Below are 105,000 nucleotides of genomic sequence, written 5' to 3' on the forward strand. Positions count from 1 at the left end.
ACACTTGCCCCCTAAGGCTAGTGGTCCAACAACTCGTAAGTGATTTAGGGGGCAGGGCTATTCGCTCACATCTTTAAGCGGTTGGCTTATCACAACAAGACCTTTTTGAACATTAAAGCATGTAAACATATCCCAGTAGAGGCACAACATACAAATATGGACATTAAAATTAACATTTTATGTCATGACTTGTCTTGCAAATATTTCAAAATGAAAGCCTATGGAAGGCCAGCTTGCGTTTCTAAACACTGTTGCAGTGTGTGTTTGTGAACAAAATAAAACTTTGTATCCAATCTAAGTCTCTTTAAAAAAAGTGATATCAACCTGGTTGTCTCTGCAGTAATAGCCCCCTACCTCATAATAAAGAAGTGGGAAAAAAAACACCATGTTTGTGCCTCTTGAGTATGACTTTAACTGACTCTGATGTTTGAAAAATAACTCCCATTTATGCTTTGGAGGAGAGCAAAATTATAACCAGGGTTCAAGGGAAAGACGCTTTTGTTTTGCAATAAAAGCAAGTGCTTGATGTCTTTTTAAAAACCTGTTATAAATATTTACTTATATTTTATATCATAATTCACATCCCTTTATGGAGTTTACGTAACAAGTGGCCAACTTAAGATAACATTAACAGAAGTTGTTTATCTTGGAGCACTAAAGAGAATATTTGGAGTGTCCCGGCTGCAATGCATCCAAGTCAATTTCCACAGTTGGAGATCCATTTATTGATTCCAAACTTCTAGTGTTTACTGGTATTAAAGCCTGTTGGAGTGTAAACCTTTTCACAGTTTCTTTGCTGAGTCTGCCTCCCTGTCACTGTTGGTCAAGCTTTGTATCATATGGCATCAAACCGTCCTCAGAGATGTGTCGCTAAAGAAATACTGTAAACAGTACGCATGTTTCCTCAAGTTTGTGACGTTCTCTAATCACTTGGCAAGTGCTGTCAAGTTGGTGAACAAGTTTTTTTAATCATTTGCTGGGCCGCCCCTCTCTATACGCAGAACACGCGCAGTATAGGGCCATATTTTATGCGCAAATGCGGGCGTCTCTCTCGCTAACAGTTCATGAGTCCCGCCAGCTCTCGTGACTCGTGAGGCCCACACCCTCGACATGAAGTGGGGGTTTGTATGTGAAAATACGTCTGTCAACTGATACCGTCGCACTCATTGCTGAAATGATTGACATCAATATCTGATCAATCACTGCTCAGAAGCGGACACTAGTGGAGATGAAGAGATGACGTCAAAAAGACACTTTGAGTCCGACGCAAGCAAGAGGGAAAAAAAACAAAATAACAAGAAGCTCGAGCTTCATTCAAAGGTGGATAAGTTGTATCAGTAAAAATGTAAAGCTTTCGCCATATTATACCCTTCAGCTGCAATTCACAACATGGAAGAACTGTAGGCAGTCTCTTTATGGAGCTATAGCTTTGAGCCCCAAATTGGCCAGGGGCAGCCCTGCTCATTTGTGATTTTATCATTTCAGTTTTTGAAGCTGCAGATCGTTTACACCTGTTGGCCACCGTACATTGGATTGTAATCCTTTTAATAGTTTCTTTCCTAAGTCTGCCTCAGGAAAGATGGCGTGCTCATAATTTAAAACAATTGAGAAATACTGACAAAACATCAACAGACATTAGAAAAAGAAACCTAAAGCTCATCTTCTGCAAGGATTTTCTCTTTTAAAATAAAAATGTTCACCAACCCTTACACGTGCAGACTGGTAGATATAGTTAGGCCTACTCAGCGCTTAACCTCCCTCTGAGCTGATATCCATTTCACCTCCTTCGTGTTGTACTTGCTGTTGTTGTGATCCAGAAGTTTCCAGGCAGTAATAGAGGATACAGGCAGTGAAAGGCTTATTCCAGTTCCTGCTGTACTTCGTGGGGGCTTGTCAGACTCAGTTTACAGGCTCGCTGCTGAGGTCTAGCCTTAAGCTAATAAAGGCGCTACAAAACCTTCATGAATATGTAATTCACCTCCGTACTCTGAGTGCCTCAACCCATCTTCGCATCATGGTTAAATGAGAACTTTTGCCATTGTTCAAGTGTTTTATTTAATAGCCTTAGTGCGTCTGAACTTAAATGAAACATGGCAGTGCTAGGATGTTCGTTGTCAGGCGTATATGACTTCATTCTGACCCGAAGGTTCTTGCCATTATGTTGAAATATGATGTCCCTGACTGTTTATCTCCTGTTTAAATACACACAAAACAGTCTGTCCTCTCTATGCTCTCAGGCTGGCGTCATGCTCCAGCATAAATGCATCTAAAATAAATTAAACTGTAATTAAATGATTGGATGGCTCAGCTAGTAATCCCAGCCAAATGGTGACTTTGATATTGAACGTTATGTGATGGATACTCTCATCCTTATGCAATGTGCTCTTGGTGTCCTGTGAAAAGCTTGTATCTCCCAAATGTCAGCTTTTCCTAAACTAAGAAGACGGGCTTGTTTTATTCAGAATCAGAATATTTTATTCATCCCGGGGGAAATTTGTTTTTGTGGCAGTTGCTTTATTTTATAATACAAATTCATAAAATATATATATTTTTAATCATCTCTAGAATAATAACAAAAAAGCACCCTGTAAATCAACATGAAATTCAAAATGGCCGACTTCCTGTTGGGTTTCGAACTTGCTTCAAAATACTTTTTTTTCCCGTTTTTATGCGTTACATATACCCACCACTCATGTGGGATATTGGCATATATAGGTTCTGCGTGGAGATGGTGAGCCATTTTGCCAGGCCCATTCATGCAAACCCTACTTTAAAGTCTCCTATTATACAGGTTCAGGTTCAGGTTATTTTATTTATACACGTAGGTAGATTTGGTTTGCAAATAAAAACCCAAGGGATCCATCCTAACACTTTAAAAACAAACACAGACAACAGACACATATGTAATAAAAGGACTTATAAAAGTACATATAAAAGTACAAGTACACCCTGCTCCATCAAATCTCAAAACATTTAAAAACGTTTTAAAAAATGGACATGCATGGACATTCAAAATTCATAAATAAATAGATAAATAGCCATCTTTGTGATGCTCCTATGATCTTATGATTTATTAATGTGTGCAATAGCTGCTGGGAAGAAGCTGTTTTTATACCGCTTAGTTCTGCTCTTTGGGACAACTAACCTTCGGCCTGAAGGAAGAAGCTTCAGGTTCTCCAGGTTTAGCGGTGGTTAACCAATCAGACTGCAGGACCACTTTATAATTTGACTAAGAGATGCTCTGCTCTTCAAGGTCAGGTTACCAAACCATGACATTAATGAAAAAGACAGAATTGACTCGATAAAAGCACGATAAAACATGATCATCATGGTTTTGCCAATGTTAAAAGGTCTCCTATTATACTACTATATAGCAGTAGTATAATATATTTCTGAAACAGCATTGAGCTCAAACGTTTTTCTCTTGCGGGTTAACCACAAGGACATTTCCTTTTTATATGCGGCTTCTTTTCACATATTCTCTCCAGTGCAGCGTTGGCTCTGAATGTTGAGGGAGGGGATTCAGCTAGCCGACTGTATATGGGTGACGATAGGTTGGGACGTGGGCTGGACGTTGCCAGGAGTTCAATGTAAAGCCAGCCCACATAGACGATATTACGCCAACCCCGCAGCAAATCTGGATCCTCTTCGTTGTAGCCCCGTTTATAGAGACGTGGGTAAGGAGAAAGAAAGAGAGAGGGTTGTATTTTCTGACACTTTGTGAGTCTCCTTACACACCAGGGACACATATTTATGTATAAAAGACATCAAAAAGTGCATTGTGCATACCAGGTGACCTTTAAGTACGTTTTTACCAGGTTTCAACCCAATGTTGTCGGTGCTTGGACATTACAAATATTTAAATAAGCTAATCGTTTTGTGATAGATGATAATAAAATAAACAGAATACAACTTTGTATATAAATATAAGATGTAAAAGAAAGAATGTGCAATAAAAAGATTAAATACAAATACAATCTATACAAACATTAAGAAGTTAAAGTTAATTGTGCACATTGTATTACAATATATTTTCAAGGTTTCAAGGTTTCAAGGTTTTATTTGTCATATGCACAGCAGATACAGCGTATATGTTGGCAATGAAAATCTTATGTCGCGTGCTCCTCCAACAACTCAACATGCATGGTGCAAATAAGATAAATAAAATAGTGCAAAAAGAGAGAAGAATATTTACAATATTAACAATAAAGATTTGAGGATGTGAAATATATACATATTTGGAATACATTGAAAGTATTTAAATACTTTACACTGTTGAATGAGGAGGTATGGACAGATGCATATATTATGTATAGCAGATGTATATGGCAGATATGTATAATATATAGATATGTGTACTATAAACAGATATGTATGGCAGATGTGTATAATATATATATATATATATATATATATATATATGTATGTGTGTACTATAAACAGATGTGAGTAGACATTCACACAGCTCAGGAGTTCAGTAGTCTTATAGCCTGTGGTATAAAACTGTCTCTGAGTCTGGTGGTCTTGGTCCGGATGCTGCGGTACCGTCTGCCAGACGGCAGCAGACAGAACAGATTGTTGCTGGGGTGATGGGGGTCCTTTAATATCCTACCGGCCTTCTTCCTACACCGCTGGGTGTAGAGGTCCTCCATGGATGGCAGCTCCGTCCTGGTGATGTGCTGAGCAGTTTTCACCACCCTCTGTAGAGTCTTACGGTTGAGGGCGGTGCAACTGCCATACCAGGCGGTGATGCAGCCAGTCAGGATGCTCTCGATGGTGCACCTGTAGAAGTTGCAGAGTATCCTGGAGTCCATGTTGAACTTCCGCAGCCTGCGGAGGAAGAAGAGCCGCTGTCGAGCCATCTTGGATATGACCCTGGTGTGATGTGTCCATGTCAGGTCCTCACTGATGTTTACCCCGAGGAACCTGAAGCTGCTGACTCTCTCCACAGGAGTCCCGTCGATGGTGATGGGTGTGTGTGCCTCTCTCTGCCTCTTCCTGTAGTCCACAATCAGCTCCTTTGTTTTGCTGACGTTGAGATGGAGGTTGTTGTCCTGGCACCAAGATGTCAGGGCTCTGACCTCCTCTCTGTACGCCGTCTCGTCGCCGTCTGTGATCAGGCCGATGACGGTCGTGTCGTCAGCACACTTGATGATGGTGTTGGAGCTGTGTGTGGCCACGCAGTCGTGCGTGAACAGGGAGTAGAGGAGAGGGCTGAGCACACAACCCTGAGGGGCTCCGGTGTTGAGGGTCAAGGTGGAGGATGTGATGTTCCCCATCCGCACTGCCTGGGATCTGCCCGTCAGGAAGCTCATGATCCAGTCACAGAGGGCGCTGTTGAGCTCAAGGTCCCTGAGCTTAATGATGAGCTTGGAGGGCACAATGGTGTTGAATGCTGAACTGTAGTCAATGAACAGCATTCTCACATAAGTGTTCCTCTGGTCCAGGTGGGAGAGGGCAGTGTGGAGGGTGAGGGAGATGGCATCATCCGTGGACCTGTTTGCTCTGTAGGCAAACTGCAGGGGGTCCAGTGAGTCAGGGAGGGAGGAGGTGATAAAAGTTTTGACTAACCGCTCAAAGCACTTCATGATGATGGAGGTGAGTGCAACTGGGCGGTAGTCATTGAGGCAGATGGGTTTTGTCTTTTTGGGGACAGGGACAATGATGGACTCTTTAAAACATGTGGGGACTACAGACTGGAGCAGTGACCTATTGAAAATGTCTGTGAACACATCTGCCAGCTGAACTGCACACACCTTGAGAGCACGGCCAGGGATGCCATCAGGTCCTGGAGCCCTGTGTGCGTTGATCCTTTTCAGAGATCTACACACATCTGCACTGGTTAAAACCAGTGAGCAGGGATCCTGGGCCTTTTGTGCCTCCACAGCCGGGGGCTTCTCAAAGCGTGCATAAAATGTGTTCAGTTCATCTGGGAGAGATGCAGACACTTCCTCAGCACCACTCGTTGTCCTTTTGTAGTCTGTTATTGTTTTTAGTCCAGACCACATATTTCTGGCGTTGGAGCCCTTGTAGTTCGACTCCACCTTGTCCCTGTATTGTCTTTTCGCACTGCTAATAGCTCTCCGGAGTGCATACCTGGAATTCCTGTACTCATCCAAATCACCGCCGCTGTGCGCGATGGCCCGTGCTTTAAGTTTAGCTCGGACCTCGCCGTTTATCCAGGGCTTCTCATTTGGGAATGTCCGTACAGTAATCCGTAATATTCGGTTGTACATTAGTATTACTAAGATATCAATGCTGAATTACAGCATTACAGGCAATAGTTTAAAAGGGTTTGGCTACATTTTTGAAATGGTGCTTCCTTTATTTTAAACATGGAGAAACAGCCTGTGAAAAAATGTAAATAACCCATCATGGTGTTGTTAGGGTTTGTTTAAGGTTTGGATGGAGAATACAGCAGAAGTAACTAGTCTAGAAAATTTGGCGACAATGTTTTTGATGATCAATTAGCCATTTTGAGTCATTTCAATGGAAACTTTGTTGTACAGTACATTCATTTTTTTTCATAGGCAGACAGATTAACCAATCCTTTAAAAAAAAGGGCAAAAAATGATATTTGTTATGACCTCAGGGCTTTTAAAAGGTGTATGCATGCCTAAGGTACATATAATGTTTGACGGCAGAGTCGGGAGTACAGAGGAGGAAGACAGGTGTCAAACACAACACAATATATTGCCAAGAGCAAAGTCTCCAGCTGCAGTTTCTGAGAAGCTTTATATATGATTAGGTAAGTCATTTTTACAGACTAGTGGCAGCCATGACTATTGTTTGTAGCTGGAGGATTCAAGACTGTTACTAGATAATGGGGCACCAGCCAATAAATTAAAAAAGCAATAAATAAAACCTTAAACGGATAGGTAGCCAGTGGAGGAAGTAAGACATCAAAGAGAGAAACGTTCTTCATGCACATACAAACAATAACAGCAGTCCAACAGAGAGGTAATAAAGACATGATCAACTTTATCAAGATATTTGGGAGGGCTTTTGGCCTTTACCTTGGCTAAAAGTCTTCCTTGAAAAAAGTTGCACTGATTTGTTTTTCAAATGTTGGCAGAGCTATCAAAAACCCACCAAGATTATTCTCCAAAAAAAAGGTTGTGAGAAGCTTAAGGGCAAACAAAAGGGAGCTGCAGGTTTGCATCTTAAAAACATAGCTAGAATCAGAATATTCATCTTAAGCCAGACTTCTTTAACAACCTATTCTCAAGTCTCCACAAAAACCCTCAGGCAACTCCAGCTTATTCAAAACGCTGCTATTAAGTCCTAACAAAGAAAACAGAAAGTATCACACAGCTGTTTTATAGAAAAGAGTTTAAACCGCTGCCGTTGGTCCATAAATCTGTTCAATGCCTTGTAAGATACATCTATTCATTACATCTGTCTTTTAAGACATTAACCCCTGCACACTTTAATGAGCTTTGCCTCTGTCAATAACATGTATTCTAGTTTAATAAGCCTGTATCTGCTTTTGGGGTATTGTAGTTTCCAGTTATTTTGGAATTGAATGCATGAAATGAATCACAGCCAGAGCAATTTGCTGACTTCTCAATTTTTTGAAAAATGAAAACTATTTTGGGAAGTTTCTTTAAAAGAACATACAGTATACTCCATATTCCAGCTTTATATTTGTGAGGTGTGGCTGATTTTCATTGTCTTTTTTAAGAAATGGTGGTGGTATTCCGCATTACTTTCATGTAAGGTATGTTTAAGCCTGGGGCGGATCCTTCTGTGCATGTGTGCTGACATTTAATGTAATTTTCTTTGTGTGAATTAATAAATACACTGCCTGGACTCATCAGACCACATGACCTTCTTCCATTGCTCCAGACTCCAGTCTTTATGCTCCCTAGCAAATTGAAGCCGTTTTTTTTTCCGATTAGCCTCACTGACAAGTGGTTTTCCTACGGCTACACAGCTGTTTAGTCCCAATCCCTTGAGTTCCCTTCACATTGTGCGTATGGAAATGCTCTTACTTTCACTATTAAACATAGCCGTGAGTTCTACTGTTGTTTTTCTACCATTTGATTTCACTGATTTTCGCCGATCACGATCATTAAAGATTTTTTTCCGACCACATTCCTTCCTGGAAGATGATGTTTCCTCACTGTCCTTCCAGTTTTTAATAATGCGTTGGACAGATCTTAACTTGATTTTAGTAGTTTCAGCAATCTCCTTCGATGATTCTCTGCTTGATGCATGCCAATAATTTGACCCTTCTGAAACAGATTAACATCTTTTCCACGACCACAGGATATGTCTTTCAACATGACTTTTTAACAAATGAGAAGCTACTCACTGCATCAGTTAGGGTTCAATAACTTGCGAGCTGAAACATAATCACCCATGCAGTAATTATCCAATGGGAGGCTCTTACCTACAGTGGGGCAAAAAAGTATTTAGTCAGCCACCAATTGTGCAAGTTCTCCCATTTAAAAAGATGAGAGAGGCCTGTAATTTTTATCATAGGTACACTTCAACTATGAGAGACAAAATGAGAAAAAAAATCCAGAAAATCACATTGTAGGATTTTTAAAGAATTTATTTTCAAATTATTGTGGAAAATAAGTATTTGGTCAATAACAAAAGTTCATCTCAATACTTTGTTATATACCCTTTGTTGGCAATGACAGAGGTCAAACGTTTTCTGTAAGTCTTCACAAGGTTTTCACACACTGTTGCTGGTATTTTGGCCCATTCCTCCATGCAGATCTCCTCTAAAGCAGTGATGTTTTGGGGCTGTCGCTGGGCAACACGGACTTTCAACTCCCTCCAAAGATTTTCTATGGGGTTGAGATCTAGAGACTGGCTAGGCAACTCCAGGACCTTGAAATGCTTCTTACGAAGCCACTCCTTCGTTGCCCTGGCGGTGTGTTTGGGATCATTGTCATGCTGAAAGACCCAGGCACGCTTCATCTTCAATGCCCTTGCTGATGGAAGGAGGTTTTCACTCAAAATCTCACGATACATGGCCCCATTCATTCTTTCCTTTACACGGATCAGTCGTCCTGGTCCCTTTGCAGAAAAACAGCCCCAAAGCATGATGTTTCCACCCCCATGCTTCACAGTAGGTATGGTGTTCTTTGGAAGCAACTCTGCATTCTTTCTCCTCCAAACACGACAAGTTGAGTTTTTACCAAAAAGTTCTATTTTGGTTTCATCTGACTATATGACATTCTCCCAATCCTCTTCTGGATCATCCAAATGCCCTCTAGCAAACTTCAGACGGGCCTGGACATGTACTGGCTTAAGCAGGGGGACACGTCTGGAACTGCAGGATTAAGTCCCTGGCGGCGTAGTGTGTTACTGATGGTAGCCTCTGTTACTTTGGTCCCAGCTCTCTGCAGGTCATTCACTAGGTCCCCCCGTGTGGTTCTGGGATTTTTGCTCACCGTTCTTGTGATCATTTTGACCCCACGGGGTGAGATCTTGCGTTGAGCCCGAGATCGAGGGAGATTAGCAGTGGTCTTGTATGTCTTCCATTTTCTAATAATTGCTCCCACAGTTGATTTCTTCACACCAAGCTGCTTACCTATTGCAGATTCAGTTTTCCCAGCCTGGTGCAGGTCTACAATTTTGTCTCTGGTCTCCTTTGACAGCTCTTTGGTCTTGGCCATAGTGGAGTTTGGAGTATGACTGTTTGAGGTTGTGGACAGGTGTCTTTTATACTGATAACGAGTTCAAAAAGGTGCCATTAATACAGGTAACGAGTGGAGGACAGAGGAGCCTCTTAAAGAAGAAGTTACAGGTCTGTGAGAGCCAGAAATCTTGCTTGTTTGTAGGTGACCAAATACTTATTTTACCGAGGAATGTACCAATTAATTCATTAAAAATCCTACAATGTGATTTCCTGGATTTTTTTTCTCATTTTGTCTCTCATAGTTGAGGTATACCTATGATAAAAATTACAGGCCTCTCTCATCTTTTTAAATGGGAGAACTTGCACAATTGGTGGCTGACTAAATACTTTTTTGCCCCACTGTATATATACACACAGGACTAATCACAAAGATAAGGCACAGCTGGAGAGGGTAGACAGAAGCACAAGGGCAACAGGTGAACACCATCAGACACTCACACAGGCAGGAAAACTTAAAAAAACAAGCAAAGAAACACTGAGAAAATGCATTTGAAATAAAACAGGAAACAAATCTTAGAACACTTGACTCAGTTAGGATTAACAAGTGATAAACAACTGTTTTTGTAGCAAGGGGCATTTCTGGCAGTGGGCCAAAAACATCTCCCAAGCACTCTAAAGCTGACCACAAGTCGGTCTTTGTAGTGGTTTAAAAACTGAATTCAATACAAAAGTTTGGTCTCATTTTTTAACCAAAGCATCTGCAGAATAATTCCCTATCTGAATTGTCCTGTTAGACCAAAGTCTGGCAGTATACAACATTATAACAAAGCGACGGCCACCCATCCCAATACGCTGAGCACGCACAGTGTGTGATCCTAATATTGCGCTGGGGGCCCCAACCTCTGTGGGGGTTGGTAGTTTTGTGTACTCATGACAACATTCACTTAGGGCCCCAATATGGCCAGGGGCGGCACTGAACAAAGCTTAATGAATACTTGATTCTGATTGGTCAATTGTTGCAGATTAATGCAAGTCCCTCTGATTAAGGATCTTGTCAGGTAATATCTATCCGTAAAGAAGAAAGAATCAGAAAACACTACAGAATATTTTTTAATATACATTTTTATATTTGTGGAGAAACTTTGGATTGGCTCTGCTGAACTTTTCCCAGGAAAGAAAAGAAAGCAAAAAGGTGCGCGAGAATGAATGAGTTTAAAATGCAATCAATACAAACATATTTAATGAACAAAGTCATGTTTAATTCAATGTGTTTGTTCCACAGAGCACTTATTTAGTTCTTACTTCATCTTCTTCAATGTTTGACATGAAAAGTAGAAGTGATATCTGTACTTGTACAGACTGAATGTTGACTTTGTTTGTTTTGAGCCAATCATGAAAAAGATCATCAAACATATATCCATATATCTCCCACTCCCCTATGCAGAGCGTGATGGCTGCGAGCAGCTCTCCTCAGAAGTAATTTTGTCTGAACTAATGAGCGGAGAGAAGGGAGTCGGCCCGGCGTCTGCTTTTAAACGCCTTTGATGAATGACTCCTGTCCCACGGGCTCGTGCTGTCATTAGCTTGACACCAGATAGAAGTGAAGTCCTAAAAGAAAATGGAAAATTGATTTACCTCAATTTTTAACCGGAGCAAATAGTTCATCCCCGTAATCCCACGCGACAGTGCACAGAGCGATTAGAAAAAGTGCCAGCCGTGCTTCCCGCCGCGCTCATGTGGAAAGACACCGTTCTAATCAGCAGTTACGCCATCGCCGCACCGCGCTGCACCACTGTTAATGCGATGTGAAACAGTCACCAGAGTTGGAGTCTAATTTCGGCGACGTTTCAATGGGGCTTATTTGCAAAACCACTTCCATTCTAATCGTATTTGATTTGAGTATATGTTCTGGGCCTACGTGAAAGGCCAGGTATCGGGTGTTAAATATAAAAAGAAGCACGCTTGATTTCCTGAGCCTGGACAAAGTGCTAGGATAACATGGATATTTATCACGTGTGGAAAGTCGTGTAGCCTACAAACACACAACACTAGAGACTGCTACTCATTGCTTATTTTCTGAGCCTCATAAAGCTGCTCAGAGTTCAATGTTGGTCCTAAATGCGTCAAAATGGATAGCACGATGCGATGATGTATGAGTTTGCTGATAAAAGATGTAAAGGTCTTTCTGAAAGCCCCACAAAATGTAAAGGTTCATGACTTGATAGACTGCATGAATGCATATCAATATCTACTATAAAATATGATGTTATAAAAGGTTTTCTGGTTTTGAGAAAGAGTTGCTTTATTCATAAACTGTGTATAGCAGTGCTTCTCAATTGTATGATCAGCCACGTGCCACTCACAAGATTGAGAAAACCCCCAATGTTTAGAGGAATTTGGAACAGCCCATTTTTTTCACTTCTACAGCCTTAGTTATGTGGAACAACACAAGAGAAATGTATTACCTGAAGCATCTTGTGAAAAGAAAAACAATATAACTGAAGCTGAAACATTTTCATGGCCCCCCAGCAGAGTGCCATGGCCCTTGGGGCTCTCCCCACCTCACTTCAAGAATCAATGTTTTATAGTACCTCCTAAAATGCAGTAACCATATCTTAATTTAAAGGTTTTTCTCTCTAGTTTTTCCCAGTTGTATTGCTATTGAGCATTCGCATTGTTTACATGTGAGCCCCCCTCTGCAACCCATTCGTGCCACTTTGCCTAATTGGCATTTGGTGGCTTTAATGTGAAAACACTTTAACCCCGATATCCTAAATAGCAACTGCAGGTTAAAAAATATAAGCTTAATTAAGCTTTGATCAGCATGTGCTATTAAATTATTGTTATTGAGCTCCGATTGGTCCCCTCTGAAGGCTCCATTGGCTGAATCAGTGGTTAAGGTAGGGCATTGTGGTATTTTTACAAGACTTGTGAATTCCAGTTTAGAGAAATTCTCAAAGACCTACAATTACTACAAGACACTTAACTCTGGCCCTGATTTTTGTTTCTCATGCAAGGTCTCCAAGATATACGCAATCACAAGTGCAGTCTTACTGGCTCTGGATGAGGCGGCGTGGAACCACCTCAGTTATTATGGATAACTCTATTTGTTACTTTTGCCTTAAAAGATTTGACTTTAAATGCTAAGTTTGTATGCCTTAGGTATGTAGCCTACTTAGTTGGAAAGTTCTGGGCTGTAAACCATTAGACGTGGGCGTTTGTGGTGGGTACGTTTTATGAGGTCAGAGAAACAACATCAGAGGAAAAGAAATGCAAACAAAAGGAAGAGTGGTGCTAAATCAGAAGACGATGGAATTCTCCCAAAATACGACAAACACCATCATTGTTGTTTTTATTGCACATTAGCTGTATATGCACCATCTGTTACTTCTTCTCTGTTTTGACTTCATGGATTCTGGGTATCTCTGCCTGAGGCGGAGTTCCATTATAATTTTGCAGACTGCTCATCAAGACAAGGTGTTAATGTGGCCAACAGAGAGTGAGGAAGGCGGGACTAAAAATATTGTCCAGTGTCATGATGTGAAGGCTGCACCATCTACTAGAAAAAAAGTTGTAGCTATATAAGGGGCAAATTTCATTTTTTCTGACAGTTCCAAAAGATCTTTTGTCAGACTTCTTAGCTGAATCTCTCTCCTGTGCAGTTGTAAAAGAATGAGACACGTTGGAGAAAACTTCTCTAATGGAGCCTAGTTAAGATCAATTTACCTTCTCACACTCTTTTGCTTTTATGTTACCTTATTACTTTTGCCTCAAGCTGTTTTTCCCCTTCCTGTTTTCTTCTATCATCCAATTAGTCAAATCCATATTGGATTGAATCACCAAGCCAATAAGCCAACGCTCCTATGAAGGATCCAATAACCAAGCCTAGTGTGTTTTATTAAAATACACTTAATCAACTGTTCCCACATCCTGCTGCCTCCAGCTCATCTTGTTGTTGTGCTTGTCAATCAGGTATTGTTTTAGTCATGCCTGCGTCACGACTCTGTTGGACCTGTCACTCAATCTGTCAATTTGACCACTATCAAAGGTATTTAACAGACTGTAATATCATTACAGTTTGTGATGATTATCTTGCTATTATTATGACCAGTCAAGTACTAGAAAAAATTGTCAATTGGCAACGTATTCTCGTACAACTTGGTTGTTCTTGTAGCGCTCTCCGACAAATGCCCAGCAACACAAGTCTTTCAGAGTTCAGAGAAGTTCAGAATCTGTCGAGGCAACAAAATGATTTGGTAAGGGTTAGGACAAGAAGGAGGTTTGGGTTTAAATGTGTACGAATAAACTATTTGGGTTAGGGTTAGGGCAACAAAGGCAACAACAGTTGAACGATTGAACTGATTCCTTCAGTTCAGGCAACAAAACTCCTTACTTACGTTGTGTTACTATTGAACAAAAGTTAAAACAGGTCAACCTTGGATTTTGGTTTCACGTTGACCTAAAATAGTAGTTAACCAAGTCCTGTGTTTCTTTTACCTTATCCATCTAGCTTGACTTCCTCCCCGCATACTTTTTTCGCTCTTTATGCTACGAGAACTTAGATGAAGACAAGCACATACTAGTTTGCCATCACATGGGACATGTTATGGTATGTTAAAGTATGCCTACCTCTTAAATGTTGCTTTTTATCTTTGCTGTTAATGTCAAAAATGTCCCCACTGCGGCAACAAATAAAAGGGTTTCTGATTCTCATTCATTACTTTTCATAAGTACAAGTACAAACAGTGAATGACAACAGCCTGCAATCAGTTTACCTAAAAACAAAAGTACAGAAATTATAATTGGATAAAAAAAGGAAGTTCCTATTATAAGTGTTAGAATAGTGCTAATAAGCAAGCGCGCAGAGAAGTGGAAATATAATATTTTCCCCAAAAATCACAATTTAAATATGACTTAAAAAGCATTTGGTTTGGAAAAAAATGTGTTTGGAATTGGAATGGAATGGAATTGGTGAGAACACATTAAGAACATGAAACATGAAAGGCAGTGTCGATGAAGGGCGAACACGACTGGGAGCGTCTGACAGAACAAGTTGTGAACCACAGAGCTGTAGCCTGCTGATAAAGACACGTGGAAGGCTTTGGATGATATAAAAATACAACGCCATATGTATCATTTTCATTTTAGTGTTTCTTTGACATCCTAACTGGCTGACTTAAAGCAGGTCCTCTGCCTAGCAGCGTTTAACTGAACCAATTTCGGACACCCTACATACTGTATCTGCCTCGGGGATATGTTTGTATAGGTAAGCATCAAATGTTCTGTTTTCCTGGTTGACAACATCTGTCCCCCTGTGAGAGAATTGAGATGGCAGTTCTAAATGGTATTTGCATAACTCAAGTTCAGCAAACAAAACTCACTGGTACACCGCCTATCTAAATTATCTACATCTAAATGAGTCTGCATTTGATTTGTTCACACTCCACCTCTACGTCTGTCTTCTGTCTCGTCTCCTGTGGGAGAGAGAAGGGAAAATCAAGCATCAACACCCCTCCCCCCCCCCCACCTGCTTCCTCATTCTTTCATAAATTATACAACAAATTCCTTGTTATGGCTTATTTTGTACCCATACATTTGAAACAAACCCAGTTCATGCTACTGTCATTGTCAATTCCATTTTCATGGTCCATGTTGCATATGAAAAAGGTTTTCGAAGCCCTTTCCCATTATGCTGTTGTTGCTAAACCTATCCCATTGTCCCGCACATGTGTGCTTTTAAATAACAATGGTGACAGAATTGCCCCCCGTTACATATTTTAACAATGAGCATTTTATTTCAACATCAAAGGCAGACAAATGCAGGCTATTGTAACGACCAAAATACAAGAACTGTTGTATTTGAGTTAATGTAGCTATATAGCTAATTTAGCTAACATCAACTCGTCAATAGAAGAAATGGAAACCTAAAAGAAACAGCATTATTCTTCTATAAAAGTGAGGAGCGATAGGCCTTATATTTAAGTGTGGTGTGGAAAAATAAGGAGAAAAGTTTGGTCACGGTTTAGGTTGGAGTGTAAAATCAATGTTATTTTTGTGTCACAGAGATTGAACAATTTCAAATATTAAGGGCCATCACTGACTTGGACAGAACAGGTGTGTGTGTGTGTGTGTGTGTGTGTGTGTGTGTGTGTGTGTGTGTGTGTGTGTGTGTGTGTGTGTGTGTGTGTGTGTGTGTGTGTGTGTGTGTGTGTGTGTGTGTGTGTGTGTGTGTGTGTGTGTGTGTGTGCGTGCGTGCACTTTTGTAGGAGTGTTCATCACTTGTATAACTCACCCTTATTACAAATGCATTTAAACTTGACATTTACACTTATTTTCAGAGGAAATAAAATAATATTAAAGCTTTCTTCTATCAATTTCAACATCTTTTGTTAAGACTAGAGCTTTGAATAAGACACTTGAGCATAATTGTTTTTCATGAGTTTTTGTTCTGGGCAGGACAGCAGGCTTGTGGAAATTGATTTTCAAATTATTTTTGTGTGTAAATATATTGAAATCCCTAATTTTTCCACACCCCCTGCAACCCCCTCAAGTACCCCAAGGGGTCCCTGAACCCCTGTTGGGAACACATAAAGACGATGTCTTCTCTGACGCTCATGTTACGCTAACCTAATGGCTTGTATAGCATGCTACTCTGTGGATGTGCTAGTCTTGAATCTGTTTTTCTTTTTTATTTATCAAGTAACTTTACGAATAAATGTGTGATGATGTGCTCCTTGGACTTGAAAGTTATGCTAAGTCCAACTAGGGACGAATATTTAAAATAGTCACTTGGAGCGCCAAAATGCACTCTTGCACAACTGGACAGTTAGTAAAGCGCTGTATTAAAGTGTTTAGGTACCTCGCTCTCTGAGCTGCTTAATGAAATGAAATAATTCCCCACTCAGTAATCATTCATTATGCCCAATAGTTATCAATTGTTCTTTTTTTTTCTTTCATCCATATATAGAAAGGAACCGCTCTGTATTCCAAAAAAAAGTGTTCGCTTTTGTGAAGAGGGTTGGATTTAATTGACAAACGCCTCCTTGAATTATGTTAGCACATCCCACTAAACCCACGCTCAACATCCCCATGCACATGGTTTTGCCTTGATGTGCGTAGTTACTATTGAACTATGACCATCATCTGGCCAAATGAGTTGACATCCCCACACGTTATTCATATGTATTCACCACAGATTGCGTCAGTTTAAATGCAAAATCCTGTGCATGTTTATGGTGCCAACAAGAGGGGAAAACATGAGACTTTTCCTTTTAATGCAACCCCAAGGCCAAACCTCAGCTACCCCTGTATAAATATTATCCTCTGCCGAGGATAATGTCGTGTGTGATAGTAGCAGCTGAGGCGATGATTGGACCTTGGCGCTGGTCTGAATTCTATTGAGTGCTTTCTTGCTTAGCTTGTACATTTCTATCATGCTTCAGCAGTTTATGCAAAAAATGAAGGCAATTGAGGCTTGGTAAGAGTGGTTTCAATCAGCATTACTGCAAGGCACTGGCGCTCAGTATCAAATTCATGGAGAGATAACCATGGACCTTGTCTTTAGGCGATGAGCAGAACTAATAGAAAGTCCCAGCAAGAGCTAGGAAGGTTATTGAACCCTTCTCTCAACACTCACACTCCCCCACATGCACATCAAAAGAGTAACATGTTGCTGGAGCGGTCCTTGGAGCTGTTAGAATCTTTTCATTCTGGTCACTGTGTAACTTGACCTTCTGTATTGTGGCAGCTGGGAGAAATGGCCCTGGGTATTATGGTGCGACTGTCACAGAATGGTGCACGCAAATAATTGTTCAAATTATTTATTTAAACTCTGCATTGTTTAAACCCAAGACACGTTTTGCACATTTAAAGCTTGAGCAATATTGACATCTAGTGGTTTAAACCTAATTAATATACAGTTGAATACAGTTTAGAGGGTTTTCCTCAAATAATACGTCACAGTTCCCCGAATTTATCCATCTCATTACAAGTGAATTAGAAAACTGCTATTACAAAACATATGAAAACAAACAGCAACAAAAGAAACACATCAAGTCTTATGGCTGAACTGTTTGAGGTGTTTACTACATATCAATTAATGAACAGTATACAGCATTTTATTAAATAAAATTAATTGAAACTGATTGAAATAAAAGTTTTTTCCAGATACCAAGATAACATAATTGTTACGGTCACACGTTGTGACCTGCAACATAGATTTCAAAAGCCAAGCTGATAGAGTTGACAAAGATATGGTTTTATTTAACATTTTTATTTCAAACTAACTTAAATAATTCAAGTCTGGAGGTCTTGCCAAAAAGAACAAATAGATGGAGGAACAGCCACACCAGGGGCAGTAGGACCCAGAACTCCCCTCCCCCAAACTAAAAGGAAAATGCATTAACTAATAAATAAAGCTGCGAAAACTGGATTACCAGGTCCTCCATACTAAAGGAATTTACCCTAACTTACTGCTGCAGTGTCAGGCAGCAGAGTGTCAGCAAGAGCTCTTTCTCCTGCAGCCTTCCTTTTATACTCTTTGATTGTGGAGATCAGGAACACCTGTGTTCACCTGAGGCCTCATTAGGGCACCGACAAGTCTAAAATTCTATATTTGAGCAAGTATATCGTTTGCTGTGTTCACAATTTTAGTTTAGCATGACAGCATGCTATTTTTTACATGGCATGAAACACAATATACAGCTGAGAATGATGGGAGTAGGAATGTGCAGAGGACTTTACACCAGAAAAAAAAGGCAATTAAAAAAAAATCATATAAAAGAAAGCTCTGACCAAGACAGTGATTTTCCTTTATTTCTTACATTTCGTATCAGATTTTCTGCATTTATTTAAAGTGGAAATGTATTTTATCTATGAAACGGAACTCGGATATTCAGTGATAATTCTCATTAAAACACATATCCTGATACAAGGCAGTGATGTTAACTTCTCACACATTGATAGTTGGTATTACAGGTATTGGCCACATTCCTGATTCTCCAATTTCAGCTAACACTTATATTTTCATCTTTTTAAATTAAATTTTTCCCAAGGTTTCCAGGTAAACGTTGGCGGTGACAAACATTGAAAAGAAGAGTGTGGTGAGAGTGTGGGCTGAGGTGAAAAATTGATGTAATTTTTCTGTCACAAAGATGCTCCAATGAAGAATGTCAAGGGCCATCACTGAAGGTTTCACTTTAAACGGCTGAATGTGTGCCCACAAACACTTTTGAAAGTGCAGGAAATGACTTTTGGAAACATTTTAGCAGCTGTAGAAAAAAAACAGGAAATAAATTGGGCTGGGGGAGTTTTGAGTGAAAACCAAAACTGTGAGTTTATGTGTGGCTAAAATGTTGAATAATATAAGAAAGCTCTCTCTTCTGAGCCAATGTTCGGAAAGAAAGTAAATAATGTCAAACTGCTACTATTCATGACTTGATGTTGGTACTACTCTGCATTACCAGAGAAATGAGATGAAATATGTAAGCTGCCCTTGTCAGAAATGTCTTCAAGCACTAGATGAGATAAAATCCTTTCCCAGGAGGCTGATCTTTCTGATGACGTGCATTATTCTCCATGGATAGCCACTGAAGTTAGTGAGCTGCAGCCACCGAGGCTTGTCAAGAGGCTATTTGTTATTCCTCGTCTGTGAGAGGGACTGACATTTCCCATTGGCAGTTGAAGCACATCCAGCGGTGCCCTCTGCCCCCTTCATCTCCTGTGGTTTGCTCAGCTGAAATGGGACAAAGCTCGCGGGGCTTATATAAATTCATGGGGGGGAACTCTGGAGGAGCCACATCCAGGTTTTTTTTGACAGATGTGCCATGGTATACTGAAACTGAGCTCGCTGCTGGAGACTGGTGGAGCACCGTATAACATACATTTACACGTGAGGTGAAATCGTAAAGATAATAGTATTAGAAATCAGCTGGTTAAAACCTTTTCATGCTTCCATTTAGCATATACTTATAAACTGAAGGAGTGAAATATTATAGCTGTTAATGTATAGATTTATGCTTCAATAGGAATATATTTTTAAGAAGACTAGCACAGTAACTTTCTTTCTGTATTGTTTGCAGAATCTTCCTAAAACAACATCACGCCAAACATTAGTCCTTTAGCTTAGCGGTGGTGACCGTGGGGTAGTTTGTTTATAACTTAATGTTAGCTTTTCACTTCTGATGATTAAATAAACGCCTCCAAGAATATTAAAAATGGTGACCATTTGTGAAAATGTTATTGCTCAACAAAACACTTAAGTTTTATGTCTCTTTATTGCCACAAAACTATAATCCACAATGCTAGCTTTTGACCTACGACCTACGAAAAAAAAAAAGACTATCCTGCAGCATTGTATTGTAGTGTGCGACAGAAAGAGAGTTGTACCCAGCATGCATCACTGGTGTAACAGTAAATAGACCACTTTTCAATACACCACTTAAAGTGAACATAACACATTACAAATAAAAATATATCCCATAGATGTCAAGGGCTCGCACTCGACAGTGCTTTTCCTCAGCAATACAACTGGCAAGTGCAAAGTCGATATAGGATTAACGGTTGTTGAGGAAAGTTGAAGCACATACTGTAACACGGACAGAGACTCCTGGCGTTTTTGTTTAAGATAAGCAGTGAAACTCAAGCACAAATATATTCAGAAAAAGTTGGAGGTATTTACTGCAAGGCACAAAAGGGGTTTGTACACACTATGACCAGAAACACATTGCTCCTTTATGTAGTTCACAATATCTAAATGCAATTGCTGTTACAGCTATACCATCTCTGCTGTAAACACCACTCTTTATAAGTCTTGCACTTACACTGAATCCACTTCTAGAATTATGTCTTTGGTTGAGCACTTCGTTTTTTTTTCTTACCTCCATTTCAAAAATTGTATCAACTGCTGCCACCAAAAAAGATGAAAAGCAAATTCGAATTAACAGAGGCTATCATCTTGAGTGCATTGGCAGTAAGTTAAAAGGTACACTTCAGGTGTTTTGAAGAAGACCACTTAAAGCAGTAAGAGACACACTGAACCAGACAGCGGTCTTTCAGAAAATGACCCTACTTTTCACCTAATGTATTACCGCTGAAAGATTTTCCTGCCGAGTGTATGGTCTCAGTGGATTGTGGCAAGTGTTTTTCCTTACAGCTTTAGACTTTGGCTACATCACATACAGCTGCCTTTTTATTTGTAAGCGACAACCAAGGTCAAAGTTCAAAGTGCAGCATTTGGTGGAAAGTGACACTCCATGCAAAAGGTTGCACTTCGGCCTGGTTGGGTGCCATCGCTCTCCGGATTGAAGAACAACAATGACACAACACAATGAACAGGTGACCCTGAAGTGGTGTGGAATTCTGAGCCAATGTTCAATGCATCAAATACTCATTGTAACAAAAAAACAGCAAAGGCAGTTGAGTACGAGTAAAGACATGAAGGCAAAATAATGAAATGAAAGATTGTTCTGAGTCATAAATACAGTAGAACAATGGTACACATTGCACTGAGTGGATCAGAAACAGGGTTTGATAGGAGCGCATCAACTGATATTTATTTGGGGTCCCCTAGCAGTTAAATCCGTCCATGTAATCTGAATTTTGATTGACTTAACTTTTTACAGGAACAACAACCACCATCATCAAAGGGCAATTTATCATGGACATGAACATTACAAAATGTACAAATTAGAAATATCCTATTTGAAGGATAGAGTCAGTGCCACACATTTCCCCAGCAAAATAAAAGTCTATTATTTTTTATTCATCCATTCGGTTTCACTTAATATACTCAAACTTTCTATCCTTTCCTAAGTTTTTTTTGTATATATTAGCTCCACTCTTTATTGCCATACCTGCATGTATCAGCTCAAGTGTAAGAATAACCATCTGTTGCTTTGTTCAAAGTTTTGTGGATTTAACTCAACCAGATTGTTTGGAATGATACTGTTTTTACTTTCTATACATACCACCCTCAGTTTCAGATCGTGAGGTCTGGCTCAGCTCTGTAACAGTGAGAGAATGTGATGACAAATCATTGCCTGCTTTAAAATGTTGAAAAGTTTGAACTATTGTAGTTGCCCATTGAATTATGCAAACCGTTCATTATGAATTCACACTCATAAATGCATTATTCAATGTGCAAAAAGTCTGGTGTTGTTTAAAACAATTACAGCTTTAGAGGAACACTGACATTTTATACAAGGGTTCATGAATGGTTAAACACAGATCCTGGTGGATCCGGGTAAACAGTCATCCTCATCATTTGGAAAAAAGCGTCATTGTTTTCGCTTCCCTCTGCTGAACTTGTCTAACCTCAGTTTAACCCGGGAGCCCTGTTAATGAGCTGACATCTCTTCTCCGTACCATCTACACTCTTACAGACCAAGAGGTGGTCAATAGCATGACAGGGTAACGTCTCTCTTGGGCGCTTTAATCAATACATTGTAAAGCTCCTCTCATTTTAGAGACCCCAGGGGTGTGTCCAAGGGGCAAAGAAATGTGGCTACTACCCAGTAAATCTGTCAAGTCCCATGGTTATTTGCACCAAGATGTAATGCCATCTTATCCAGATTAGGCTTGACAAATGTCCGTGAGGGGTTCACGGATGCAGGAGGAATCTAGGTGAAATTGACCAGTGGGGTGTTTTCATAAAGGGAAATATATCGAGTCGCAGTGAAGATAATCTCTGCTCTCTGCAACAAGACATGATTTGAGTATTGGAAACTTCCTGTTTTGTAGCCCGAGAAGTATTGAGCAATCACGGTTGAGCAGTTTTTGGTTGTATGCAGCTAAACTGCCTGTTTTGGGAGCAGAAAAGTAAAAACGCAATGGACGGAAGGCAATTTAGGAACCCATCGTCTGTTGTTTGATGAAGATCTAGCTTTTTGATTTGAAGATTAGCTTGTAAATTGATGAGGGCAGAATCTGTAAGGCAACAAGACACAACTTTTATATCAAAGCATTCACGTTTAAGTAGTGCTACAAGTCATGTTTGAGTGGGCTGGTGGTAGGATGTATGCAGCTACACATCCAATATGGAGAAGAGGAAGTGTGCATTTGCTGGAATGCAATGTATTTTATTAGCGCCATATTAGCTAGCTATACGGACTATTTGGCTATCAAGCAATGATATGACATGTTAGTAATGTGAATTATCTTGGTATGTGCTAAAAGTTATTGTACAGGATTTAACATAGGGATGCATCATTTGGGGAATGTTCAACGCAAAGACAGCTGAAGGTAATTTATGGGGAATTATTCATTATTATCGTTGCTGACACTGTATGTAATTCTGTCAGTTGTACCTTTACTCATGAACAAGACCTACTTCATTGCCAACCTTTCTTTATTAAACTGAATTGAATGGAAATAACCCTGATTTCCCTGGTTTTCTGTCTCTGCTATTGTAAGAACTGAATAAAAGGTCTTAGTCTTTTCACAGTTGTAGACCTCCACTAGAGTGGCAACCTCCATTATGAATGATAGGCCTACTGTGGACTATAGAAAGCATAAATGTGAGCAGCAGAGAAAATGCTATTTTCTATTGAAATCAAAGCTTATTCACACATGCCCTTCCATCATGTCAAAGCTTTCTGAATAAATAAGTGTGCTTGGCTTCCCACGTGTCTTGTCAAACTAATCACAGTGGTGCTGCAGGACTGAAAAATGTCCTCTTCCCCTACCAGGCATAAATTCACTCCATTTTCCGAATTAAATTCTGATATTATACAGGCAGGTATGTTAACAAGAACTTATGAGAAAAACTCTAAGGCAGACGTGAACACAAACAAAGTCAACTACAAAGAAATGATGATTTGAAGTTACCCTTACATTACTTTCTTAGTGAGTGCACACGATGTATTGTTTAAAAATGAGACGGGGAGTTGTATTTATGTACATGTTCAACATTTTGTTTTTTTGATAGTTTAGAGTCAAAGGTTTTTCCAGAGGTAATTTTGTTTTTATCGCCCCTTAAATTTGAAAATAACGTCAGAAGCCATTTTAAAAAAACAAAACAATCCCAGCCATGTTTGCAGGACTAAATGTTAAATAACTCAGGCTATGAATGATATATGAACAAACCACACTGCGATAACCTTCAGAATATATATAAGAAACTGGAGAGTTTGGTCTACTGAGTGCTACTGAGAAAACAACAGCCTCTACAGGTATGTATTGTCCAATTCAAGACATTCTACAAGACAGACCAGAGCAATAGCACAAATCAAACTTATAGTACCCTATACAACTTCCCCAGTTGATGATTTACATCAAAGACAATAACTGTATTAAATATTTGAAACTATACTAACTTTTGGTCATTTTTGGAGAAATCTACAGCCACACATAGACAAAGTGTAGTAAATTAAACCTAAGTGTGTATTTTAGATGTTCTCTTTCCACTAGTCTGAAAGAAGACAGGTTATTTAAGCGAATAGCCCATCTCAAAATGTACATACAAAATCGTTTTGCCTGTAGAGTCTCATGTTAAACCTTCTAGAACTCCATACTAGTTATTTACTCCCACCAGTAATAGACCTTTTTCATAGCACACCTTTTGCCTCATCATAGCAGCAGGAGACTGTTTCCTAAATAAAGCTTGGCAAAGATTACTTCCCCTATTATCACTTCTTACATGAGGCTCCAATTTAGAGAGCAACGTTAAACGCAGCAGTGCTGGTTACACTGAGCTTTTACTGACGCTCATTTGAAATAATTTGAAGTCATTTACTTGGGCAATTGTACTTCCCACACTGTTCTTTTGGGGTTTGCAAAGAAAAGACTTCAATGGAAAACAACCGATTGGTCCAAACTGAGGAGAATCTCTGATGTTCTTGCTGCATTTTTACTGCTCAGGATAAAATTGTTACTGAAATCTTATGGGAGTCTGAGCATGCTAGGACAATATAGACAATTAATGTATCAGCTGTAAATCCCTGTAATTTACTGTGTACCATTAGGCGTGTGAGCATTATTTGATTTTAACATCAATGCCGTATTTGACTGGATAAGCCAAAAATTCTCCAGTAGTTTATAAATGGACTACTCTGAAAATATACTATCTCACAAAAGATATCAATACAATAGAATAAAACAAACCAAGCTAGAGAATTGAATCCATATCACCCACTGCATGTGAATAAAAGCATTCCCTTTCACTTGGTAACACCTATGCATTTAACAGGTAGATTCAATTACTTTTAAAAGGTGCCGTAGTCTGCTCATTTTTAGGCTCCCATTTGTATTTAGTGACACATCTGTATGCTTTAATGTTCAAAATCTTCTTTATTTTTCTAATAGTGCCTCTCTTTTCACACTGTCTGAAACCAGAGCCCAGTCTGCTGTGATTTGTTAGCTGGCCCGCTGTTGTGATTGGTCAACAGCATTTAGATTTCCCACCCCTTAGCCTATCGCGATAGCCAATAGAAGCCCGAGTGTGATGTCACTGTTACAGATATAAACAAAGGCATCCAATAGAGAAGTTTCCCTCTGGAGGGAGATTGTGTAATTGTATCCTTTGCAGACCATTTACATGCATACATATAACACAGAAGGGTAAAACTCAAAAAACCGTATGCGAGCCGCTTTTGGTAAATTATTTTACTTCTCACTGTTGCCACCCCACCCCACCCCACCCAACCCCACCCAACCTTCAGGCAGAGCAAGCCGTTTGAAAACCCATTTATTTTCACACGTTCACATTTTCTTTTACTTTGCTGTCACTGACTAAGGCTCCAAGGAATTAAACGAAGAAAAAGAACACATTTAAAACAAGAAGGGCTGCAACAAATCCAGAACTAAAAAAGTAAACAAGAGACTTTACAGGAGAGCATTTAATCCCAAGCATTTATGGGGAGGGGGAGTTAAGTGTAGAGGGAAGAGCTCATACAAACACTTCACTGTACATACAGATTTACATTGTGTGGGACATGATGTAGCAGTCTTCTGTACAACAACCAGCCTGGATCCCAGCTCCACCCTGCGCTGTGTTTGAGTCTGTAAGGCGGGTTCCAGAGTTCTGAGAATAAACCCATCAGTCTTTTGTACTGTAAAGCTGCTCATACAATATACTCTAATAACTATTTATTACATAACATAAAATTTGGAATGCAGTTTAGGCAAAATGGAACACCGGCCAATCATATTTTCAGTCTCTATGAATGAAGATGTGAGAGCTGGGATGCAGACTGAGGGAACTTGCATCAACTGTTATTCTGCAGAATGTTTCAGCTGCATCTGTTCCTCCGATGAAAAGACAGGGAGGTGGAAGGAGGGGGCGGGGGGTCTGGGCCTCCCACGTTTCAACACCATATGTCCCTTGATTTTTTTTTTTTTGTAAAACCACATTTGGTTCAGATAATAAAACCAAAAGCGAAGAAAATAAAATGAAAGTATATATAACTCTTTCAGGTCCGTTTTGTGTATGATCGTGTGTTTCTCGTTCCGCGCCTCACTCCTCTTCGCTCTCGTTCCCGTGCTCCATGTCTTCCTCTCCGTTCGCTTTGGAGTCTCTCCTGATGTCTGGGTCGCACTCTTCCTCGTCTGCTTGTTCCTCCATCTTCTCCTCTATCACCTCGTCCTCTTCCCAGTTCTGAGAAAGACCAAACATTTTTTTATCTCAGTGCTCATCTCAAAATGCACAGCCTGATAAATGCCTGCAGTCTGGATGTGAACATTAATAGTGGTTATAGACACTTGCAGGATCTGTGTGACTTACATCAGAGTCCTCGTCATCGGGAAGAGCTTCGTCACCAGAGGCCTCATCCTCGTCAGATGATTCTGTAACACGAAAACAAATCCGTTTACTGTAAAACTGTCTCCACTACTTCAATGCTGGTACAACAACCTCCACACTAGGAAACCGAAAGAAACAAGCCCTATGTGCTTCCACTTCTAGATAAATACCATGCGAGAGGCGGCAGATATTTGCATTTCAATACAACAGCAAGCACATGTGGTTATGACAATAGTGGCTTTGCGATGCCAGAGGTGTCAATACAAACGCATTTTATTCAATAGAATGCCATTTCCCACCTTCACCCTAACTCTGAATTAGCACAAATTCATAAAAAAATACTTTAAAAACTAAGGAAAAGAAGCTTCTGAAGCCTACACCTTAAATATCAGTGAGAAGAATTTGAGTACCAAGAGTCAGCGGTTGTGTTTGGGTCTTGTTGTAGATCATAAATCATTACATGTTATTTTTCATGATATTTAGACATATTATATAGCATTAAACTGTCGTTTGTGAAAGAAATGGTTTGATATTAAATATACAAAACAAGATTTTAGTTTAAGCATGTAAAAGCACCTGGAGAATAAAGCTTAACACTACATAAATGAACAGAGACCGCTTGCTTGTCATGTAAACGCTCAGCAGCTGAGATTGTTTCCTTTCTCTTAGAAATTACATGTAGGCTAATTGACAATTTAAAAACAGATGCATTTCACCGGTAAAGCATGTACAGATTTTCATTTAAAAGTCCCCGAACTACAATAGGGGATGAAACATGTCAACCGTAGCGCTGTTTCCTTTATCGTTACATGTACCCATCAACTTAATGAGATTTGGAATCATAAAAAAGAAAGGAAACGTTGCAGCATGCTCCTTAAACATCAAATTCTAGACTGTTTCAGGCACTCTTCCATCAAATTTAAAGGACCCAGCACGGCATAGCTAGACACCCTGAGAATTTCTATAATGACTAGCACTGCTTTACGAGCGCTCGCAGACAATTAGTTCCTCTGTAACATGTCCAATTTCCTATCTGGGAGCCCCATTACCTGAGAGGCCTAAATCTAATCCTGTATTCTGACAGACGTTTCCACGGCTACTCTAATTGTTCGGGCTCATGCCGCAGTACGGCTCATCGGCGTGTGATTCATGTTACCTACACATGCAACAACCTGTACAATTAGAGCGCATTAAGTGTTGTTGGCACCTGAATTTAAAATCACACTCATTGACTGACTAGTCTGACAACTTCCTGTCAGATTCCCTCACTGGACCTGTGGTAAGCCCAGCAGCAGCAGCCTCCAGTTCATCAGCTCCCTTCATGAACTTTCTTTTAAGACCTTTACATCCTGGCCCACTGACAGGAGAATTGGACCTCAAAGCGCCGCTTAATTATTTCATGAAAGCCAATTTTCGACGTGGTCCATAAAGCATCTTATACAGTGCAGTAATGAGAAATGAGAGTGAACAGAGTGGGCCTTGTTGTTCCATTCGACCGGGGGGGGGGGGGGGGGGGTTCGGAATGCTGCCGGTCCGGTTGCCAGGCAACAGGAGTCATGTTTGCGTGCGGTGCATCAGAAAGATTGAATGGCCAACGTCGGCTTCATAAAACTGAGTCAGTTACAAAATGATACACGCCAAAAATAATCATAAAACAAAGTGTGGCATCATTTTGATCTGCATCAGGTTTAAAGGAGTCTCTGCATCTGAAAGCCACTATTAATTAGCTTATCCGTTAATTTCAGTCACGCTGAAGCATCCCTGATTCATTGACTGAGGCTTAAGGAAGGCATTAAATAACAAGGGCTGCTGGGAGCACAAACAGTGGGGAGAAGAAGAGACAACAGAAACACTCACCTTCTTCATACACCAGCTTAGCTGTGTGGTCAACATCTATCACTGTGTTGCTGCTGTCACTGGTCGCCACCTAGTGGTGAAAGAAAACATTGCTATTAGAGATGCAAAGAATTTGTGAAGTAGAGTTTTTCTTATCAGCTGTGCATGCCAGTGTTTTTAATTAAATGCATGTTCAATATAGAAAGGGCATGTGATACAATACTGAGTTCAGTTTTAAGATAAGGGCACCACCTTGAAATATCATGTTGTTAAAGGTTGCCTTTTATGCTCAGAAAGATAAAAACCTGTGTGCCTACGTGCTTGTTCATTAGACCTGTCCTCAAAGTCCACAGTCCTTTTTCTGCATACCTGATCCAATTAGGGGCTCTCCCTTTTTGCGACACATTCATTGGATTAGGATTGCAAGAGCAGAAGTGGAAGCACCGATGTGCATTCTTTGTAAAAGGAGGCTATAATAAGATCCTGTCAGTGACTGTACTAGTGAAAAATTAACTGTCTTTTCTAGATGCGTAGTCAGAACGACATCACATTCACCCAGCGCTGTAGTTTTATGTAGCTCAGTGGAAATTCGGGAATCGGACTGTGGCGATATACACCCAAATGTCCTGGAATCCATTGTGTGGCTCTAAAGGAAGCATTTATGTTCACAAGCCAACTTTGCATAATGCAAAGTGATAACCATCGCTGTAGTTTCTCGTCCTTGTTAAATCTACAGGTGCATCCTGGTTGTGATGCTGATGTCAGCGGCATAGCAAAGAATGGGGGACTGAAAAACTTTCTGCAAAAGGCCACAGAATCAACTTTGCATTTTCAGAACTATTGTCCTTGTGCTCCTGAGTGTTGGGCTGGAAGCACAAGTCTCAACTCCTTGAGTCAGTTAAATCGAAATAAACCTTGTGACACGGGTCGATAGAAAGTCCAATAATATGCTGAGATGAGGTAACATTTGTCAAGTTTGTTTGTCAAACTTTATCCATGGGAAACGACACATTTTCCCCCTCAGGAGGAAGTAGGAGGAGCTCTGATTTGTCAGTAATTGATGGTTAATGGCCGATATCCGGGCTAAATGGTTTGATCAGGTGTCCATCGGACTCCGGAGTTGTGAGTTCTGATAATGGGAACTACATCATCATGGAGAACAGAATCAAAGCCTTCCCTACCTCCGAATCCCACCTTAATCGTTTAAAAACACAGAAGCAAAGAAACTGTTCTTGTTTCTGTAATTGGTGACACCTACCTGTGTCATGAGGAGGTACAGCTTCCCGTGCAGCTTCGTCAGCTTGTGGAACATCTTCACTCTGCTCTCGATCATGTGATAAAGCACTCCCAGCTGGGTAACCAGGTCTGGCAGCTGTTGGGATAGCACAGATGGATCAGACGGAGTTAAAAACATTTCAGCAACACAGAACTCAAACAAGAACCGTTTGATGATGTGTAGAGCTCAACTCCTGCATACATCTTTTAAGGTGGTTCCCAGACTTGCATTTGTGGGTCTGCCGTTATAAGCATGTTACATTTTGTGTATTTGAGCCCCTATAAACCACAGAGCTAAGGTTTACTCCTGATAGGATAACCTGAACAGCTAATCCACCATCTGTATTACCTCACAGGTCATCAGGTGTGTCATTTGGACATTAAATATTAGCTGACACTGTGCTTTAGTAAACGTCCAAAAACAAATAGGTCTCTTCTGCTTTCCAGCATCAATGTGCCATAGTAAACGGATACTCGGGTTTGGAGATATTTTGATTGTAGTCACACAAAACCGACAGATGGTCGGAGGCAGGAGCATAATCTGTGCAGTGTGGTGGAGGTAATGGCTGTATATCTAAATCTGATTAAATATGGATGTCGACAAAAGGGAGGAGATATGCACAGAAGGATTGTTCGTTTGCATGCTTGTGTTCGTTTGCATGCTTGTGTTATTTAAAAAGCCATGGCTGTGCTTAAAGGGAGTCACATTATGCAGTGTTCAGGTGGGGGAAAGCCTTAAGTGTGCTTATGCCTAGACTTAGGAAATGAGTTCTCCTTTTCAGTCACTAGCCTTTATGAATGTGTTTTAGTTAAATGCCTGAGGAGCTGGAGAAATGTTCACATTTCTTTACAAGTCAGTAAACATCCCACTTGTTTGTCTGATTCTTCTATTGGTAAAAAAAATGGCAGCAGCTAATAAGTCTACTAAAGATTATGACCCCGACCATTAGATGCCTTAAGCTTAGCGCTGCTGACGTGAAACCATCCAACTTATGTTGTTTTATTATTGTTATTATTAAAGTGGTGTTGATATGTGGAGGTCATCATAAACGTTTGTTAGCCAAAGAGAACATTATCTGCGACATTCCAATGTCCCGAAAAATATATTATATTGGATTTTTGTTGAGGGTGCCCTTCCGATGCTAAATCCTGGGTTGTTTTTTAAAAAGCGATGCATCCATGCACCAAAAAAAAAGGTGCAACATCTTGGGGTCTGGTGGCTGAACACAATCATTACAGACATAATGTGATGCTGGGAAAGCGGACTCACCGATGCCAGGTATGATGTGTGGTGCATGAGCACAGCCTTGAGCCACCGCACCATTAGAACAGCCCTGTAGGAAGGAACAAATTCATAAGCTGTCAAGTGGGACCCAGAACTGCCTGGTTGTGTATATCCACATGATGGGGCTCATTGTTTTATTTTTAATAGAAAAAGTTAAAAAGCAGCAGCGGCAAAAACAGCAAGGTCTGCATTGGTCAAACACTGTCAACTGAAGCCAATTAAATGCTGACAGTTGATCTGTCAGCGCTGACTTACGTGAAAGGGTGCCCTTGGAGCCTCTTTGTGAGCTACAGGAGAGGAGATAAAGAGCTGATTATAAAAACTGCAGTAAATCATGGAGAGTTAACAGATTCACTTAAAAAAAACAGTGACAGGGACAGAAGATCTGGGCAGGTTAATCCTGCCAAGAGAAGGCAGGATGAAAAAGCCTTGGCATGTGTCAAAGGAATCTAAAAGAAAATGAAACCTCACCTCTTCCACCAAGGGTAAGACTGCAGGGAGGGGTAACCGAGCAACCGTTTTCTTGATCACCATCTCTTTACGAGTCTGAAAAACTTTCTGTGGTACGAAAGGAAAGGAGATTTGACAAATTTAAAGTAGAGGCTCATGTTTGCACAGAGATGAGCTGAACATCCTGGGTGTAAAAATAACAGATTTGGGATCGAGTTAAACATTCAAATCCACGTTCGGCTGGTGGTACAAAAGGTCTATAACCTTCTGAAAGATAAATGAGGAAAAATATGTGGGCAAGGCTAACGTAAGGCATTCACTTTGGTATTTTTCTTCAGATTTCAGACTCTTACATTTAGGATGCTATCATCGCTACTCTCCAGGCCCTGCACCAGCAGCACTGCAAAATTGTCTGTCTGTAGAGAGGCCGTCCCTTTAGGAGCCCCTTTCTCGGCGGAGACTGTAGAGAGATCGATTTCCCCGAGCCGCTCTGCTATTGACATCTGTAGAACAGAGATATATTAGATTAACAGGAATCTCAACACACGCTTAATATGTCCATTTCCTAGGTTTAACACCAACACCACAACACTAGTTGAAAATGAAGAGCCAAGTGGCAAAATACTAAGCTTAGGATGTTGTCATACTTCAATCAGTCAGTTGTTACTTAGTGTAACAGGGCTTTGCGATCATTATTACAGATATTTTAAGGCTATGTCGCTATATATGATACAAGTGTCGATATTTTCACTGAAATGCAACAGCTTAATTAACCCGTTAATGTCTATAAATCATACCAATAGGAATTTCTAGTAAAATAGTAAGACTATAGAGGGATCACGCCATGTTTGACTTCTTAAGGCTTTCATTTTGATATTCCACATCAGAATAATCTGGTAGAGAGACAATCTGCTATTATTTTGAAGAAAACTAAAAGAAATGTCAGAAATTAACATGTTCAAGATGTGAAAAAGAGTGAACTGAGGAACACATATTGTGCCCAAGTGTCTGTTTGATCACATAAAGAAAATCTCCTGGGTTTTCTATAATGGAAACCCGAAAACATCGTGTTTAGTGGTTTGGAGGCAGAGCCAAAAGCCAGCAGAGTGAGAAAGATGCACTGAATACTGAACCCACCTCTTTGGTGTCTGTGTCTTTTTTCCTCTTCTCTGATGTTCCTTTGACTGGGGCTTGGTGACCAGGCAGCCCTGGCACCAGCACTTTGCTCTTGTTGTTGACAATAGGAGTCTTCACCTGGAAAGACAAAACAAACGGTTTGGTAACTAGACCATATAAAGGTATGGAGCTTATGCCATGGCTCACGCGGTCTTCTTGACTCATAATGAAAGGGAAGATTTGATTGTTACCTTGGAAACGCTGGTCTCCATGGTAAGGGACAAGCTGGTCTGAACATCCCGGGTCAGACAGATGTGTCTCTCTGCGGTATTGATCTCCTGCACGGGAAGGAGGACAAAGCATGGCAGGTAAACGGACAGTTTGGCCAACAAAAGTTCGGAAGGCTAAAAACACCAACATTTCTAGGAAGATAAGATGATTCAAATCTATAAAAAAAACATTATCTAAAGCTGACTCGTGTATCATTATGAAAGATATAAAGTACTTAGTAATACAATATTATTATCCAACACCTGAATAACAATCATCTTTCCGTCATCCTTGAAAAGCTCCTCAAGCACTTCACTAGTCAGCATTCACACAAAGGGCAACTATACAAGGTTCCACCTGCTCAGGGAGACTTGCATCCTTTCTACATCCTGAATATGGTTAAACCAAACACTCCAGTATGTGTACTCGCCAAACAGTTGCTACGCCCTCGATTCCAGTTGGACCGTGGTACCCCTCAACTTAAAACCAGCCTGTTTGCTATCCTGGCTCCAAAATGGGGAAACGAGCTCTACATTGACATCAGGACAGCAGAAAGTCTACAGATGTTCATAGCAAACTAACTGATCCGTACCGGAAACCAGATTTGAAACTGTTATGATATCTGCACTTTATCATCAATGCTGTAAAATGATACCTGTGACAGGAAGTAGCTGCATTTGCACACATGCCTAGAACAAATGGGGTTACCAGTTCGTATTGGGCAGCAACAGGTCTAATCCTAGAAGGGACCTCCTGTGTACTCACCACTCTCTCCATCACAGGTTGCAGGTGGTTCCCGTAGGCCAGCTGCACGGCCCGAGTGTCGGCTGTGAGGGCGGCAGCCAGCATTGGGATCGGCATCGGGGAGTCCTTTGTGTCTGACATCTGCACCGAACACGAAGGGGACAGCGGCTTCTTACAGGGACTGTGGGGACAGACGTTTAACAGGCCTTGAGCACGGCTGGTATATGGCGTTGAAAACAATATGTTAAATGAGATTTATTATTCAACACATATTTAGAAGTGGAGAGGTGTAAATACACCCTGATCCGACTCATGTTGGCAGCGCAATGTCCCTGAACAGCCATTAGGGAGCAAACGCACGCAATGTGAACAAGTGAAGATATTACCTAAAGTGGTGGTGCTGTGCATCTAAAATAACACCAGTTTAAAGAGTTTAACTGCACCAGCATCCTTTGTTTAAATCAAATGTTTGGCTTAAAGTATGGATAGAAAAAAATAGTAGAATGCAAGGTAATTGCTTTTCTAGGGGCTTTAATGTTTCATACAGTTACCTTACGCTGCCTAGTGCTGTATCCAGTGCTTTAAGGGCTTACCCATTTAAAAAGTGCTCGAACAGATGCAGCTGCCCATCCTTGCACACCACTGCCAGCCTCACCGCCTGTGTAGAACAAAAAATAACACAAACATTTGCATAAAGTAAATACGTTGCATAACAGGCAATAAATGCGTCTGTATAGCTCTAACATAACAACACTTTAGCAGAGCTTGAACATCTCTTATAAATCTTATGATTCAGACTTAGTGTACAACACGGTTTAGTCCAGTTTTTAGTAGTAGGACTAAACTTTTAGTTCCAATGTGTTCTCCCTTTAGTTTCTAATGTGAATTTTTAGTCAACAGATCACACTGAACATTTGAGTCAATACCAATTATGTTTTTCATTCGTTTCAAACTTATTTCCAGACTTTCCTGTCGTCTAATACAAGTATTCTTTTCAGAATACATTTTTCCCATATGAAAGAAATGTAATTTGTCCATTCTGACCTCTTCCTTGCTGTTAGACTGGACGAGGTCGATGTGTTTGGGCTCGTCCGTCAGTGTGAAGGACACCACTGAGTTCTTGTCCTTTCCATCTTGCCGTACTTGCCTGCAGTGAGACAACTTCAGGTCAGCTCCAAGAAAATACACATGGCAAAAGCAGACTACAGCAATATATTTCGAAAGATGTCTGGAGAAACAGCATCACTAAAGACAAAATGAAAATAGGGCTCTGGGTTTTCTTTGTGCACTCACCAAACACTGAGCAGCCGTTCGTGTGCAGCACCGGACAGGAAGTAGAGACCGTTGCTGTCCGGAGGTCGTGTGGTGGCAAAGCGTAGGGTCGTCACCGCAGAGGAGTGGCCTGTGAACTTCTGTAGAGGGAAAAATGACAGAGTAGGACATTTTAATCAACCCTGCTGAAGAAAGACCCAAGTTACACTGGTTTGTAATTAGAGATTTAGGATAATTATTTCAATAACAAAATGGCTGAGCGCAATGCCTTGTTATTAATCCCATTTTGTGGGAAACAAACCAAACTATGAAGTGCCTGAAAAGCCCATCACACTAACTTTGAATAAGCACATTTTTTCAAAGGCTTCTTTAGGCACTAATTTACCTACTCAAGATTTCAAGTACCAACAGTCAATAGGACTTTGTCATTGTCTCGCAGAATCCGTTATTTCAAGCGTTTTTATTTAAAATAAAACCTTTAATAGCATATAATTGCCATTCATTAGAAGAAATTGTTAAATAAATATACAGAACAAGCTTTTAGTTTAGGATACGCATTAATTAAAGGTAAAGAGAATAAATATGAACAGATTCCTATGTCTAACCTTATTGGTTACACTACATTAGGTCTGGATTTTTCAACTTTGGTCAATTCAGTAACTTCTGAAAGCCCAAAATATTTGACCCTAGTCGTATAAATAAAACAATATGAATGTTGATCAGCTGGCACTCACCCTATAAATCTCCTTGGTGTCCAAGTCCCACATCTTGATGACCTGACCTGCTGACAGCAGCAGTTTTCCATCAGGGCTCACACTCAAACTGGTCACTGCTGCACGGTCCGCCTTCCACTTGCTGTGGAAACAATGAAAGACACCATGAGTACTCTTGGTGCCGTGTGTTTATTTTCAGTCCAACAGCATCTTCATAGGATCCATTTCTTCTAATAACAGTCATTGTTCTACGCGCATCCAAAGCACCTGTTTTGATATCCAGTCTCCATACAGCTTCCTCTATTGATCATTGTGATCAGTGTTTTCTTTTTATAGCAAAGTGAATGGACTGAAATTTTACAGCTGCATTCAACAGCACAATATTTAATACCGCACTCCACCTGATAGCAGAAAGAAATGTGGAAAAACCCTCCCAGCACTCTCCAAAAGCATTTTGTGGACCACAAATGGGCTGTAGTGAAGATTCATAGGGACATTACGGCTCATGATTTTACCCACTAACTGTGCTGCCACTAAATCACAGAACATGTGTTTATGATGAAATACGGTGATAAACGCATGATGGTGGAGCCTGCAATGCTACGGCTTGTTGGTGTATTTCAGTGCTTGTGAGTAAAGCGTCAGCTCATGACGCCTGCGGTGTAACACATCTCTGCAGCACTGATAAATGTCTCAAAGACATCCTATTATTTTCTCTCCATGTTCTTAAAGAACCATACAATGACTCAGAAGAGTCTTCTATTTTTGATCATTAGTTTAAGTGTGTTGTCCTCCTCGAATATACACCCTTCTAAGCAACTGCCCTAGGGTGGGGGGGGGGGCTGCTGCTCACATTTCTGCTGCCTTTGATCACTACAAAACAGACAAGGCAAAGGAAACGCTTTACACTGGAAGATAAAAAGGAAAGGTCCACTGCTAAGTAAAGTGTGACACCTAGTGGTAAAATAAGGTATACTGGTCCTGGTCCACCTCTAGTCCTGGCCCAAAAGAAGTCAGGGTCCATAAAAACTTTTGGCATCATGATGTACAGAAAGGATGGAGTTTTGGCATTTCCAAATTTGTCTTTTTGGACGGCACATATTTATTCCTGTGACTGAACAAACAGTATTCCTCTTTGACAAATAATAGTGCCATGTTTAACCAACACTGTCAATCTGACGAAAAGGAATGGCTTGTCAATAAAATGGAAAAAGATGGTCCACCTTAGAGCTTTAGCCCACCTTAACTTAGCTGTAGCTAAAGTTGTCGCTAACCTCAGGGTTAACCCCCTTCACTTTAATCAGTGAGGGGCAGGAAGGACAGAGGAACCTCACCCTGCCGTCTCAACTAAACTAATAGATGAGGTAGAGTCTTAACATTACTGGGAAAGTGCACATGACAACTATGCATGCAGCACCATGGCTTCTAACTCCTCTGGTTAGGTGAACCAGGGACTAGCATGTTCAGTAGATAGCCTCCAGCTGGCAGCTAACTATTGATGTAGCCTGTTTTGGGTATTGGTACAGCCAGGCAGGTTGTTCAACAGCAACACTACATCAAAGGCACAGGTTTAGCATCTGTAAGTTAGCATCTTCACTGGGACTGATTAAGCTTAAGATTTCTCCTTCTTGTAGAATAACGAAGAGATCTCCACTAATGGTTAAAAAAACAAAACATGAAATTAGTTTAGAGGAAAACTGAGCATAATGAACATCAGTTTATTGATGATCAGCATTATCTTTGGTCTGATTAACCTCATATGATGGATCAATCATGTCGTATACAATGCTGTTACTGCATTTAACACAGCATACTGGGTAAGTTAACATTTGTTCTGGGGTTTTACAAGAGGACAAGGGATGGATAAACAACTCAATCATTCACACTGGAGTTGGAAGAGAGAAAATAATTGTATTTCATTTTCAGCTCGCTGTGACTTTTGCTTACAGTTAGTTTACAATGACAAATATCACCAGCAGCATGTCATCCGTCAAATATGGATGGTAATTCTATAAACCGCCAAAAGGAAAGTTGGCTGTTGTCTGGTTCATGTTCTCGGTTGTCCTCTGTCTGTACTTGTCAAAGATAATGTGAGACTGAAAGGACAAGCTCTGTAATACAAGTTAATGGCTGGGATCACACTGGGTTTCTACTGTGTAATAAGAGCAACAGACGAGACTGAGACAATTACAATAGAAAATCTAAGGCATACGATGTCTCATGTTCCTAGAAACATTATCCTTAACAGCATCCTCACAGCCTGAGACATAGTTTTAAGGGGCATTGCAGCTCTCTGTATTCTATACATCGGCCGCCACTTCAGAAAAGACAGTTAAATTACACACCACATTGTTTGGTGGGACGTGTATAAATTATGAAGTGGGCAAAATAGCTAAGAGAATGTAGAAGGATAACATTTTAAGGTAGAAAAGAGGTTAAAGAACCGAAATAATGTTGAAGTCGTTATGTATTGTGAGAGATATTTCTATTGAGATAAGTATGCGTTCTCATTTCTGCCAATTAAAGCTGAGTAAAATAATCATGTATATGGATGATTACAGCCTTAAGGTTAGTGGCAAAAATCACACAAAAGGCTTTCGTTGATTAAACGCCGATGTGAAAGTAGGTCTTATAGCTATTGATGACCTGTGGAGCAGGATCCATACTGATATCCTTTTATCGCCAGACAAATTATTATGTATTACAGTAAGAGCGTGCAACTTGAGAAGTAACATCCAGTAAACATGATAGAAATGTCACATTTATTCAGTTAGAAATCTAACCTCCTGCCATGTTTTTAAAGTATATTGGAATTTGAACTGTTATAATAGACAATAAGTCAAACTTAATTATGAAAGAATACATTTTCAAAGATCAATCTAACTTCAGATTGTTCATTATTAACAATAAGAATGATTAGGCTGGCATGATTATACACATCAAAAAGGGTTTAAGCCAGGGGTGTCCAAAATGTTTTCACTGAGTGCCACATACACAAAAAATATACGAAAGGCGGGGCCACTCATTAGAGGCGACCTATATTGCCTCATATGTAAAGTAAAGTTAAAAGTTATCAAAAATCAAATGCAGGTTCTTATTCTTGATAATGCAATAGGCTTGAAGAAAGAAAAAACAGCCATGGGGGGGGGGGGGGGAATAAGGGGAAATAGGAGTGGTATATTTCAAGCATGTTATGCAAATAAGTTAAGGGGCTTTTTTTTTTATCAACTAAGAATTATTTTTTCAACTTCAATTGACTGAGTTTATTGAAAAATTGGGCTTTCTAACATGAATATTGTGTAATATATTTTTAAGAAGAACATTATAAGTCATGCGCAACTTTCAGGTGAGCCATATTCCATCATACTTTTAGAATGAGCTGTTTTAAAAATGGACCCGGGGCCACCGTTTGACCCTGGGCAGTAGTTCGGACACCCCTGGTTCTAGCAAACTTCTGTTTTTTAGGAGAAAAAGTGAAAATATTGAGATAAAGACCTTGGCATAGCCATTGCCCCGCCCTTTTTCTGATTCATATCATATCTTGTAAACCAAATACTGACCTTCTCGCCTTGCCGGTCTGCAGGTCCCACTCTACAATGTTAGTATCATCTGAGCCGCTGTATAATAAACTGTCTTCAGGGTGCCACTGGACACAGTTCACTCCCCCACTGTGGCCTCCATCCTGCCAGAGACAGAAAACAGTAGTTAGATGTACAGTATTTTGTAAGCATGTAAAAACATAACGCTTTAATAAGTGCTTTCACTGTGAAAAGGTATAATTGATAGTTGTATTTAAGACAGCTTTGCCTCAGATTTGCTGTCATTATATCCTGTTAAGGATAGTCCATAAGATCTGAATATTAATGGAAATAATGACTCTCTACTGTGTAGTAACATTTGCCAGATTAATTTATTCTAAAAGGAAAGCAAAACTGGGTCAAACTAAGCAGCATTGGTCACATGTTGGTGTAATGTGAAGTTGTAAAACAAAAAGGAAAATAAAGTTTAAAAAAAAAAGAAGAATTGTGCATGGCCAATGATTTTTTGCCCAAATCGTTTTCAACATGCGGACAATCTTGATTTCTAACATAATCTTAACATATTTGATCAACATTGAAACTTGTTCACAGATCCCTAGCAGATCACACTGGATCAGAGTCATTTGGCTCTGATTTGTTGTTTTTCACCGGGGCTTGGTGAAAATAATTATGAGAACATGTTTTTAACAAAACAAAAAAAAAATACTTTTAAGATTAAAGGTTTTTTTAGATATTTTGGCAATAAAATAAACTGTGGCACCTGGAAAAGTAGAGGGAAAAACACAGAAAGTACTTTACAGGCAATAATACAGGTTTGTGAAGCCTAACTCACCAGTGTACAGTGCAGTGCTCCCTTTGCTGTACTGTAGATAAGGACACTGCCCGCTGCTGTGCCCATCGCCAACAGGTCTGCCTTCTCCTCCACCTGCACTGCCTCCGATTTCCTCTTCTTCCTCTGAGGTCCCTCCTGAAATCACAGCATATTTGTAATGTATAACTACCTAAACATTAATACAAAAAAAATGGCATTATAAAACTATAATGCATGCTTGGATCACTTGGTTGCAAATCATTCACTTGCATTCAAATCTCAGTCTGTTACACCACTAACTTGTATGCTATTATACAAAACATGCATTGAAAGCTGAGCTGATATAAAAACTTGGTAATTCAACAACCTACTGATAAGATTTAGAATTAACTAGAGGAAAATATCCTGGACACAAACACATTCCAAAAATGATTGAAAGCATAATTAATGGCATACAAATTATTAGTCACAAACTAAAACACGTGTACTTGTTTGAAATGGTTTATACATTGTCACAGAGGTAAAACTTTGTGAACCTCTCCACTCAGAAGTGTCATGGTGGCACACGTTTCTGAGCTTTGGTGGGCTAAAGCTAACTTCAATAACGAGTTTATTTGCAGTACTAACATGTCTACATATACTTTAAAAAATGATTGGTAGGATTACTGGAGCTGCTTTGAGTATTATTAAGAGTTAGTACGCACTGGAATACAAGATTAAAACATTGTCCGTGTTTTCTTCACTACCATGTGGGTCTAACATGTGCTTCCTGCGCAGCTGTTGAAAGCTAGCTAACTGCTAACGTGGCTATGCTATAAGTGTGTGTTGGGTAAATGAAGGCATCTGCGTTAACACACAGGCGAAGGTTCAAACATTTCTGTGGTAATTCTTTTGAAAAAAATGACACTTTTCCCCTCTCCTTGTGTGCACTTTTACAGGAAAGTAGCAAAGGCAGCTTGCTCGGGCCTCACGTACCTTGACTGTCCGGCATGGTCCCCAGGCTATGCAGATACAGGTGGCACTCAAATGGGCTGAAGGCACGTATTCTTGGTGAAGTGTTTTGCTATCTGTGTTCCAAATGCGAAGTCTGCCATCCTGGGCACACAGCGCTAAGTACTGTCGTGATTTAGGTGAAAATACGCAGGGTAATTGCAGCGAAGAGCTGCCTAGATCGGCCGCCATTTCTGCGCCGCTGCTTGAGTCTGCGTGCGTGGTTTACACAGACCCCACGTGTAGACTGCTACGCACATGCGCGTTAGGTCGTCAGAAGGACCGCCCCTCCCATTTGCTGCTACCAGACAACAAGCAGGACTCAGCTGCCTTCAAGTCCTCCTCGTATAAATAGATGCAGTTCTTAGATTTTATAACCTACAAGACAAAGGATATTATAGGGTTCGGAAATTATCTCAACGTTTTATGCAGTGCCTTCTCTGCATATGTATCGTATTATTCCGGTGGGATAATCTGTTGATAAATGCAATGTATCACACTCTGGTTAACTTTTGTTGACAAGCTCAGTCTGGACCAAACATTTGCATTCCAACATATAGGCCTACTTTAATAAAAAAAATAGATCCCTTTTTTTTCAAGCATGGTTAAAAATGATATTAGTTTGTTAATTGATGAATATAATTGATGTGTTCATTCAGAATCTTTCAAATATGTAAGTTACCAGTCACACTCAAATCATTTGGTTTCGTTTTTGATGAAGTTCCCTCAGGTTCCTTTCAGTTTTTACCTTATTGTAATGTTTTTGTCGTATACATTGCTATTTTGAATCACTTCAAACCCTGTCTGCAACGTTATTTCATTTAAACCGAGAAAACGTTTTTTATTACAGCATTTGAACGCCTCAACAAAAGAACTATAGTTTTTAACTGTACTGTAAATCCCCATGAAGAAAGACACATTTAACGGAACAATGGACTTCAGTCACATTCATGTACATTTAATCTATCCCACGTTACTTAATGCGTGAAATGTTTTGACTACATATGGAATTGAATATCCATATTCTTCATAAGAAGCACACACTTCAAATTAGAAGTTCAAGGTTGTTCACCCCCCAAAGCTGGACAGTTTCACGAATGAGCCGAGGATGCTGCTCTGTGGCACCAGTAAGCTATTATTTGACAGAAAATGAAAGTACATTGAGCATTTAGGACCATTATACTGCTCCTAGTACTAGGATGGGTTAAATGCAGAGGACTAATTTCACTGTGTGTGCTCTGCTGTGTGCATGCATGTGACAAATAAAGAGGGTTTCATCCTCCGATTCTATCTATCTATGAATATGAATTGTAATAACAAGGCCATCTGCTGGTCGAATACAATTACTACACGTGTCGCTCACTTATGACGTTTTTTTTCACGTGTGTTTTCCGGCATGGTGACCTCTTCTTCAGTAAATACAGCCGCGTTTAGGAGATATGAAGACGAATTGTTAGTTGTTCTACTGTACATGCCGTAAGTGACCTCCCAACCAGGATTACTGTTATAATTACTTTGATGTTGAATGCATTATTGATGTTTCATTTATTTAACAACTGCATATGTAATTTTCTACTGTTTATCTGCCCCTGGGTGGCATCTCAGGACATATCCTTTCTTTTTGATTCGTTTTTTTAAAATTAATCTATAGTTATGGCTGTGCAAATGCCCTTTGCTGGACTTTTGTTTATGAGAAGACTGGTGAGAAATAGCAGTCAAAGACATCTCAGTTGCAGGTGCATAATCCAAAAATGTAGGATGAGGCAAACAAGAACCGTTTCAACTGCTTTTGTAAATTATAACGAGAACAAGGGAGACGACTCGGACCCCTCACCCCTTAGCTCCAACTTGACCTTCAAGCAAGCTCTGCTATCCAGAAGGAGACCCCTGTCCCCCCTGGAGAGGATCAGCAGCCTGCTGCCCCAGGACGCCCTAAGCCCTGAGGTGATGCAGCTGAGGGAGGAGCAGAACCAGGAAGCCTCAGAAGAGGACACAAACATCCACACACAAGCAGAACATGAGGCTATCCCTAAAGAGGATGACTCGGAGACCCATCATGCATCAGATGCAGCTATGGAGACAGAGGAGGAAAAAGGTTCGATACCACCCACCCTGCCTGGGGAGAGCTTGCTGGTGTTCGGGGAACTGCTGTTGGCCGAACATCGTAAGAAAGGCCGTGTGGAGTTCAGGAGGATGTTTGCCCTTCAGGCGGGGGCACGCCTGAACAGCAGCTGGGGGATCATCCTGCACGATAACATAGCCAGGCAACCCGCGGGTCGCTTCCTGAAGACGAGCAGGGGGACTCCCATCCTTATACGGCGGCCCAGTCTGGAGGATTATGTGCTGCACATGAAGAGGGGGCCCGCCATCGCCTACCCAAAGGTACACACTTTGCATTCCTGTTTCAGAGTGTCTCAAGGTGGTATTGACAATTTCTTCTTACAGGTTTGTCTCTTTCTCTTTTTTCCCAGGATGCAGCTACTATGCTGATGATGATGGATGTCACAGAAGGAGACCGTGTGTTGGAGTCAGGATCTGGGTCCGGGGCCATGTCTCTGTTCTTGTCCAAAGCAGGTCTGCACCAATCATACTGTCTTTATCTCACTTCACAGGCAAAATAGCTTATTCATGTGCTGGTCTATTTTAAGAGTTTGGGCTTTTTTGCGTTCATAACATGTCTTGTTTTGGACCAGTTTACCAAAAAGTTTCATTGTGATATCTATCAGCTATTTCTACCTGGAAATGTGTGGAAATTAGAACTTATTAAATGAGAAATTGCCCCATTTGCATATTTAAACGTAACATTATGCTTCATGATGATATCTTTTAGTGAAAATATTGACCCTATTTACGTGCAGTTTACCTCAGTACTGAAAGTAGATACTTTTCCTTTAGCTGCCATATTACTAAATGTATTACAGCACAGAAGGAAGCATGCTTTTACTCATGAACAGATCATGATATGTAAACCTTAATGGATTCATCTTAGGCTGACCTGTAACGGCAGATTTCTGATTAGAGGTCACTTTGTTCTGCACAGTGATACATTTAGCAGGGGTAATTCGGTAGAAAAAGAGGTAGTTCCTTTATGAAACTGCTCTCAACAAAGTCTGGGGATTACAGTATACTGTCATATTTTATTATATGTTGCTGCACTCAGTTTCCTACATAATTTACTGAATAGTTTATTATTATAATTATAATTTAAAAATTAATAGCTTTTTCATTTTGTATGTTTTATTCTTCTTTCTGTGTGTGTGTAGGCACCACTTTTACCAAAACTAATTCCTTGCATGTGCAAACTGGCTTGGTAAATAAAAAACGATTCTGATTCTGATTCTGGGGTTGTATAGGAAAAGTATTTTAGCAAATACCTGGAATACTATGTGCACAATGCTTTATTGAACTGTTTAAGGTAGCAGAATTGACATTCCCGTGTTTGTTTTTGTTTCTCCCAGTGGGCTGTAAAGGCAGCGTGCTGAGCATGGAGGTCAGGGAGGACCACCACAAGAGAGCGGTGCTTAACTACAACCGCTGGAGGACAGCATGGAGTCTGCGGCGAGGGGAGGAGTGGCCTGACAACGTCCAATTTCACAGAGCCGACCTCTGCACAGCCTCCCCGCTCATCGCCGGTCAGGGATTTAATGCGGTTAGTGTACAGAAACACCTGATTATATGTATTAACACTCCTGGATTAGACTTTATGACACCCGGATTGTGTGTTGCAGATTGCCCTTGACATGGCCAACCCACACCTGGTCCTACCCACTGTGATTCCACATCTGCACCCTGGAGCTGTGTGTGCCGTCTACCTCGCCAAGTGTGTATCTCCAGTGTCTCACTGTCTCCTTTAAAACCAGACCTAAAACAGGAAAAAAGTGCATTTGTTTCATAGTGGATGTTGAATGTTTTGAAAATGTTTAATTGTTGTCTTTCGGATGAGAAGATTGATACAACTCCACCTAGTTGTTTTATTAGCTTAGCGATTTAAGATCCATTCAATTCGTGAAATTTGCCATGATTAAAGGCAGAACCAAAAGTGAATCTGCAATCATTTAATTAGTGGCACGACAGGGGAACCCTACCTGAAGAAGAACATGGTGTTCTCCCATTCATTGACTGTCCCTCCCTGTACTTCAGCATCACTCAGGTCATTGACCTGCTGGAGGGAATGCGGTGTTCGGCGCTCCCTCTGCTCTGTGAACGCATCATCGAGGTCCCAAACCGAGACTGGCTGGTGGCTCCGGCTCTGCAGAAAGACGGGAAGTACTGCATCAGGAAGGCACCGGTCCTGGTGGAAGAGCAGAGGGAGGAGACGGAGAAAGGTTTGTATAATATGACACAAACATCACTGTGCTCGTCATAAAGGATCATATTTTCCAGCACTTTTTTTAACGTTATATTTCAGACAAGACGAGCACCGAGCAGCCAGCGGCCTTTGGGAGTTTTCCCTACATTGCCAGGCCTCATCCTGAACAGATGAGCCATACAGGTACAGATATTGACTCAAATTTCTAGTCTGAGTCTGACAGTTCGATTTTATGAATATATTTTCATTGTCTTTCTTATTTTCAGCATTCCTGGTGAAACTGAGGAAGTGTGAGCGGTAGCTGGTCTGCCTGCAAGGAGCCTCAGGATAAAACATCCTCACACATCAACCTTATTGTAACTGTACAAAATGAAGAATAAATGTGTTTATGTATATTGGCTGTGAATATACAGTATTATTGTGTGCTGTACACTGCTGTGTGAATGAATGGAATACTCAGATCTTTCACTAAAGTAAATAATGAAAGTAATAATTCCACATTATGGATATACTCAGTTACGAGGATAAGACCCTCATTATAAATCTTACTAAAATTAAAGTAGAGGTGAAAGAAGAACTCAGATCTTATACTTAAAAATAACAATACAGTGTTGAAATACTAAATGTCTTGCATTCAAAATGTTACTTTAGTGAAAGTGCAAAAGTATTAGCAGCAGAATACACTTAAGTACCAAATCTAGAAGTGCTCATGATCCAAAGTAGTAATATCTATTGCATCACTGGATTAGAGTTTCTGATGCATTCATGTGCACATAATTCTAGTTTGTACCTGGTAAAGGATGATGTAGCTTTCCAATGATTGAAGCCTTAGCTTGACGCTCGTGACAGTTTCCCTCGTCGTAATCCACATCAAAAACCCACTGGACACCTCGGTAAATTCAACCGTTTACTTTGATTCAAGAAAAATAAGCACGGAAAATAATGTCATTTTACAAAAGCTATAAAATGATTCCAAAAAATCGAGAGAGAGTGAGAGAGGTCAAAAAACTGTGTGGCTCCACTCTACCATTCTTTTTCTGACTGAACAAGATTAACCCCGGAAACTCCTCCCGAGTGCACCAAAAATAAATCAAAAGGCACACACTTCCAAATATTAGCTATTAATTACGTCATTTTGAACATGAACTGAACCACCGAAGTCAAAACATCAACAAACTGCATTTAGGCTCCTACAGATGAGATACCACATCAATAACGTTTCACACTGCCTGGTGTCTCCATCAACAACGGAACATTGTAATCTAAAAGTTGTTTAGCATAAAATGTAAATAAATGGATATAAGTAAAGCAGATTTACCTGAGAAATGCACTAAAGTAACTGTACTTGGTTACTTTCCACCACTTCATACAAGTACAAAGGGATAAGCACCAATCTAAGTAAAGAACAAAAGGTAACAGTGCTCATTCTGCACAATGGCCCATTTTAGAATAAAATAAACCATATCAATCTCTTTTAAATGGTACAAGGAGTTTTTGATTACTACATACACTGGATTCCACCAAGGGATCAACAAAGATGGTCTAACTCATATCAATTATATTTTATTTTCTAAATTAATCCGATCCTACCAAATTACTATCGTTATCAAAACATTAAGTGGAGTATAAAGTACATTTGGATCTGAATTGTTGTGGGGAAAACACTTTAAAATTGCACTGAGCTAAGCTATATGTTGCTACATTATTTCAAAAACACAGGTTATGTGAGACTTGAGAGCATAAAATAAGTTTGTAATAAAGACTCAAAACTGATTAAATTGAAGCCTTTATTGAGAACTCAAGAGGCAGTGTTGGGTTATCAAACAGGCACATTGGCAACAGTAGTAAAAACACAGCCGGTAGAATCCCAGAATGCAGTGACTGATGTTAATTCTTCCTAAATGTCACACTTATTTACCTTTTGCATTCATTTAACATCTGTGTACAAACAAGTGGCCGTCAAAAAATAATCACAAAGTGCTTAGTACATAAATAAATATATAAATAAAGAACTCAGTGAAAGTTTAACAAGTATTTACAACAGTGTTTCTGCGTGTTTCCATTAGAGTGCGAGTCGTTTTTTTCTGACCAGTTATTTTGAAACTAGAGAGGTTCATTGGTACTCAGACCTCTACTTCATTGTAAAGTATTGAGGAGAGACAACAACACACAGAAGCGCAGGGTCAGCATGCTGAGGCTCTGAGACTCTACTCCTCACTGATCCAGTCCATGGAGGTGTCCTTTGTGGAGCCGCAGGAAGACTCAACTCCTAATGAAGAGAAAGGGTAGATGGAAAACAAAATTTCCTCTCAAGTTGTATTAAGAGGAGTCATTGACAAACTTATTCCTATACTAAATACACGTTGTCAGGGGTGGAAAAGTTAAAATAATTTCATTTAGTTAATTTAGGTTTTCCACGTCTGATAAAGAGCCGCCTACAGCCGCTTTTCTCAGACGTAGCCCTGCTTACACCTGTGTTGACTCACCAGGAATAACTAGTTGATAGAGAGTTGATCTACAGGTATGATCTCCACAAACTGTGCATCCCTCCAGTGTTGAAATTAAGCCTTGTGTAAATTGAAATGTGCGAGTTATTATACCAGTGACGATATCTCTTAAATATATTTTTTGACATTCTTAAGGGATTGTTTTGAGGAAGGGTACATTTACTCGTCTAGATAAGCAGTAAATAAGCTCCATTAAAATGAATCATTTCTAAACCCTAAAAAGTAGATTTAATTTTCAATTTATTTTTATTTTTTATCTACAATTATTTTGGGAAACAACTCTTCAGTTTTAGATGGTGCCTGAGATCCTTAACTTTAGTTTATCTTATCATTTTCCTTTTTTTTGAAAAGTGATACGTACTGGGAACCTCCTCCGCACAGCAGCAGAAAGAATGCTGCGCATGGATCTTCGTCTCCACTACCTTCCTGCGAGAGCCTGCCGCTCTGGGTGGGGTGATCTGCAGACTCAGAGCGGTGGTGAATGGGTGTAATGAGGCGGGTTTTGGGGTCTGTGCAGAAGAGGCTCGGAAAGGAGAATAGGGACCTGGGCCCGGATCTAACCTGGCACTGCTGTTGCAGAGGGCACAGGGGACCGGGGAGGCAGTGGGCCCACGGGGGATCTGCGCAAGATCTCGAGCCCCGTACTGTCGCTGGGCACCGCTGTGGTGCTCTGACCGCTCTCGCTTCCACACGAAGTGAGAGGACACGATCGCCATCACCTGAAGGCCAAAGATGGGCAGACACAAAAACATAAATAGAGCTCCATCAGAAAAAAAACTGAGATTGAGCTTCTGGCATTAAATGAAAGCTATACAAATTACACTGCACAGCAAAAACTTACAAGATTCCCAGAGAAACCCCATCTATCACTCTCCTTAGGCAATTACAGTGCTGTGTACCTCTTCACAGCAGCGCCTGCTGACGGCAGCTCTGTACTCCAGGCGAGCCCACAGCTGGTCTCGCTGCTTGAGGAAGCGAGGAAACTGCTTCCTCCAGTTCTTGCCTAGCGCCCATGGAAATATCTCATATTTACTCTCCTCTTCATCCTCCTCCATGGTGTTGGCAAGATACCTAGAGAGGAAGCACTTGAGCGGGTTCACTTCTTGACAATAACAAGACAGAAAAACTATATGTGTTTGTTTTTATTTGAAACTTACAGTGCAATGAAAAAGTTCTTCCTGTTGTATTCAGGAATGGTAAAGTGGGCCCGTTTGAAGTATACAAATGTCATGGCTAGAAGGTACTGAGCAATTAGGGAGAAAAGTTAAAGGTAGTTAATTGTTAGCCTGTACAGATATTTTGTCACTTTTACCAATTTTTTTACACAACAATTTACCTGGTCAGCCATTTTACAGCAACAGTCCATACACAGAAAGTCATGGATCACATTGTCATCTGTAAAAAAAAAAATATTAGAAATATAAAAAGCCAAAACATAAAGGTAGAAAATAGAGGAAAGAAAATCAAAAATAAGACCAAATGCCTAAAATTATTAAATTTTTTCCAGTTTAAAAGTAAGAACTGAATAAATAATAAATGCTTTTTATTTGGGCTGCTGATTTACCAAGAAGTCTAAAGAACGATGCCATTTCCTGCCGTTGGATGACGATAGTTGGGGGCATGGCCATTTTGGCATCCCGATGGCTTGGCTGGCTTTTTCCAGGCGGGCCCTGGCCATCATGGCCGTTGCTTCTTTTAAGACGGAGTCCTCTTCTGATTTGGAGAGAGTTTGAACTGTTGGGTTTGACTCCGACAGTTACTGATGGAGTAGCCTGGCGCCAATTGTTTGTGTGCTTCATCATGCTTCAGTTTAGATCATCTGTGGTGTGGTGTGTTCTGAGAGGCACAAGGTTGAAAATGAACAGTCATTTCTTAGCTACAAAACCAAAATAAAGTTTCTTCCATCCGTTAAACACTTCCGCTTTAAAATGGTTACTTTATTTTAATAGGTTTAATGTTTTCTGCTTGTTGTCATTTGCGTTCATTACAGACTACGCCTGAACATATCACCCTTTTAGCAGAATGTTGTGTGACATTGTGTTTAACCTTTCATTTCTGACATTTTACTTGCTTGCTCTATGATCTGCTTTGTATATTAGGTACAGTGGTAGAAGTACACATTTGAGGTCATTTTACTTTACCTACTTAACTTTAAGTATTATCAGTTCATGGTACTTTATACTTATACTCTACCAATTCTTAAAGCAAATGTTGTAACTTTTACTTCACTAAATTTATTTTACAGATTTATTTACTAGTTACTTTATCAATTCTGATTTTTGATATGCATTCAGATTTGAAACTTTTAAAATATATATATATTTGGTATAGATTAAAAGCACCCAACATTAAAGTACTCTTCCGTAGCCAGAACCATGATTGGGTTAACAGAAAATTGATGTCACTCTTTGGCTGCTTTTTTTTCGATTTATAATATTATATATTATATTTTTCCTGCAATGATTACTTTTACTCTTAACACTCGAAGTATATTTTCCTTATTGTATTAAATAAATACTTGTACTTAATTGAGTGTCTTAATGCAGCACTTTTACTTTAATTGAGTATTTTTACAGTGTGATATTAGTACTTTTACTCACGTAAATAATCTGAATACTTGTTCCAGAACTGATTAGGTAGGTTTAACCAAGTAGGCTACCTGATTTTCACCCCATACATATCAAGCTAGCTGTCAGCCACCTAGCAAAAACGCTAACCATTTCTAGCTTGTAGGAAGCTAATTCAAACTTTAGCTCAAGCAAAACGTTATTTCTGTACTTTCTTTGGGGAAATGAGCTTGGCAAAGAGAGTCTTAAAGTTAAACACACAACAAAATGTCCTAAACAAAGTCCTTACCTTCGCGGCTCTTCCTTTTGGAGTTAGTGGATGGAGCAGAGTTTAGTAGTTAATGTGTGGTTGACTTCCAAACCGTTTAAAAGTCTACGGATTTCAGTGTTAATAACAATGTGAGTGACACAACGGAGCAGAGCTGAGTAGCAAAGAGCTGAAGTGGATATTATCCTGGAGAAAAGGAGAACATACTAACAATGACTAACTGTAAAAGCTAAACTGAGAAAATAAAAAGTAATCTTCAGTAGTTTAAAGGACCAGAGAGGATGGTAGTTTGGTAACGCGCTTCAGGGTACCCGCCAATCGTTTAACAGGACACCTGCACGCGGAGACGCGATAACCAATCAGATCGCTCTCCTTCTTCTTCTACGTCAAATAATGGCGAAACTACCTCAAGCAGAAATCAGCATAAAGTTATGAACATGAAACAAAATACGAATGAGATAAAGACACAATCAGATAAAGATAGAACTAAAATAACAAACTAATATAATTTGCAAGAATTATTTTTCTAATTTATATGTTAATAATTCAGATTAATTGACATAATTTATACATTGTTGTTATTCACAATGAGTCAATTAATACATAAATAAACGGGTTTAAGTGACACTTGGTTGGATAGGTTGGGTGATTCTCTGAATTGGGTGCCCTTTGAGTCCCCAAAGCTTACTTCAAAGATTTTAAATGAAAGTAAATTACAACATGTATTTTAAAGCAATGAATTAATGGAACAGGGTGTTTTGCATTACAATGTAAAACTATATATATATATATATATATATATATATATATATATTAAGAATTGGTTGTCTTTGTAGTAGACAACAAACATATTTGCATGTCCTCACTAAGCATCATTACATATTCATTGAAGCTGTCTGTGATGCGGTTGAACTCAAAACTATGGAAATTCCTAATTAAATTCCTTCTTATTGTGATTTTATGCCTGAGGTGGGAAAATGTGTTTTCTCAAAGGTTCAAGTAGTCCACTACCAGATGTAATGATCAGAAATGACCCAAAGTGCACCCGATTAGGGGAATTACCCAGTTTGGTCTTTATTTTATCATATTTATTTCATACTTCAGTAAATTATTAGGCTATATCACTGCACAGAAGGAAAAGACAGAGAGGCCAGGGATTTGTGAAGATTTGACTGTGTATTTACTGAGCATAACAGAAGTGAGCAGCTTCTGCAAATGGAAAAGGCTGTTTTCTATTGTTATTTTTAAACAATAATGCATTACATGGTGAGAAAGAGATTTAATTACTTTCATATCCTTAATATTGCTTTCTTTTCCTGTTCATTTTAATTCAAGTAATCAAATATAAAACAAATCATCAATTGTCTTTAGATATATTGTCAAATACAAAATCAGTGATATTTTAGTTCTATATCATATCACTGTACATAGAATACAACGTTTAGTAACTGTTGTCTGCATATGACTGCAATTGAAAATAACACTTTCACATTTGATCAATGTAGTTAATTTGGCATGGAAAATAGCCTTAGAACTAAAGGGGGAGATATTGTTTTGCAGGCTATAAAAAGCCACCTGAGGCCAGCTCTAATTAAGCAAATGAGCTTATAGTCTTACCGCTAGGTGAGTTTTACATGCTTTAACGTGACATATGCGCATGCTGAGGAGTTCACGGAAAGCCCCACTAATCCTGTCAGCTGTGTGTCCTTTGTATGACAAAGAAGGATGAATTTCAGAGCACGCTACATGGAATTTTTTATAAAAAAGTCCATCGATCTGTGGATTTACTTTGCCTATTTTACAGGTGGGAGAGATTTGTAAAATGGAAGTATCAATATTTTGTTTCGGTAGCATCCTAGTGGAGAGGGATCTTGTCGGACTTGACAACCTCAGCCATCTGAAAATGTCAGATACAGCAAGTGGCTAAGTATCTTGGCTGTTTTTTGCTTCATTGACTTCAGCGTGGTGTCTGCTTGTATCTGAAGACATCCAAAATGGGCTGCTCACCATCCAAAGGTAACAGTTTTGGGGTTCTGGGTCCCATGAAGAAGGGCAGAATGCTTCCCCCTGCACCTCAAGAAAGCCCCAGAGATTCCCGCTTTGATGATGCCAAGAAGCATTATTCAACTGGATCAACAGATGTGGATACAAAGGAGAGAAAGGCAGCTGGACAAACCCAGGTACTTCAGAAAGAGGCTCCTATAACACCACAAAAAAAGAGATATGTGACTGAACCAGCCCCTGAAGCACTAAACATGGATAAAACAGGACGTCAAGGAATGGACAACAACACAGTTTCACAGAAAAAGGACAAAAATGTTGACAAGCAGGATGTGGCAGAAAAAAAGCCTGCAAGGAAACAAAAGAAAAATACCAGAGGTGTTAAGGGGCTTAAAAAGAAAGACAAGGAAAAACAACCTACAGAACAGAAAGTGGACTTCCCAGAACCTTTGGTAAAAGCTCACCAAGCTGCTTATGCCTTTTTAAATCCTAGCATAAACAAATATGATCTTTTACTAGGACTTTTGGAAGAAGCAACCCAAACACAGGTTTCTGTGCAGACTATGGTTGCTTTTATGGCTCTACGCTACGAGGAAATAATTCAGGGTCTGGAGGAAATGGCAGATGAGGGAGAAAATGTTTTTAAAGAAAATCGAGAGCATCTTGCTTGGCCAAGTCAAATTAAAAACCTGTCATCTTCTCCACCTTCAAAGTCTGGTTCTGCTAATATTGAGCCCCCACCGGATTTATTGCAGCAGCTGCTTCAGTACACCACACAGAGAATGCAAAATGTAAACCAGACTGTTGGTGGAATTGGGGAGTCTGCTTTGGAGGAGGCAGTGGAATATTTTGCATCTGTCTCAGAGCTTTTAGAGGAGAAACTAAAAGTTAAACGTACAATAGAGACTAGGCTAATGCGAGTTTTGTCTCGTATTGAAATGGCCTCTCTGCGCAAGCCTGGGCCAGAGGATTCTGCTCTCTTTAGCGAGGACAGTGGTATTGGGGCTGAGAGTGAATCCCTTGCTGGATCTGAAAGACGCCTTAGACGAGAGAGTTATGCGTCCACTGGGACAAATAGAACAACTCCTGTCAGCCCTATGGAATACACCTCTGTGAACATTAGGCCAAGAGGATCCAGGCAAAAGATTGAAAGTCAAATTAGTCCAAGTGTTTCCCTCACCTCACTTAACTCATTGTGTTCAGCTGGTACCATAATGGCTAATAACCAAAGAGACTCATTGCTAGGATCAGTGTCCTTAGATTTTGGTGAAGAAGACGAAAATGATGATGAACATGATGATGAACAGATAGATAGCTGCATGGTAGATGTAAGGTTTAGAAAGCGATCAAATTCTTCCCCTTTAAACTGTGAACAGCAACAACCACGCCGTCTACCCCCAAAGCGAATAGAAAATCCTCAAAATGTCGAAATGACTCTAAGAATGAAACATGCTATAAGTGGTAGGATACAATTTGTCCCATCGCAGAATGCTGGTGCCAAAACCAAGGAAGTTGGCAGCCCAAAAACCAGTAGACGGCAGTGGATGGATGAAGAACGGTCTCCAAGGAGGCCTCAAACAACAGCACCTACTCGGAAGGTAGTGTTAAAAAAGACCCCGGTGTCTAAAGAGCGACGTTCCCAATCAGCAGAATCCCTGCGGAGCAAAGGTGAAGATCCTACTCTGCTTGAACTAGAAAGGACCCAGAAGGATTTAGACCACAGGTTGCAAAGAATGAGTCAAAGCAAGAAAGGAGGAAACATCAAGACTGCTTCACCAAAACAAAATCATGGAACCTCACCAGCACAATCTCCAGCAAAAAATCGCAAACATCCCTCGCTACAAAAGAACAGCCATTCCCAACTAATTGATGACAAAGCAGTCCTTACAAGGCGCAACAGCAAAAAACTGGAGGCAGCAAGTGTGGTGGAAGATGATAAACTGAAGGGCAAGAAAACATCTAAGGGTCCTATAAAAGCCACCCCACCCCCTAGCCCTCCTGCATCACCACGACCACATTCAGGCCTTTACAGAGGCAGGAAGTCAGTCAAAAGACTGATTGATACCTTCAGTCAAGGGATAGAGGATCTAGATGTTTCTAAAAGTCTTGGGCCTCTCAAAGGAGTAAGGAAGTGTGGCGTTCCTGTGTTACCGGGTTTAGGAAATGTAGAAGCCGTGCTGAGCACCGGAATAACCAGCTGTAGACCTGAATCCAGGTCATTTGAGAAAAACAATTATTTAGATCTGGATAGCCTTCCTCCCCCTCCACTGGAAGTATTAATGGACAATTCCTTTGAACATGCCCAGAGTCTTTCCTCTGGTGTATCAGATGAATGGTGTACAAAAGTCGGAAAGTCACCCGTATTAAAAAGGGTTCCAGTATCACAACGACTGAGGGCCTCTGTTCAGTCAGTGAACGTCCTGCCAAGTAAAGGAAGCCTTCCACAAACTTCCAAGGTAACTCCCCTTGATAGACCGGATCACCAGGACACATCTACACTGTCAAAGTTTAGCCAGCCAGATGTCCAACTGGAGGCAGACACAGAGAAGGAAAAGGATTCCTTGTACCAGCAAGACAGAAAGATCATACATCTAAGAAACTCTTCACACTCTCAAGGATTGTCAAAAAATGATGTAGCAACAAACCTATCTGGCAGTCAAGAAGTAACAGCAAACATACAAGATGGTGGCAACCTTTCAGTGCCTGAATATAACACTACAGTGCCTCCTTCCACAGTGGTTAGGAACCAACCACCTGCAACACCCCCCATGTCTAGGGGGCGAATGTTACCCACCACACCTTCTGCAACAAGCAGTGTACATCGAAGACTTCCCAGTCCCTATAACTCCAAAAGACAACCTACTCCACCTTCTTCCGCTAGCCCACCTGTAAACAGGAAACTCTACACACCACCATCGTCACAAGTAAGACTTCCCAGCCCACCTGTAACAAAGCAACATTTTTTAAAATCAAATTCCTCCTCCTCCTACCCTTTCAAAGCACCGTCTCCACCTGCTTCGCCGAAAGTACAAAGATGGTCAAGGGAGAACAGCAGCGAAGATCTATCTAGTAGTCGGATGATCAGTAATGCACGTTCAGTCTTCGGCCCTTCATCCCCATCCCTGTTTGAGGCCCAGCCTTGTCCAGTTCCTCATCCCCCTCAAGCGTGGACCTCTACCAGGGTTTCTTTTCTCTCACGTTCTTTTGAAAATCATGGAAGGTTTCCCGCATCTGTTCAAGGACCTCGACCCTTCATCCGACGTAGCCATTCAGACCGAAGGCCAAGTCTGAATCAGCCAAGATCACCAGGCATCTCAGTGGCTGAGACTTGTGGGAGTGAGCCATCATTATACTCACAGGGGTAAGTGTTTACTATGTGTAAATGTTACACTTCCTAAGTCCTTAAATATGACTTCTCATTCAATCTTTTGTAATGGTTTTATTTTAGATTTTTTATAATAAAGTGTTGCTTTCACTGTTACATTGCTGAGTTACCTCAAAGATTTCTGATGCACAGAGTTCACATGTCATTTTAATGACGACATGAACTTTTGATGTTGATTAAGGGATTGGTGAAAGTGAGCTTAACGCACATAATATATGTAGAGTATATTGGACAGTAGTTTCCCAAGTTTTGCTGTACTTAATTTATAAGTATGACATGCTCTTAAAATGTAAAGACAGTACAGAAAGGAAAAAGACACATTTCATTCTTTCCAATACTGATTATGCAGTTTTTGAGTCTGTGAATACTGCATTATTGTACATTTTAACCTTTTTGCACAATTATGCACCCTTTCTGTTTATAAGTGACACAGACCCAGCTAGCCGCCCTCCGTAATTGCTATTGACAACATTCTCCAATCATTTTTATAGGCTGGATGATGAACCATCCAGGTATGAAGAACTATGGGGGAGCCAATCAAACCTAAGAACTACAATACGCTCAGCATCACACCCGGACCTGTGTGTTGTTGGACAGGCCTTGCACATAGACTAAAGGAGCCAGTGGGATTATGGATTAGCAGGTTTAACCAGGGAATTATGAAGATTCTGTTTACGCCACTGCAGAGAGGAATAGCTAATTCTATCCACACCTAACACACTCACAATGTTTCTTTCTAGTGTAGTGAAACGGTGTGCATCTTGGCATGCGTTTGTGCGTACTCAGCACCTAATTAAGCTTTTGTACTGTGAATGATATGTACAGTATATAAGAGAGGAAACAGTTTTATACACATGTTTACCTTTGGAACTCTTTTTCCTGGCTTCATTATAAATAAAGCTTTGGCATTTATATATCACTGAATCAAACAGCAATGGCATAATTTATAAGAAAAGTCACACGATTGTTATTAACTATGAATCATTCATTCAGTAACAAGTAATTTGTCTCTGTAGTCATATACTACACTGCAAGCTAAATAAAAAGGTCACCCTCAACCAGAATTTAAATATGTATTTTAATCCATATGTATTTTTTTGTTTCATGTTTTATTTTTACAATGTTTTTCAAAAAATAAATAATAAAACACATTAGAAAATACTTTCTAACTTCGTTTTTCTTACCATCCATTATCATTAACCTGAACAATAACAATATCTTCAACTCCTTTAAAAATGAATACAAATGAAAAATTACTATACTAACAGCCACTTGTGTCAGGCCAATGAAAGTCTGAAAGTGAAATGATTTCCTGTCCAGCACCTGTGACCGAGTGCTTTTCTGTTTCTGCCTTTTGATAGAATCATGCATTATAAAAAAGGCTGCAGAGGCAATTGTTTTTTCCTGTGTTGAATAAATCATCAGTTTACATCCGACTATTTCAATCAATAATGACATAATACAACAATAGAACACAGTTGGCAACACAACGGTATTGCATAACACTTTGATCTAAGGATAAACGGAAATATTACATGGTAAACTAATGCTTGTTTCCCACAAGGGTCAAAAATATAGTTTTCTTTCAGAACGTGTGTATAGCATTATATTTGAAGTTGTGCAGTGGTAGGATTGGATATTGTTAATATGATTGTTACTTTTAATCAGAATCAGAACCAAAATACTTCCTCTGTCCTGGGGAAAATTGTGCTTTGTGACATTTGCTCCATTTTAGAATAAAATTAAATAAATAAAGAATAATTTTAATATTTATTTATACATAATAAGTTTAATTAAGAATGTGCAATTAAAAGTTAACATAAATGTTCAAGCACATTTTTCCATAAAGGAAAAACAAATGAAATAAAATATACATATTTTTGTAAACTGAAAATTAAAGTATGTGCAATAAAAAAGGTAAAATAAAATAAATATATTTATGCAAACATAAGAAGTTAATGAAAGAAAATAAGTAAAATAAGTTGAAATAAAACAGATAACAATGTTTCTATCAACATAACAAGTTAATATAATTGTGATGAAAAGATAAAAAATAAAAAAGATATTAACAGAAAATACTTTAATAAGGAGTTAAAGTAAAATGCCCAATAAAAGATAACAACAAAATGTATAATGTAATATTGTAGTAAAGATGTTCACATTGTTACACAATATATTAACCTAATATATATTTAAAAAACATTCAGTTGTTCAGTAATACCCTTCTGCACTTTTTCAAGCATAGAATAATGTCCTCTCTTTCAATTTGTCTTTTTGACATCCTTCCAATTCATATGCATTTTCTATCGGAGCAATGTTGTGTATTTGTTTGTGTTCTGCCAGTTTTCTAAAGGAAGCTGTGGAGATGATCAGCTTTCAATCATCCCATTGATAAATTCCCCCTGTGGGAACACTGAGATGAATACAAACTAACAGCCTGTGCTCTGACTTGACCCCCACAGGCACTCAGTCATAATGCAGCAGTCTGTGCCTCCACACGTCAGTCAGCACAGCTCCAAGGTGCTCTCTCTTTTTAAAATGCCTGTGTTGCATTCCTCTGTCTGGAACAAAAAGTACCAGACCAATTCTCCTCGCTCAGTCTCTCCTGTTTGACTGCAATTACAAACTGTGTTTGTATATTCAAAGTAAATTGCAGCCCGCTTCCTGCAGAAAATAAACACGCCTTTTTAGTTGTGTGTCATTGGAACACACATTTTTCCACAATATCACATTCATTGCTATGAAAATCTTGAATATTCAAGAACGTATTCTGACAAATTTCGGTAAAATATATCTAAAAAATACAGTCAGTTCTTTTACTCTCGACTATAAATATATTATCAACTAAATAAGAAATGAAATATTTAAAATTCTTTAACTTTCCATGAACTAAAGCAACACTGTATGAGCTGCAGTAATGTGATTGGTGGATTTTCTGTCCTCTGGTTAATTCATTAGGTAACAACGCCATCAGATGCCTGCAGTGAGAGCTGTTCTCCACCAGAGGAGTGTCTCACCCCACACTCCCCCATTCTCCCATCATCCTTCAACTGCAGCCATGTGGAAATATAGCTATGGGATGCACAGATGGAATGCAAATGGAATACAGCATAATCTCACTGTCTGTTATGAGACACTCTCTGATGTGTCAGACAATACACTGATGCTTGATCTGAATCTCTCCTGGGAAACAGATACACTGCAATATACACAAAAATGTGTGATTATGTATAAAAAAACCCCCACATTCCTCTGATAATATTCATAATTTATGCATAGTAATGTCACTTAAAATTCACAGTTCTTCTATTTTTAATTCAGATAGACTGCTTGATTTGCTGCTTGATTTTTTTCATTGTATTTATTGTATATTTAAGTTTTTTGTCCACATTTACTCTTTCTTATACACACTAATATTCTATATTTGTTTCTTATAGACAACTTTTTTTATTGAATTTATTATTTTTAACTTAATTACATTTTTCCATTTTAATTTCCCAAACAGTGTGTATGTATGCACCACTAAACCATTTTAAATTCCTTGTATGTGAAAAGATAGTTGGAAACATATTTAATTCTGAACAGTGAATAAAACTAACCCTCAGGATGAGGAGATATTGGTATAAGATTTTTTGGGATTATTTTTTTTTAAACGTTTTTTTATTCCATCTCTTCCTTTTTAATTAACACCAAATAACTTTCTTTACCTAAAACATGTTGGATAGGGGAAGACTCAAACATAGCAAAAGCTCCAAAGCATTCTATCTTTAAACACTTAAAGTGCCTTTATTGGACGGCAAACATATCAGGAAAAGGTAACAAAGCCTTGATGCATCATAGTTTATTTTAACATGACTTTGCCATTACAATGAAAGTTCTTTTTAAAAGGGATTCCCCTGAGATTTGATTATTCAAGTTCTTCTTATATTTGTTATTGTAGCCTCAGTGGTCCTGTTTTAACCGATGTGTGAAAGTCAAGCAGGTTCATAAAGGCCAGTTTAGGACATTTGATTCCCTGATTACACATTTAGAGAAAAAACACATTCTGATGGTAATTAATTATTTGTTTTGGAAATCAATCCATCTGTCCACAAACCCCTTAAAAATATATGATGATTGTGCATGTGTAAGTTCCCAGAAAACAACAGGATTTATGGGATTTATTATATACTTCCAACTTCTAGTGAATACGGTCCTTCAGGGTACTCTGGTCCTTGTTACAGATTCAGTATTTTGGCTAAGTCTCAGTGGTATTTTGGAAAAGTGTGCCACTACTTCATGTGCGTATAACTGGACCTTTTCTGAATGTGAAGTTGTTAGGCTTAGGGTTTGGGTGATCATTTAAAAACTGCCAATTGGATAAATTGTTGGACCTTGTTTGGAAACATGTTGGGACAGTAAGCTTCACAGCTTACATGTAGAACCCAGTGGAGAAGTTCTGATTATGCATTCATAAATAAGATGTGAAATCTATTTATTGTTTCTAAAAAATCCCCATCAGTTCATGTGATCCAGTTTTACCAGATGGTGTTTCAAAGTTGCAAAAATAATAGTTTTATTTACCTGTCACATCTACACATCTTTCATTACGAAATCTGAAATGGAATATGTCATGCTTAAATCCCTGTAGGTAAATGTTGAGTTCATTATTTGTAGTTTCTTTCTCTGCCTGCTCCATATTGTTATTGCATATTTGCACAGCCTGTCAGGACGTGAGAACAACATTTGCTACCCAGGTCCTTAATTGGATGTCATGGTTCAAAAACCTACATTTGTTGTCTGGATCTGACTGCTTCAGTCTCATAGGAGAGCTATGAAGGTAAATGAGGGGCATAATCATTCAGATTTGAACAGCCAGGGAATACTGCCTGAAATAATAACACCCATGAATTCCTAGAATTAAACATTTGACTTTGCGAACCATGTATCTTCATTTATTCTGTATCCACCTCTTTGGATAACAAAATGCACATTTCTTGATCTGAATTTTAGCGGACATTGATTGAACAGCATTACATCTGCCTTTGAATAATCACTTTTGCTTTAGAGACTTGTAGGTGATTTGTCATTGATTAGCTGTGGCCTCAAAGAATAAATCCATCAACATTTTTTTGTTTAAATTAATAAGCTTAGTAAACTCATAGCAAGGAAATGTATATCTTAAATTAAGGTTAAATTATGCAATCGCACCTCTATTTTGGCTGATTCAGTCAAATTTAAATATCCAGACCAGTTCACTAGATTATGACCAAAACCGTTATGATTTGGGTCTTTTTTATTCAGCCACCAATGATTCATGGTTTAAGCTTGATTTATTTGTCTCTCTGTCAGTGGGATTATGACAAAAACAACTCCTCCTTATATAATAAACTAGAAGTGAAGAGTAGTCCATGGAAGAGCATATTACATTATTTTGCATTCTGCATTCATATGGTCGGAATATCATGTAAAAGTGAAATTGATTGCATTTAAATAACAATGTTATAGTCCTTACGACCCCTCCAAGTCATTCACATATACAAGTCAGCAATAACCCATTTACAGCCAATTATAAAGAGGCAAAGACTGCCATATAAGGGGCCCACTGCTCAGAACACATTGACATGTTGATTGTAGGTGCTTGGGATCAAACCATCGACCTTCCAATTGGAGGACGACCATCTATCCAAAAGTTACATGTTGGTGGAAGTCAGCGTTCCATTAATGTATTGCAGCAGTAAGCAGCGGATAGCCACTCTGCACTCCAGCAACTCCTCCGAGATGGCACCAGCTTTCATTGCAGGGGTTCCGACGCACCATCGTAAACCAAACCATCACTGGGATTTATAAAGCTCTGTCCATCTTGCTGAGCTAGCCCAGATTCCTTTCATTACACAAAATCTGAGACCAAAGCAAATACACAAGTCCACAGTGTCCCTCTTTATCCTATTTACACAGCCTGACTCATACGGCTGGCTTACAGCTACTGCACTGTCTGTTCCAGTGGGGCTGAGGGAAAAAAGATGACCTACCAGCTGCCATAGATGCCTCTTATCTGGCCCTGCGTGTGCCCAGTGCTGCTCCGAACATGGCAGCTCACAGATAATACTATCTGATAAGCGTCTGGTTTAAATGGCCCTAACCTGGAGGTGAGCTCCAGCTGGGCTACACTCATGCAGACATGCAGGAAACATGGCCTCATAGGAGGGGTTGAGCATGGCAAGCATTCAGACATTTTTGGCATCTCATCTGCATGCCTGTATCACTGATTTATAGAAGTTAAAAGCATATCCGTCCATAAATCTCTGCCTCTTTCATATTTTATGACAAATTGATGCCATTACATATGCTGCGAAAATGCTGTTGCAGCTTTATCCAAACACATATTGGGAGGAAGTATTTAAAATAAGCTGGAATACCTGCAGTGCCAACAGGAAGCAGTGATTATATCAAGACAGCATGATGCATGTCTGTTTAAGCAGTAATGTCACTAATGATGAAGAGTTTTCTAAAAAGCTATTTATTTTCCACTGGTTAGCTGTCAATATGCAAAGAACTCCCAAACTGTAAAATAATAAAACGATGTTCATTTTCATTTTTCATTCAACACTGAATTACATATTACTTTTAAGTGGCAATATACACTCCCCAGCCACTTTAATAGGTGCACCTTGCCAGTATCGGGTTGGACCCCTTCTGCCTTCAGACCTGCCTTGATTCTCCGTGGCATAGACTCAACAAGGTGCTGGAAACATTTCTCAGGAATTTTTTGGTCCATATTGACATGATAGCATCAAGCAGTTGCGGTAGATTGTTAAATATCTCGTTCCAACACATCCCGAGGTGCTCTTTAGGATTTAGATCTGGTGACTGTGGAGCCCATTTAAGTACAGTGAACTCTTTTTCATGTTCAAGTAACCAGTTGGAGATAATTTGAGCTTTGTGACCTAGCGCGTTATGACTGCTAGAAGTAGCCATCAGAAGATGGGTAGACTCATGAAGGGATGGACATGGTCAGCAACAACACTCAGGTAGGCTGTGGTGTTCAAACAATGCTCAATTGGAACTAAGGGGTCCAAAGTATGTCCAGAAAATATCTCATCAAACCATCTTCTATTATCCATTTTGGTGAGCCTGCGCATTGTAGCCTCCGTTTCCTATTCTTAGCTGACAGGAATGGCACAGGAGTGGTCTTCTGCTGCTTTAGCCCACCTGCTTTTGCCGTGGCAAACCTTGGTTGTAATTAGTGGTTATTGGAATTATTGTTGCCTTTCCATCACCTGGCCATTCTCGTTTGAACTCTGGCATCAACAAGATGTTTTTCGCCCCACTCACTGGATATTTTCCTTTTTTCAGAACATTTTCTGTGAACCGTAGAGATGGTTATAAAAGTCCCAGTAGATCAGCAGTTTCTGAAACACTCAGAACAGCCCCTCCGGCACCAACAACCACGATCAAACAAAAAATCTCCTTTCTTCCCCATTCTGATGCTCTGTTTGAACTTCACCAGGTATTGCAATACACTCTTTATAATATAATACTATTTGAACCAGAAGAAGAGACATGAAACAAACTTTATGAATACATATACAAACCTACCAATTTCCTAATTTTGACAAAATCATGGTACAATGTTTATTTCCTCAAGTAATAGTGTCTCAAATGCAGTGATGCATGTGGCTCTTTTCATTCATACATGAGTAAACGGAGAGGAAGTGATAAATTGTTTGAAACCTTTGTTCTATTATGAAAGCTTTTAAAAAAAAGACAGGTTATTATACTTGTCAGTGTTTTTCAAAGTGTGTCAGTCTTGTGCTGTCATCATATTAATATGCCATATGCGTAAGGATTTAAAAGAGGGATCTTATACTTCTTGCTTATACTGCACTCTTTAATCTTCTGCAGATCAGCTGCTTCTTGTTTTGTTATCTGCGTGCCCTCAGGCCCTGACGCTCTTTCATCTCTTAACAATGTGGCTCACACTGAGTCTCATGATGTTCCTTTTTGCTGATTGCCTGCTTGGGAACATTCAAATTGGGTTGCCTCATGTGTTGATATTTATTTAAATGACTTGATTATTAGATTATTTCCTGCAAGCATCAGGTACCAGGGACAGGCAGAGATGATTAGCGTTTTAGAGTTGTCAGGAACTTTAGACAAATGATAAAGTTGGAGATAGTAAAAAAATAAATGTTGGGGCTATGTTTTTTTTTTCTTTTTGCTGAAGGGAGTCCAGTGTTTTTGGATAGAACAGAAAGTCTAATTTCTGTCCCAACTTTATATTTCAGACTAACCTCTGAAGGATCGAACTGTCACAGCCGTTGGCTTAAGTGTGCTCACTGGCCTACGTAATTTCAACTAGATATTAATTTTAGAGATATTAATTTTAAATCTTCTCATATGAGAGTGATTCTAAAACATATTTCCTCCCACTGCAGTTGTATAAGTTACATATAGAAGGCTCTATATTTGTAAAACACTCAAAGCTGGAGTAGAAAATTGCTTCAAATTTGATTTCTATGGAAATGTTACTCATCTCCTCCTGGTGTGTGAGACACCATCATGTATCACCATCAGGTGGGATGCTTTCATGCTGTGCTCCACTGTATGTACTCAGACAGTGTAGGGAATCATAAAGATTGTAGTAGAGAAAGCACATTCGGCACCACACACACATTATGTTTGTGACTGGATATTGTTATTATAGTTAAACAAGGCTGCGAATAACCAATTATTTGTCCGGGAAGCTTCTTTATATCCTATCGAATGTGTGTCTTGTTTTTTTTATAATAGATACAGTTGAGTCACACAGGTTTGTTCGTGCAGTTTTCCCAACAAAAGTATGCCCTGTCAAATTTCCCAGGTCATTTGCATATAGATGGTACAATCAAAGATCTGCAATAACACCAGAGTTAGAATATTTTCAGATTGCTTAAGTGTCAAAGTGATGATTGGATGAAAATGAGTGATTAACAGGAACATGTTCAATCACTTGCGTGTATGATTGGAAGTGATAATGCAAATAAATACCAGGGGGAGGACAAACAGGTCAGCTTTATTGGTATTCAGAGCAGGGTGAATCAGCATAAAAGGAATAGCTAAGCTTAAAGATGCCCTTACAACCTTTAAGACAAATCCTGCGTGTGTATGTTGTATAGGCCATTAGTTCAGAGCTTGTGCATACATCTCTGGGCTTTGTACTGGCTCACTGCATGGAGGCTGAGTTCCCAACACAGTGCTGCTGGCATGCTTTGCATCTCAATAATACCATTAGCATTCAGGGTCTGTAAACTCTGCTGGACTAAAAATATTGGCAAACTAAGAGCGGGGTTGATTGGATTAATGCAGGTAAAACTTTATTTTTTGCTTGCTTATTTCTTTGGATACTGTCTGTAGATACTAAACATGAATAAAGTGGCTTTTCCTTGTTTTTTTCTGAGGAGCTGTGTTGTCTTTTATATTTATTGTTTTATTGCCTTTTTTAAATGCTGTTGGTTCTGTTCAGTCCCCTTGTTTGTATTATATTTTCCTTTTTTTCTATATGACCCTTTTTCAATCATTTATTTTGAGTATTTTTTAAATAATTTGATATGTATTTTTTGCACATACTAACTAAAGTATTTACATGTTTGATCCTTTTTAAAATGTAATGTTATTCTAAAATGGAACAACTGTCGCAAAAACCTAATTTTCTCTTAGGATAATTAAGGTATTTACATTAAATGCTATTACCTTGCATGTTGATGGCGGTAGTAATCCCCCTGTGCACTGGGTGGCAGTGTTAGCAAAAGGATTCTTGTCTTGGTATCTTAGACTTCTTTAATGTTTGTCATTTCCAGGAAAGTATAATTTTCTTTTTTCATCTGCTCACGCACATACAGTATGAACCTCCCCCTTAAAAACAATAAAAAAAAGCAAACCCAACATAGACGTTGTTCAAGTGTGAGACACAAGACGTTGTCATTACACATTTTTAACACCTTCACTCCCACACATGTGTGTATTTTTAATTTACAAATGGGGTTTAGCCAAAAGCACGAATGGAGTTCATGATAGACAACGCGTCGTCCACAAATGCAGTTGAGCGCATCTCTGCGGATCTTCCACATGGTGTTGCAGGAGCTTTTTCCAAAGGTCGTGTAAGCAGCTGTGACATTGTTATACTCACCAAATGTCACAATGTCCCTGGGGTCAATGTGACTGGCAGGGGACCTTATCTGCTGGTACAACACCACGACTGGTTGAGGAGCATCCAAGGGTCGCTGGAGTGGTCAAGTTTAATCATGGCTTCCAGCTTCATGGTATTCTATAAATGAATTTTTTGTATTTTTTTCTAGCCAATCAATGTTAGAATGTGAAGCTTTTTCACCAGCACCAATATCTATGCATATTAGCTAATAAGCAATACACTAAAAGTTAAACTGAAACATCAATTGTTTAGAATTAAGTCATAAAAATAAAGGATTAGAACATATTAAGAGATGACCTGATGATGGTTAAGTTAAGGGCTCTGAGGGGAGCTAAAACACAACTAGAACTAGAAACCATTTTGCCTTGGGTTAACCCCAGCTTGTCAAATCGGAACGGTGGCTTAAAATCTTCCTCTATAGAGTGGTGAAGGGATGACCTCTTTTTTTTTTTGGCCAATCGGGAAGTTAGCTCGCAACGGTTCCATCAGAACAAAGCAATGGGATGTTTTAAATGGATTGATAGCACGTGTTTATGAGACATTGTATACGTTTTGATCTCCTCCTATTAACATTGCTTTCTCAGTATAAACATGATCGACTTCTTTAATTGAAGTAAAACGCTCCAGTTTTCTATAAAAAAATGACATCACGGTCGCATGGACATCTAGTAGTCTAATTTAGTTTTTGTTAGAAACCACCATTTTAATAAAACATACACGCTTTTGACATTCACAAGTGCGAAATGTACTTACTTTCTTACTCACAGAACCAAACGTTAACATTTCTTTAGCCTGTGTTCCGGGTTTTAGGACTCGTTTACCAGTATATACTCCAAGCTCCATTTAAGGGACCACACAAAGGAGCCTTTATTTTTGGTCTACTGCTCTAAAGTTCTGTAACACAATAATAAAGTTTGGACTTTTTTTTTTCTCGTTTTGCCTAACAAATATATGCTTTTTAAATAGATTTGATATAACACATCCAGAGTTATGCACCTTCTCTGCGATACAGACACAAGAAGAATAGCTGTAAGAATATGTAATTTTACCCAGACATTAACTTTTTATTCAACTTAATGTAATCCAAAGGGCTAGTCGTTAAGGAACTGCTGCTGAAATCATTCATTGGTTTTGGTTTGAAGCAAGAGTTTTCATTCCTATAAAGTATACTGTAGAGTTCTGGGGGTGCTCTGTATCCTTAAAGGTTTAGCATAATATAAGAACTATTGGCATCTTTAATTCCACTTAACAGTTATGACCCTTCAAAGTTCATAGCCGATTCATACGTGGTATGAACTTAAGCCTTTGATAATCCAATCACAATTGGACAGATCTTTGCATGTCAGTTAACATCTGCATGATTTGTATTATTCATGTATTTTATACCTGTTGTGTTTATTTTATTATCCTAGCTTTTTAATGCCTGTTTTTAAATGCCATTTTATAATGTGTTTCTGCTGCATTTTGTTTTCTTTTATATTATTTTGTAAATCACTTTGAATTGCTGTGTGTTGAAAGGTGCTACATAAATAAACTTGTCTTGTCTTTCCTTGCCTTGCTTTGTTATGGCATCAAATGGGTCTTCACATGCATTTCAATGGACATGTTTTTTTTGTTGTGTGTATACATTTCAATTGCACAAATTTGTTGCAAAGAGCTGGATACAGTTTTTGGCTTTGTGCTGATGGGTGTGTGTTTGTCCGCAGATGATGGAATGCCTTTGATGTGTTCAGGTTTTCAAGAATATTTTATGAACCTCAAAATAGAAAGTCATTTTTTACAGGAAGTCTCTGGGGAACCCCGTGCCATCAATTCTGGGAACAAAAATAGGGTTATATCATCGGCAGAAAATGTCCACAACACAAGATTTGCTATTTGTGTTTTCTGTGACATGTATTATACTTTGACTCTGAAACGTGTGACAACCCTGTGGCTTGTCCATTGTTTATGTACTGTTGTAAATTGAGTTTTTTCTTGCAGAGAGTCTGGAGGCGGAGTCAGGCCCTGTCATCAGGAGAGATGAGACCCACCTGTGGCACCTGGCTCCAGCCTATTTAAGAGGGCTGCATAGCAGTCCCACTCCCTCTCGGCTGCCATGCACCACACCAGCACTCCTCAGTTGGCTCATTGGTTTTTGTGACCAGTTTTGGATGTAAAAAATGTATTGTTTTGGGAACTTTTGGTTAATCTTTCTTTTCTTTTATTACAAGAAGGAGCCAGCTTGTAACAAATGGGGACTTGTCCAATCCAAGTACTAGGTTATTTTGTCTACTCACTTTTTCTGCCTTGATTGTGTAGACAGTTTGTTCCTGGTGTAAGGCATAAAGGAATGACTTTGGAATTACCTTTCCTGGTAGGCCTTAGCAATATTGTTTCCTCTCGAGGTTCTTTTTGTGCATAAATACAATTTTACATTTTGTCATGGATACATGTCCGTGGCTGTCTTGGTGAGTAACAGCTTTGCTTGGGTTTTACCGGGTCATTGGGTTAGTGTTTAAAATGCCTGTCGTGGCATGCATGAAGACTAGGGTTGAAATAAAGCAGATAGTATTGGACAGGCAGTAAGCCAGGGGAGAGGTATTCCAAAGTATATAAAAAGGGCCAAGGGTCTGTACACCAGCTTCAAGGGTTTTGTTTGTTAACTGACTCGTTAATGATGATTTGGGAGCTGTGTGCACACTTAGCCAGTCTGGGTGGAACAACAGGACTAAGTGTGCACACGGCTCTGCTGCAAAATAATTGGACACAGTGAACAAAATTCCCACGTGAGTGGGATTTATCTCAAAAAGTGGTTCCTGAGGAGTGATCGCAAGAATTTGTTTCTTGGTGGAACCCACAGGGACGTCAATGTACCCTGGGACAGTAACATCATTGTGGAATGGGTTTCTAACTCTGTGGTAAGACGACCTCCGGCAGCGTTTACATCCTGCTCGGCAAAAAAAAAACATGAGCGTTGACACTGGGTTTCTCAAGTGGCTTTTGAAGAAGTTTGCTAGTGGGTTTCCTCCAAACTGGGAGGCACTTTATAAGAAGTTGCTCAAGAGACGTCCCCAACAGGGGCACAGACAGGAACAGTGAAAAGCAGCATATTTTCAAAGACTGTGAAGCAGCACAGGCAAAAGTCCTTAAACACACCGGATTCCTGTCATCCTGCCTGTCACAGCCTGGCCATTTTTCAGTTTTATTTTGAAAAGTTTTCCTCTTGTCTGGTCTGCTCTTACTTCCTGTGTTTGCCCTCCTGTGTTTGTCTCATTGTGTTCACCTGTGGCTCTTGTGTTTCTGCCTCCGCTTCCCAGCTGTGTCTTGTCCTGTGATTACACTTCTGTGTATTTAGTCTTGTCTTCTGCCTGGTCCTGTCCATGTTTCTGTGCCTGTGCTTGATCCTGTCCATTTTTCTTTGCCTTTTCCTGTCAGTGTTTCTGTTCCTATACCTGCCTCCCCCATTTGTACTGCTTTTGTGTCCTTTATTCTACCACCCTGACATTACCGCTTGTCTCAAGCTAAGGTGTCCCAAAGTGGCCGTGTGTTCAAAGCACCTCTTGAGTATTGGAAGGGAGGGAGAGCTGTTATGGATGCACACATGAATGTTACCATCCATGATTGTTATGAGCCACCCCTGCTTCCCTAAGGTCACTACAACAATTTTGACGAGGACATCACAGAAACCTGAAGAATGCTCCAGGAGTGGAGCACTTTTCCACTCTCCACCCCCAATGGCGAACGAGCTTGAGTCGGCTGGACTCCTGCGGACAACGAGCTTCAGGAACTAGTGCCAACGGATCAGGAGCGTCGCCGGCTCCTGGTAAAGATGCTCAGGAGGCAGCTCTTTCATGGGCATGCCGGGAAGTAGCAGATAAGGCTCTAACTCCGGCCCCAGCAGCCATGCTTCCGGCCCCAGCTCCGGCACCAGCAGTCGGGGGTCCTGTCGTAGATTCAGCCCACTCCAGCCCCCCGGGTCCTGTTGTCGCTCCGGCCCACTCCAGCTCCCCGGATCCTGTCTGGGGAGCTTGATGGATCAGGAGCGTGATCTATGTTTATTGTTTAATATACTCCAAGTATACGTTCTGTTAATGATTGTTTATCTACAGTTTTGGAGACCAGTGTCTTTGGGACCCTCTCTTTTATGGGGGGGCTGTGACAACCCTGTGGTTGACCATTGTATGGTGCTGTTGTAACTTGAGTTTTTTCTTGCAGAGAGTCTGGAGTCGGAGAGATGAGACCCACCTGTGGCACCTGGCTCCAGTCTATTTAAGAGGGCTGCAGTCCCCCTCTCTCTCGGCTGCCATCCCTCGTGCACCACACCAGCACCCCTCAGGTGGCTCATTGGTTTTTGTAACCAGTTTTGGATGCTATAGATATATTATTGTGCGGGCAACTACCTTTCTTACATGTTTGTATCATCTGCGGGTCTCATTGATAATGCTAAAGTACTCTTACTTTTGTTGCTTCAAGTATATTTTGATGCCAATACTTTAGGTAAGCTCTTGAATAAAGGACTTTTACTTTGTACGTTGTATTTCTACTTTAACTTGAGTGTAATATCGGAGTACTCCTTTCACCATTGTTTGTAGCTTTAGCTCATAAGAAATGGACAAAGCAAGCCAATGTGTGCTTTATTCCATCTAGACAGATGACATTAATAGGTAGGTTAGTCCTTTGTCTTGGCCCATGACACATTTGTGTACACACTGCTAAAAGAAAGTAACCATATGTGGTCTATGTGGATGATCTCAAAGCATCTTGGGTCAATTTACACCCGTAATTAGAAATGTCCACTTGTGATCAGATCTCAAAAGAAAAAAGTTTTTTCCAGGTTTGAGCATGGCCTTCTATTGAACCTGGTAACACATTAAGCACTTTGAGCCTCAATGAACAGTGATTCATTCCGAGCATGCCCCCCCAATTAGCTTGTCTTTTCAGCTTTGCAGAAGCTGTCGACCCTTTGTGCTTCTTCCGCTTCCTCTCACCGACAGTGTGACCATTAAAACAATGATGCTGTGAATTTGACTTCCCTTCTCTTTGCTCTGTGCACTTTTCCAACACAGTCAGCATTTGAATCATGTCTGAATCGCAACTGTAAAGCTGAGTAAGTAAACGAGGAAATAAGAAACAATTCTCAGCTTTTTTCTTCTTTAATAAACCTGTCTTCAGTCCAAAGCAGGTATTTTAGATTTAGCTGTATGGCTTACCTCTACGCTAAAGGCAAAGGTTTATAAAGCTGCTGTGAGGTACAAAGCATTCTATTGTCATGTGTCCCGTGTGTAATATAAGGAAAATACCTTCCAAGGCAAACTGGTCAGTCAGTTTTATTCGCTCCATACTGTATCTGGGCTTTGCTGTTTTTAGCCAAGAGTGTGGATCCAAGAGTGTTGATTGGTTGTCTACTTATCGTGCTCAAAACTTAGATGCTGATTATTTTAATTACAGTTTTAAAGCTGCATGATTGGATTTATGTTTGCCTCTTGGGGGCAGCACTGCAAGCTGTAAACACTGATTTGGGTTTGCCAATACAAGCTAATCTTATAACATTACACACATCATTACATTAATAAGGTGCAAATGTAATTCTTATATTTAAAAACAAAGTAGAAAAGGAGGTTTGTGGCAATAACTGACAGCTGATCTGCTCACAGCACAATAGTTGAAATAAAAACAAAAAGAAGATTGTTACTCCTTTTTTTCACTTTAAGGGCTTATAACAGAATTATTGACCATTTTGCCTCCGTCTTAAGGTTAGCAAAGATATCTGTATCTACCAACCGTTAATCCATTCTTTGGCTTGGCACACACTTTTAATTAGAGTTGAATTACAGTACTTTATAGTGTGTTTTGCATTTTTTTTATGGAATCATTGCCCTTTCCCCAGAGTGTGAAACTTGCCTGGAAAAGTAGCAATGTGTTGGTGTTTTCTGTCATGTGCCATTTGAAGCAGGAAACGGCAATCGTTGTGGGATCTACAAAATAAACAAAAAACACCCATGTGGGCAGAAATGAACAACAAGAGTCCTATCTATGATATTGTTTGCAGATTAAACATTACCCTATAGGCTAATCTGTGAAAGTCTCAATCATTTTGGGTGGGAAATTATAAAAACAAAACAAAACTTTTTCTTGAATTACATCACAAATAAATACCAAAATCAAAGTTTACTCACATCAAACAAACAAATTCAAGAAAGGGAAGAAAACCATAATAAATGTGCTTTTTGACATTTGAAACCCTCCATTCTGCTTAATGTCAACATACTTCAAAATTGTTGTTAATCACATATGAACCTCATCAAAGATGATTAACCCTCCACCTAATCAGAGTTCTGGTTCCTGTTCAGCATGCTGTTCCTGTGCCCTGTGATCCATCTGTAATCCCCCAGTCTAAGACACTCTCCCCAGACAGTATCTCTACATACCTCCAACAAATTAGTACTTGCCACTAAACCAAAATGCTGGCTATTCAACACGCTCAATGCCAAGCTCATTACCGTCCCCCTCTGTTCACCCTCATTAATGCTTTCTTTTCTAGTATAAGGCCCTCAGCCTGTTAAAGGACCAGAGATTAAAACCCTGTTCATCCGTGTTCCTGAAATCCTTGACAATCACATACCCATTTTAAACCTCCCTTCATCCCTTAAGTCCTGGAATTCAGTCACTTAACTGATGATTTATCAGGCAAAAGAGGGTCTTCCACTGAGAAAGTCACATGGGCGTTCTCCGATTACCACACACAATTTTCAAGATTAAAATCTGTGGTCCAAAATGGGATTATTTTTCTCTGATCAAAACAGAGGAGAGTACGAGCAGTTATAAAGGAAAGCACATCAAAAGACAGTACACCATGTTCACTGTTACGCTCCCAAAGAGCCACTGGAGTGAACCAGCAATGCTGATCACTAGGTACGGAACAGGCAGGGTCGGTCGGTGGGTCGGTGGCCGTAGTAGCGGACAGGGAATATACCAGGAGCGGGAGCGGAGGGTGGAATCCAGGGATCGGGGGAATTGAGAAAGCAGACTGAACCAGGGGAGCAAAATAACATGGAGGAGCATGGCAGATCTGGATAGGGATAGCGCAAAGTTAGTATGAGCAAAAATATAGTAGAGGAAAAAAATGTAAGCTAGAAGCTACGCTTAACTGAGACGTTTTTACCACTGGTGGTTCGATGACGAACTGGTGAATACTGGATGAGGAAACTGGGTTTATATGCAGGTGTATATATATTGACCTTGCTGAAGGCCTCTCTCAGGTCGTGGTCAACACCAGACAAATCTACAACAACAGAACCACAGAAAACAGGATTGGGGTGAACAGAGACAGGTGGCATGGCATATTGCAAACAGTTAAGGTGACAAAACTGATCCCATTCAATAAATCTATATTGAATGGAATCATGGGTTGTGGGTGCAAAGCCAAGGATAACCAAGTACCAAAGGGGTAGAAGGAGCAGAGATGACTTTACGTTGAATGAGTTCTCTGTGATTTCAAGAAATGACCAGAGTAACCGGTTGTGTCTGCTCTGTTACCTTAGAAATCCTTTGTCCATTGAGGGCATATGCAGTCATAGGTCCCTTCAACGTTTCCAGGGTGAGGCCAAGCTGCTTGGCTAGCTCTTGGTCCAAAAAACTGTCCTCTGCACCAGAGTCACTGAGGGCTGAGAGGGGCAAGGTCAGACTTTGGCTGGAATTAGAAAAAGGCAAACGTTGGGGGTTTTGGAGAGGAAAATTGTGGACTCGTCAGGACCACCAAATTTACTAACAAGCTCCTGCGTTTGGGCGAACTGGACAGCTAGCAAGGAAATGCCCAGAGTTGCCACAATAGAGGCACTCACCAGACCTCATATGTCACAGGTGCTCCTCCACAGAAAGTCCAGCAGTCCCAGTTGCATCGCTTCCTCATTCCAGTGTCGGGCACACTTGGCGGCGAGGTGGAGCCAGGGGGTCTGTCACAGAGGGAGCATATTTGGGTGAATAGCTGGACATACTTGGCAAAACAGATGGAGAATGCTGTGTTCGCTCTGCACGGCGCTCCTGCAGCCGGCTGTCGAGACAAGATACTAAGGAGATTAAGGAATGGAGGTAGGCAGGCTCATCCTGCACTGCCAACTCATCCCTAAATTGATCCTTCAACCCCTTTACAAACACTGCCCTTAGAGTCGCCTCGTTCCATCAGGCCACTGTGTCCGAAATTCGATGGAGTAATCTGCCACAGCTTGAGTTTCCTGCTGCAAACTTAGCAGACGATTAGCAGCAGAGACAGAGTAATTGGGGTGATTGAATACTGCAGACAAGTGTTCAGAAACATCTTCAATAGACAAAGAGTCATAATCCACTTAATGCTTTTGCCCAGGTTAATGCTTTGCCACAAAGCAAACTCAGCACATAGTTAACCTTAGTGGCGTCAGAGGAAAAACACAAGGGACGCCATATTATAAACATAGCTTATATAGAAAATAGATGTAGTCACCAGTTCGTCACCTTGGTATGTGGACTATAGTTTAGTGGCCTTGAGTTTGGCCGTTGCCATCTTGGATCCTAAAATGACTAGCTTTGGACGATGGAGCTGGGGACACACAAGGCCTGGGTGGGGCCAGGTATCATACCATTAACCATCTAGTTAGCACCATATATCTTGCTTGGTAAGCAAGGTGTTCCATAATTCATGTTAACTGTGATATTTACTTGGGTGCCAATTTGGCTGGAGAAATACTTGATTAAAACAAAATTAGAATAGTCTATCTGGAATTATTTAACAGCCAACTCCTTGGAGTGTCTTCTGGGAGAGACAAAATGCTCAAGTTCATAACCACCTCAAGATTGTTATGAACCTGAGCACATTTGGTGTGTTTTAAACAGCGTGTCTTCAGCCCTGGAACAGCAGGAAACGAAAATAACAGAGGATGGCGTAGCCTTCCCCAGGGCATCAATCTGTACAACACACAAACAAACTGTAAGTTTGGACGCTCCATTTGACTCCAAACTTCAGCTTGGATGTGTTTTGTGAAAAATTGACACCCACTGATCTGTCGTTTTGTCAACTGCATGCCTTGAAGACACCAGTGTTTGCTGTTTGTTTTCTGTCTATGGAGATATGATTATATATATTTGGTGTGGCTGACACTAAGAAAGTGGTGACTCGCTGCAAAAAAAAGGTTTTAATCTGCTGTGTAAAAACATGAATTAATTCATGAGAGCGCCTTTGGAGAATTTTGCTTTAAATCAAAAAGTAATGAGAACAAATGTGATTAGCGTTTCACTTTATCTACAGTTTAAACATCAACAAATGTAATGTGCAGTATAGCAGAATGAGATACGGTCACAATATCAAAATAATTATTTTTTCGCTTTTGGCATAAAAACTGATGGGATATTCAGATGTTTCTCCAGCTGAGACTGTAGTTGCTTCAACATTTCTTGCTTCATGCCAAGAAGTGTATTGCAATGCCACCATAATCTATTTAATAATATATCACACAGCTGCTCTGACTTCAGCTTGCTGATCTTTCAGATAGATCAGCAGCATTTCACACGTTAGACATCATAGTCAAAGATGTCAGATAATCCCACAGCAGAAGTGGACTGTATTAGTTACAGATAACATGCTTCATTTCTCCGTTTGGCACCCGCTTACAATGGCTGTGAAAAGGTTGGCAAGCTCTGAAGACAGGAGTTGCCAAAATCTCTCTCCACGTGACCTCACAATGTGGGACCGACCACTGCTGCCAAACCCAGAGGTAGGATCCTCAGGAAGATGAGGGGAGCCAGCAATGAAGCCATCAAGGACAAATAACAGGCTTTCGGTTATTTCCTGAAAACAGAACATTCAGACAAAATTACAGCCATTTCATGAACTGTGAATCCTTCACCATAGAGAGCGAAAGAGACAGCTGGATAACGTTATTATAGCGCACAGAGGGGGAAGTTGGGCACCACTTTTCATCCATAATTGTTCCCTAACCTTAATCAAGTTAATGTTAAAACATGATGACAAAGCTCCTACCCTAACAGTAACAATCTTGAAGATCACATTTGCATAAATCTCCACAAAGTCTCTATCTTTCGCCGATTAAAGTAACCCGATAGGGACTGATCTTGCGGTACACTGATGAAAGCATTGCAATATTTATATATTTGCTGTGTTACGTATTGGGTGGCTTTGGTGACATTGTGGTGAAAGCAATATTATATTAAAAATATCCGTTTATAAAAAAGTATAATCCAATAATTATATAATATGCTGATGCCATATTATTATCCAATGAGGTGTTTTTAAATCTCATGTTATACAATTATACAATTTGACACTAATTGGGAGCACAGCTTTTATTAGTTGACGAACTTAAGCTGCATTTACCTGACATGCAATTTGCTAACTGCGAAGTTGGGTGAAGAGCATTGCTGTGAAACAGCCAGTTAAGGTTTGTTATTATTTTTACGTCAACTTCTAGTTACGTTACATTTAGCTGTCATCCGACTAAATGTGCCTCGAGAGGTCAGCAGTATACGAGATACATATTGAAATAATTAGAACTTTGAGCACAGCGCTTGGTGAAAACTTGAGTAACAATTTTTGAGCGATGTGAGATGCCAAGGGTGGCCTTCCGCCAAGTCTGGCAGCACCGCCCTTTCCATAGAAACACAACAGCAATATCAGTGCAGGGCTGTTTACCACTTGTCCTGTGAACACAGCTTAAGGAAAGTTGTCCAACACAGCAATTGCCAATTTTAACCCAAAAAAGGGATGGCATATGATAACATTATTAAGTCAATCCTCAAACTTATGATATCTAGCATGCATAAGACAGAACAATAACAGGTGGTGTGGGTTACAACCTAGCCATTCAAAATAAAAGTATGCGCCAAATAACTTTTATTGTAACATTTCCGGTGTCATCTGTCAATCAAAAGTTGATTAACCAGTGGGACAATTTGCTTCCTGGAGCATAGTGTCAACTCTGCAAAAGGTTGTTTTCTCCTGCAGCTCTGGTCAATACATCCAACAATGAACAGCCTGCAGGGAACAGGTTTACCTTTATAGGTAGCCTGAGGAGTACATAGGGGCTTCTCCTTACTGACAAGCTCATGCAGCATGGCAAACAAGAGAAAGGAGCTGTAACAGCATTGATTTTACTTATACTGTACTGGAGATGATGAGGATACAGATATAATAGCAGAGTTCGAGTCTACTGTTTCTCTGTGCTGTCACAGCAGTCTCAGCTGTCGAGAGAGTGTCTACCTCCCCCTACATTCACGCATGGCCAGCAGCAGACTAATGAAGGGACAGCGAAGGACAGGAGCCCAGGAAGTCTAAACAGCTTGACAAGTTATGAGAACTTTTCAGCGGTATCATAAATATCCAAGAGCATGAGGTCCAGTTGAGAAGGGGTTGCGTCTGAATCAAGATTAAGTATGTCAACAATGTCAGATCTATGATACCTTAATATATTGACCAGGTGTTTTTTGACCATTCCTTGCCTTATAATTTAAGTCCAATACCAATGTTCAATGCTAATGCAGGAATCAATGAGCCAGGGCTTCCAATAACTGACCCCTTGTAAGATGTAGTTTAGAAAATATGAACCGTATCAGAACCATAGTTTATTTACAAAGACCATACCATGTTTGCCACATGCATACAGTATAGAAAACTAGAATTGTAATAAACAGTAGCATTTTAAGATCAAGGAAATTGTCCAAGAATAAGAAAAAGTACAATTGTTAAGTTTATTAAGGAAATGGCAAGTGTGCTTACTAAGTCATTGTTGATAAAGTGGGGTCCCTTGACTTCTCACCTTAAGATATTTCAGTGGAAACGGATTCTGTGGATACCCAGGAGGCTTCCCTTTACAGTCGGGTCACTTTATGCTAATCCCATGCGTTTTTATGAAATACCCATCCTTGCAATATAAATCTGATTTTTACCCTATAAAAAAATGTTTTCTGCATAATGGGGTCCCTTAACACTGTTGGAATTACAAATATTGGGTATATCTGGAAAGCAGAGACTCTTGAGGATTGTATACATGTTTTAGTCCCCTCAGGAGCCATTTAATTTGACTGAAACCAGTGTTTGATATTGATTAAAATGACCTGTTATGACGTAAAGGAGAACCGTAGCGTCTTTAAGAACTTTACAACGACAAACTAAAGGCCGAGGTCATTTAGAGGATGTATGACTTTCCTGGGTGTTTTGACAATGAGAGGGTTGTTGAGGCATTGTGAACATGTCAAACTGGTAGGAGAACCAGGAATGCTATCTGGCCTGGGAAATCTTTAGGATCCGCCTGGAGAAGTAATTACGGCTCGGCAGGGGAGACGGACAATTGGGATAACTTAGCTTGGACAAAGGTACTAAAACAGAGGTTGCTGGCAGTCCAATACAGGATTAAGTAAGTTTTCGGGATCGACCCTGAAACCCTTATAATTGTTTACTGGGATTATACTCCTATTAGGAGCATATATAGGAACATAATTTTGGACGTTTCATACGTAATATCGCAAAAAGTGTTGCATGATGAGTGCCAGGATATTTTTGCTGGTATAAAAAATATATTTACATTTCGCTATTTGTGCGATTGTCCCATGTATAGAAGTAATATGTTTAGACGTAATTCCGACAAAGCGATTGTAGTAAAAGCATTGGGTTGTGACTGCTGCCGTTCCACCCCATTTTTCATGTTTTGTGATTTTCAGTATGTCTTTTATAAGTTTTGAAAAATGTAAAAGTAGATCAAAAAACTGTATTTGCCATAAAAATGATGGTGAGGGAATGTGTTACTTCACTTGAATAAAGCCTAAATGTCTCTTACATATGCACTGTTGCACTCAGCAGTTTCAGGGATTGAGCCAATGAGCTGCCTGAAGGTTTCATCACCACTGACCTGAAAAGTATGTCCTTACCCTTGGTTAGATCCAGTGGTGGAAAGTAACTAAGTACATTCCAGTCAGAACATCCTTGTAATTTAGTAAAGTATTTTCCATATAATGTTAGTTTATTGTACATTTTAGATGCTAATAATACAGTAGTTACTCACTCATTTACTCACTGACAAACTACAATACTTAATTGGTCTTACATGTAAAGAAACAGGATACAATATGTATTTTAATATAATATTGTGAAAAGAGCCATTTGGCGCAATATCTACTTTTAAACTTGATGCTTAATTTACCTAATATTTGTGTTTGTCAAAAATGTTATAATGGCTCCAAAAATAAGAAAATTGTGTGTCTAATAGACAGTCAGCAGCATTGACAGTTTTGTTTTTATGGAGCTCTGACATCGTATTGTTGTTTACGTCCATGATAATAACAATTACCATGTTCTCGGAAGAATTGACATATATTATATACAAGATCAGTGCCACAGTATTGCCCTCATACTATATGTTTCGAGAAAACCCACTGACTTCTACTTAAGTAACATTTAAAATCTAGGACTTGTACTTGTGAAGTATTTACTGTTCACTGTTTACTCATGTTTCACTTAATTAAAGCATTTGAGTACTTTATCCACCACTGACTAGAACCCTAGAGTGCTTAAGAATATGATGAAAAGTTTCAAAATAAGACATTTCATCAAATTCATAGTCTGGTGATGAAGTGTTTTTGGTGGATTTATTGCTTTGAATTATTTGCCTTATATAGTCACAAACAAATGTATCTTATCTTTACTTTCCGCTCCAAAACAACAGCCAAACATCATGCGCTTCCAAAGACAACTTGATTGCACTGACTTATTTTGTGTGTGCTTGTGTATGGCATTGTATTTTAGTATGCGGGTACAAGTCACTACCTCAGTGTTGTCAGGGCAAGCATGCCATTTTTGCTGTGCTTATCCATGCTTCACTCGCTGCAAATCAATAAATCCAGTCCTATTGTTTGTGCAACTGACCAGATAAATGCACAACTCAATGTGGCTGGCAGACTGGTGTGTTTATAAGTGAACAAAAAGAATGCAGCCCTATCGGACTTAATGGCCTGTAATAAAGCTGTTTCAAGAACACGCCACAATTCTCATAGTGATTGAAATTTCTGTTTGCATGAGTTCCTTTCAGCCCAATTTAAGTGAAGCATATGTTTGTAAGAACCTTTAATCAACGAGGTTACCATACTGTACATAAAGCATGTATTATAATATTTTTTGGAAATGGTTACTTTTTGGGAGAAAATGACATATGCTAAATTAAAAAATGTCCAAACCAAATGTTTTATACATTAGGAAAATTGAATAAGCTTAATGAATGGGGACTTCTACCACAGTTTAGTTTCTTCTCAAAATACCTTCAGATATCTACATTCTTTCCCATGTAATGTGTCAATGTTTCCTATATCCAACAAAATTTAACCAATGTTTAGACTGATGAATTAAAGGTCCACTATTATGCAAAATGCACTTTTTGATGTCTTTTATACATAAATATGTGTCCCTGGTGTGTAAGGTGACTCACAAAGTGTCAGAAAATACAACCCTCTCCCTATCCTCCTTACCCACTTCTCTAAAAACGGGGTACAAACGAGCTGATCCAGATTTGCTGAGGACTTCACGTCATATCCGTAATGTGGGCTGGCTTTACATTGAACTCTCGGCAGCGTCCCGCCCACGTCCCAACCTATCGTCCCCCATATACAGTCGGCTATCTGAATCACCTCCCTCAGCTGTGTGTCTGTGTATTCAGCAGGATGTCTGCAGGAGGGACTTAGACGAAATGTATATATTGTTATTTTTATTGTATACTTTTCTAGCGGTAAACACTGCAGAAAGAACATGTCAAGCTATGTGCTGTATCAGAAACAATGCCCGACGTGTTTTGGAAGTAATTGATACAGAGTAATTGGTCTGTGTTTACATGCATCGCTCACACACAGAGCTAACTCTGTACTGGAGAGAATATGTGTAATATAAAAAGGTCCTCTCCTTGTGGTAAACTGGCGGGAGAGAAACGTTTCAGCTCCATACTGCTTCAGAAATAATGTTTGATGTTGTTTGGAACATAATAAGGCGTTTAATCACGGCAGAATTTAGCTGAGTATTTGCCAGTAGACATTCTGATACTTCTCTCTTCGCAGAGCTCACCGCTTGCATTAAGCTCCTTAACTTGTTCTTTGTCTTTGGCAATTTATTTTAAAGGAATCCAAACTTTTGAAAACAGGGCTGAACAAAGGGATGTGGTGCATGCTAAAATGCATGTTCTGTTTGGTATTTTTAGCGAAACACTTCGGAGACACGTTTTTTTATGTATATAATATATGCCTGAAAAGAGTATAATAAGAAACCTATATTAGTTTAGCTTTAAGGGCACATTGTTAGATGTTTTTAAGCTATGTATATATAATATATATTATAAATATGTATGTATGTATTTTTTAAAAACTTGTGAATAAATAAAAGTGATCAATTAAATAAAAAAATGGCCAGGGAACTTTGTGTCTTACAATTTAAGGCAAGTATTTTCTTATCCATGTTGCTCATTGATGCTACATTGGGTAACGACTGGCTGTATTCTGTTTGTGTTATAAACACAAACTGTATCTATCCCTTATTGAGGATATCCAAAAACTTAGGGAAAGCTATGGTATGTGCAAAAGTGTAACGAAAAAAAAGTGCCAGCCAAAATTTCAATTAATTAAGCTAATTCTAAAAGCAGTGATAACAATGACATTCTGCACAAAAAGTGTGTGCCGGGGGGAGAGATTGGGGTGAATATGAAGGACACTATGACAGGGGTGAATGAGAATGACATCTAATGAATGGATTTAAAGTGCACAAGCATCTTTAAGTGTGTAATAAAGGAGCGTGATAAGTGTTCTATTGAATGAAAACATTGTCTGTGTGTGTGTGTAAAAGTAAAATGCACCATCCTCCTTAGTCCTGCCAGGTACAATCACATTGCCCAGCGAGCCCTGACTTCCAGCTATGTAAGGACTTAATTGCCACGTGGACTTACAGACCTGTCTCATGGCGTTGACCCCTGAAGAAAGCATCTTAATCTGTGGTTGACAAGATGGTGGTTAAGCCTCCCTACGGGCTCACAAGATAAGCCACCAGAGGAACTGAGATGACTAATGGTAAAGGAAAGAAAGATTATATTTCTTCTATGCTAAATTATCGGGTTTCAGTTTTTGCTTTTTTTCTGTTAAAGTACTGAATCATTTTGAGCCTCCAGGTTTCTGGTAATTAATCAAATGAACATCCTTAAGAGGATGAGTCATTGCTCAACTCTTGTGGGCGTGTTAAGCCTGTCATGTGAAGTCGGAGGGCAGATTGCCTGGTTTTAGGGAGCCAAAAAGGTTGACAACCACTGTTAAAGAAACACGTACAAGGAAATTACTGTCACATAGTTACATGTGAACTATTTAGCCTCACTTTAAAATGTTCATTGCATAAAACTGCAGTTTATGTTTCTTCGTGATGAACACATTAACAATTAAAACCACCATCTTTACATATACGGACCAAAGAATGTAAATAAGAAGTTGATGAAGGCACAGTGGCGCCACCATTGGGTTTGTAGACTAGGGTTTTGAAGCCTCAAGTTTGGTCGACATCTTGGTCTATGATGCTGTTTTTGTTCTTTGCAACCAGCAGTGACAAGAGAGGGTGGAGCTAAGTTTAACCAAACCATGAACATGGCATTATTAGGCGACCAACATAATAGAATGAACCAATCGGAAAAAACCCAAAACCTGTCAGTGCCCTGAAAGTGACCTGTCAATCTCAAGTTAGCCACTTCCTAAAGCATACCCAGCTTATCATCTATTTGAATCTAAACAGGACCATAACTAACTAAATGAGCATCATGCTATATTGAAGAAGACTTAAAACTAGCATCTGAAAACATCAACTAATTAGGAACATGTTCTTGTTCTCAGGTAATAAATCAGGTAAGAAGCAGAGTCCTTTTCAGGAGACTACTTTTTGCTACCAGTGGAGTTATCCCCAACTAGCCATGAGAACACTTTGATCCTGACTGAAATGTTGTACCAACTTTTGGATGGTTTGCTGCACAATTTAAGCATTAATTGTCCCGAGATAATAAAGCATGCTCCTTTTGGTGATCCCCTGACTTTTCATCTAACAGTTTTTGGTTTCCTTTTTTAGTCTCAACAACTGTTGGGTGTATTACCTTGACATTTTGTTTCTGTATTTGTATTTAGTTTTGACCGAAAACCAAAAGTATTCGCATTGCCATGATCCTCAGCTGTGCTTACTGCTAATTAGTAAATGCTATCATGGTAACACGACAAAAATATTTCTAAACTCTAACCTTCTCAAATTCAAATTAATGTCATAATATTTGGAGTCACCTAAATCATGTCAATCCAAAATTAGGTCAAATAACCTCTATGCTAATCGTCTTTGTTCAACATATTTCAAACGTGTGATTATTACGTTTCATATGGTTTTATTTTTCTTATGTGGGAACTGCGCTGTTGAAGCTAGAAAGATGTCCAGTATGCTGATCAGTGAATCAGAGTGCTCCGTGTTGCTGCATGGTTATGCAGTGACTGGACTGGGGTCTGGGAAAGGGGGGTGGTTTTGGTTTTTGTTAAATGTAATTTCAGTTCGCTTTTACCCTGTGTGTTGTTTATCTTTTTCTTTCTGTTGCTTGCATGCTGCTACACATGCTACTCACATAACTACAAGTGTCCAGGTTTATTGCCACTTATTATCGGTGCTGCACTGGGGGTGGGGGTGTCGGCTGTAACAGTCGAATCCAAGATTCCCATTAACACACATCCTCAAAATAAGTCTTTCACATTCTGGCAAACGCAAATACGTTGCTCACACCCAGTGGCGCTTTAAGATTTGCTAGTTGGAATGTCAAAGGCATGAATTCACCCGTCAAACGCAATAAAGTATTTAACCATATGAAAACTTTTAATATCAAAATAGGCTTTCTACAGGAGACTCACCTTAAGTCGTCAGATCACCTTAAACTTCGTAGGGGTTGGGTGGGCCAACTATACCGCTCCTCATTCTCAAGTAAGGCAAGGGGGGTTGCAATTCTCATTCACAAATCAGTCCCATTCTCAGTGACCAGTAGTAGTGTCAGACACAAACGGGCGCTATGTCATCATCACAGGTAAAATGGGAAGTAGTAGTTTAGTATTGGCAAATGTGTATGGCCCAAACTGGGATAACGACAACTTTAAAAAAAATTCTCTCTCTGACCTGAACTCTCACCAACTCCTTCTTGGTGGGGATTTCAATTGTCTTGACCCCTCATTAGATCAGTCATCCAACAAGTCCTATGTGGTTTCTAAATCATCTAAAGCCATTAAGGTGTTTATGGAACAGTATGCAGTCACAGACGACTGGCGTTTCTTCAATCTTAGTGTTAGACAGTTTCCTTTCTTCTCCCCTGTGCATGGCACATTTTCACGCATTGATTACTTTCTCATTGATAGTAAGGCTCCTTTCTTCTATCAAATCATTCTCCTATAATCCCATTATTATCTCAGACCACCCACCTGTTATTATGGACATCTCTCTGCCTGGTAGGTCTGCATCACGCTTGCCCTGGCGCTTCAATTCTCTACTGCTCTCTGACCCAAACTTTGTCACCACAATCAACAGCCGCATTGATCTTTATATTTCTACTAATGTAAACCTGGATGCATCAACAGTGAGCATTTGGGAGGCATGTAAGGCCTACCTGCGGGGAGAGATAATATCTTACTCGGCCTACCAGAAAAAGATCTCCACAGAAACGAGCAGAAGCCTTTCCAAGGATCTATCAGAATTGCAGTCAAAGTGTGTAGATTCACCTAACCCAGATATTGTAAAATAATTACTCACGAAAAAGGCTGAATTTGACATTTTGGCTTCCGATAAGGCTGCAGAATCATTACTAAATGCACGCCACAAATACCACAAATTCAGAGATAAACCAAGTAAACTGCTTGCACATCAAATTTGAGAAACGTCTTCATCACAACACATTACCCCCATACTATTAATCCACAGGAAATCAACAATAATCTTAGAGACTTTTATGCAAAACTTTACTCCTCGGAAAGTATAGCTGATGAGACACAGTGTGAACAATTGTTTAACCCCCTGGAAATCCCCTCTATTGGCCATGCTACGTCATCTAGACTAGATGAGCCATTCACAGTGGGCGAACTCAGAAGTGCACTAATACTGATGCAGAGCGGGTAATGCCCTGGCCCTGATGGCCTCCCGGCCTTTACAGACAAATTATCCTCAATTCTACTTGGCAAAATGGATGTTCCCCCATACATTAAGACAGGCCACCATCTCTCTTATATTGAAAAAAGATAAAGATCCCCTTTCTTGTGGCAATTACCACCCTATCTCTCTGCTCTGTGCTGATGTCAAGCTGCTGGCCAAAATGCGTTTCTGGACGTCTGGAGTCTGTTCTGCCAACTATTGTCTCCAGGGACCAAACAGGGTTTGTCAAAGACAGACACTCCTTCCATAACATCAGACATTTATTTGATATTATGTACGCATCCACACCCTCCAACACCCCAGAAGTGATTATTTCAATGGATGCAGATAAGGCATTTGACCGTGTAGAGTGGACTTATCTGTTCCATGTCTTGAGACGTTTCGGCTTTGGCAATACATTTATATCATGGATCAGGCTTTTGTATATTTCCCCCCAAGCATGTGTTCGTACAAATAATGATTATTCTGACTATTTTCCCCTCAAGCGCGGGACCCGTCAGGGCTGTCCTCTTTCCCCACTGTTGTTTGCACTTGCCATCGAGCCACTGGCTGTGGCCCTCAGGTCCCGCCAGATACAGGGTATCTCAAGGGGGGGTGTTGAACACAAAGTGTCATTGTATGCAGATGATCTCCTATTCTTTGTCTCTGACTTGGACAGATCTATCCCTCTTGCCCTTACTTTATTGAAGGAGTTTGGTAAAATTTCAGGTTATAAACTAAACCTTCATAAAAGCGAAATTATGCCAATTAATACTGCAGCCTTAGAATATCCTCTGTCTAACCTACCCTTCAAGACATCTCTTGAAAGTTTCAAATACTTGAGTGTTTATGTAACAAAAAAATACTCAGACCTATATAAATTAAATCTCCCCTCTGCTTGCCAGGCTGTCTCAGGACTTTCTGCGGTGGTCTCTCCTCCCTGTCTCTCTTGCCGGACGGATAAACTGTGTTAAAATGAATGTGCTACCCACATTTCTATATCTCTTTCAATGTATAACCATTTTCCTCCCAAAAAGTCCACTCACTTGATAGCACAATCTCTCAATTTCTATTGAACAAGAAGGTCCCTAGAATAAAGAAAGACACTCTACAAAAACTTAAGGAGCTTGGTGGGCTAGCTCTACCCAACTTTATGCTCTATTACTAGGCAGCAAACATCAGAGCTATGTTGTACTGGTGCCCCTCTACCAGACAACCCCCTCCTTGGCTGCCGGTTGAGATGGCTTCATGCGGTTCCTCTTCCCCAATGTCCCTCCTGTGCTTCCCCTTGACTTCATCACCATCTGTCTACTCTAATAATGTCATTGTTAAAAACTGTCTTAAGATCTGGACACAATTCAAACGACACTTTGGACTCCAGTCCATACCTGGTTTGGCTCCTATATACGCGAACCCCTTATTTACTCCCTCCACAATTGACAAGGCTTTCTTAAGCTGGAGAGTGAAAGGGATCATATACTTTAACCATCTGTACATAGATGGTACATTTGCTTCCTTTAACCAGTTAACCCACTCATATAACTTGCAGCCCATTCACTTCTTCAGATTCTTGCAAATCAGGGAATTTGTACGTAATCATTTCCCCAACTTCCCCACTATTCCTTCTCCCACACTCGTAGATACTATTTTCAAAATAATCCCTACCTTAAAAGTACCATTTCAAGACTGTATAACACCATTCTCACACACCAGTCCTCAGCTACTGACACCCAATGTAATGCATGGTCGGTAGATCTTAATATAGAGATAGGCCCTGCGGTATGGGAGCGTGCTCTGAATTGGGTGCACTCGTATTCTATTTGTGCTCGTCATGAAGTGTTACAATGCAAAAAGGTTCACAGAGTCCACTGGTCCAAAAGTAAACTGTCTCGTATCTATCCGGACACTGATGACAAATGTGACAAATGCCACCTTGGACCAGCCGGCCTTGGTCCCATGTTCTGGGCCTTTCCCGCCCTTGAGTCATTCTGGAAGGGTGTTTTTGACTCTCTTTCGGACATCACATCTGCCAAAATTTGTCCCTCGCCATTAGTTGCTGTGTTTGGTGTCTTACCTGTTGACCTTTTACTACCTTCCTACTTTTGTGTTCTTCTGGCCTTTCTCACACTCCTAGCAAGACGGGTGATATTGTTACATTGGAAGAATTCCAACCCACCGTCCCACACTGGATAAGGGATGCACTCCATTTTATGTCACTGGAAAAAGTTAAATACACTCTGCGTGGGTCTCTTAATACATTCTCTAAAGTCTGGGAGCCTCTTCAGGTCTCTTCAACTGGATACTGCCACCATTGACTAACTATGCCAGTGCGCCAGTGATGCGCACCTACACGCCGACGCCCCACACCAACTAATCTGTAGCCCGCATAAGTAGCATGCAGCAGCTTTGTTAGGATTGTCGTAGTTAGTGTAGCCATTAACTTTGCTTTGCCTTTTTTTTTTTCATCTGTTGGGATTGGGGGTGGGGGGGTGGTCCTTTGCATCCTCACCTGGTTTGACTGTGAACATTGTTACCCTCTTAATATCCTTACTTGTGAGGACTACTGTACACTGTATTGAACATTTCCACAAATAAATCATACAAAAAATAAAAAATAACCTCTATGCTAAACACATCACGTTAATTTCAGAGGACACAGACGCAAATGTTACAGTTATGAGTCAAACATCTTAAGAAGCTCTTCAGCTTGTGGGTTGCCAAGCTGCTAACTTGTTATGTTGTGAAAACTTGCAGCAAGTGTTGAATTTCTTTCGGTGTCACTTAAAAATGCAGCCAGAGCACTGTTTTTTGGGAGATTCATTGTAAGTTGTTAAATAAGTTGTCATTGTAACTGTCTACAATTAAAGTGGGTAGAAAATGAATGTCATGATTGGAGGCCATTAATGTCAATTCAAATGTGAAGTCTCGCCAAAAACTTTAGTATGTGTCTGACTTTGTGATACATTCCAACAGCAGCGACAAAGAACCAGGCACTTCCATGACTCACCTACAGCTACTTCATTATTTTGGAATATTTTTAGACATAACAGCGCTCTTATTCTCATAACACTTTCATACGCCAGTAGCTCAGGTCCCAAATTCGAAACTACCTGCAAGGCCTGTACTCAAGACAATTATTACCTCTCTTCTAGTTTCTAAAAGTCATTTTATATTTTCCTCAGGTATTTCAGGAAACGATGTCCCAGAATTGTCTTTTATTCCTGTGACATCAAAACACAGCTCACTGCTTTGCCTCACAGAAATATTTTATAAAATAAATTCAGATCTCGGTCCGAAAAGTGGAAAACTGTTGTTTTATTTAAAAGTGCTTTGAATGCTGTGAAGCTCTTGACTGGTCTCGATGCATGTCTGCTGTAACGTGGGAGGAAAAATGTGTTGGTTTGTTTGTTTTGCTCATAAAATGTTAGCTCCAGCACCTGTCTGCAAGTAATTCAAATGTTTTCTCTCTGGCTAAGTGGATGATGGAACCCACATGCATTGTTAATTACTGATTATATAGATACCATAATGGACTGCTTAAATGCAATACTTCAGAAATGTGTCTGAACTTTACATAAGCATTTTTAAGTGTATATAAATATTAATGCTTTGTGGAGTTTTTATTTGCATCTGGCTATTAGTACGGGAAATAACCAGGATTTATTCACTCCTGATTACTATCCACACCGGTCTTGGCCAAAATAACATGTAACTAGAGAGCAGAGAACACCCTGAGAAAAACAAAAATAAATTGCCAAAGACAGAGAAGTTTTAAAGTCAGTGAACAGCAGCTCTTAATGGGGGTTTATGAGTGGTTCCAGGGGGCTAATTTTCGATCGGGAGAAGAAAAAGTGGAAGATTTCATACAATGTCTCTGTAAGTTTTTGATAATAAAAATGTGAATGTCGATGTTGTAAATGAAGCTATGAAGTATTTGGAGCACCCCGATGGGCAACACAATGCTTTTTTTGTTTTGTGGTATAATCCTTCTTTTAAGCCTTTTTCAATACACCTTGATGCTACTTGTAAAGTAAAATAGTCAATAATGCAAGGTATGCTTCAGGGCCAGGATTCTGTGTGATTGAAAAATAGTTTTTACGGTGTTGTGTGGTTTGGATTTTTTACGTGTCTCAAAACTTTCCTAGTGTTTTTTTCAGTGAATGCACATTTATTGTAATATTTTGTTCACCTGCAATGTCTTGTTCAGAGTTTGGTTGTACTTGATTCACTTGTGTTTGAAAAAAACGAGATGTCGACGGCCATAATGCTAAACCCAATGCTTTGAAACATCAACAAAGAAATTGGTGATGTCACAGTGACTATATATAATTCTTTTTTGAATATTGACATTCCCATATAGTATGCCTTATTAGATGGATTTAGGAGCTGATCAAGCAGCTACCATGTGATGCATGAGCTACACAACCTCCTGTCAACCATAAAAAAAAGGTTCATTAGACATACAAGAAGGAAACTGATTCATAATACAGCTGCCAGAAAAGAAATGTGGATAGTGGAAATCAGGTTGTGTATCAAGTGTTTCCATTAGAAACCTAGTTTGTTAGAATTATGCCGTTGCTCACTCTGTTTGCGGTGCTGGTGTCTTCATGTTTGTGAGCCACCAGAAGGCTTGAAAATATCATCAAAGCACAAGAACCCAGAATAGTCCACGCTATAAAACGTACTCCACTTGCTGCCTCTGACTCTGACACCAAGAAATAAATGGTGAAATAATTCATGATGTCGTCTGATCAGCAAGTCACTTTCAGAATGTCCTTGTAAACACTCATAGCTGAAAAGGTAATAACAAGGCTTTCTTGCATCCCCTAACAAACGTTTGTGATATACCGACTTTAAATAACTTCAGCATAATATGATTAAATAAAACTGAATTTCAAATCAAATGTTTATCTATTGAAAGACTTGTGTTTCTTTGTAGCTTTTTAAAGAAACGTTGATACTTAAATTCTGCTTCTACTCTTTGGTGGCCTATGTAACGCAATGAATCAGCTTGTCTGTTCGAGTTCGGCACTTAATAACACTGATGAGTGTAAATATAGAATGCTGGGCCCTCTGACAACTCCCAGCAGGGATTTCATGGTATTGCTGTGGTGCTCGAAGCCCCTAGCTATATAGACACTGCATACAAGAGTAGATTTGTTCATCTTTATGAAGTCTGCTTGGGTGCGTTTGGTCAGTTAGAGCAAAAAATTGATGGCGGATATTTCTCACTAAACTGACAAGTATTGATGTACCCTTAAGCTTTTTGTATTATGTTGAACTCACTAAAAAGGAATTGCCTTAGGAAATAATTAAAAATTGAAACCTAATATGAAGGCAGCTAAGAATGAGATGATAAACGGTTCCTCCCAGGGATTACAATTAATGTAATTCACTTATTCTCCAACTTTAGATGATAAGCAAGCAATACGATTTAGGTAGATTTAGGTAGATGTAGGTTAAGGATTTTTTTTTTTACTAGCTTTCCATGTTTCAATGAATGGCAGGTCTGCCCAACTTTGGATTTCCTCAGCGAACACATAGCCATAGTTTTAGTGTTTGATCACCTTTTTCAAAACAAAAAAAGAAGAGCAAAAGTTGAAGAATAGACTGCACAGGGTGCCATGCCATTGTTCCATCAGATCATTGCTTCAAAACCTCAAAAAGCATCTGAAAATGTCTCATAGGAACAAAAGCCCGTTTGTTATACAGATGACATCATTATGCATAATAATTAACCATGATGTCCCTCTGTTTGTTGCAGTTAGAGAGTTGTTTTTGGGATAAACCAGAACTTATTGTGTTTAGTAGTAACCTTGTGTTACAACTAGAGTCAAGAGTCAACATATTGTTGGATACATTTGTGGAGTTATATTGAGAAAAAGTTCAGCTCAGGATCTCATGGGATCTTGTGTTACTAATCCGAAATGGAATGCTAATAACCCCAAATCGAAGTTTAGGGTTATGATAGCCTCTTAGGGGTTTTGATATTGGTAATATACCAGGCTGGTGTTTGTATACTTCTAATCCTAACCCTAACCCTAACCCTAACCCTAACCCCTAAGTGCAGTGCTAAAGCTGCAAACTAACAAAATTGCTTCCATAATCATAAATAAATACATGTATAATATATATAATAAATGATCCATCATAGAGGCCTTGTTTATCAAACTTAAATACATTGCTGCTCCTCCTCTTAAAGAATGTTTGCTGAGGAATCTTTACGCAGCCTCTCCATCATCCAAATGTTATTTGCTGAGGGCATTGGGACCATAAAACCTTTGACCAACAATTACTCTTTTCAATTGACACCATCTATCAGGTAAGCTAATTACTCAACAGATTAATATATCATTATTATTCTTTCTCCATTGTCAATGAGATTTGAACCCTATAGTTCAAGCCCCGGCAGCAGCCATTTGCTGTATATAAATTCTTTAACCACAGCAGCAACCATCCCAGACACATCATAACTGCAAAGAACTAGTTTAAAGTCACCGTGCCCATACAATTTTCTGTAGGCACTTAATTGCTATTTAAGTAAAAAGTACCTTGAAAAAGCGAGGGTAAGATGAGGTGAACGGAGGTGATGCAGTGAGACTGACATTATATAACTACTTAAAAATAAGATTTCTCAATCCACAATGGACTAGGGTTACAGAGACGCTACAGTTCTGACTGAACAGGAGAGGTCAAGCCATTATTGAATGTTATAATAAAAAGCAGTAAACAAGGTACATTTCAAGGTGATTCATACATTGAAGAGCCAGAGTGCAGACAAGGAGAACCTTTGCACCCTGATGCAAAAGTTCATTTCTGCGAGGTGGGAGTAATTTTTTTAGTGGAGACTGCTCATGTCCCCCTCACTGTTCATTCATATTTTTATCCCTGTCACTTTTACGGCTTTGGTAGAATATTCTCTCAGTGTCTCAGTCATGTGAGATATCCAAGTTGATATTCACGTTAATATTGTGATCTGAGTTGTTTTAAGTATTACTATTTATCATCGGAATGAAGCATTAGAGCACTCGAGTGGGATTTGCAGCCTTTTCTGCCCTTTATTTTGCCCGTCTGTGAGGAAGCCTTTAGACACTTCTCAGGGCTAAATAAAATACCGTCCTGCCTCCTCATCATTTCAGTGGGAATTTTTCATGATTATTAAACTTAAAAGATATGACCATCAATCAAAGATACTTAGTCAGTATGGAAATCATTCATTTATATTGATGCTGAGAATAGTCTTTATATGTTTGTTGCATAACAAAATGTATACATTAAAATAAAGGTGGTTATATGTTATTATTCAGCATTTTTTGTTTAATTTTTATTTAATTTTATAATAATTTAGTATGGAAAGCATGATTATCATTTTTTTCCTGATTTGTTATTTGCATCAAATTGCATTTATACTTCATATGACTTAGTGTCCCCCCCCCCATGTCTTGATTCTAGCAACAAAGTGCATCACACACTGATAAGACTAAGATCATAAAGATTATATTTAACAAACAAAATTTGGAATATATATTTGGTTTTACCTGTACCAACACACAGGAAAAAACTTATTGAAATGATCATTTTCTACATGGGGCTTTCAAACTTAACTTAAAAACCAGAGAAGTGCATTGTTCCATCAAAATAGACAAAGTGTACAAATGAGCAGGTAAACATCTGCAAGTGAGACACTCAGGTCACCAAACCAGTGGACACACAACCTGACCACTTACATTTTGAAGCTTGTGCTGTAAAAAAAGTGTACAAACTTCTGATTAGACTCGCTTCCCACTGTATGTCTGGAGGGAAGTGACCATAGGGCTGAACTATAAGTAAGAAATGTGAGAGTACAAATCCTTTTGCAGCTTTGTACACCAGTACAGGGATTTAGAATTGAGCAGCCACAGGCTATCGTTTGAGGAAGTATTAGTACAGAGTGAGATAAGATAATCTGTGGAGGTTGAATTGAAGGTGGCCTGCAAAGGTCTAGATTGATCGAGGGTCCGTGTTTTGTTGGACTTTAAGGGCAGACAATACAGGCAAAAGGATTGCTCCTCATGCACTTGTCAATGTTGCATCTGTTTACTTTCAGAGTGAAGGAAAAAAGCAATATTGACATCAAGGTGTTCAATAAACTTAATTTGCCTTGGATTCACCAAAAGTGAATACTTAATTTGCATATTTAAAAACTTCAAATACAAATATATATTTCTGTTCTGTAAGTAATCAACTGATGTAGTTTAGGATGATATCTATTGGCAAAACAAATCTAATATTTGCACCCTTTTCATAGGAAGTGGTATGTAATATACATGGATTTTCTCATGACCCAGTAATCTTTGCTTTAGTAGCACATCCTGAAGGTTAAACTAAGCTAAACTGATGACCAATCACAACCGAGCCGGCCAGCTAACCAATCAGATCAGACTGGGCTCTGGTTTCAGACAGAGGGTGAAAAGAGGTGCTGCGGCACTGGCAGCATGAGAATGATAAAGACCATTTGAACAATAAAGCTAGTAAATATGTCACAGTAGAGGCACAAAATACAAATACAAAACCTATATATATACAGTATGTCTTCTTTTAGGTAGCTTGTCAGATGATTTGATTTTGCTTGCACTTTAAGCTTTGTATGTGGGATTCAGTCATACCATGGAAAAAGAGTGTGAAGCATTGTTGCTATAACTATAGTATGAAAGATTGGATGGTGCCACTGGATAGGGACAAATTGTGGATGCAGTATCCAATTTAGACAAACGTAGGGAGGAGGTTTAGCCTGGGGACTCCAATGAAACACATGTGAAAACATTTACCACAGCAGTTGATGCTTTCGACAATAAACCTAGTGAGGATTCACACAGAAGCCCCGATTCAGACCTCGATAGGATCATTTACTAGCCCACAGCAGTGACAACAGGGTGAGCCATCATTCATTTGCAGGACCATTAAACAGGCAGCATCATTCGGCAGTCACCTAACGTAAATGTTACCAGGTTGAGTGTGTGAATGTGGGTATCGCATATGTTTTATTGAATTAGACCCATGACACTGCCGCAATAGGCCCAGCAGTGATTTCTGGCACTACAGAAACGCAGTGACAGCACTGTTGTTCAGTGTGAAGCCTGCGCTGATGTAGCGGCTGTTGTGATATTGGCAGAGCTGATCAAAGGAAGCCTTGGTTAGGACTGAAGGGGAAGGAGTGATGGTGTAGAGCAAACCTATGCTGTGAATGGATTGGAGGTGGAAAAATCTTAACAGGAGGAGTAGCTGATCTGATGCAATGTAGATAACTCACCGTCCGCCTTAGGCAGGGGTTGATATTGAGTCACATGGATCAGTTTGAGCAGATCAACAGCAATTGGCTGTTGGTTTAGGAATATGAAGGTGTGAATGGAATCCTTAAAGGGACCCTTTTAATGCTTTTTGGGTTTTCCCTTTCCTATAGTGTGTTATACATGTTTTTGTGCATGTAAATGGCCTGCAAACATTAAAATCACAAAGTTCCCTTCAGATGGAGTTTCTCTCCCACATACTACCCCCCACTGCCTAAACAGCCTCCATTGGACTGCTTTGTTAACATTTTGCTTCTATTGATAGCGCTCCAGCACATTTAATGTGATATGCTAAGAGGCAGAACATTTCCAAAACATCTCTAAGTGGTTGACCAATCACAACAATCCACCAATAACCAATCAGAGCAGACTGGGCTCTAGTTTCAGACAAAATTAGCATTTGTCCTGCATTATTGGATTTTTTGGTCACTTGGGGGCAGTTGTAAAGAAAGACATCTCTGAATTTACCTCACCAAATCTCTCTGGCTAATATGTTAGCAAATACATGCCTTTTGACATACCACATACCCATACGAGACCATGGGTGAACTTGGGGAATACAAATCCGAAGTTCCCTCTGCTTTTAGCTATGTTTTGGCTCTGCACTATCTCCTGAGGGACATTTTCCTGCAGCTAAATGGTCCAAAATATTGCCATTGTTTTGATGGCCCTTTATTCTCAAACCCCAATAGTCCCAATAGAAAGCCTATGTGTGTGTCAGCCAGATCCACAATAATAATTGTCTCATTCCTAGAGCCCAAAAAGAAGCATTTGGCTAATTATTTTTCACAATGACGTCAAATGGAAATTTTAAAAAAGTTTAGGGATAACAAGCAATTGTGGGTGTGAAGAGCTAGTTATGCCTTCATCAGTATGAAAAAAATAATGTCAACAATGTCATTCTGCATAATAATAAGCCATATGCTTCTGTTTGTTGTACAGATGCAAATATGGCTGTTACTTTAACATTAAACATCCATCTGCAAAGATTTTAGACCATTAAGCTCCAAGTTCTACAAAAGATTAGTACAATATATTAATTTAGATTGAGTATGTCATTTGTTTTGTGCAGTATCGCAAATGACTTGGTGATTTACATCTTTCATGTGGTTTACAGAATAGTTTGTTGTGTACTCCGAAAAATGTATCAACCACTTTTGCACTGGCATAGTAAAATATTCCTGTAAAGTAATATGATGTAAGTAAATACTATGCAGGTGCCAGTAGAAATATGCTTTTTGTACTCACACTTAACTACAACATAATTGGAGATATTGATAGTGGATGTGAAAGCCTAAATGCAGCAGCTTAACGTGATGTTTGAAATAAAAAATAACAAGGTAGCACAAGCTTTAGGGGCATATGGTAGCAAGGAGAAGGTCCTTTGTATATCATCAACCCTCTCAGCCTAAATGATCAAGACAAAGTGATGCAGAAGATCGAGCGGGGAAAGTTTGAGAGACTGAAAGAGAGAAAGGTCAGTCAATGAGCCGTGCTTCTTCTACTTTATCTCAACAGTTTTCAGCCCTGTGAGTTCAGCTCACAAAGCTCCAGACTCCCGGGGCAGGTGGGGACAGATGGAAAGGTCTACAGAGAAGCAGACGGAGGAGAGGAAAGAAAGACAGAGACCAAATGTTATGCCCCGTGGTGATGGTATGAAGGTAGACAGCCAAGAAGGGTTATTAAGGATAGGATTGAGGAAGGAAATCAGGTGCTAGCGGGTGCCTGAAAAGCTAACACCCCTCGTTTAAACTGTTTCACAGATTCCTACACTCAGACCTGCTCCGTCAGTGGAGATTACTGCATGCCCTGCACTGAGCACATTCATTATTTTGCCTGTTCTATGATTTTATCAAAGCTTTGTTCTCCTTCAGACAAATATTGGTTTTGCTTAGAAAATAAATGAAGTAGTCATTATTAGCTTTTGATTGCTCGCTTCCCAGATGGAAAAAAATCATATATCGTTCTGAGTTGCTTCTTGATTGTTTGGGGAATTGCTTCATTTATGCCACAAATTTGATTTAAAAAGCATTTTTCATTTTGATAATGCAAATGAGTTCTCAATGTACATAAAAAAGACATGATAGTGTTGTAGGAATAATGCTTTTGACAATACATACAGACATGGGCACATATTTAATAAAATGTTCCCCCAAAAAAGCTAAACTAGGGCTAAAAAACATTCAATGAAGCTTCCTATACTGACTTTCAGGTAGAATGACTACTTCAAAATTCTACAATTATACGATTTTACTCTGAGTGTACATTACATTTTTATACATGCAAAAAACATATTGTAAAATAAATTGATAACAGAAATTGTATATCCCTTAATGTGTCATGCTGCATTATGTAGGTGTTGCCAATTGCGATGAAGCACCTCTTCTTGAAAACATGGAGCATCTATGTAATCATTGTCTGATGGAAAATACACTGTTTAATCATGCAGTTGTTATCATGAGTAAATAATAAATGCATCAATAAACCCATGATTTGAGTGAACCCAGCTTGTTTTTCCATAACTTCACCTGCGTGCTGAGAAAGTGACTCTACGCATTATCTAAGGAGAGATCAAATTTTAAATTATTAAACAGAGCTTGTTGGTTGTGAAACACCTACAGTACATGTTTCTTGTTGCAGATGACCAGTGAATATGGAGAGTCCATTTGCTTTTTTTTTTTTTCAATCTTTGCTATCTTTCGATGAACGTCATCAAGTCGCTGCCTAAACTTCTTCTTTTTTGCTCTTAACGGCTTAGGACAGTCAGCTGAGGCAAAGGTGCAAGAGTTTGGTTTCCGAAGCTTTCCACTTTTGGTCTAATTAGTATTGACAAATCACATTTGAGTGGGCTTTGGTTTGCTTTCAGGTAAACTTTCAGTATGGAAAAGGGGTCAAAAGGCAATCTGGGAACCAGCTATTAGCTTGGTAACTGGCTACCTGTGAAACAAGTTGGTCGTATATTTCTGAAAAATTAAAAGGAACTATCGTCCCTATATATCTTACACTGGAACCCAAAAAATATTCCCCCTTGACCCCCGATCCTTTCTTACGTTGGATCAATAGCCAATGTGTTCCAATATACTTTACTACTGGAGTTCTCCTGAATATCAGCTGAGATAGAAGCTGTATCCTTAGTCTGGAAACCTGATTAATACTCTTATCCCCAGTACTAACGCGACTGATTTCCAATCTGAGAACTGTAATAAACATAGGCCTAAATGATTATTATACTGAGTCGAATACCCAAGGAATATACACTGCCCGGCCAAAGAAAAGTGAGGCAAAAGGATTGCTCCTCATGCACTTGTGAGGATCCACAGTACTGCCTCCCTGAAAAGACAAAAAGACAAAACCCATCTGCCTCAATGACTACCGCCCAGTTGCACTCACCTCCATCATCATGAAGTGCTTTGAGCGGTTAGTCAAAACATTTTTATCACCTCCTCCCTCCCTGACTCACTGGACCCCCTGCAGTTTGCCTACAGGGCAAACAGGTCCACGGATGATGCCATCTCCCTCACCCTCCACAGTGCCCTTTCCCACCTGGACCAGAGGAACACTTATGTGAGAATGCTGTTCATTGACTACAGTTCAGCATTCAACACCATTGTGCCCTCCAAGCTCATCATTAAGCTCAGGGACCTTGGGCTCAACAGCGCCCTCTGTGACTGGATCCTGAGCTTCCTGACGGTCAGATCCCAGGCAGTGCGGATGGGGAACATCACATCCTCCACCTTGACCCTCAACACCGGAGCCCCTCAGGGTTGTGTGCTCAGCCCTCTCCTCTACTCCCTGTTCACGCACGACTGCGTGGCCACACACAGCTCCAACACCATCATCAAGTTTGCTGACGACACGAACGTCATCGGCCTGATCACAGACGGCGACGAGACGGCGTACATAGAGGAGGTCTGAGCCCTGACAACTTGGTGCCAGGACAACAACCTCCATCTCAACGTCAGCAAAACAAAGGAGCCTATTGTGGACTACAGGAAGAGGCAGAGAGAGGCACACACACCCATCACCATCGACGGGACTCCTGTGGAGAGAGTCAGCAGCTTCAGGTTCCTCGGGGTAAACATCAGTGAGGACCTGACATGGACACATCACACCAGGGTCATATCCAAGACGGCTCGACAGTGGCTCTTCTTCCTCCGCAGGCTGCGGAAGTTCAACATGGACTCCAGGATACTCTGCAACTTCTACAGGTGCACCATCGAGAGTATCCTGACTGGCTGCATCACCGCCTGGTATGGCAGTTGCACCGCCCTCAACCGTAAGACTCTACAGAGGGTGGCCAAAACTGCTCAGCACATCACCAGGACGGAGCTGCCATCCATGGAGGACCTCTACACCCAGCGGTGTAGGAAGATGGCCAGTAGGATATTAAAGGACCCCCATCACCCCAGCAACAATCTGTTCTGTCTGCTGCCGTCTGGCAGACGGTACCGCAGCATCCGGACCAAGGCCACCAGACTCAGAGACTCAGTTTTATACCACAGGCTATAAGACTGCTGAACTCCTGAGCTCTGTGAATGTCTACTCACATCTGTTTATAGTACACACATACATATATATATATATTATACACATCTGCCATACACATCTGTTTATAGTACATATATATATATATATATATATTATACATATCTGCCATATACATCTGTTATACATACTATATGCATCTGTCCATACCTCCTCATTCAACAGTGTAAAGTATTTAAATACTTTCAATGTATTCCAATATATTTCACATCCTTAAATCTTTATTGTTGTTATTGTAAATATTCTTCTCTCTTTTTGCACTATTTTATTTATCTTATTTGCACCATGTATGTTGAGTTGTTGGAGGAGCATGGGATATAAGATTTTCATTGCCAACATATACATTGTATATGCTGTGCATATGACCAATAAAACATTAAAACATTGAAACCTTGAAACCTGTTTGTGTCTGTTTCTGTCTCCCTGGCTGGGCGTGGCTGACCTACTTTTGGATTCCTGCCTCTACACCTCCTCAGCTGCAGCTCATCCCACTGATTCCCACGACTCACCAACACCTGTATAAAATCCCGGTTTTCATCTCCAGACTTCGCCAGTTCGTCGTTAAACCTGCAGTGGTAAACATGTCCAGGCCCACATGTTTCAAAATAGCTTTTTGTTAATGCCTTTTGAAGAGTTTTTTCACCATACTAACCTTGTGCTCTCCCTGTCTAGATCCACCTGATACTCCACCAGCCACGTCCAGCCCCTCTCCCCTTTTTGACTTGATCCTCAGCCTTTGCTCTCCTAGCTTGATTCCCTGGGCCATCCTTCCTAGTCTCCCCCTGCTCCATCCACTGGATTTCCCTGCCTGCTCCTCCCTTTTCCTAACATGGCCACTACTCCCCCAATCCTATTCCTGGCAAATAAACCATTTTCACTCCACTCCACCCTTCGTCTTCGGTGTTTGTCGTGTGGGTTCAACTAGTTGCTCGTTCTGAGCGTAACAACAAGCCTGTGGGGGCAGTGCTATGATCTGGGGTTGCTGCAGTTGGTCTGGTCTAGGTTCAGCAACGTTATGTGCCCAAAGAATGAGGTCAGCTGACTACCTGAATATACTGAAGGACCAGGTTATTCCATCAATGGATTTTTTCTTCCCTGATGGCGCTGGCATGTTCCAAGATGACAATGCCAGGATCCATCGGGCTCAGATTGTGAAAGAGTGGTTCAGGGAGCATGAGACATCATTTCAAACATGGATTGTTCACCACAGAGTCCAGACCTGAACCTGATTGAGAATCTTTCGGATGGGCTGGAGAAGACTTTGCGCACTGGTCCGAATCTCCCGTCATCAATACAACATCTTGGCGAAAAATGTATGCAATACAGATATATGTATTGTGACATTGCAGAAGCTTGTGGAAACGATGCCACAGCGAATGCGTGCCGTAATCAAAGCTAAAGGCGGTCTAACGAATATTAGAGTGTGACCTTTTTTTTGGCCAGGGAGTACAACTATATAAGTATATATATATATATATATATATATATATATATATACTTATATAGTATATATATATAGTGAATCAGCTAGTTATTAGCTGATTCAATTCTACGTATACTACTGTCGCATTGCTCAAAAACTACCAAAAATAATGTGGTATTCCAGTGACATGCATAGTATAGTATGGGTAACACTTTACTTGAATGGGTGTCTGACATAGAAGACTGACATAACATTGTCATAACCATGACATGACACCTGTCATAAACATTAATGAATACCTATGACCGTTGTTGTTAAGTGTCATTCGGTAACTTATGTCACTTTTGATGCAAGGGTGACATTGACCTTGATATGACAACTTGACATAAACCAAGACAACAAAACCTGTCATCAACATGTCATAGCAGACCTAACTGTCAAACTTAAGAAAAACGTTTAGCTTGATATCTTAGCGCGACATTAAACCGTCAGATATGGATGTCTGCTATGACATGTTTTGTTGTCTTGGTTTATGTCAAGTTGTCATATCAAGGTCAATGTCACCCTTGCATCAAAAGTGACATAACTTACCGAATGACACTTAACGACAACTGTCATAGGTATTCATTAATGTTTCTGACAGGTGTCATGTCATGGTTATGACAATGTTATGTCATTCTTATGAACACCCATTCAAGTAAAGTGTAACAATAGTATGTGCTATATAGACAGGGCTACTGTAAATGTAAGCGCCTTCTTCAATCAGAGCTAAAGCCTCTGTATTCAGCCATTTTCAGCTAGAGAATATTTAAACGCTACCTTTGAAGCGCTTCCTTGTGACGGAAAGTTTCAATAAAAAAACACTTGGAGAGAGTTCAAGGCTTTGGGACTGAGTCACAGGCATGACAAGATAAAGATATCCCAAAACAAATGTGCTGAAATATGTACATGCCCAGATTTCGAAAACCACTCCTCTTAACTCTCAATGAATTTAATTTAATAATTAAATCTCAACGCCCCAGTGCGTCACATCTGAGACAGATGAACTGGCGATGGAACAAGTCTTTGGTGGGAGGTTGGAGGTTGGAGAAATACCATTGAGTCATAGGTAACAGCCAATGGGGCAACAAACCTGTCTTGCACCGACTATTAGCGTGCAGATAGATTGCCGAGTTGGTGCGAGGCTTTGTGGGTAATTTGGGATGATGTGTGGGGGGATAACAAGCTGTTTAACCCATTTCCTGAGAAGGATGTGCTATTTTCGGAACCTGCTGGGTGAATAGGAGCACGTATACATCATGGTGTTGCTCTCGGCCCTGTTGGGAATACTCTTGAAATATTTGCTCATGGCCTGAAACTGTGTGTGTGCACCAGAGAGTAGATTTCTGGTGTCGCTGTGTCCTTTTGTGTGAGTACATGGTAGTATCTTGGAATACAAATGGTGGTTATCATCCTACCTGCACACACACACACACACACACACACACACACACACACACACACACACACACACACACACACACACACACACACACACACACACACACACACACACACACACACACACACACACACACACACACACACTAACCATAGCTGTACTATCTCTACATTGCTGCCTACCTGCCTCTGAACCATAATGCTCTTCAGCCCTTAGGGCCTAAATAAGTCACTGGAAGGAAACCCTGAGCTCAATCCTCAATTTACTCTGCTACTTCTTCCCACTTGTGCAAGTAGCAAATGACCTGAGAAGGCCTTGAGGAATGAACAGTAGAAAAACATTCCTCTTGGTCTCACTCGCTACCATATCTTGTGTTTTCTGAAATGCATACCTGAGCTTAAACAAACATCATCACATGCCAATCCATCACTCTTTATCTCTTTGTGTACCCAAGTGTGTCTTGTCTGTGCAGAGCGTTAGCTTAGTAACAAAGGCAAAGTAAATACCGTAGGCTTGAAGAAGTGTTTGTAGTGCAGCAGCTGCAGGTGGTGGAAGTCACAGAGGGCTTCAGAGATGGATGGATGCACAGGTGCCAGACAGCAGCTGGGATGAAACAACAGCTTTTAATATTTTTCTTTACCAAACATTCTGTCATCAAGTATGAAGAATTGGATCTGTGCAAATGGTGCAGAAAAATTGTCTGGTGAAGGAAAAACAGGCAGATGAAGGAGCAAATCTGTCAGCACTCTGATATTTTAGCTTTTTGATTTTATTTTTGAAGGGACAAGCTTGGGTGTTTGATAACCAATGGAGCCTTTTTTTTTGGCACACTAGCAGCTTGACTCTAAGGATGGGTAGATGGTAGGTCGGTCACTTGGCTGATCCATCACTTCCAGATTAAAATACCTCAACAGTTTTTTGCCATTTTTCCAGGCTTTCGGGATCTCCAGAAGACAACACTATTTGTTGATCTCCTGATTTTCCTCTTGCATAACCAGCAAGTCAAAGATCTCCATTATCCAGTAAGCTATGGAATGGATAGATTCACACAAAAGTGCAGACACTAATGTTTTCCAGACGATTTATCTTTACAACTTTGAAGATCCATGGACTCCTCTAGCACCACCATGATGTCAATTTTTTTGTAAGTTTAGATAAAATGTCATCAGTATTGGATGGATTGCCATCACATTTGGTTTCCACATTCATCTTTACCCCAGGAAAGTTGTAATACATATTGCAATGTTAGGATTTTTCATCTACTGGCATTTTCAGCTCAGTTTTTTTATTTATTCACACAATCTCACCTGGTTGAATTAGGCAACCTTACTGCATCATAAATAATTGTATATTGTTTGCAGATTAATGTTCTTCCTGTAGCCATCACAATCGAGCTCACCATGTAACACTAATATGTATATATATATCCTTAAATCCGAACCCAAATATGTATAAATCTTAACAGCGACTATATAATTGTATTCAATTTTTTTTACTATTTAAATAAAATAAAATTCCCTTGTGTGAATCTGTACTGTCCTGTTTTCACTCTCTTCTGCTGCTCTTGCTGCTGCTGCTTTAACTCCTGAATTCCCCCACGGGCACAAATAAAGGTCCGTCTTATCTTATCTTGTATATATGTATATATATACATATTTTTAAGATATTACATTTTTATTCCTCAGGATTGTGAGAAGCAGCATTTCGATCTCTGTCTGTATCTCACACACAGAAGACTGACAATAAAGTTGACTTTGACTTGAATTGATCACAAATGAAGTTCACAATACTTCACAATACTACAATAATTATAGTAAATGTATGTAAATTATAGTCTACAGGTTGTTGCTATAGCGATGAATGAGCCCCTCATTTTCTAGCCTCGTAAAATGGGAACAATGTTGGCCGGAGGAACTTCCATTCAATTAAATTATTTACATAACCTTTGCTAATCAGGGAACCTTTGTGATATGGGAATGTAGCTTCCGAGATTTAAAAGAGTAGAGTCGCCAGGTGGAGAGAAGATAAGCGCCCTCGAAACTGAAGGTCATTGAGATCATTATTTCTCGTAGGGACAATAAGTCGTCCTTAAAAAACATTTTCAATCTGAAGAGATGACGAAGCTGGTAATTACTGTTATGCAATCCTCAGAGAGACTTCCAAGAGTAATCAGACCCCGAGGAAAGCCCTGAGTGGACTCCCCAAGTCCACCAGCAACAGCAGCCTAATGAGCCAGAGGTTCCACAGAAGAAGCACATTTGCTCGCTTGTTTGTATGTGGTTGACATGGAGGAAACTGCAGACAGGAATCTAAGTTAAACTCACACGCAGCTGCACAAGCTGAGATCACTTCAATGGTTGTGTTAGAGAGGAATCAGCAAAAGCCAGAAACGGACAAAGAGAGGAGCAGGGGTTGTAATAACTTCATTGACCTATCAGGTGAAGGGTTGTCGGTTTTCATTACCTTTTCACTCGAATTGTATTGTGCTCTGCTTAACAAATGTCAGACAGATTGCTCAAAAAATGCACCTGAAAACTGGCAGGATCCTCTGGGGAGAGGGCACTACCCTCCTTCCAATTGTTGCCAAGACATTTTACTAAGAAACAAAAATGTCAACCTCATTGCAACGCAAGTCACCAAAGTCATCCCTTTGGTGTTATCTGGACAAATGTCATGTGGAATTCATCTTATTGTTGTTGCTAGGACTGAGCCTAGATTCACAAAGGTCTCTCATTTAGTTTATTTGTGAAAAGCCTTAATAGAGCAGAGGAAGAAGAGAAAAGCTTCAAAAACTGAAGATGCTCAGATGTTTTGCAAGAATGCAGAAAGGCTCCCAGTGTAGGATCATACTGCTTTTAGAGATAATAACTCTCATTATGATTGGCAGTAATAGCAGCAGTGTTGCAGTGATGACCTATTTTGGTAGGCCGACTCGGAAGTTAGCTTAACAAAGGGTTGTTAAGCTAAAAATGGGATTTTTCCTTTGGATTTCGGTATATTGCAAGTATAACCTCCGTAGCTGTCACACATTCCTGATACTTAACACCTTTGTTGAGCAGAATAATCTCCACCAATGCCACATTTTGATTTTGGAAGCGTAAATGCAACAATAAACAAACTACATCACGGTCACATGGCAGCACATCACCACCACTAAGCTAAAGCTGCTCTCGTGTTGGCGTGACGTTTTTGTATTCTCTTTTATTCCCTTGTAAGACACATAGAAGCTTTGGCTGTTCACAAGTGGGATAATTACTGATG

General features: G+C 39.8%; 4 protein-coding genes across 4 annotated transcripts; 2 read left to right on the forward strand and 2 right to left on the reverse strand.

Moving 5' to 3' along the window:
- Positions 1-25,416: 25,416 nt before the first annotated feature.
- On the reverse strand, positions 25,417-40,884 carry wdr43 (WD repeat domain 43). Its single transcript, XM_063908881.1, has 18 exons — positions 40,620-40,884; positions 39,666-39,800; positions 38,855-38,976; positions 35,316-35,436; positions 34,603-34,721; positions 34,354-34,456; positions 33,903-33,967; positions 33,331-33,490; positions 32,547-32,633; positions 32,317-32,433; positions 31,533-31,682; positions 31,201-31,287; positions 30,985-31,016; positions 30,715-30,778; positions 29,428-29,541; positions 28,191-28,260; positions 26,316-26,377; positions 25,417-26,189 (listed from the first exon to the last, which is right to left on the reverse strand). The coding sequence occupies exons 1-18, from the start codon at positions 40,824-40,826 to the stop codon at positions 26,049-26,051; spliced, it is 1,956 nt and encodes a 651-aa protein (XP_063764951.1). The 5' UTR covers positions 40,827-40,884; the 3' UTR covers positions 25,417-26,048.
- Positions 40,885-42,000: 1,116 nt separating this feature from the next.
- On the forward strand, positions 42,001-45,349 carry trmt61b (tRNA methyltransferase 61B). The gene is made up of 7 exons (XM_063908891.1): positions 42,001-43,016; positions 43,106-43,208; positions 44,093-44,283; positions 44,363-44,454; positions 44,775-44,959; positions 45,043-45,126; positions 45,210-45,349. Exons 1-7 carry the CDS (start codon positions 42,288-42,290, stop codon positions 45,242-45,244), a joined length of 1,419 nt encoding a protein of 472 aa, XP_063764961.1. The 5' UTR covers positions 42,001-42,287; the 3' UTR covers positions 45,245-45,349.
- Positions 45,350-46,752: 1,403 nt separating this feature from the next.
- Positions 46,753-50,586, reverse strand: spdya (speedy/RINGO cell cycle regulator family member A). Its single transcript, XM_063908896.1, has 7 exons — positions 50,307-50,586; positions 49,015-49,286; positions 48,787-48,845; positions 48,608-48,693; positions 48,350-48,521; positions 47,812-48,169; positions 46,753-47,212 (listed from the first exon to the last, which is right to left on the reverse strand). The coding sequence occupies exons 2-7, from the start codon at positions 49,250-49,252 to the stop codon at positions 47,151-47,153; spliced, it is 975 nt and encodes a 324-aa protein (XP_063764966.1). The 5' UTR covers positions 49,253-49,286; positions 50,307-50,586; the 3' UTR covers positions 46,753-47,150.
- A 1,415-nt stretch (positions 50,587-52,001) lies between these two features.
- On the forward strand, positions 52,002-56,772 carry pcare1 (photoreceptor cilium actin regulator 1). Its single transcript, XM_063908870.1, has 2 exons — positions 52,002-55,647; positions 56,163-56,772. The coding sequence occupies exons 1-2, from the start codon at positions 52,280-52,282 to the stop codon at positions 56,284-56,286; spliced, it is 3,492 nt and encodes a 1,163-aa protein (XP_063764940.1). The 5' UTR covers positions 52,002-52,279; the 3' UTR covers positions 56,287-56,772.
- Positions 56,773-105,000: the final 48,228 nt, after the last annotated feature.

The sequence above is a fragment of the Eleginops maclovinus genome, chromosome 19 (genome assembly GCF_036324505.1).
Source record: "Eleginops maclovinus isolate JMC-PN-2008 ecotype Puerto Natales chromosome 19, JC_Emac_rtc_rv5, whole genome shotgun sequence".
In the NCBI taxonomy this organism is placed as follows: domain Eukaryota; kingdom Metazoa; phylum Chordata; class Actinopteri; order Perciformes; family Eleginopidae; genus Eleginops; species Eleginops maclovinus.

Coding starts and splice junctions, on each gene's coding strand:
- trmt61b (XM_063908891.1), top strand. CDS start 42,288: ATGGCTGTGCAAATGCCCTTTGCTGGACTTTTGTTTATGAGAAGACTG. Junction 43,209..44,092: donor TCTGTTCTTGTCCAAAGCAG/GTCTGCACCAAT, acceptor TGTTTCTCCCAG/TGGGCTGTAAAGGCAGCGTG. Junction 44,455..44,774: donor TGTGCCGTCTACCTCGCCAA/GTGTGTATCTCC, acceptor CCTGTACTTCAG/CATCACTCAGGTCATTGACC.
- wdr43 (XM_063908881.1), bottom strand. CDS start 40,826: ATGGCGGCCGATCTAGGCAGCTCTTCGCTGCAATTACCCTGCGTATTT. Junction 34,722..35,315: donor ACACCAAGGAGATTTATAGG/GTGAGTGCCAGC, acceptor TTCCCTCTACAG/AAGTTCACAGGCCACTCCTC. Junction 32,634..33,330: donor AACCTGTGATGGAGAGAGTG/GTGAGTACACAG, acceptor CTTCCCGTGCAG/GAGATCAATACCGCAGAGAG.
- spdya (XM_063908896.1), bottom strand. CDS start 49,252: ATGATGAAGCACACAAACAATTGGCGCCAGGCTACTCCATCAGTAACT. Junction 48,170..48,349: donor GCAGGCGCTGCTGTGAAGAG/GTACACAGCACT, acceptor TTTGGCCTTCAG/GTGATGGCGATCGTGTCCTC. Junction 47,213..47,811: donor CTGTGCGGAGGAGGTTCCCA/GTACGTATCACT, acceptor TCTCTTCATTAG/GAGTTGAGTCTTCCTGCGGC.
- pcare1 (XM_063908870.1), top strand. CDS start 52,280: ATGGGCTGCTCACCATCCAAAGGTAACAGTTTTGGGGTTCTGGGTCCC. Junction 55,648..56,162: donor CCATCATTATACTCACAGGG/GTAAGTGTTTAC, acceptor TCATTTTTATAG/GCTGGATGATGAACCATCCA.